The following is a 144,179-nucleotide window of genomic DNA, read 5'->3' on the forward strand; positions in this document are numbered from 1 at the left end:
GCCAAAGGAGGAAATAATCAAGTTTCATTTGCCGTGGCAGTCTGGTGGAAGGAGAGGCTTGGGATGTGGGAAATACCTTCTTAGTAATGGCCATGATATTGAACAACACCTAAGAAACTGGAGGCACTGAAGAATCTTAGGGACATCAGTGGCCTGCAAGGGTCAGGGCTGGAAAGTGGGAGTAGAGAGGGATGATGGAGGCAAAGTCCAGGACAAATCACAAAATATTTCCAAAACTGCTTCATCTATCTGTTCACTCTCCCCCCAAGGATTTCAGAAGAGAGTCTCAACACCTATTATGCTCTTACATTGTCCCTACCTGGGAATCACTAATTCAGTTCTGACTTATGCGATGACCGACCTTCCTGGTTTGCCTGGGACTTTCTTAATTTTAGCAATGAAAGTCTCATTTCCCAGGAAACCGCTCAGTTCCAGGCAAACAGGGATGATTAGTCACCCTAGATCTGACAGACACCTTTGGGATGCCCATCAACACACCCCTGCCTTTCCAGAGGTCCACCTATCTCCCTCACCCCTTCCCATCCTCATGGGTGGCACCCCAGTACAGGCTTTCGCACAGCTGATTGGACCAATTTTACCAAATATACAGGCCAACATAAACTGGGCCAGTCAAAGTCTGGTTCCCAGAAACTCTCATTGGAATTGAGAGAGAGCAACAACAATGGCAAGAAGTGGAAGAAGATTCATTAATACTATTTGAATATTTGCCGTGTGCCAGGTTCTGTTCTAAGTGTTCTGCATGTAGTAACTTACTTACTCCTCACACTGACCCTGTGAGTGAGTGCTACTGTTCTCATCATTTTGTTGGAAAAGTGAGGTAACATGCCCAAGTGATACAGTTAGTAAATGGTAGCCCTGAGTTTGAAATCCAGGCAGAGTGGTTCCAGAATTCTTTCACTCAAATATTTAATCTACCCAGCTTGACCCCTCTACTTGGTTTCCACGAGGGATATTCCTAGGAGAAGAGTCAAATTTGGGCTCAGCAGCCATGTTTTTCAATGTCTGAAGGAGCAGAGAAGGCCAATATATGTGAGGGAGGGAGACAGAGGGAGAAGGACCCTGTGCCCCAGGGGTAGGGTATCCCTAAAGCCTGACCACATCCAGACTCAGTTCCAGGCATTACCCAGGCTTGGGCACATTCCTGCCCCATGGCTCTGTGGAGCACCCCTGAACCCTTACATTTGTGGGGAAGCTGGTTGGACTTGGTTTCTGGTTCTGAAAACCAAGTAGTCCCAATCCAACAAGATTAAGAGTTGGTAAGGCATGGTAATTAAGAGCAGGCTAAAAATAAAACTAGCTGCACTTATATCCCAACTTCCCACTGCCTAGCTGAATGTCCCCGGACAAGTTTTATGACTGCTTGGAACTTCAGTTTGCCTTTACAGAGTGTAAAGCAGGAGCCCAATTCTACCTTTGCACTGATCCTTGAGAAGACTAAGTGAGATAAATTCTGCAGAAGAGATATTTGCCTCTTTATGAACCACATGGCAGGGCCTCCTTTCTCCCATCAGAAGTGGGAAGTTGTTTCTCTCTATCCTGGGCAGGAGATGGCAGGGAGAGACCAAGCCCTTCCTTGCAGCAGTCGCTGAGTGGGGGATTCACCTGGCGTTGGTCATGACCTCCGCCTGGCATCCCTGAGGAGAGCATCCCTGGCAGCATGGGACCAGAGTTCTCTAATTTGAAGCCTGCAGGACTAGGAAAGCTGAATTTTTTGGCTCAAGTGGAAATGGAGGAAGGATTATTAGCTGGAGACAAAGCTGGGGCAAAGACCACCCCGTGCCCCTCCATACACCCCCAGTGAGCATTTTCCAGCCTGACTACAGGAACTTTCACTAGAAAGTTGTCTCTGGGATGCAGCAATAAGGTAGAGAAGACACACACACACACAATCTAGAGGCCAAGATGAAGGTAGAAGCCTTTAAAGTTAGATCCAACTTGGTTCTCAAAGTGTGTCCCTGGACCAGCAGCATCAGTAGCTCCAGGAAATGTATTAGAAATACAAATTCTCAGGCTCCTACTCCAGACCTACTGGATTCAAAACCTGAGGGTGGGTATTCAGTACTCCCGTGTTCTAATAAGCCCTCCAGACAATTCTGATACAGGCTCAAGTCTGAAAAGCACTTATCCAAGGACAATGGCTTGTCAGAAAGGGGAAGAAACTCCCAGATCAAAGATTAAAACCAGATAAGATCTCTGACTGTGAGACCAGCCCAACGCAAGTAGATGAGAGGCTGAGCCTGGCTGACCACAGCCTGTGACCCCTTATGCCCTATGCAATATCCAAACCAGCAGGAAGTGGGCAGCACTACAGCCTGCTGCTAGAGCGCCCCAGAGTCTGGATCCTGGACTTCACAGAAGTTAATGGCTACAGAGATGTGCAGAGGGCACTGCAGGGGTTGCTCAGGGGCTGGCCCTGGAACAGGAGCCTTACCATGCTTCTCCAGTCTTGTGTGCAATGTAGAGGCCCATGACAGCTGTGAGCACATTCCCATGCTCCCCTTCACCAACAGGTAGTTTTTGTTCTTAACAGCCATCCTGTTCTTACTCTACCATTGCACATCTGGTGTTCTGAGGCTGAATTCCAAGTCTTTCAGCCATAGGTGGCTGCACTAGAAGGCATTCCATTTAAAGCTAATTGGATTAGTGGCCAGATACTAAATCCCGGCACAGAGTGCCTGTCTCAGCCTTGACTCCTTTGGGGGAGTTCCCCATGGGTATGTGAGTGTCTTTGAAGGCATAGGTGTGGGGGGTATTGGTAGCCAGGGAAATAGATCCAGTGGACACTGATATCTGCCTCCTCTGTATCCATCTTACCCTTCTTGATTAAGACACATTCAGATATCCACCATCCAGCCTCCCGTGATTCAAGGGAAGCTGACCTGCTCCCTAGTTCCAGGGGTAGAGTGCAAAGGTAATCCAACCACCCTCTTCAGTAAGTGACTTAGGAATATCGTTGGTCCTAGCCAAACAGCCTCCATACCGCAAGGCATAGATGCATGGCCCAACCATAGGAGAAGGGCTGCTAGAGCTTTCTGAGCTAGTTTTCTTACCCTTAAGAAAGAGCCACTCTAATTCTTTCTCTCTTAGACCAAAAATGTCCCTCTCTCCTGATTAATCCCATCACCAAAGAAACATACTACTACTCCTCTCACCTTAAATTCTCTTGATTCCTTTTCCCTGCTAGTTATCCCCCATTTCTCTGCTCCCTTGGCAGCACAGCTCTTAGAATCACTCATACCAGCTATTGCTTCTCCCTTCCCTCTCACACCCACTCATTAAGGTTTCTCTCCCCACCACCCCACTCACACTGCCTTTGTTTTTTTTTCTTTTTCATATAGGGATTCCGTGTGAGATTCTACATGTTTCTTTTCTTTCTTTTTTTTTAATAATTTTTTATTGTTATGTTAATCACCATACCTTACATCATTAGTTTTTGATGTAGTGTTCCATGATTCATTGTTTGTGCATAACATCCAGTGCTCCACGCAGAATGTGCCCTCTTTAATACCCATCACCAGGCTAACCCATCCCCCCACCCCCTCCCCTCTAGAACCCACAGTTTGTTTTTCAGAGTCCATTGTGTCTAATGGTTCGTCTCCCCCTCCGACTTACTCGCCTTCATTCTTCCCCTCCTGCTATCTTCTTCTTCTTTTTTTTCTTAACATGTATTGCATTATTTGTTTCAGAAGTACAGATCCGTGATTCATCAGTCTTGTACAATTCACAGTGCTCACCATAGCAGATACCCTCCCCAATGTCTATCACCCAGCCACCCAATCCCTCCCACCCCCCACCACTCCAGCAACCCTCAGTTTGTTTCCTGAGATTAAGAATTCCTCATATCAGTGAGGTCATATGATACACGTCTTTCTCTGATTGACTTATTTCACTCAGCATAACACCCTCCAGTTCTATCCACGTCGTTGCAAATGGCAAGATCTCATTCCTTTTGATGGCTGCATAATATTCCATTGTCACACTGCCTTTGTTAATGTCATGACACCTGATGTGCTAAATCTGACCTCCGTCCCCCTCCTCCATGCCTGCAGGGTAGCACCAGACACAGCAGGTAAATCCCCTCTTTTCTACCTTCTCTTCACTGGCTTCCGGAACATTCTTCTTCCTCCTGAAAACTTCTCAACGAGGCCTAATTACCCTGTGGAGTCCCACATCCTGTCATCCCTTTCTCTTGCTTTCTTCTTATCACTTTCTAACACCCACATAATAGACTGACTTACCCCAGTTACTCCCATCTGCCTCCCCCTGCATGAGCTTCGTGGGCAAGCCATCTCCACCTGTTCTGTTCACTGATTTAACTGCAGCACCTAGAACAGTATCTTGCACACAGTAGGTACCCAATAAATATTTGTTGAATGAATGAGTGAATAAATGAATGAATGAATGAATCAGATGGTCTCTCTTCCTCTGGACACTGTGAGGTACATACACAAAGGCTGAAATGTGCTCCCAGCCTGACATTGGTTCCCACACAAAGAAGGCAGAGCCAAGAGAATGGCACAGGATGGATGTGGAGCTCAAGGATCTGAGCCTGATGCCTCAGCCTATCAGTCCCCTGTGCTGGGTAAGTTTCTTGACCAGACATTTTTGCTACTAACAGCTAATACACCTCTGTGACCGAGGGTTTAGACGGTTGTTTATGAAGACTTTAAGAAATCACCCCTCAGTGGTAAGAAGTTAAAGCAGTGATGGACAGCTCGTGGGGTGAGGGGAGTAGGCTGGTAGGGCTCAGATTTGCCCACCATATCAGTCTGCAGACCCCCAATTCATTACTCTTTCTGCTGACTAATCCCTTTGGCCACACTGCAAGTTCCATGTGGAATTTATTCTAATATCATCCCATGTAAACAATGGCTTCATTCGTTTTCATCCCAGTTAAAGTAAACTCCATGCTTGCAGTTCAAGAAGTATCAGCCATCAGAGGACGCAGCTCCCTCTTGAGCAAGGGCACAGGCAGGCGGGCAGGCACTTGGGGATATGGGCAAGTGTGTGAGGGTGCTATGAAAACATTAGGGTCTTCCTGAAAGCCTCACTGAGGCCTGTCTCCTCTTCATCCCACGTTACCTGCAGTGCTCTCTTCAGCATGCCTGTCCATCCTCAGCCTCTACAGTGCCTCTCCTCCACTCTGACAGAGGCCTCCTGGGCTTCCTCTGGCCCCCTGGCTCTCTCCCAACACATACCTTGCCGCAAGGTGGGTCTTCCCACGGTCACATGGCAACTGGTTTTTGGGAGGCTGCTCACTAACAGTTAAAGCACAACTCTGTGCTCAGAGATCTGACTCCCAGTTCTGGCTCCTTCATCTCCTCCTGGGTGACCCCAGATGAACCCAACACTTCTCTGAGTCTTGGTTTCTCTACTGTGAAAGGGGCATGAACCAAGATTTTGTATGCAATCTATAAGCCCCTTGTCTGAGCAGGGCAGCCCCCAGAACCTGTTGAATTGTTCTGCTATCATTCCCTGCTCTGCAGCTTTCTGTGGCCTTCTACTGCTCCTGCTTCCAGTCTAAGCCCCTTCACCACCTTTGGGACACCCCTGATCTGGCCCTCCCTGCCACCCACATGTCCTCTACTTAATCCAGGCTGGAACCCTCCCAGAATGCTTATCCTACACTCTCTTCCTACCCAAACACCAACCATCTTTCCCCTTCCAGGGTTCTCCTCATGCTCTGCTTCCTCCAGGAAGCCCTCTCTGATAACCAGTTCAACCTGAGCTCTCCTTTCTCTTGGCCCCTGCACAGTTTTGGTCTATCTTCTCATATTTAGAACACTGTGTATGACAGAGTAACCTCTCCACTTACACTCCTCAGACTTTTGACCAGTCTCATGCTTGTAGCTTGCAGAAGTTTGCCAATAAGGCAGATCAGTGATGTAATCAAGTTATAGACCACATAACTGTGGCCTTGAGTAAGCTATTCAGCATCACTCAGTCTCAGGTTGGTTGTCAAGAGAAATGGGAATTAAAAAAATGTTCTTATGCCATGAGAGACTATGGACTCCGAAAAACAAACTGAGAGTTCTAGAGGGGAGGGAGGTGGGGGCTGGGTTAGCCTGGTGATGGGTATTAAAGCGGGCACGTCCTGTGTAGAGCACAGGGTGTTATGCACAAACAATGAATCATGGAACACTACATTAAAAACTAATGATGTAATGTATGGTGATTAACATAACAATAAAAAATTTTTAAAAAGTGTTCTTATGTACAATGGAATATTACTCCACCATAAAAAAAATGAGATCGTGCCATTTGCTACAACGTGGTTGGAACTAGAGGGTATTAGGCTAAGGGAAATAAGTCAAACAAAGACAAATACCATATGAGTTCACCTATATGTGGAATCTAAAAAACAAACAAACAAAAAAAACAAAAAGCAGAAATAGACCCATAAATATAGGGAACAAACTGATGGTGGCCAGAAGAGAGGTGTGGGGAGGAGGGGTGTGGACAAAATGGATGAGGGGACATGGGAGGTACAGGCTTCCAGTTATGGAATGAATAAGTCACAGGGAATAAATGTACAGCATAAGGAATATAGTCAATAATAATGTAATAGCATTCTATGGTGAAAGATGGCAGCCACAGTTGTGGTGAGAATAGCATTACCTATAGACTTGTCCAATCACTATGTTGTACACCTGAAACTAATGTAACATTGTGTGTCAACTATACTTCAATTTTAAAAAAAAGATGTGTTAATGGGGACACTATGAAGATTAAATGAGGGAACATATATAAGGCACCATAGTTTCTGGCACTTAATAGATGGAAACCAATATTTCTGTCACCATTGAAAGGGGCTTCTTTCCTCTCTTGCAAAAATCTACATTCCAAGTATTTTCCCTGGGCTTTACTAACCAGTTCTTTAGATAAGTTATAAAGTATTCCAATGTCTACAAAACTGCTTCCCTTTCTGAGAATTCTATGCAAGGATGTCAAAGAAGGGACATGAGTGCTCCTACCACTTCCATCCACCATGACATTCTCCTCTGCTGAGCCTAAGTCTTGCCTCAGAATCTTTCTTAGGAAAGTTATCAAAGCAGTCACCACTAACAAATCAGAATTGGCATATGTTGAACAATAAAGAATTTGACTGGTCTTTGCTCTTGGTTCCTGGGAGGTCACTTCTAAATCCTTGGGATTTCCTGAGTACCAGGAACATCTTGACTATTCATGGTGGGGCCTGATAGTTTATGCTGACTAGGCAACTCCTGGCGGCCCTGAGGTAGTTTCAGGATCGGGGTCAGCCACCGCAGAAAGACCAACCATGATCAGAGGGATGGGGCTTTGAGCTACATGATATCATGACCTTGAAGGTGTTGTGCTAAGCAAAATAAGTCAAAGAAAGAAAGACAAAAACTGTATGATTTCACTTATATGTGGAATCTAATGAAACAAACTAAACAATATGAAAACAAACTCATAGATACAGAGAACAGATTGACAGTTAACAGAAGGGAAAAGGATTAGAGGTGAGCAAAATGAGTGAAGGGGGTCAACTGTATGGTGATGGATGGTAACTAGACATTTGGTGGTGATCACTTGGTAATGTATACAGATGTCAAATTATAATGTTGTACACTTGAAATTTATATAATGTTTTATACCAATTTTATTTCAATTTAAAAAAAAGAAAGGAAAAAAAGAGTAAGCAGGAGCTGTGTGTCTGTCCACCTTCACCAAAGTTCATTATGAATGCCTCTGGGGACCACTCCAACCAGTGGGAGACAGAAGCAGAAAATGTTCCAGCTCCTGATCTTCCAGTGAATAATCCTTGGAAGTGAACCCATTACATGCAGTGACAACCTCAAAATCCTATCTGATACTGGTTTTGTCTACTTCCCTGTCTCACTCTGCCCCATCTTCTATGTCCTGCTTCCCTTTGGGACCAGTTCCCAAATAAACTTACTGTACCCACGTACTTTCTCAGAGTCTGTTTGCAGAAGAACACAAACTACAGCTGAAGGCTGGTCTCTGCAGTGCTGTGCTCTGTAGTATTGTTGGAGAGGTCCAGAGCTCTCTGCCAGCCTTCAGGCTTCGAGAGTCTGGAGGGAAAGACAATGGTGGTGTGGCCTTCCCAGGGACAGCAAAGGAATTCTGAGGACCTGTGGGTCTTTGAGTAGGTCACAAACACAGTGGGAGCTGCCTCAGTCCCTTCCAGCCTAATGCCAGGCTGGACAAGAGGACTCCACGGGAGCAGCCCAAGGAAGGGTACAGGGAGAGGAGACCCCAGTTAGACCCAAGGCAGGCTGCTCTGTCTTGAGCCCATTGGACACCACTCCTCACTAGACTTAATGACCTGGGGACCTTTGCCAGACCCATCTACAGGGCAGTCTCCAGCCCATGTCAGGGCTGTTTTCCTGTGTGTGTAGATCATAGTCTGTCCAAAAGTGCCTTCCAAGGTGTGAGGGGTGGACACCCACGCTGCTCAACATCAGCCAGGGTAATAGGGGTCTTTCCTGAGCCTTCCACCTGAGAGCATCCTATTTTATTTTTTTTTTAAAGATTTTATTTATTTAATTGACAGAGAGAGAGAGACAGCGAGAGAGGGAACACAAGCAGGGGAAGTGGGAGAGGGAGAAGCAGGCCTCCCGCAGAGCAGGGAGCCCGATGCGGGGCCCGATCCCAGGACCCCGGGATCATGACCTGAGCCGAAGGCAGTCGCTTAACCAACTGAGCCACCCAGGCGCCCCGAGAGCATCCTATTTTAATTCAAAGAACCACCCTGCATGTACCAGCAGAGGTTCTGACTCACTCATTTACCTGAGAGGGCTCCAGAGGAACTAGAGGGTATTAGGCTAAGGGAAATAAGTCAAACAAAGACAAATACCATATGAGTTCACCTATATGTGGAATCTAAAAAACAAACAAACAAAAAAAACAAAAAGTGGGAGAGCACAACAAAAAGCACACCACCATCAGCTTCATTCTTGGGGCCTTCTCCAGGATTCACTGCCAGCCTCAGACCTGAAGAAAATGCCAACAGAGATTTTAGTGGTTAAGGGAGAGTGTGTGAGAGGACTGCTCTCTAGTCGCCCAAAAGAAGGTATGGAATGGATGTCTCCCCAGACCCTGCCTCCCCAGCTACCCTGTGGGCTCCTGATAGACCAGTGGGTCACATCCTCTGACTTCAGAGCCCTTCAGGAAGCTTGGCACAGAGCAGGTGCTCCCAAAACGATGACAGCCGAACACCTCGAGACATTCACTCTCCTTTTTCACAAAATGAAATCCAAGTTTCTTCACATATGGTCTGCATCTCTCATCTTAGCCCTGAGTGAGGGCTGAGCACCACCCAGCCCACCCACCCCACCCCCCCAACACACACCCTCCAGAAGGATGCCCACCTTCAGCTCCCCCTTATCACTGTCCATCCTTAAAGGCCAGGCTTCTCTCGCTGCCGCCATCCCAGCAAGCACTTGTGTCTTGACCTTGTTCTTCCTCTGCCCTTGCAATGTGAAATAGATGGCTTATTCTGGGATCCAGGCCTTTTATAGAAACACATCCAATAGTAATGAGATGGGAGCCCTCATGGAATGTCAGCTCTAGCTCCTCCCTGTGGCAGATTTAATGCAAAAAAAAAAAAAACCCACAAAAATCATAATAGACAAAATTATCAAATTTCTCATTAGAAACAGGATCAATATTACTGAATTTTCTTCGTTAGATTCTAATATGATTTGGCACCAATCCTGTCTTTAAAATTTTGGCATTTGGGGGGCACCTGGGTGGCTCAGTCGGTTAAGCAACTGCCTTCAGCTCAGGTTGTGATCCCAGGGTCCTGGGATCAAGCCCCACCATCAGGCTTCCTGCTCAGCAGAGAGTCTGTTTCTCCCTCTCCCTCTGCCCCTCCTCCCAGCTTGTGCTCTCTCTCACTCTGTTTTCTTGCTCACTCTCTCTCAAATAAATAAAATCTTAAAAAAAATTTGCCTTCATTTTCTTTTCTTAAATATAGCATTAAAATATTATATATCTTGATTACCGGGTTTTTTGGTGTCCTAAATTTTACAGCCATGGCAATGCCCTCATTCCCCTCACCCTAGTGCCAGCCTTGCTCCAAAGCAAGCTTTTCCCTATAACAGAAGGTGGCTCCAGATAAGCGTTTCCTGCTGAGTGGTATTCTGCAAATCACCTGGAACCCAAAGTAATTAAGTTAGCCATGGGAGAACAGACAGGACCAGAGAGAAATGGAGAAGAGAGACCAAGACACAAAAGCAGAAAGAAGTAGAAAACACAAAAGATTAAAGAGAAGAGAAAGGACCAGGTCCAAGCCAGTGACTGTAGGATTTATGCAAATGACCTCTTCCGGCTGATGCAGGCTTCCTCCAGGGCTTGAAGATTTTCCCTTCAAAAAGCTAGTATTTGTAATTGGCAGACATAGCAGCAGGACTAAAGTGTGTAATTTAGTGGCTTCCAAAAACAAATCTACTTTTATCTTGAATTCTCTAAGAAGTTGATATAATTTCCACAGGGACCTAAAACACATATCAATTTACAAACGCATTTTTCACCCCACCCTTACATGGCAGCCCCTTAGCCCTTCACTGCTGGGTTATCTGTAAGAGCAAAAGCCATAGTGTAGAGAAAGATGGTCCTCCACACACAGAGTGCCAGACATCCCACCTTGCACCTGTTGTCCCTCTGTAATTATGAATAGCACCCAAAAGGAGGCACATTGGCAGCTAAAAGGAGCCAGTTTCATTTAAAACCCACTGTTTTCACTAACAGCAGGTGCCCTGTTTCCAAGTTGTAGGTTTGTGATAATCAATAGGACAGACTCTTCCAAAGTCTATGCTCCACAAGACTGGTACCAAATAACCTCCTTCTTGGCCAAGCCCATTTTCTTCAGTGGAACTAGAGTCAGAGCAGAGAATGGGACAAGAGCAGGTAGGAGAGGTGGGCAAGGGTCAGACATGGTGAGCCCTGATGGCCCTATTACTGAATGGGGTTTTTAATCCCAAGAGCAATGGACAGCTACTGAAGAACTATAAGCAAAGGGGTGATATCAGGAGATCCATATCCTTGGAGGATTGCAGGGAACTGAAATTGTCACCAGGTAGACCCCAAGGCCTGACATTTACTGCCCACCTGCTTGTACTCACCTCTGTCCCACATTTTCCCTTAAGCTCTTCTTTCCACCTTATCTCTTAACTCAGGCAAATGGAAAGCAAAACTGGCTCTGAGCGATAGTGATTGCCAAGACCTCCCTCCAGCTCAAACCATCCAGACAGTTTGAGTAACTCCTGACTCATGCCTGCACAGATCGACGATGGAGTGACCTCTAGAATGCCCCACAACTACCTTTACCTCATTATAATACTAAAATCTCTGCCCAAGGAGGAGCACAAGCCTTATTTACATAACATACTATGTGTGTATAGGCGTGTTTCCTTAAGGTGCGTGCACAACCTTGTGCCCTCCTCCACAGATCATGACAGAAACCCCTTTTTAAATATTCATCCTGACCCTAAATAAAAGGAACTTATCCACCCTTGCCTAGGGAGTCATAGCTTTGGAAGTTATTCCTCATGAGCTCCTATTTGCTGCAAATTAACTTTCCTTTGTACAACAACTCACCTGGTCTAGTTTCTATCTATGACTCACCAAGAAGTGAGCTCACATTGGTTCTGTTACAAAATGGGGCAAAAGTATATGCAATCTGGAGTTAGAGGTGAGACTGATCAGACCTGGTTAGGATTGGCTCTGGGAGAAAAGAGGAGGAGAAGGAATGTCCAAATGACTCCCAGGTTCTGGGTGGAAGATGATACTTCTCATTGAAGGAGAAGCAGGTTTGGGGGCACCTCAAGCCAGGCATTTTGTCTTATGTGGTGGGCCAGATCCAAGATGTCTTTGAGAAACCTGTGGTAAGTGCCAGATGAGCAGCTGGATATTTCCATGTAAAGCTCAGAGGAGAGGGTTAAGCTAGAGATTAGAAGAAATGGAGAGCCATCTGCATATATACATGGTAAATTCACCATATAACAGCTCCCAGGCAGTGGGTTCACTTGAGGCCACAATCTCCAGTGGAGATTGGAGTGAGGCCATAATCAGTTCATTCCTTTACCCAAAATACAGCAAGCCCGAGGTACTGTAGCCAATAAATTGCTTAGAAGTTAAAATATTTACTCACCAAAACAACCTTTTCAAACCCTCCATTCCCTTCTCTTTGCTCAGACCATTTATTCTTTCTGGGCTATGCTGACCACCATCTTGGCCACTCCCTTAACCATCCAGAGCCCTCCACCCCCAGTTAATCTACTTTTGTAAATTCCTTCAGTGGACTTCATTTCCAAAGTGCTCCTGGGAGATGCAGGAAGCTTTGGAGGCACTTCAGGCACTGGGGTGGGCAACTCCAGCTGATTACTCCTCACTACCTCCTGAGAGACCAGGGTTACCCCTGGATAACAGACAGGAAGTCAAGGAACCCTGCCCGTTGCACAGCCAGCAGGAGCAGAGCTCACACTGGAACCCAGCACCTCAGAAGAGATGGCACATGTGAGTCATGGGGGAAATGGCCTGGCATGGCCAGTGGCAATGACTGAAAAATGCCCAAATGTAGACTTTCAGCTTTGGCTTTGATTTCAAAAGAAATTTTTCCACTTTCATTTTCAAAGGGAATTTTTTTTAGAATTCTTACTTGTAAAACTTGTGAGCACTTCATTCAGGTTACCAAAGATACTGGCACACACACACAAAAAAAAGTCTGCCAAAGGTGTATCTGCTTAAAGCAGAAGCTGAAATTCATTGGAAATAATAGGGAGAAAATCTTATATTTAGAATTTACTTGAAAAATTAAACTAAAAATTATAAAAATAATATTATTTCACCATATCTTAAATAAAACCTGGTTTATAAGTATAGTGGCTCCTTACTTCTGTGGATTTTTTTTTACTTTATATTATAAAAAATTTCAAGCAAGAGAGGAAAGAGAATGGTAACAAAATTCCATATATCCATTACCTAGATTTAATACTTAATTTTATATATATTTAATATATTTTGGCTAAAGCACTTTAACAGGTATTGTGACATTTTGATGTGAATTTTTTTTAAGATTTTATTTATTTATTTGACAAAGAGAGACACAGCAAGAGAGGGAACACAAGCAGAGGTAGTGGGAGAGGGAGAAGCAGGCTTCCTGCCAAGCAGGGAGCCTGATGCGGGGCTCGATCCCAGGACCCTGGGATCATGACCTGAGCCGAAGGCAGATGCTTAATGACTGAGACACCCAGGCACCCCTCAACGTGAATCTTTTTAAAATGACATTAACCTATATATACACAATGCCATCTTCACACCTTAGAAAATCAACAAATATTTCCTAATGTTATCTAATACCCAGACCACACTTAAATTTCCCCCAATAATCCCCCAAAACTGCCTTATGGTCGGTTTGTTCAAATATCCAGTCATATATACAATGGAATATTACACATCCATAAAAAGAATGAAATTTTGTCATTTGTGACAACATGGGTGGACCTAGAGAGTATTATGCTAAGTGAAGTAAGTCAGAATGAGAAAGAAATACCATATAATTTTGCTTATATATGGAACCAAAACAAACAAACAAGCAAAAACAAAAACAGAATCATAAATAAAGAGAACAAAGTGGTGGTTGCCTGCCTGGGTGCAGGGGGTACAGTGATGGGTGAAATAGGTGAAGGGGATTAAGAGGCACAAACTTTCAGTTATAAAATAAATAAGTCAAAGAGTTGAAAAGTACAGCACACAGAATATAGTCGATAATATTGTAATACCATTGTGTGGTGACAGAAGGTGAGTACACTCATAGTGGTGAGCATTGCATAATGCAAAGAATTGTTGAATCACTATGTTGTACCTGAAACTAATAAAACATTGTGTGTCAACTATACTTCAATAATAAAAAAGAAAAGATCCAATCAAGAAGCACTCATTGTATGCAGCTGCTACAACTTCTACGTATCTTTTATTCTAAATATTGCATTGTCCAAAACAGTGGACACTGGCCACGTGTAACTATCTAAATTAATCAAAAATAAATAAATAATAATAATGAAGTGATATTGGGGGGAGGAGGCAAGATGGTGGAAGAGTAGGGGACATTGTTTCATCTTATCCCTTGAATTTAGCTGGATAACTATCAAACCATTCTGAATACCCACGAATTCAGCCTGAAATGTAAGAAAAAAATGTCTGGAACTCTACAAGTAGAAAAGTGACTGCTTTTGCAAGGTAAGAGGTGCAGAGACGTAACTCTAAGGGGAGATATCAGAAGACACATGGAATGAGGAGGAAGCCTCCATAAGCCAGCTACCAGAAAGTGATATAGCCCCAGAGGGCAAAATCAGAACTCTCAGAAATCTGATCCAGTGAGAGACATCCCTGTCTGGAAAGGGGCTCAGGGGATGAAAAGAGCAGAATTCTAGGTGGGTCAGTGTGGTCTCAGGATCCCAAGAGTCACAGAACTAACAGGGGTGCCTGAAGCAGTAGAGTGCCCAAGCCATGGAGTGGGGAAACTGGTTACAGTCAGCAAGCCCAGGAGGGGACTCTCAGATCCAGTCACCATAAACCGAAAGCCCAGCAGATGGGGTGACCTCTTTACGCCTGAGCACCCTGAAAAGGACTGGAACTCAAGGACCATCTGCCATCCCCCAGGAGGGGCGAAACAGGTGTGCCCACAACCAGGTAAGAGCTCTCAGGGCAGCAGCCCCAGACAGAACAATAGGGCGACACTCAGCAGTCCCCCAGGAATGGCAGAGCAGGTACATGCATGAGCCAGTGACTGATCTCAGCCCCAGAGCACTACAAAGGGCAGTAACACCAGACCCTTGGACTCCCCCCAAGAAGATTGCTGTGGGCACGAACTGCAAGAGTCTGTGGAGTTTAGCAATGTGAAGACTGTTTGTCCCAGAGTGTTTACTGCAGAGGGGGAACTGCAATCTTTCGATCTTTCAGCTCTGGGGCTAGAGATCAGGGCATGGCCATTTTTATTCTGATCCTCTAAAGAGACACAGAAAGCCTTCCGAGAAAAAAAGCCACATAGAGGACCAGCTTACGCTGAGCCCAGCCTCCTGGCAAGGGGCCTTGCAACTCCACCCAGGCAAAGACACTTGAGAAGCAGCACAGCAGCCCCCTCCCCCAGAAGACCAACTAGAAGAACTGGTGAGCAACTAGTTTACAGATCCCAGAAGACTGTAAAACTCCAGCACCAGGGACAATAGTGTATAGAACTTGAGGTTTTGTCTCATGATTAGTTTATCTTTCAGTCTAAACTTTTCCATTTCTTTTTTTTTCTTTTTTCCTATTTCAACTAGTTTCTTATTTTATCAATTCTTTGTTTTGAAGCTCCTTTTTAACTTTTATTTTTTACATCTACATTTTATAAATATATCCTTCATTTTTGGCCTTTTTTCACTTCATTCAATTTTATTTTTGTACATACATATGTTTTGCTTTCTTTGCAATTTTGGGACTTAGTGTCTTCTAACACAAAGACCAAAATTCACTCAGGAACAAGTGGATCACCCTGCTTTGTCCACCCTGTGAAATTATTTTCTCTTCCCTCCCGTTTTTGTTTTGTTTTGTTTCGTTTTAGTTTGCTTTTCTGTTTTGGTTTCTGACTGCTTTGGATTTGTCTAGGGTGTACTTTGCTTAGGTCGTGGTTGACATTTTTTATTCTTCTCACTCACTCACCCATTCTTCTCTGGGAAGAATGACTAGAAGGAGGAATTCATAACAAAAGAAAGAACCAAAAGTAATGTTCTCTACCACAGATTTAATCGATATGGATATAAGTAAGATGTCAGAGATGGAATTCAGGATAACAATTATAAAGTTAATAGCTGGACTTGAAAAAAGCATAAAAGACTCTAGAGAATTTCTTAGTGCAGAAATGAGATGTAATCAGGCTAAACTTAAAAATGCTATAACTGAGATGCAGTCTAAATTGGATGCTCTAACAGCTAGAGTGAGTGAGGCAAAAGAGAGAGTAGGCAACTTGGAGATGGCAGATGGAAAGGAAGGAAGTTGAGGAAAAGAGAGAAAAACAACTAATAACCCATGAAGAAAGACTTCGAGAAATTAATGATGCCATGAAATGTAACAATGTCAGAATTATTGGGGTGCCTGAGGGTGAAGAGAGAGAGGGGCCACAAAGTATATTTGAACAAATCATAGCTGAGAACTTCCCTAATCTGGGGAAAGAAACAAGCATTCGTGTCTAAGACGCCAAGAGGACCCTTCCCCAAATCAATAAAAATAGATCGACAGCCCAACATATAATAGTGAAGCTTGCAAATTTTAGAGAAAAAGAGAGAATTCTGAGAGTAGCATGACACAAGAGGCTCTTTACCTGCAGAGGGAGGAACATCAGACTAACCTCAGACCTATCCACAGAAACCTGGCAGGCCAGAAAGGGCTGGCATGATATATTCAGGGTATGAAATGAGAAGAACATGCAGCCAAGAATACTTTATCCAGCAAGGCTGTCATTCAGAATGGAAGAAGAGATAAAGAGCTTCCAGGACAGAAACTGAAAGAATATGTGACCACCAAGCCAGCCCTGCAAGAAATATTAAGGGGAATCCTGGAAGTGAAAAGAGACCCCAATAGTCACATAGATCAGAAAGTAACAGAGAATCTACAGCAACAGGGACTTTACACACAATACGATGGCACTAAATTCATATCTTTCAGTAGTTACTCTGAATTTAAATGGGCTGAATGCTTCAATCAAAAGACACAGGGCATCAGATTGAATAAAAAAGCAAGACCCATCCATATGCTGTCTACAAGAGACTCAATTTCGACCTAAAGTCACCTCCAGATTGAAAGTGAGGGGGTGAAAAACCATTTACCATGCTAATGGACCTCAAAAGAAAGCTAGGGTAACAATCCTCATATCAGAAAAATTCGATTTTAAACCAAAGACTGTAGTAAGAAATGGAGGACACTATATCATAGTTAAAGGGTCTATCCAGCAAAAAGATCTAACAATTGTAAATATTTATGCCCCCAACATGGGAGCAGCCAAATATATAAACCAATTAATAACCAAAGTAAAGAAAGACATTGATAATAATACATTAATAGAATGGGACTTCAACACCCCACTCATAGCAATGGACAGTTCATCTAAGCAGATTATCAACAAAGAAACAAGGGCTTTGAATGACACACTGGACCAGTTGGACTTCACAGATATATACAGAACATTCCATATTAAAACAGAATACTCATTCTTCTTGAGTGCACATAGAACTTTCTTCAGAATAGATCACATACTGGGTCACAAATCAGGTCTCAACCAATACCAAAGACTAGGATTATTCCCTGCATATTTTCAGACCACAGTGCTTTGAAACTGGAACTCAATCACAAGACGAAATTTGGAAGGAACTCAAACACTTGGAGGTTAAAGAGCATCCTGCTAAAGAATGAATGGATCAAACAGGAAATTATTAATGGAAACAAAAATTTATGGAAACTAATTAGAATGAAAACACAACTGTTTAAAACCTTTAGGATACAGCAAAGGCAGTCCTAAGAGAACAAGCCTCTCTCAAAAATTAGAAAAAAATCAAATACACAAGCTAACCTTACACCTAAAGGAACTGGAGAAAGAACAGCAAATAAAGCCTAAACCAAGCAGGAGAAGAGAAATAATAAAGATTAGAGCAGAAACCAATGAACTAGAAACCAGAAGAACAGTAGAACAGATAAAGAAAACTAGAAGCTGGTTCTTTGAAAGAATAAGATCGATAAACCTCTAGCAAGACTTAACCAAAAGAAAAGAGAAAGGACCCAAATTAATAAAATCATGAATGAAAAAGAAAAGACCACAACCAACACCAAGGAAACACAGACAAATTTAAGAACATATTATGAGCAGCTATATGCCAAAAAATTAGGCAGTCTGGAAGAAAAGGATGCATTCTTAGAAACTTAATAAACTACCAAAACTGAAATAGGAAGAAATAGAAAATCTGAACAGACCAATAACCAGCAAGGATCTTGAAGCAGTAATCAAAAAACTACCAAAAAACAAGTGTCCAAGGCCAGATGGCCTCCCAGGGGAATTCTACCAAACATTTAAAGAAGAAATAATACTTATTCTACTGAAGCTGTTTCAAAAAATAGAAATGGAAGGAAAACTTCCAAACTTGTTCTATGAGGACACCGGTACCCTGATCCCAAAACCAAAGACCCGATCAAAAAGGAGAATTACAGACCAATATCCCTGATGAATATGGATGCCAAAATATTCACCAAGATACTAGCTAATAGGATCCAACAATACATTAGAAGGATTATTCACCATAGCCAAATGGGATTTATTCCTGGGATGCAAGGGTGGTTCAACATCTGCAAATCAATTGATGTGATAGATCACATTAATAAAAGAAAAGACAAGAACCATATGATACTCTCAATTGATGAAGAAGCATTTGACAAAACACAACATCCTTTCCTGATTAAAACTTTTGAAAGTGTAAGAGGCGGAGCAAGATGGCGGAGGAGTAGGAGACCTGGATTTCGTCTGGTCTCAGGAATTCAGCTGAATAGGGATCAAACCATTCTGAACACCTACGAACTCAACAGGAGATCGAAGAAAAGAATAGCAACAACTCTCTGAACAGAAAAGTGACCACCTACTGGAAGGTAGGACGTGCAGAGAAGTGAATCCGAGGCGATATTTGGGAAGATAGACGGCGGGGGTGGGGGCCTCCGTTGGCCGCTTCTGGCGAGTGATAGAGCTGCGGAGCACAAAATCGGAACTTTTAGAAGTCGGCTCCGCTGAGGGACGTCGCTCCAGTGGCTAAGCGGGGGGTGGAACCCTTGCAGGACAGTGTGGTCTCAGGACCCTTGGGGTCACAGAAAGACCGGGGGTGCCTGAGGGCGGCAGAACTCCCAGGTATCGGAGTGGGGAAGCCGGCTGCAGAGACGGAGCCAAGGCGCGGGCTCTCAGCTTGGGGTTGCCATAAACTGTGATCCGCGGCCCAGTTGGGCCACTGCTCCTCCAGCAGGGACCCAACAAGCGGCAGAGCTGGGGAGACTCCCCTTCCTCCCCCCCGGGAGGAGCAGCGCGGGAGCACACTGCAGGGATCTGCTGGGTTTGGAGACTCCACACGGGGTCGGGTGCCAGAGATAACAATGCTCGGTCACAGGCCAGGTGAGCACGGAGTGCAGCCAGAGACCGGGGACGGGAGTGACTGCTTTTCTCTGGGGGTGCACTGAGGAGCGGGGTCCCAAGTTCTCAGATCCTCCGGGCGGAGATTGGGAGGCCACCATTTCACTCTGGTCCTCCAAAGCTGCACCGAGAGCTTGCAGGGAACAAAAGCTACTGAGAGCAAACCCGAGCACATTGCTTAGCCCCAACCGACAAGGGCAGGGCAATTCCGCCTCCGGCAAAGACATTTGAGAACCACGGCAACAGGCCCCTCCCCCAGAAGATCAGCACAAACAGCCCCAACAAGACCAAGTTTACCGATCAGGGAGAACGGGAGAACTCCAGCGCTAGGGGAATACTACACATAGAATTCATTGCTTTTTTTACCATGATTCATTAATTTTTCAAAGTTAATTTTTTAACTGTTTCTTTTTTAATTTTTCTTTTTCCCTTTTCAACCAACATCTTATCAATCCCTTTTTACAAAAACATTTTTTATTTTTCATTTTTAGAGTCATATTTTATCCCTTCATAGTAGTTATCCTTATTTTTGGCATATATATATATAAGTTGTTCTCTCTTTAAAATTTTAGATACAGTTTCTTCTAACAGATCAAAATATACCCTAAATCACTAGTGTATGGCTCTGTTCTAGTCTCCTGCCTGATCACATTCTCTCCCTTTTTCTTTTTTCTTTTCTTTTTTTTAATCTTCTTCTTTCTTTTTTCAAACAACTTATCAATACCTTTTATAAAATCTTTTATAATTTTCATCTTTACAGTCATCTTCCAGACCTTCATTGTATCAACCCTTACTTTGTACATATATAAGTCTTTCTTCCTTTAAAATTTTAGGATGCACTTTCTTCTAACAGACCAAAATACGTCCAAAATCTAGTGTGTGGCAACGATCTATGCACTAGCCTGATCATATTTGATCATATTCTGTTTTTTTTTGTTTTGATCTATTTTGTTTGTTTTTATCTTTTTCTTTTTCTATTTTTTCCTCTTTCTTTTTTCTTTCTTTCCCTTTCTTTTCCCCTGGTTTCAGGTCTTTTCTGATTTGTATGGAATATATTTGCTGGGGATGTTGTTAACCTGTTAGCATTTTGTTCTCTCATTCATCTATTCTCCTCTGGACAAAATGACAAGACGAAAGAAATCACCTCAGCAAAAAGAACAAGAGGTAGTCCCATCTGCCAGGGACCTACTCAATATGGACATTAGTACAATGTCGGACCTAGAGTTCAGAATCATGACTTTAAAGATACTAGCTGGGCTTGAAAAAAGCGTGGAAGTTATTAGAGAAACCCTTTCTGGAGAAATAAAAGAACTAAAATCTAACCAAGTTGAAATCAAAAAGGCTATTAATGAGGTGCAATCAAAAATGGGGGCACTAACTGCTAGGATAAATGAGGCAGAAGAGAATCAGCGATACAGAAGACCAAAAGATGGAAAATAAAGAGGCTGAGAAAAAGAGAGAGAAACAACTACAGGATCACGAGGGCAGAATTCGAGAGATAAGCGATACGATAAGACGAAACAACATTAGAATAATTGGGAGCCCAGAAGAAGAAGAAAGAGAGAGAGGGGCAGAAGGTATATTGGAGCAAATTATACCAGAGAACTTCCCTAACGTGGGTAAGGAAACAGGCATCAAAATCCAGGAGGCACAGAGAACCCCTCTCAAAATCAATAAAAATAGGTCAACACCCCAACATCTAACAGTAAAACTTGTGAGTCTCAGAGACAAAGAGAAAATCTTGAAAGCAGCTCAGGAGAAGAGATATGTAACCTACAATGGTAGAAATATTAGATTGGCAACAGACCTATCCACAGAGACCTGGCAGGCCAGAAAGGACTGGCATGATATCTTCAGAGCACTAAACGAGAAAAATATGCAGCCAAGAATACTATATCCAGCTAGGCTGTCATGGAAAATAGAAGGAGAGATAAAAAGCTTCCAGGACAAACAAAAACTAAAGGAATTTGCAAACACGAAACCAGCCCTACAAGAAATATTGAAAGGGGTCCTCTAAGCAAAGAGAGAGCCTAAAAGCAGCATAGATCAGAAAGGAACACAGACAATAGATAGTAACAGTCACCTACAGGCAACACAATGGCACTAAAGTCATATCTTTCAATAGTTACCCTGAATGTAAATGGGCTAAATGCCCCAGTGAAAAGACACAGGCTATCAGATTGGATTAAAAAACAAGACCCATTGATATGCTGTCTGCAAGAGACTCATTGTAGACCCAAAGACACCCCCACATTGAAAGTGAGGGGGTGGAAAACGATTTACCATGCTAATGGACACCAAAAGAAAGCTGGGGTGGCAATCCTTATATCAGACAAATTAGATTTTAAAACAAAGACTGTAATAAAAGTGGAAGAAGGATAGTATATCCTACTTAAAGGATCTATCCAACAAGAAGATCTAACAATTGTAAATATCTATGCCCCTAACATGAGAGCAGCCAATTATATAAGGCAATTAATAACAAAAGCAAAGAAACACATTGACAACAATACAATAATAGTGGGGGACTTTAATACCCCCCCTGACTGAAATGGACAGATCATCTAAACAAAAGATCAACAAGGAAATAAAGACTTTAAATGAAACACTGGACTAAATGGACTACAGAGACATGTTCAGAACATTCCATCCCAAAGCAACGGAATACACATTCTTCTCTAGTGCCCATGGAACATTCTCCAGAATTGATCACAACCTAGGTCACAAATCAGGTCTCACCAGTACCCAAAGATTGGGATCATTCCCTGCATATTTTCAGACCACAATGCTTTGAAACTAGAACTCAATCACAAGAGGAAAGTTGGAAAGAACTCAAATACATGGAAGCTAAAGGGTATCCTACTAAAGAGTGAATGGGTCAACCAGGAAATTAAAGAAGAATTAAAAAAATTCATGGAAACCAATGAAAATTAAAACACAACTGTTCAAAATCTCTGGGATACAGCAAAGGCAGTCCTGAGAGGAAATTCTATAGCAATACAAGCCTTTCTCAAGAAACAAGAAAGGTCTCAAATACACAACCTAACCCTACACCTAAAGGAGCTGGAGAAAAAACAGCAAATAAAGCCTAAACCCAGCAGGAGAAGAGAAATAATAAAGATCAGAGCAGAAATCAATGAAATAGAAACCAAAAGAACAGAATTAACAAGATTGATAAACCCCTGGCCAGACTGATCAAAAAGAAAAGAGAAATGACCCAGATCAACAAAATCATGAATGAAAGAGGAGAGATCACAACCAACACCAAAGAAATACAAACAATTATAAGAACATATTATGAACAACTCTACGCCAGCAAATTAGATAACCTGGAAGAAATGGGTGCATTCCTAGAGATGTATCAACTACCAAAATTGAACCAGGAAGAAATAGAAAACCTGAACAGACCTATAACCACTAAGGAAGTTGAAGCAGTCATCAAAAATCTCCCAAGAAACAAAAGCCCAGGGCCAGATGGCTTCCCAGGGGAATTCTACCATACATTTAAAGAAGAATTAATACCTATTCTCCTGAAACTGTTCCAAAAAATAGAAATGGAAGGAAAACTTCCAAACTCATTTTATGAGGCCACCATTACCTTGAGCCCAAAACCAGACAAAGACCCCATCAAAAAGGAGAATTCCAGACCAATATCCTTGATGAACATGGATGCAAAAATTCTCACCAAAATACTAGCCAATAGGATCCAACAGTACATTAAAAGGATTATTCACCACGACCAAGTGAGATTTATCCCTGAGCTGCAAGGTTGGTTCCACATCTGCAAATCAATCAACGTGATACAATATATTAATAAAAGAAAGAACAAGAATCATATGATCCTCTCAATAGATGCAGAAAAAGCATTTGACAAAGTCCAGCATCCTTTCTTGATCAAAACTCTTCAGAGTATAGGGATAGAGGGTACATACCTCAATATCATAAAAGCCACCTATGAAAAACCTACAGCGAATATCATTCTCAATGGGGAAAAGCTGAGAGCTTTTCCCCTAAGGTCAGGAACGCGGCAGGGATGTCCACTCTCACCACTGCTATTCAACATAGTATTAGAAGTCCTAGTCACAACAATCAGACAACAAAAAGAAATCAAAGGCATCCAAATCGGCAAAGAGGAAGTCAAACTCTCACTCTTTGCATATGATATGAAACTGTATGTGGAAAAGCCAAAAGAATCCACTCCAAAACTGCTAGAACTCATACAGGAATTCAGTAAATTAGCAGGATATAAAATCAATGCACAGAAATCAGTGGCATTCCTATACACCAACAACAAGACAGAAGAGAGACAAATCAAGGAGTCGATCCCATTTACAATTGCACCCAAAACCATAAGATACCAAGGAATAAATTTAACCAAAGAGCCAAAGGATCTGTACTCAGAAAACTAAAAAATACTCATGAAAGAAACTGAAGAAGACACAAAGAAATGGAAAAACGTTCCATGCTCATGGATTGGAAGAACAAACATTGTGAAGATGTCAGTGCTACCTAGAGCAATCTACACATTCAATGCAATCCCCATCAAAATACCATCCACTTTTTTCAAAGAACTGGAACAAATAATCCTAAAATTTGTATGGAACCAGAAGAGACCCCGAATAGCCAGAGGAATATTGAAAAAGAAAAGCAAAGCTGGTGGCATCACAATTCCGGACTTCCAGCTCTATTACAAAGCTGTCATCATCAAGACAGTATGGTACTGGCACAAAAACAGACACATACATCAATGGAACAGAATAGAGAGCCCAGAAATGGACCCTCAACTCTATGGTCAACTAATCTTTGACAAAGCAGGAAAGAATGTCCAATGGAAAAAAGACAGTCTCTTCAATAAATGGTGTTGGGAAAATTGGACAGCCACATGCAGAAGAATGAAACTGGACCATTTCCTTACACCACACGCAAAAATGGACTCCAAATGGTTGAAAGACCTAAACGTGAGACAGGAGTCCATCAAAATCCTAAAGGAGAACACAGGTAGCAACCTCTTTGACCTCAGCCGCAGCAACTTCTTCCTAGAAACATTGCCAAAGGCACGGGAAGCCAGGGCACAAATGAACTATTGGGATTTCATCAAGATAAAAAGCTTTTGCACAGCAAAAGAAACAGTCCACAAAACCAAAAGACAACCGACAGAATGGGAGAAAATATTTGCAAATGACATATCAGATAAAGGGCTAGTATCCAAAATCTATAAAGAACTTATCAAACTCAATACCCAAAGAACAAATAATCCAATCAAGAAATGAGCAGAAGACATGAACAGACATTTTTCCAAAGAAGACATCCAAATGGCCAACAGACACATGAAAAAGTGCTCAACATCGCTCGGCATCAGGGAAATCCAAATCAAAACCTCAATGAGATACCACCTCACACCAGTCAGAATGGCTAAAATTAACAAGTCAGGAAACGACAGATGTTGGCGGGGATGTGGAGAAAGGGGAACCCTCCTATACTGTTGGTGGGAATGCAAGCTTGTGCAACCCCTCTGGAAAACAGTATGGTGGTTCCTCAAAAAGTTGAAAATAGAGCTACCATACGATCCAGCAATTGCACTACTGGGTATTTACCACAAAGATACAAATGTAGGGATCCGAAGGGGTACGTGCACCCCAATGTTTATAGCAGCAATGTCCACAATAGCCAAACTGTGGAAAGAGCCAAGATGTCCATCGATAGATGAATGGATAAAGAAGAAGTGGTATATATACACAATGGAATATTATGCAGCCATCAAAAGGAATGAGATCTTGCCATTTGCAACGACGTGGATGGAACTGGAGGTTGTTATGCTGAGTGAAATAAGTCAGTCAGAGAAAGACATGTATCATATGACCTCACTGATATGAGGAATTCTTAATCTCAGGAAAGAAACTGAGTGTTGCTGGAATGGTGGGGGTGGGAGGGATGGGGTGACTGGGTGATAGACATTGGGGAGGGTATGTGCTATGGTGAGCGCTGTGAATTGTGCAAGACTGTTGAATCACAGATCTGTACTTCTGAAACAAATAATGCAACATATGTTAAGAAAAAAGAAAAAGAAGAAGATAGCAGGAGGGGAAGAATGAAGGGGAGTAAGTCAGAGAGGGAGACGAACCATGAGAGACGATGGACTCTGAAAAACAAACTGAGGGTTCTAGAGGGGAAGAGGGTGGGGAATGGGTTAGCCTGGTGATGGGTATTCAAGAGGGCACATTCTGCGTGGAGCACTGGGTGTTATGCACAAACAATGAATCATGGAACACTACAACAAAAACTAATGATGTAATATATGGTGATTAACATAACAATAAAAAATTTAAAAAAAACTAATGATATAATGTATGGTGATTAACATAACAATAAAAATTTTAAAAAAACTTTTGAAAGTGTAGGAATAGAGGGAACATACCTCAATATTACAAAATCCATCAGTGCAAAGCTCACAGCAAATATCATTCTCAATAGGGAAAAACTGAGAGCTTTTCCCCTAAGGTCAGGAACGGGACAGGGATGCCCATTCTCACCACTGTTGTTCAACATAGTACTAGAAGTCCTAGCGTCAGCAATCAGATAACAAAAAGAAATAAAAGGCATTCAAATTGGCAAAGAAGTCAAACTCTCTCTCTTTGCAGATGACATGATACTTTATGTGGAAAATCCAAAAGATTCCAACCCAAAATTGCTAGAACTCATACAGGAATTCAGCAACATGGCAGGACACAAGATCAGTGCACAGAAATCAGTTGCATTTCTGTTCACTAACAATGTGACTGAAGAAAGAGAAATTAAGGAATCAATCCCACTTACAATTGCACCAAAAACCATAAGATACCTAGGACTAAACCTAACCCAAAGAGGCAAAGGATCTATACTCTAAAAACTACAGAACACTTATGAAAGAAATTGAGGAAGACACAAAGAGATGGAAAAACATTCCATGCTAATGGATTGGAAGAATAAATATTGCTAAAATATCTGTGCTACCCAGAGCAATCTACACATTCAATGCAATCCCCATCAAAATACCATCGACATTTTTCACAGAGCTGGAACAAACAATCCTAAAATTTGTATGGAACCAGAAAAGACCCCGAATAGCCAGGGGACTGTTGAAAAAGAAAACCAAAGCTGGTGGCATCACAAAGCCTGACTTCAAGCTATATTACAAAGCTGTGATCCTCAAGACAGCATGGTACTGGCACAAAACAGACACATAGATCAATGGAACAGAATAGAGAACCCAGAAATGAACTCTCAACTCCATGGTCAATTAATATTCAACAAAGCAGGAAAAAATATCCAATGGAAAAAAAGACAGTCTCTTCAATAAATGGTGCTGGGAAAATTGGACAGCCACATGGAGAAGAGTGAAACTGGACAATTCTCTTACACCATACACAAAGATAAATTAAAAATGGATGAAAGACCTAAACGTGAGGCAGGAATCCATCAAAATCCTAAAGGAGAACATTGGCAGCAACGTCTTTGACCTCAGCCGCAGCAACTTCTTACAAGACACATTTCCAAAGGCAAGGAAAACAAAAGCAAAAATGAACTGTTGGGACTTCATTAAGATAAAAACCTTCTGCATAAGGAAGGAAACAGTCAACAGAACTAAAAGGCAACCTATGGAATGATAGAAGATATTTGCAAATGACATATCAGATAAAGGGCTAATATCAAAGATCTAAAAAGAACTTATCCAACTCAACACCCAAAAACCAAATAATCCAATCAAGAAATGGACAGAAGACATGAACAGACATTTCTCCAAAGAAGACATACAAATCGCCAACAGATGTATGAGAAAATGCTCCATATCACTTGGCATCAGGGAAATACTGATCAAAACCACAATGAGATACCACCTCACACCAGTCAGAATTGGCTAAAATTAACAAGGCAGGAAACAACAAATGTTGGGGAGGAGTGGAGAAAGGGGAACCTTCCTACACTATTGGTGGTAACGTGAGCTGGTACAGCCACTCTGAGAACCAGTATGGAGGTTCCTCAAGAAGTTAAAAATGAGCTACCCTATGGCCCAGCAATTGCACTACTAGGTGTTAACACCAAAGATACAAATGTAATGATCTGAAGGACCACCTGCACCCCAGTGTTCATAGCAGCAATATCCACAATAGCCAAACTGTGGAAAGAGCCTAGATGTCCATCAACAGATGAATGGATAAAGAAGATGTGGTTTATATATACAATGGCATATTACTCAGCCTTCGGAAAGGATGAATACCTGCAATTTACACTGATGTGAATGGAATTGGAGGGTATTATGTTAAGTGAAATAAGTCAATCAGAGAAAGACAATTATATGGTTTCACTCATATGTGGAATATAGGAAAAAGCACAGAGGATCATAGGGGAAGGGAGGGAAAATGGAATGGAAGTCATCAGAGAGGGAGATAAACCATGAGAGATACTTAACTACAGGAAACAAACTGAGGATTGCTGGAGGGGAGGTGGGGGAATAACTGGGTGATTGGCATTAAGGAGGGCACATGATGTGATGAGCACTGGTTGTTATACGCAACTGATGAATCATTGGACTCTACATCTGAAACTAATGATGTTCTATATGTTGGCTAATTGAATTTAAATTTTTAAAAATGAAGTGATATTAAAAATGCAGTTCCTCAGTCTCACTAACCACACTTCTAGTGCTTAACAATCACACCTATATGGTAGAACATTTCCATTATCACAGAAAATTCTACTCCACAGTGCTAATCTAGAACATTCCCCTTGCTTTGAGCACCCTCACTCTGTCTTCTTTTTATATTTAACATTGACCTGTTGAAGATATCTGGCCAGTTGTTATGTAGAATGCTCCACCTTCTGGACTCATCTGACTGCTTCTTCGTGGTGTCATTTAATTTGTTCCTTTATCCTCTGCATTGCTTATAAACTCTAAGTTGGAGCTAAAGGTTTGATTAAATTTAATTATTAGAGCAAGAGAAAGCAGCAAGTGTTGTTTGGGGTGGAGAGGTGGTTTTTCCTTAAAATGCATGCTAGCGGAATTGTGGGATACTCGGGAGCTCTTGCCTTCACACTGAACTTGTCCAGTAAAATCATACACTACCCGGGCTTTATGGTTTTAATAGTCAAGTTGTTTATTTTTTTTAAAGATTTTTTAATTTATTCATTTGAGAAAGTGAGAGAGAGCACAAGCAGAGGGAGAGGCAGAGAAACAGGGAGAAGCAGACTCCCCACTGAGCTGGGAGCCTGACGTGGGACTTGATCCCAGGACCTTGAGATCATGACCTGAGCCAAAAGCAGATGCTTAACCATCTGAGCCACCCAGGTGCCTCTGTTCATTCTGTTGCACATAGTATTTTGACTGCTTTATAAAATTTTATACCTTCTACAAGATCTTAATTTGGTTCAGCGGTATGTTTGCCCTGTATCCATCCATCAGTGGAAGTCTGGGCAGTAAGAGACTCCACCACCAGGAGACAGGCTTCCCACAGCAGTGAGAGATGCTTGCATGAGGGCTAGGGTCACACACGACGAGCCCAGCAATAAGCATTCTCATGTGATGGCAACCTAAAATGCCCTTTGCACCCTCAGATTTTTTTTTAAAATACCTCATTTAAGGAACTCTGGCAAACAAAAATAAAAAATTTTAAAATACTCATGTGTTTGGTTTCTTAAATTTCACATATGAGTGAAATCATATGGCATTTGTCTTTCTCCGACTTTTTTCACTTAGCATTATACTCTCTAGCTCCATCCATGTTGTTGCAAATGGCAAGATTTCATTCTTTTTTATGGCTGAGTAATATTCCACTCCACTCTTTACCCATTCATCAGTCAGTGGACATTTGGGCTCTATCCATAATTTGGCTATTGTAGATAATGCTGCTATAAACATCAGGGTGCATGTATCCCTTTGAATTAGTATTTTTATATTCTTTGGATAAATACCTAGTAGGGCAATTGCTGGATTGTAGGGTAGCAAAGAAACAAAACAAATTAGCATAGAAGAAAAAGAGAGAGAAGCAAACCATGAAAAAGACTCTTAACTGTAGAGAACAAACTGATGGTTACCAGAGGGGTGGTGGGTGGGGAGATGGGGGAAATAGATGATGGGGATTAAGTATGGCACTTGTTGTGATGAGCACCAGGTGTTTCTACATCTGCAACTAACATTACACTGTATGTTAACTAATTGGCATTTAAGTGAAAACTTAAAAAAATTTTAAGATAAACCATGGGAGGGATTTTTTTTATTTGAATTCTTCACTCTAAAAATTTATTAAAATGACTTGAAAGGTAGAAATCATAAGAGAAAAGTCACATTAAGGCTTAAACCAGTGCAGGGGACTGACTGAATTAACTATGTTTCAGCCACACAAGGGAGTACTGAGCAGCTATAACTAGAAATGGGAAATATCTCTATGTACCGATAGGGAGAAGAAATAAGACGAAAGAAGTAAGCAAGCAGAGCAGTGGTTATAATACAGTACCTTTTGTGTAAGAAAAGGGGGGAAGTAGACAGATACATAGAGAGATCATTTACTTATAGTATAATGAGAAACAATGGAAGGATAAACCAAAAACCAGTATTTTTAAATGGTTATCAAGGGAAAAAAAAGAGTGAAGAGGATAGTAGCTATAAAGACAAGACTCCTGTGGATGTAATTTATTAAACACTTTTTATTTTGGACTGTAAATGTCTTACATAATTTTTTATAGTTTAGTCACAAAAGAAAAACAAACAATCCCTTAAAATCTGAAAGTACACCTAAATGAAGGAACCTAACTGCATATAAAGTATGTGGCATAACCACATAAAAAAAAGCAATTACTTGAAGTGGCTTTAAAACACGGCATTTTGACTACACATCCCAAGTAGGAGATATTCTAGGGATAATAAAAATGGAAATACATGATAAACTGCATTCAGTAGTCATGTGATTAGTATTGATATTTGTATTAAATGACTATGTTGCCATCATTAGGTACCATAATTTTCAGCATAAAAATGATACAGTATAAAATCAAGGAAGTTAACTAAAAATCCTCCAATCTTAAAAATCAATCAGGAATAGCATTATGAACTTATGTTGTGTTTTTCTCTTTAAAAATACATATGTCCTAGCTCTGTTCACTGAAAGGTCTAGAAGCAATGACCACAAAATAACAATGAGTAATACTTACAGCCAGGCTGGGCTCTCTAGATACCCTTTACCAGGGAAATGGCTAATTCCAGATGTAGGGTGAAAAATGTACAAAATGAGACTGAGTCATCTTGCACCAGAAAGCCAGGGAGCTATCAAAAACTGATGAAGTCATATTGAAGTGATACAGGATACACCGGCAGCATGTAGCAGCAGCTCAGTAATGAAGGAATTGATGAATTCATGGCTGCAAGACTCATCTGAGACAGGGGTGAAGACTGCAGGGTGGAGGTGAGACAAGGAGGAGTCCCAGCACCAGCAGGGTGGGCCTGGGTGGGCACAGCAGGGAGGGTTGGATGGAAACCCAGCCCTAACAGGCACAAGCTCTGAGCAAGGAACTGAACAAGAATGAGGATGCAAGAACCTTAGTATCTCAGGGGACCCCACCAACCCCAGACTCTAGGCAAGGAATAGCAGCAGGAACTGGAGAAACTATTTGAAAAAGAGAGCTCCCTCAACCCAGGAGGACCTGGGGTAAGTGGTGAAGGCCTGAGCACCAGACTCAACCTGCAGGAACACCAAGAGCAGGTTTGGTTCAAGACCCGCAGGACCTGGGCGCCTGGGTCACTCGGTTGGCCAAGCTTCTGCCTTCAGCTCAGGTCATGATCCCAGGGTCCTCAGATGGAGCCCTGCATGTGGCTCTGGGCTCAGTGGGAAGTCTGCTTCTTCATCTCCCTTTGCCCCTCCCACCCCAGGCTCTCTCCTTCTCAAATAAATAATTAAAATCTTAAAAAAAAAAAAAAGAAAGAAAGAAAGAAAGAACCACAGGACCAAATGCTTTTAAAAAGCAGGGGCCACCAGGGCAGCCAGGCCAGTTGGAGCCACTCCTGCACACACATTGTCTGAGTCCCTGTCTCTGCAGACCCATATTCCCCAGGGTCCCAAGTGTCTGCAGCACCCCCTCCTACCCCTCCTACCACCCCAGGGCCAGCTCCCCAGCAGCAGAACCCACTGCCTCCAGCCCCAGCCTGGGCTCAGACCCTTCTGTTTGGGACCCATGCCAGACCCAGTGTCATTCCTTGACCTGGCAGGGCTCCTCCACCCAAGACCCCTTGAGGGATCCTCCTTGTCCCCCAGGACATCTGGATACTATGAGGAAGCTATAGTGGATGGAAGGACTCCCCCAGCAGGACGTTTTACTGAATTTCTGGAAGAGTCTTCTGCAGATGTCCCGGGAGCCCCAGGGGACCAGGTGCGCTCCCCTTGCGACCTATGCCCACAAGTGCCTGAGATTGTGGTTGGTGGTCTTTCCCGTTCTTTACTCTTCCAGAGCGTGAAAGCACCCGCCTTTATTCATCCAAACTGAGGGAGGGGCGCATTGCTTCTTTTTACTACGCAGCCATAAGTGGTTCTACTAGGCGTGTCCCGCCTCATCATCTGGGGTCTTTTGTGTCCTGCATGAGCATTTGTGTTGGCACCCAGGGCTAGCATGCAACTGCTGCTCCAGGGGTGCGGATATTTAGATGGAGGTGTTGCTGCAGAGCTCTCAGGAGAGCTTGACAGCCTCACTCTCCCATCCACCAGGTTTTCAGAGGGTGCATGACCCTCAGCCTCCTCACTGACACCTTTGTGGGACTTTTCAACTTTTGCTGATCTGCTGACTGTGCCCTCCTGGTGGTTTTAGCGTTCACGTCCATGAAGACAGAGAGGATGGCCAGTTCTCACGTATTGATCCTGCATTAAAAATCCTCATGTAGTGTGTGTTCATGGTTTTCTGCCCATCTTTCTTGATTTTTTGAATTGATTTTTATAGACTCTTGGCACCTAAAGTGTTGTGAAAACTTTTTCCATTTATGGGGTTTTTTTCATCAGTGGAATTTCTTGATTTCTTGATTTTTGTGTTATCTATTTCAGTGCTTTCAAATTATCTGTGGTGATAGATCAGTTGCTTTTTCTTTTTTTTTTTTTTTCATTTCCAACAGTGGCAGACCAATAAAAAATAAAAGAGTTAATACAAATTTTAAAATGACATTCACAATCTAAGATAGATAGATGATAGATAGGTGATAGCTAGATAGATGATAGATAGATAGATGATAGACAGATAGATGATAGATAGATGATAGATAGATGATAGATAATAGAGTGGGTTTCTAAGTCAATACAATGAGACAGAATAGAATCATAAAAAATGGATGGCAGGAAAAGACTTTTATTAAAGAGAAAATAGAATTAAATTTTTAATTACAGATGAAGCCGATATAAAATATACTGTCAAAATTACATCAGTGTTTCTGAAAGCTGACTTCCAGTGTGTCTACTTGCCCAATCACAAACTAAAACCAGAGTTTACAAATGCCAGCAGTCTGAGATTTTCCACATACTACATTGAAAATAGCACAGATTATCTTATGTTTCCCCCCTAGCATTAATGTTTCTTTCTTGTTTAAGGAATCTTTCAGGGGCGCCTGGGTGGCTCAGTCGGTTAAGTGTCTGCCTTCGGCTCAGGTCATGATCCCAGGGTCCTGGGATCCAGCCCCTCATCAAGCTCCTTGCTCAGCCTCCTTCTCCTTCTGCCTCTGCCCTTCCCCACTGCTCATGCTCACTCTCTCTACCTGAAAAATACATAAATAATCTTTAAAAAAAAAGAGAGAAATCTTTCACTATCTCAAGGTCATGAAGTTTTACTTTCTAAAATTTTTTATAGCTTTACCCTCCATATTTAGGTATTTAAGACATCTAGAAGAGATTATGTATTGTGCAAGGTAGAGATTCCATTTCATTTTTTTCTCATGGATTTCCACTTGTCACTTTATTGAGTTTACAATTCATATTATCATAAATCAAAGGTCTATGAAAGTATGGGTCTGTATCTAAACTATATTTTGGGTCAATGGTCTATATTTCTTTTTTATTATTATGTTATGTTAATCATCATACATTACATCATTAGATTTTGATGTAGTGTTCCATGATTCATTATTTGCATATAACACCCAGTGCTCCATGCAGAACGTGCCCTCTTTAATACCCATCACCAGGCTAACCCATCCTTCCACCCTCCTCCCCTCTAGAACCGTCAGTTTGTTTTTCAGAGTCCATTGTCTCTTATGGTTCATCTCCCCCTCCAATTTCCCCCACTTCATTCTTCCCCTCCTGCTATCTTCCTCTTCTTCTTTTTTTTTTTAAATGGTCTATATTTCTATTCTTGCACCAATAACATGCTGCCTCAATTACTATAGCTTTACAATAGGTCTTGGTATCTGGCAGCTGAAGTCCTCCTACCCTGTTCTTTTTAAATAGTGTCTTTGTTTGGCCTTTGCATTTCCACATATATTTTTAAGTGAATCTGACCAGTTCTCCCAAGAAGTTTATTGGAATTTTAATTACAATTGCATTAAATCTATAAATGCATTTGGAGAAAATGGCACATTTAATACTACTGACCGAGTCTTCCAATCCTGAACATAGTTTATCTCTTCATTCATTTAGGTCTTTTTTTTTTTTTTTAAGTAGGCTCCACACCCAGCGTGGAGCCCAATGTGGGACTTGAACTCACGACCCTGGGGAGATCAAGACCTGAGCTGAGATCAAGAGTCAGACACTTAACTGACAGAGCCAAATGTTATAATTTGAAAAGAAAAAAGAGATACAGGAGTCAATTTGAAAAGACTACACTGGCTTAAGATGGGACCATTTGAGCACCAAAAAGTGAAGCGATTGACATGGAATGAAACACAACAAATATACAAAAGTTCATGAGTTCATAAAACATTTTTAAAAACTCTTCAGTTGGGGAGCCTGGGTGGCTCAGTCCATTAAGCATCTGCCTTCAGCTCAGGTCATGATCCCAGAGTCCTGTGATTGAGCCCCACATCAGGCTCCCTGTTCAGCAGGGAGTCTACTTCTCCCTCTGCCTCTCCATTCCTGCCCCCGGCTTGTGCCGAGGTTGACACAACCTGTTGACCCCACTTGAACCTATGATCAATCTTATCATCATTAAAAAGACAACAAATGGCTGATAAGCTTACAAAAATTAGAGAAAGTCACTAATTATCAAAGGAATCAAATTAAAAGTGATGAAATATTATTTTTCAACTTTTTTCTAATCATCGCAGTGTGATGACAAATACACACACATGCTGCTGGGTAGATTATAAATTGTGTAAACTTTCTGGCAGATAATTTGGCAACATGTATTAAAGACCCTTAAAAATGTGTTTCCTGGGCACCTCAGAGGAATGGCTGCTTCTATAACGGGGGCAGGAAATATTCAAGATGAGCCTGGAGCAAAGTGAAGAAGGGAAAAACAAAAAACCCACAATGATGGGGTTATGTCAAAGGGACACAAGAGTCAATTGAAAGAGATCCAAATGACCAAAGCTGGAACAATCTTAGCAACAAAATAAAGTAGCTTTGGATAGTAACCCAGAGTATAAAATCAATAGCCATGAGTCCATTCTGATATAAATGAACAATTGAATGCAAAAGTAATTAAATTAATGGGGCAAACAGACAAATCTCCCATGCATTCCAAATAACTTGTATTGTACTCCTCCCTCAAGGAGGTAGAGCATAATTCCCCATCTCTTTTTTCCTTAAGATTTTATTTACTCATTTGTTTGTTTGTTTGCTTATTTATTTATTTAAGAGAGAGAGAGCACACAAGATAAGGGGAGAGAAATAAGGGGAAGAGCAGAGGGGGAGAAGCAGAGGGAGAGGGGAAGAATCTCAAGGAGACTCCAAGCTGAGTGCAAAGCCCCTTGCACAGCTCCATCCCACAATCCTGAGATCATGACCTGAGCTGAAACCAAGAGTCTGTCACTTAACTGACTAGCCACCCAGGTGCCCCATAATTCCCCATCTCTTAAGCGCAGGTTTGTGCATAGTGACTTCCTTCCAGAGACCATGAAAAGAAGAGTGAAAAGAGAGTAACTTTACAGTGGAGAAACCTAACAAACACTACCTATAGACAGTTATCAGACATACAAAGGGTGTTTCAGATACACATGTAGCTGATATTCTCCATATTTCATTTTAATTGCAAAATAACAGATAGTATTAACCCATATTTGAAAGTAGAGATGTAGTGAAATACAGATAAATAGAGAAACCTCAAAGAATATGCACAAAATATTAACTGAAACTGTATTCCTTTGGAGCATTTTCTGATTTTTTTCTATAATGAGCAAGTTGAAATTTCCAGGAAGGAACTGGGTAGGCCAAAATGATCTAATGGGTCCACAACCCACATCCATTCTCATCAGTCAGCACGGGGACTTAATTGTAACTGTCTGTGTCATTTGGTTGTTCAAAACTTTTTAAATCACTTCTGTAAGAAAAATAGTATATTTATTTTTGAACTATTATAATGTTCAATTCTGTGTAAACTCTAATACATTCAAGATAAATGTTTATTTGTGAACAGTCTGTTCAACTTTCCAGAAAAACAGAGGGAATGGGGGACAATTGTACCTTCCTGCAGGAAGCCAGCAAGCCCATGTCCTTAGCTGATGTCCCCCTCCCCTCTCACCCCCTTTCTTTCCCCACACTCACCAGCACTTACCTCTCTTTCCCAGGAAGAAAAGAAGTCAACTCAGAGAAGCCAGGGCATGAGCCAAGTGTGGACAATGCCCTGGAGTATAGCTCCTTCCCACCTGAAAAATTTGTGGAGCACCTGATGACTCCTAGCACTGGACTTGACCAACAGTTGTCATCTACCTGGCCTCTCCTCTGTGACAGGTACACTTCTGCATCCCTCTATCAGGAAACATACTGTAAAGGAAAAAAGATTACAGGGTATCCTTTCAATGGAATGCTGGCTAGTAGACCCTCCAGGAACTGTCTGATTCTATGAGGATGTGTGCCTTTCAGTTGTTTTTAGTGGGGCTGTTTGGCAAGCCTGTAGAGAGAGAAATTAACTTTTGGAGGGCTGATGGTGATGAAGATTTTTTTTGTCCATAGCAATGCAAATGGATTGAATCCAGTGGAGAATATAATCTCTGTAAATCCAATTATCATTTGAACTAGGGCTCCCTTGTTCACTAGTAGTTAAATAAAATCTTCAATGTGTTTATATCTGTATGAGAGTCATAATATCAGCTCTTTGAAAATTATCCTGTAGTAGTTTCAGAGGTCCCATGAGATACCCAGTGGACTTACTGGACAGCCAAGTAAAACACATGCTGGAGAGGACATTTCCCAGGCTGCTGAGCTCTGACATAGCCCTTCTAGGACCCCAGAGTGAGTTCCGACCAGTAACAGAACTTTGGCTTTGCTCACCCTCTGCTTCTCTGGTTCTGTTTTAATCTTTACTGAATTTGTGTTTGTGTTTTTAGTTCTGGTCCTTGTATGACTGCTAAGTAATTCTCCATTCTTGGCAATGGTGGTTTAAAATTTGGTATTATGGTTTGACCATCTATCCCCTTTTTCATGAGAAACAACAGAAAATACAGCTTGTTAGTCTTTGTTTATTTGGGGCTCAAGTCCATTAAGAATTTAGTGCCCACTAGGGAGAATATCTCTTTGAGATCTAGGATTGGTCAAATTTTGTGTTTATTTTTGGCCTGTGGCTGAAACTGTGGAACTGAAGTCAAAATCTCTCAATGTATCTGTCCATCCCTGTGTCTATGAACCTACTGTGAGAAAGGACTTGACCTCTTGGTGTATGAGTGTACAATACATTAGGATATTATGTCTCTTAAATCAAAAGATCCCTATTCTGATTAGTTTATAGAAAAAAAAAGCACTTATTAAATCTAATATTCCTAACCTGTAATACTTTCAAGTGTTAGGCTTTGAAAAAATAGCCATCATAAAAAAACTGCTAACTTAAAAAACGTTTTCTAAATCCACATACAGTAAATCACATTAGCTTAATAATTTTGGTTTTAAAGAAAGAGGTATGTCTTTTCTTCGATTCGTCATTGTCAAGTATAATGCAAGTACACATTTCTTTTGGTTTGCTTTATCATGAAGAAAATAGTTCATCTGAACTTCCCAAATAGTTTACTGATCAAAGATCAAAAAGCTAGCCTTACTCTTACATGGTACAATGAACACTGTAAATTGACGTTCTTCTAAATTGAATGGTTTTCAGACAAACTTACCATGTAGTGTATCTGACTGAGTAAATTTCCAATATCTTCAGATAACTTAAAACCCTAAACTAATGTTGAATGGAGCTAATTGATGAATAATCATGGGCTACCTAGGTAATTTCTAAGCTATGATACTAAAATATAATTACTAAGCATAACTTTGTTTATGTTATTTTGTTCTTATTCTTATATGCTACAGAAACACTATGTATTTAGTTCATGTTGATAAACCTATTCATATTTGCCACTTTAAGAGAAGGTAAAATGGATTCATGTGGCTGCAGAAATGTGTGCGTGTGTACTCAAACACATTGCTCATCTGCGTTCATGTTCATCTGCACACAGGCTGGCCAGAGATGGTTCTCAATTTTCCACCCACCTCCTGGATTTTTTCTAGATAAAAGAAGTTGGTTACTTTGGATAAAAGTTATCTTTAATATGGGCAGTTGATGCTATACACGAAGCAATAGTAACAAAGAAATACAACTGTGTATGTGCTTTTGTTCTGTGAGGCAGTAAAGAGCAGTTTCCTTCCCGAATGTAAAAGAGAACAGTGAAGGACAAAACTGAAAAAGTACATTTTATTTGTCCTGGTTTATAATACCTGAGTCTGAAATGAAACCATGAAATATGTTAAAGATTTGGCAAAACTCATTCATTGTTAATGGGTCTGCTGCCTTGGTTCGTGGATAAGGGCCTTTGTCTACCATGCGGAAGCAATTCTTCACTTGTGTGTAATCTGCCCCCATAGCGGATAGTTTGTGTCCTACCATAAAAATTGCTGTGCTTTATATTGACTTTATTACATCCCTGATTATCAAAAAACAAAATACACACAAAATCTCACTTGTGAAAGAGGTGCCAGTCTTCAAAATTATATCACTTTCTATGTTCACTTTACAATTTTCCTTTTTCTCTTTTTATTTATTTTTTAAAGTTTTTATTTTAATTCCAGTTAGTGAACATACAGTGTTATATGAGTTTCAGGTGTGCAATATAGTGATTCAACACTTGCATACATCACCCAGTGCTCATCACAGCAAATGCCCTCCTTAATCCCCATCACCTATTTCACCCATCCCCCACCCACCTCCCCACTGGTAACCATCGGAGTGTTTTCTTTCCTTTTTTTTTAAATATTTTATTTATTTATTTGAGAGAGAGAGAGAGAGAGCAGAAGTTGGGGGGAAGGGCAGAGGAAGAGAGAGAAGCAGGCTTCCTGCTGATCAGGGAGCCCAACACAGGGCTCTATTCCAGGATCCCAGGGTCACAACCTGAGCCCAAGGAAGATGCTTAACTGACTCAGCCACCCAGGTGCCCCCATCAGTGTGTTTTCTATAGTTAAGAGTCTGTTTCTTGGTTTGTCTCTCTCTCTCTCTCTTATTTTTTTCTGTCTGCCTGTTTGTTTTGTTTCTTAAATTCTACATATGAGTGAAATCATACAGTATTTGTCTTCCTCTGACTGACCTATTTTGTTTATTTTATAATCTAGCTCCATCCATGTCGTTGCAAATGGCAGCAATTTCATTCTTTTTTTATGGTTGAGTAATATTCTATCATATATATATACCATATCTTCTTTATCCATTCATCAGTCAACAGACACCTGGGCTGCTTCCATATTGTGGCTATTGTAAATAATGCTGCTATAAACGTAAGGGCGCATGTATCCCTTTGAATTAATGCACTTTTATTCTTTGGGTAAATACCCAGTAGTGCAATTGCTGGATCATAGGGTAGCTCTATTTTTAACTTTTTGAGGAAACTCCATACTGTTTTCCATAGTGGCTGCAACAGTTTGCATTCCCACCAACAGTGTGCAAGTGTTCCTTTTACTCCACATCCTTGCCAGTACTTACTATTTCTTGTGTTTTTTATTTTAGCCATTCTGACAGGTGTGAGGTAATATCTCGTTGTAGTTTTGATTTGTATTTCCCTGATGGCAAGTGATGCGGAGCATTTTTTCATGTGTCCGTTGGCCATCTCTATATCTTCTTTAGATAAATGTCTATTTATGTCTTCTGTCCATTTTTAAATGAATTATTTGTTTGGGGGTGTGTTGAGTTTGATAAATTCTTTATATATTTTGGATCCTAACCCTTTGTCAGATATGTCATTTGCAGATATCTTCTACCATTCCACAGGTTTTTTTAGTTCTGTTGACTGTTTCCTTCTTTATGAAGAAGCTTTTTATCTTGATGAAGTCCCAACAGTTCATTTTTGCTTTTGTTTTCCTTGCCTTTGGAGATGTGTCTTGCAAGAAGTTGCTGCGGTTAAGGTCAAAGAGGTTGCTGCCTGTGTTCTCCTCTAGGATTTTGTTGGATTCGTGCCTCACATTTAGGTCTTTCGTCCATTTTTTTTTAAGATTTTATTTATTTATTTAATTGACACAGAGAGGGAGAGGGAGAGACAGCAAGAGAGGGAACACAAGCAGGGGGAGTGGGAGAGGGAGAAGCAGGCTTCCCGCTGAGCAGGGAGCCTGATGTGGGGCTCAATCCCAGGACCCTGGGATCATGACCTGAGCTGAAGGCAGACGCTTAACGACAGAACCACCCAGGTGCCCCTCTTTCATCCATTTTTAATTTATCTTTGCGTATGGTGTAAGAGAATGGTCCAGTTTCATTCTTCTGCATATGGCTGTCCAATTTTCCCAGCACCACTTACTGAAGAGACTGTCTTTTTTCCATTGGATATTTTTTCCTGCTTTGTTGAATATTAGTTGACCATAATTGTGGGTCCATGTCTGGGTTCTCTATTGTGCTCCATTGATCTCTGTGTCTGTTTTTGTGCCAATACCATACTGTTTTGATGACTACAGCTTTGTAATCTAACTTGAAGTCTGGAATCGTGATGCCTCCAGCTTTGCTTTTCTTTTTTCAAGATTGCTTTGTCTGAATAGTCTGAAAGAGTCTTGTGGTTCCACACAAAATTTTAGGATCGTTCTAGTTCTCTGAAAAATGCTGTTGGCATTTTTTTTTGCCAGCAAAGATTACTTTGGGTAGTATAGACATTGTAATAATATTTGTTCTTCCAATCCATGAGCATGGAATGTCGTTCCATTTCTTTGTGTTGTCTTCAGTTTCTTTCATCAGTGTTTTATAGTTTTCAGAGTACAAGTCTTTCACCTCTTTGGTTAGATTTATTCCTAAGTATCTTGTTGTTTTGGTGTGACTGTAAATGGGATTGTTCTCCTAATTTTTCTTTCTATTCCTTCATTATTGATGTATAGAAATGCAACAGATTTCTGCACATTGATTTGTATACTGCAACTTTACTGAATTCATCTATCAGTTTTTTGGTGGAGTCTTTCAGGTTTTCTACAGATACTATCATGTCATTTTCAAATAATGAAAGTTTACTTCTTCCTTGCTGATTTGGATGCCTTCCATTTCTTTTTGTCATCTGACTGTTGTGGCTAGTACTTCTAATACTATGTTGAATAAAAGTGGTAAGAGTGGCATCCTCATCTTCTTCCTGTTCTTAGGGGAAAAGCTCTCAGTTTTTCCCCATTGAAGATGATGTTTGCTGTGGGTTTTTCATAGATGGTATTTGTCATATTGAGGTATGTTCCCTCCAGACCTACTTTATTGAGGGCTTTTATCATGAATGGGTATTGTACTTTGTCAAATGCTTTTTCTGCATCTATTGAGAGGATCATATAGTTTTACCCTTTCTTTTATTAATGTGATGTATCACATTGATTGATTTGTAAATACTGAACCAAGCTTGCAACCCTACAATTTCCTTTAGTACCAAATAGGTGAACAAGGATTGTTTCTGGAGACCCATGATATTTTCTTAATCAAGCACCCAAATATCCTCTGGCAACTCTTTTTTTTTTTTTTTTTTTGACAGAGAGAGACACAGCGAGAAAGGGAACACAAGCAGGGGGAGTGGGAGAGGGAGAAGCAGGCTTCCCGCTGAGCAGGGAACCCGATGTGGGGCTCGATCCCAGCATCCTGGGATCATAACCTGAGCCGAAGGCAGATGCTTAACAACTGAGCCACCCAGGCGCCCAAGCTGACAACTCTTTTGATTTCTCTTAAGACCAGATCCTAAATACAGAAACAGTAAAAAAAAAACTTTCAGCTATCTTCAGCTAAAACATTCTTTGGAACTTCCCAGAAAGCCCCTGGAAACTCACAAAGATTTGTTCCTTCACCTTATAAAACAAGGACGAGAGATGCTAAGTCATTATGTTTGTTTAATGGGTTCCATCTTCCTTCGTCAGAGCTGTATTGGGAGTGTTGTCACATCAGAAGAGGCCCTCAGCTTTCCCTAGGTTAAATTTGTCTCTGTAAATGTCATCGGTATGACTATTACAGATGCCGTAGGTTTTATGGGAACGCCCTGAAGGTTTGTCAGTGCCCTCACGCTGACATAGAGTATTTTACTCTCTTCCGTCTTTGTATTACTGGTTACTGTAAAAAATTAGCCACAGTTTTGTCACAGGTTGTTCTTAGTTAACTCTGTTTGCCTGGAAGCTCTGCTAATCAGCTGCAGGCCAGGCACTGTGTCCAGCACAGAAGGGCAGCCTCAGGTTCTCATGAAGAGACTGTACCAGCTGCTCCAACCACCAACACTTGAGTGAGTCACCTCTGGGGACAGATTGCTTAGCTGACCCTCGCCTGGACAAACTTCAGACCACACCAACAGACAGATCAGGATTTCTAGGACACAGTTCAGAGCAGAAGCTTTCTGAAAGCCAACAAGGAACGAGAATTAATTCAGATTGAACAAGGTCATTTTACTGTGATTATTTTTTGGAACGTTGTTGATGTTGCTTTAGTTATCTTTCATTTACAGATCTGTGAGGGAGGCCTTCCTCTTCCTTCTTAACCTACAGTTTAATAGACTTTGCTTTTGTCTATTGAAAAGAAACATTTTTTTTCCCAGAAATGACTAAAAGTCCTTGGATGCCTTTTCTCCCATGTACCTCCCTCCACAGAGGTGGCTATTCATCTGATTTTAATATATATTATCCCCATGCATTTTTGAACACTTTGTTATATATAGATATATATATAGATAGCCATTAGTAATGGATGGCATAGTTTTCAAGCTTTTAATCTTCATAAAATTGGAAGCATGTTGTAACTCTCCTCTGCAGTTTTCTCTTCTGGGAAGAAGGTGGTGAACATTGTTTTTGAGATTTGTCCATATTGATACATGTAGTTCTCGCTCATTCATTTTTCCCATCATGTGAATATATTCTATCCATTTCTTGTTGGTGGACATTTAGGTTTTTGCCATTGTTTGTCTATACAAGTGGTGCTGCCCGAAACATTTTGTACAGATCTGATGATCTATTTACTGAGTAGAAGAATGTCCAGTGGAAAACTGGCACTGGTTTTAGCTGTTAAACAGCTCATAGCTGTGCATGAAAAGAAACATTTTTATCTGATTCCCACTGACCAGCCAGAATTCAGAAACTCTTACTTAGTTCTTTCAATTTTTCGTGGAAGTGTAGTTGTCATAGGTTCAATGAGAAACTGTCCTCCTTTTTACTGAAATATAATTGGACTGTGCATTTGGGATGCCATACCTGGGGATAATTCTCATTTAACCAGGTATGATGAGCCACTTTATGTACAGAATCAATGCCACCAAGCCCTCCCCAGAGAGCGTATCAGGTGCTGGTCTCGCGGGTGGGAAATAAGGTGGCTTCCTGCAAGCCAGCAGCATTCCCCCATCTCAGGAACTTTGAAAAGAGAGGAAATCATCCAGTCACCTGGTATTGACAGCTTCTTGGGCTCTGTTTCCTAGCAAATAATAGAAATTTTTAAAAATCCAGGCTGAGGGCCCTTATGAAAACTTGCAGACCGACGCTAATTCCAAGGCCCTTGCTGTCACTCGATGCTGAATGAGTCCCTAGATTTGAAAGCAAACTCAAGGAGGCCTGTAAATTAACATTAATTTACTCACTGCACCTATGTAAATAATCAAGCCAAGCCTGATCAGACCCATTGGTTAGGGATCAAGAATAATTTTTGGAGATTATTATGACCCTGGGCAGGGGGTGGAGGCGGGGGGGGGTGGAGACTGTTCTTTAAAAAATGTGAAAGACTTTAAATAGGCAAAAGAATTACTGTGTGTCTCTTCGCTGGAAATCTGGACATGACTTAGTGGACCTTGGGGCTGTCTGATTCTATGGGGTGCATGCCTTTGACTCTCTAGGGCTGGGCTGTTTTGTAGCTGTGTAGAGACGGAGTGAGCTAATGTGGGCTGACAGAGATGCACATTAAGTATTGTCCAGGAGAAACTATAAATCTCTGTAAACCCAGTTCTCGTGTAAACTGCCTGTAGCAGCTCACTGGCTCCTCACTAATTAGTTAAATAAAATGTGTTGCATTTCTATTTGCATGAGACATATGTGGATATGTATGCATGGTTTTACTTTTTCTAAATATTCTGTAATACTTTGGGGGGCCTGGGAGGCTCAGTCAGTTAAGCATCTGACTTTGGCTCAGGTCATGATCTCAGAGTCCTGGGATTGAACCTCCAGTCCTGCTCCATGCTCAGCAGAGAGTCTGCTTCCCTCACCCACAGACCCTCCCCCTCCCCTGCTCATACTCACTTTCTCAATTTTTTTAAATAAATAAATAAATAAAATATTCTGTAATACTTCTTAATTCCCACAACCACTCTGTGAATTAAGTGTTGTCACCACAAACTGAAACCCAAGGCTGGGAAACAAACTGAGACCCAAGGCACCATTAAGGCTAGATGCCTCCAGTGCCAGAGCCCAGTTCTCAAGCACCCCCACGCCTGCTTGCAGGTGCCTGGATACAATTCAGACATCCATCTCGTCAGTGCCCTGCACTTTGTTCCCTCTGGAATCACCCTTTCCTCTGCTCCTGAGTGAAACAGCTCACTGTCCCTTCCCTACATATTTTGAAAATTTCAACTCCTGCCCCACTATCTCCTAGGGCTTCCTCTGGGCAGAGGGCTGGGGGAAGAGTGGTTTTTTTTGCCAAGCATGTCTGTCCTCTGCTCTCAGCGAGTGGCTGGCTCACTGCCACCTCCTCAGTCCCCTGTCTTCTTCCAGATTCCTCCATCTCTCCCCACCCTGCCCCTGATGGGGTCCTCACACCCACCTCCCTCACCCCCCACAGGCAGAGGCAAAATTACTTTACATGAAGAACAACTCACCTCTTTGGCTTCTGCTACCCAGGCTATGTAGGAGAGAGAGGGAGAATCATGTTTCAGAAGGAAACATGATCTTTAGGTTGTTGTTTTTTTTATCCCAACAAATGACCTTTTGACTCTGTTAGAGGAATTTTTTGTTTCCTGCTGGCCCGATCCTTTCCAACTTCAAACTATGGGCAACTTTTCTAATAGAAATTGTTTTCTTCCTATTACACAAAAATCGAATTCCCCGACAGAAGGTGATAATCTATCAGCATGGAATGCACCCAAACAACGTTGCCACCGGCCTGAAGATGCTTCCCAGAGAGGAAATTCTAGAATGTGCTGAGCAACTGCAATCTTTTGTTCAAAAAAGGACACATACACACAGCACACTATTTTGAAAGATTTTAAATGTAAATCTTGCCTATGGTCTCTCAAAAAAATTCTTGTGAACAAAATAGAGAAAGATTTTCAGCGCAAGGGGTGGGTGTCAAACTGGGGAAACCAACATTTCAAAAGAGAATATCTGAGCAAGCATGAGTCTATGTGGTGTGCCTCAGGGCTCTGCAGGAGGTGGCTCTGTAGAGTTCAGTGATTTTATTACAACTGATCATATCATTGGTCTCCTGTCCACCATTGGTCCACCACCCTGGGTCCTGGGCTTCACCAGAGTTAGGACACAGGCTGAGACGGAAGACAGCTGTGACAGATTCAGAGCCCACAGATCGCTGACAAGGCTCAGTCATTGGGTCAAATTAACCAGGCAAAATGCAACCAGAAATGCCAGTCTGCCTTTGAGTATTTAAAAACCACAGTCCCAAACAGGCAAAAATGAAACAGGTTGCCGGGTTGAGGTGATGGGATTGGTGCTCCTTTGCTCCAGTTTCTAGCAAACAATGCCGCTTGGCTTCTGCAATTAGCTGTGGTGGCCACAGGGCACCACAGGGTCCAAGCAGAGCATGGTGGAGCACCACACTCTGAGCATCCTGAGGCAGGACCCTGACCTGGATGGAGCCAGGGGACACAGAGGGCTCCTGCTGCAGGGGGGTCAGAGGAGGGAGCAGCTAAGCTCAGCCCACTACCTGAAGCATGACAAATGCCAGGACAGAGAGATGGACCAATGAGGGTGAGCTCAGAGGAGGTGGCCGACTCCTGGGGCTGGGCAATCAGGTCTAAAGGGGAGTGGGTGTCACTAGGAGAAGAGGGGGCCAGTCTCTGAGGGCACTTGGCCACAGCATGACAGAGAAAAGTGGGACAGCAGGAAAAGGCAGGGGGCTCAGCTATGCCACTGAGATAGTAGATTCAAGACAAGGAGTGGAGGAAAATGGGGTAGAGAGATGGTCAGGAGTCAGTTCCTAAAGGGTCTGGGTGAGGGAACGGGCTTGTGTGGGAAAACACAGGAGCTATGTGGTCAGGAATGAGTCTCTGAAAAATTCCTTCGGCAGCCCTGGTTCACTCCAGGGACGGACTGGGGGAGATGCCAGAGCGGCAGCGAGTGGCAGCGAGACCCACCAGAACACTGTGGCATGACTGCCGGAGGAGGTGACAGGACCTGAACCAAGAGGAAGGGGAGATGGGCAGGAAGACACTGATTCAGAACTCTTTGAGAGGCCAGTCAGAGAACTCAGTGGCAGACACGGGAACATGGAGCAATCGAGAACACTTCAAGTAACAAACCGTCGCCCCCCAGATGTGACAAGCTTATTTGTTTCACATGCCAAGACAGGAGATGGCAGGCAGGTTGGAATGAACACAGCTCTGGGATGCTATCCCTCCACCTTTCCATTCTGTCATCCTCAGTGAGTTGTTCTTTGCCCTTATGCATGTGGCCTCAGGCTCACAAGATAGCGGCTGTACCTACAGCTTTCCTTCTAGGCAGGGAAGAAGGCAAGGACCTTTCTGTTGAAAAGGCTTTGACTTTTTTTTTTATGTTATGTTAATCACCATACATTACATCATTAGTTTTTGATGTAGTGTTCCATGATTCATCGTTTGTATATAACACCCAGTGCTCCATGCAGAGCATGCCCTCTGTAATATCCATCACCAGGCTAACCCATCCCCCCAACCCCCTCCCCTCTAGAACCCTCAGTTTGTTTCTCGAAGTCCATAGTCTCTCATGGTTCGTCTCCCCCTCCAATCTCCCCCCCTTCATTTTTCCCTTCCTACTATCTTCTTTTTTTTTTTAACATATAATGTATTATTTGTTTCAGAGGTACAGGTCTGTAATTCAACAGTCTTACACAATTCACAGTGCTCACCCTAGCACATACCCTCCCCAATGTCTATCACCCAGCCACCCCATCCCTCCCACCCCCCACCACTCCAGCAACCCTCAGTTTATTTCCTGAGATTAAGAATCCCTCATATCAGTGAGATCATATGATACGTCTTTCTCTGATTGACTTATTTCGCTCAGCATAATACCTTCCGGTTCCATCCACGTCATTGCAAATGGGAAGATTTCATTCCTTTTGATGGCTGCATAATATTCCATTGTATATATATACCACTTTTTCTTTGTCCATTCATCTGTCGAAGGACATCTTGGCTCTTTCCATAGTTTGGCTATTGTGGACATTGCTGCTACAAACATCTGGGTGCACGTACCCCTTTGGATCCCTACATTTGTATCTTTGGGGTAAATACCCAGTAGTGCAATTGCTGGGTCATATGGTAGCTCTATTTTCAACTTTTTGAGGAACCTCCATACTGTTTTCCAGAGTGGCTGCACCAGCTTGCATTCCCACCAACAGTGTAGGAAGGTTCCCCTTTCTCCGCATCCCCGCCAACATCTGTTGTTTCCTGACTTGTTAATTTTAGCCATTCTGACTGGTGTGAGGTGGTATCTCATTGAGGTTTTGATTTGGATTTCCCTGATGCTGAGTGATGTTGAGCACTTTTTCACGTGTCTGTTGGCCGTTTGGATGTCTTCTTTGGAAAAATGTCTGTTCATGTCTTCTGCCCATTTCTTGATTGGATCATTTTTTCTTTGGGTGTTGAGTTTGATAAGTTCTTTATAGATTTTGGATACTAGCCCTTTATCTGATATGTCATTTGCAAATATTTTCTCCCATTCTGTCGGTTGTCTTTTGGTTTTTGGACTGTTTCTTTTGCTGTGCAGAAGCTTTTTATCGTGATGAAGTCCCAATAGTTCATTTTTGCCCTTGCTTCCCTTGGAAAAGGCTTTGACTTTTTATTTGGGAAGGGATGCCCTCCTTGATCTCATTGGCCAGGACTGTGTCATAAAGCCACCTGTAACTGCAAGGAAGGCTGAGGGACTTTAGTGGAGTTCATTGGTACCCTGAAAACAATCAGCGTTTGGTTAAGGAGGAGAAACAGAGGAGTATTGGCTGGGTACCTAGCAGTGTCTGCCCCTGGGGAAGGTGGCAGGTGGGGGTGTCTAGGGGACACCACAGGTTTGACAAGCCCAGCTTAGAGGCATAAAGAGTTTGAGATGCCCGCTGGCCTCCAGAGAAGATGAGCAATTGGATACACCCACCTGAAGCTTCAGTGAGGACGCTCTCCTGAAGCCATAGATTTGTAGTCGCCAGCTCATGATGAAGGAGGACCTTCCCAGCCCATTCCATGACTCTGCTCTAGAGAAACCATGCATCCTCCAGAACGACCAAAGTAAGAATGGCAGTGTTGTATCAGGCTTCCAGAGGAAGCAATCTTGTCGCCTTGGTTCTAGGGTGGTTTCTGTGTATGAACCTTGGCCCACCATGAGCTTATCATCTCCTTGGGGAAGAGCTCGACTCCTTCCTGGTTGCCTCCAGCAGTTCACACAGAGCAGGGCACATCGAGGACATGAGATAAATGCTGGAGGCCGGCAGGCTGGGGGCCAGGACCTCTGCCACCCCAGGACTCAAACAAAGTGTTTCCTTGAGCAAGACTCAATGTCTCTCTTTGTCATTGAGTGTTGACCTTGGCTGTCTGGGACAGGGGATCTTCCCCCCCTCCTGCTGCAGCCGGGGTCCTCATCTATAATCAGGGTTGTCAGGAAGGCCGTTTCCTTGCTTGGTAATCATCCTCTCTAATCAAGCTAAGAAGGGCCCTTCCTCAGTGATTTGCTCTTCTGCAGCCTGAGCTGGGCCAGGGATGCCGCTGGGAGCAGCCTGCCCCGTCTGCCAACAGGCCTGCAGGGGCCCCTCTCAGGAGCCCGGCCTGAGAGCAGGCCAGGCAGGCTGTCTTGACTGCCTTGCCCCTCTCTGTCCTCATGGACCACAAACGGCTTCTGAAGGAGCTTTTCTTAAAGGAAGGTGTTTCTCCGCTCCTCAGCAGTCCTGCCTCGAAACCTCTTCCTCCCTCCTGACGTTGGTGGTCAGGCTGCCCTGAGGCCCTCCCTCTGCCTCCTCTACGAACTCCCCCAGGTGTGCCCTCACCCGTTCCCTGGCCCCAGTCACCACCTCAGTGCCCCTCAGCCTCAGCCTCTCTCCTGAGCTCCGGGCTCCCCAGCGAAAGCCTGAACCCCACAGGCCTCTTCAACCGGCCCCTCCTCTTGCCCATGCTTGCCTCCTCTTCCACTTGTGTGGGATGGAGCCTCCCTGCATCAACTCCTGGAGATGCCTGTCACCTCGACAGGCTCAGCAGAGACTCCTTCTCCCATGTGAAGCCCAGGTGCTAGCTCCTTTTTGTCTGCAGAGTCTTGACGACACAACCACGATAACCCCTATTGTGGTCCTTTCTTGCCCACGTTCCCCCAAACTGTGAGTGCATCAGGGAGAGGAACCACACCTGAATCTTCTCTGTAATCTCAGGGACTGTGTGGGAGATGGTTGGTGAATAAGTGAATGAGCAAGTGAATGAATGCTCAGGAGACTGGATCTGTACAGACTCAGATGTATCCTCAACCACACAGGCTGAGGAAGACAGCACACTGTCTATACCATTTCCTGTGGTGGGGCAAGTTCTGGGGTGAGGGGGTCAGATGACTATTCCTTCTGGAACACAGAGAAACAGCCTCACATGCGTTATGTTCCCTGGTCACACGCTGACCCTCTTGAGGTGAGTAAAGTAAGGGTTTCCCAAGATTCACACACACACACACACACACAAACACCCACTTGTAGTCTCCATCCAGTCACATTCCCTGGTCTCATGGCCCCTTCTGGAAGACACCATAATGCAATGCACACTCACTGGTTTGAGCTCCTAGAATCCATTCCCCAACTCCTTGGAAGCCATGCCCAAATTTGCGTTCAGGTATCCACCCTCCTCCATTTGACCCAGCCCCACCTCCAGTTCAAGGCCTTGTAACTTTGGGGCCAATCAGAGGCCCCACCCCCAGCCACAGAAACTGACTCAGCCCTGCGGACTCAGGCCAATGAGACAAAGATTTGCTGAGGGGCTTCTGGGAAGGAAGACTCATGTCACTCTGCGGAGGTCTCTTCTGTACAGTGCAGTGCACAAACATCACACCTGAAACTGTTGGGAACCCTGTCCAAAGATGAAGCCAATACCTAGGGAAGAGGGTGCCCAAGAGCATCACAGAAGGCCTGAGCTTTAGCCCAAGTGCCCACCTACTTTAGATGCCAAGAATGCCCAGCCAAGGCTTGCTGAGCAAATGAACCCAAGGTTTGGTCACAATGTCCCAGTTCAGACCTGATGTTTAGGAGTGGGTGACACTAGAACTGTGAATACTTAAATTCCCAGAGGCAGAACCACGGGTGTCAGGGTCAGGGGGACCAAAAGAAGCAATGCCAGTGTGGTCTCCAAATCCAACCAAGGATGAGGAACAAGAAGCCAGCCAGACCTGGCCAGTGTCTGAGTCGCTATGGAAGGGCTTGGGAGCTGGCAGGAGGGAGAGGAGACCAGGGGGAGTTCCCAGAGATGGGCTGGGGCCTTCTGAAATAGTCTGGTCGCTGTTTGTGCAAAGTCTGTGCCCTTGGGCAAGGAGAGGGAGGGACCATTAGCACTGACAAGGTATGTGCTGCTTGCCTCTCTCAGACAGACACAAACCTGGCAAGTTCCCAGCTCCCAGACACTCGGCCCAGCTCAGGCTTCAGGCCAACTGCCTACCCACTTGGGCAGGGGTACTGCACCCAGCTCCAGCAGCTATGAGCTGTTAGTGTGGGAAGAGTGGACGAACAAATGAAAAGCTAAAGCTTCCGAAACAGGGGTAATGGAATGAGCTCCGTGTGCCTCCCCATGCTCAAGGAAACCACGGCGGGCAGGGCCAACAGTATCGGCCACAGACAAGGCAGGGCCACAGCAGTGACTATCCTGCCACCTGAAGCAAAGCTCAGGGGTTTTACCCAAAAATAAAGCTGAGATTCTGACGTTCGTCTCCTTCACCGGCTTTTCACCACTATCCAGAGTTATGTAGAGAGAAATCCCTTCCACTTGGAAGTCCAGCTGGTCCCTGGGCCCACAAGCACAGCTCTGAACCCGGGCCACCCCTGCATGTGTCACAGGCTTGCTCACAGCAGCCTAGCCCACTGAGGAGCTGAAGAACTGGGCTGCGTGCAGTGGGGACCTTCTTGCTGGAAAGCGAGGCAGGCGGCATAAGGAGGGAGAAGCTGGGCCATCTGGGCTTTTCTTTCCTGGCACCAGGCTCAGGCCTTCCCCCATGCACCTGAAGCCAACTGTGCAGGTTCAGAACCCTGTCCCACTACTCGCCAGCAAGCCACCAACCCTCCTTGGGCCTCAGTTTCCTCATCTGGGAAATGGAGTCCTGGCACCTGACCCCGGAATTCTCACACATATCAAATAATGTCACTTAGGGCGGCACCTAGCTGGCTCTTCAAGCACCTTCCCTGCCTGCCTCTCAGCCCCCATCTCCGGCACCCCACCAACCACCAGTCAAAAGGCCAGGGGGCAGGGGCTGAAGCTGTCAGTGGGGACGGAGGAACTCAAAAGGAGGTGGTGCGCACGCCGCAGCTGGTGGGGGAACTGCGAGAATGGAGCCTCTTGACCAGCAAAACTTGCCCTGGCAGAGGGTTTGGGGGGGGTGGACTGTCTCGGGAGAAAATCATTGATAATCACAGTGTCATCACATTGCAAACAGAAACGGAGCGAGGACAAACAAATGGACACAGGTTTTCTGAGTGTCTTTGTCAGTTTGTTTCATTTTGTTTGGAACACTAAGATTTATTTTCAAACAGCACACAGACGGTCTGCGGGGCAGGGTCAGGCCGGGCTGATGTCTGGGCCCTGAAGTCTCTGGAGAGACCCGACCCCACCCACAGCAGCTGCCAGGAAAAAGAGGACCCTTGCCCAGGCTGCTCGGCCGAAGCTTCAGGCGAGCATGGTGGCTCAGCAGCCCCCAGGCCCCGCCCTGCGGCCAGGCACACATGCAGGCGCAGTTGGGGGGGCGGCCAGGAACCTAACTAGGGGACACAGCAGCTTCAGGAACACTGGTGATTCCACTGGACTTGCCGAAAACAGGCTCTTTGGAAAACAACCTAATCTTTGGGAGAATACCTCTTGGCTTAGGTCTCTCCTCTCAATTTCCCTTTGCTTTTCAAAAGTTTAAAAACAAAATCAAAAAAAAAAAAAAACACACATTTTTCGGGAAAAGGTGTTCTTCACACGCCCAGAGAGCCGCACCAGCCGCTGCCCTCACTGAACCCGCTCAGTGAAGTTCTCAGGGAAGACGCCCCGGCATTTCTCCAGCTCCTTGTGCTGGTTCCAGTCACTCTCCTTCACGCCCATAAGCCAGCCTTCATCCTGAGAGTGAAACGGAGCACCCAGGTCACATGGGGTTGGGGACAGAGGGCACTCAAACCCTGCAGGGCATGGGTCTCACTGGAGATCTGCTGGGAGGATGTCCCCTCCTTCTTCCTGATCATTTCCTCCAGTCTATCATACCCACCTGAAAGAATGCCTCCTCCAGGCAGCATTCCCTGCTACCCCAGACCCAACCCTGCCCAAGCTAGGAGCCAGGTGGCTTTAACTCTGGCATTTGGGTGAGTCCTCCTCTCTCTAGAAAGGCAGCCTGACCACTGCACTGATCTGAATGTGTCTAAACGCCCTTAATCCCAGGCCAAGGAGTTTCCCACTGTCTGGTACCCACAGAGCACATCAGCTGTCCTTCCAGACTTCTACCAACAATACCAGAAATTTCTGGTGGGCATTAACCAGTGAAAGTTTCTCAAGTGACTCAAGGCCACCCCATCAAGCCCTCCACCTCAAACCTGGCCTTTGCTTTCATATTGACCCCTCACAGGGACCACCTACCCAAGCCCTGACAAGTTCCCTAGCCCCAGACCCTGGGCCTGTAGGGTCCATCCATCCCTGCCCAGGGTGGAGGCCATCACTGACCATGCTAAGCCTGGGATCTCCCTAGGTCTTCATTATGTCATTGCCTGTCTGTCACGGAGCCTATGTATGTCCCCTCTGACCCATGTCCACCCACCTACACGACCCCCACTGTGGGCCGGGAGCCAGGATTCTGCTTCTTAAAATCCCACCCAGTCCAGAGCTGGCCCAGGGAGGACATGAGTGGAGACCCCGGGGGTTGAGGGGAATTGGCAGATTTAGCACTGGGCCCAGGAAATCCTTGTTACTCAAACCTCCCAGCCCTTGTGGCCTCAGACAGTACCTGCTGCCCTCAAGTCCCAGCTCACTCAACACCCACAGTGAGGCTCCTGCTGAGAAGCCACAGCGACCCAAAGCAAGCAGCCTGTCTGAATTTAGGAGGGAGTCCCTGCTCTGTGCCAGCCCCAGTCTCCACCGGGAGCTCGCTCTGAGATTGACTAACAAGGAGGAGCCACAGCAGGCGAAGGGTCTGGGAGGCATCTGGCCTGGGAAACAGCTGGGGACAAAGCTGGGGCTGTTCAGGGGTCCTGCAGGAAACCACACACTGCCCCTGTGGGCAGGGGGCAAGACCAGCCTGGAGGAGGCAGCCCATCGTGGGGCTGCCGAGCGGGCACCTCACCAGCTCACTGCCGGGCAGGAGGGCTCAGTGAGAGGTGGCTCAGGGATCCTGTCCCAGGAAGGGAAGGAGACCTTGCGGGGTAGGGGAGGAGGAGGGGAGAAAGACACCTAGATGCAAAAAACTGAGAGAAAGGCAGAGCCAAGGAAGGAGGAAGCAAGAAGAAGGAAAGCTGACAGAAGAGATGGACAGAGGGGACACGGAGACGGGAGGGGGAGGCAGAGAGACCCAGGGAAATGTGACAGCACGGGAGAAGGGGCCAAAGGGAAGGGAGAGAGATAGGGGAGAGGCGAAGGGAGGGGAAAATAAGTAGCGGGCGAAGAGAAAAGGAAAGAGGAGGAGGAGGGGTGAGCCGCTGTGTGCTGGGCCTGTGGGTCTGCAGCTGGTCGGTCTCTGCTGCCCCCTGCTGGCCACTCCCGCCCCAGCCGGCCGGGGCCCTCACCTGCTCTTCTGGGTTCTGGAAGGGGATCACCAGCACCACGTCACCAGCCTTCAGCTGCAGCTCGTCCGTGTCAGTGGCCACGTAGTCGTGCTGGGCCTGTACCTGTAGAGGTTGGGCGAGAGCTCAACACCCCTTTCCTCCGAGGCCTTTGGTCGCACCTGCAAACTAGCGCGGTGCACCAGGCCTTGCGGTGGCTTCAGTGTGCCCTGGAAACATGGTGACCGGGAGCACGTAAAAGCAGCAGGACCAGGGCTCAAGACACCACCTCACCGACTGGGTAGCAGGGGTAGTGGGGGCAGGGGGACTTTGGGCACACCCACATAGCCTCCCAGCTCAGTGTCCTCATCTGTAAAAGGGCACTGTCGGGTCAGATGGAGGCTGTGGGGTCAGCGGGCCTGGGCTTACCTTGAACATGAACCCCGGGGGCAGGTCCAAGCGTCCCGCCCCGCTGCCACCCTCCACGGTGCCGTTCACAGTTGCTGAGAAGGTCTCTACCACCACCGCAGGGAGAGAGCTCTGGGGGGCGGGGCGGGGGGGGGAGGAAGCACAGTCAGCACGTGGGGAGCTGGTCCCGGGAGGGCAGGGGCCACAGGGGCAAGGGAAGGGGAGGGTCTCTGTGACTGATGCCAGACTGGTCTGCCTCCGGGTTCCTCGACAGGAACTGTGACCTGGACCAGCACAGAGCAAGGAGCACAGGCAAGACATGGGGCTGGGGAGCCACGAGCGGGAGGGCAGGTGGACAGCAGGAAATCAAAGACAGGGCCTTGGTCCCTGTCATCTTACGGAGGCCGCTTCACTTGCTGCTGTCTCCCCGGGCTCTTGGGCTCCAGCCGCAGGGTGGGTCCCCCCCGCCACCTCCGAGGCCTCCGCTGGCTGCAACATAAATGCCGGCATGGGGTCAGACACAGGACACACGCTGTAACCAGGACAAGGAAAGGGGCCATGGAGGGCAGCACCCCAAGTGGTGTCTAGAGCTCGCCAGTGCCTCTGTGTGGTACAGGGAGCCCCTGGAGGAAAGGCCAGGTCCCTGCCATGGGAAGCAGCTGGAGAAGGTGCTGGCAGCACAGAGATGCCAAGTGATGGGCCGCACAGGCCCCTGGATGCCACCAAGACCCTCCCTCACAGGCCCTGCCCTCTATGCCCCAAGACCTGGCCAAGCCTCAGCTTCTTCCCACCTGACTGGCCTGGTGGCTGAGCCAGCAGCAAGCACCTGTCCCAGCCCAAACAACTCAAGGGCAGGACAAGCAGCCCTTGCCTGGTTCTGGACACCGGCTCCCCGAGGAGGGGGCAGCACCGTGCTGGGCACCATGGTGGGGGCCCGGCCAAGGCAGAGTGGACACTGCCCAGCCTCCGTCAGGCTGACCTGGGCCAACACTCACACTCAGCCACTTCCGAGCTCTGGGAGCAATCACTCAAGCTTCCTAGCCCCCACTTCCTCATCTGTAAAAGGAGGAAATGTCTAGGTTAGGGTGAAAATTAAATGAGAAAATCCTGGAAAGTGCCTGCTATAAATCAGTGGATGCTCTGACCACTCCTCCCTCCCTCTGCAGAAGGCCTGAGCTGGGAGGCTGGGGCTGGCGAGGAGGAGAAGGGCCCATCTGGCCTGAATCACTGCAAACAGGAGTGACAGGCCCCATCCTGGGCCCTCTTTGGCTCATGGCCCTGGCCTCACCCTCAGGCCCACAGCGGCCTTGTGGCCTTGTCCATCCTGTGCCCCCTCCTCCAGGCTCTTCCTCGCAGCTACACCCCCAGAGACTGGGGACAGGTGGGGGCTAGCAGGTGGACACTTACTTGGGCAGGCCCCGGCTCAGCCGTCTGGCTGGGCCAGGCCACAGCAAAGGTGCCCTCGGCAGTGCTGGGCTCCCTGGAAGGCAGGCTGCCAGCTGGACTCTCTGTGGGCTAGTGACGGGCCACCAGGGAGAACAGGTCAGGAGGGGTGGGAGACCAGGGAGGAGAAGGTGTTGGGCAAGGGCACGAGACAAGAGAAGAGAGTCGTGAGCAGCCCAGTGTTGGCAGAAGGGAGACTGGGTACCTGCGGCAGGCAGCCTGGCCCAACGGGGGCAGACATGGACCCCCTAAAGGGAAAACCACTCCCACCTCCTTGCTCCTAGCACTGCCAACGGGATGAGCAGGTGCAAATGAGCCGCACGCAGCTCAGCACCCACACAAATCCACTCATCAGGATGGCTGCCCGCACCAGGCTCTCTCCGGCCTCCTCCAGAGCAACGCTATCCGGAGCCTTCGAGCTCCTGGAGAATATACTACCAGCACTCCCACACCAGCTGCTCCTGCTCCTGCAGAAGCTGCATCGTGGTTACTGATGAAGTCCCATGCCCCCCCGAGCCTCATGCCCGGGCCACCCAGTGAGGATGACACCGGCCTAGCAGGACAGCTCACATAAGGACACCTGGCCTCACCCTGCTTCTCCTGCGTCTCAAGCCACCCTCCTTCTCTCCCCTGTCCCAAAAGCTCCCTGATGCCGTTGCCCTGTAGGGCCCCCAAAGACAGACAAGTCCTCAAGGACAAAGACCCGCCACCCCAAGGCCCCCCTCGCGGGCTTCAGCCCAGCATGAGGACACCACATCCATCCCAGGCGACCACTCACAGACCCTGACTACTAAGCCGAACCACAGAGGACCCTCTTCTCTGGCTAAACTGAGGAGCCCCTTCCCCACGGGGTCTGGCAGACAGGAAGCAGTGGGGCAGCTGGAAACAAGCAGTGATGGCCAGCTCCCTGTGCGCACGAGCACCGGCCCCTGCATGCCCGTGCATGCACCTGTGAACGGGCTAGGTGCAGGACCGGGCAGGGTGGGCCGGGCGCACACGGAGGAGCAGCTCCCCCCGGGGGTGGGCACAGAGCAAACACGGCTTACCTCCCAGAGGTCCCATGGAATTGACTAAGCGCAGCAGAGAGGGAGAAGGACAGAGTTAGTACAGAGGTTAGTGATGGGAGGTGGGCAAGCAGTCCCCAGTGACCCCCCACCCCAGGTCCAGCAGGCACAGGGCAGCATGGAGCCAGGCTCCAAGGTCTCCAGAGAGCCAAGTCCTGGACACCTGCCAGGGGGCTGAGACCCCAGGCCAGGCAGTGCCCAGACACGGAGCTGCTGCCAGGAGACGGGCAGGATGCTAACAGGGGCCATAAGTTACCAAGTGAGTGTTTATCTGACCCTCCTTTTGAGGGTCTTCCCCCTGACCTGTGTCTGCCCTTCCCGTCCTCATGTTCAGGGCTAGAGGAGGTGACAAGAGCTGGGGGCCAGGGGAAGGGCAGTGAGTGGGAGGAGAGCCTGTTGACCCTAGACCCCAAAGGCCTGGCTCAGATGGGCACACGTGGCCAGACCCGGTGCCCCAGAGACCCATGGGCCCACAGGTGCTGGTGGACTCAGACCAACCTGACCAGAGGGCGTGGGCGCCTTCACAGGGCTCGCCACAGGCTGGAGGGGGTCAAAGTCCAGGTCCAGCAGACTGGCCTGCTCCGAGAAAGGCCCCGGGGCCTCAAACTTGGCAGCGTGGCAGAGGAGGATGGCAGTTAGTAACAGGCTGGGAGAATTCCACAGGGTGCCCACGGCAGGCGCACATGCTCACGGACACGTCTGCCTCACACACAAAGGAGCACTGCCTGTGCGCAACCCTGGCATAAGCTCTTCACACACAAAGACAGCACCCGCCACCCACCTCAGACACCAGCAACAGACCCACCGGGCAACAGCCACCAGCCCAAAACCACCCCCGGCTCTGCCGTCAGTCTCCATCCTACAGGCTGCGACCATCTCCCAGGGTCTGCTCCTCCTCTCTGCCCCCCGCGCCCACGGGCTCTCCCAGCGTCCCCAACCGCCCTCCCCCAGAAGCAGTACAGTCCACCACCCCGGGCTGGACAAGACCACACACACTCCCTCTAACTGAGAGGGCCCCTAGGACAGACACTGGCCTCCCTTCGCTGCCCCAGACAGACAGGTCACCTGTGGCGACACCCATCCACCAGCCAGCCCCACAGAGTGAGGACAGGGCTGAGCCAGTGCACACTGCCTAGGAGCCCAATCTTAAGTGCGGGTTCCCCAACACTGGGGGCACCTGTGCTCAACCTGCAGGTGCTACCCCCAGCCACCCCGAGATTCCCATTCAGTGGGCCTGAGTGCAGCCCAGGAATATGCTTGTAACAGGCATGGCCCCAGGATACTGTGTTCACACTGTGAGAAGCCAGCCCCATGGTAAGCTGGGCAGAATGATTAAGGCAGAGCTGCTCTTGAGGAGGATGGGCTGGGTCAGCACCAGCGCTCAGAGGACACACTGTCCTCTGAGAAGGCAGGGCCTGCTCAGTGGCACCTCCAGCTCATACACAGGGTTTCCCTTTGGGGGCCAGGGAGCACTTTGCCCGAGAGAAAAGGGCCCTGGCTTGGCCCTGGGTCCTCCTGCCCTACTTCATGTGGTGCTAGGAGGGCCATAGCCCCAACAGCCCAGGCCAGCCCAGCTTCCCATGTCTATTCGCTCTTGATTGCACCCAGTGCTGACAGGAGCACCCTCCCCACCTGTGTCCACCTGAGGTCTTCTAGCAAGAAGGACCTAAGGTTTGGGTCCCGGGGAGACGGTCTCCCCAGGAAGGCCTTTACAGCTGAGCTATGGCCCAGCAGGAGAGACCCAAGACTCTCAGTTCTGAGAACACAAGGCACCAGCTGTCCCACCGCTTGGAGGACTAGGCATCCAGTCTGGGCCAAGCCACAGACCTCAGAGGGCCCAGGCCAAGTGGTCTCACTTCCCCACCCCCAAAACCCTGCCCTAGGCTCACCCCCAGCCACTAACTTTCCTTAGGTTGGTCCCTGTCTAATGAGCCAGGGACGGGGCCGGGGCAGGGAGAGGGGTGGTCACTGCTCTGTCCCCATAACCCTGCCCTCTCTGAGCGAGGGAGTGCTCAAGATTCCATGAGTGCATGGCTTTTAGGTGCCCTCCCACCGGCTGGCAGCAGCAGTTCCCTCCACCAGTAGCCCCAAACACCAGCCCCTTGTCAGAAGTCCATCAAGCCCTGACAGCTGCCCTCTCATGCTCCAAGGGGACAGCACCACCCGGCCAAAGGGCAGACCACGTCCTCCCGCCCTGCCGCCCAGCCAGCCAGCCTCCCCACTATGCAGGATCAGAACTGTCCTTTGGTGCAGGGACACAGGCTACTCACCTGAGCCCTGAAGAGCAGCCCTGTTAGCACGGCATCACGGACAGCCCACCCCAGCCCCGGGCAACAGCACCCACAGTGGATGCTTCCCACCCTCGGGGCAGAGACCTGGCCCCCTGGAGTGGGCAGATGGGGTGGCAAGGCAGGCATGCAGCAAGCATAAGCACGGAGAGGCCGACACGCTCGGTGCAGGCAGTCTGGCTGCAGGACAGACCTGTGGGTTTCTCACCTGTTAAATGGGGCAAGAACCCCTCCCGGAGCATAGTTGAAACCCAACAAGGCCGCGTCGGTCAGTGGCTGGCACCATTCCCTACTTAGTGTTTACTAGTGCTCTGCGTCCCCCTGTCTCCCTCATGTGCACCGCCAGGGTGGAGACATACTCCAGCTGGAGAGCGTTCCAGCAGCACACCGCCCCAGACGTCGTGCCACTGGGTTTCCTCACCACTCAGGAGCACCCCTGGACCAGCCTTGGCCACCTTCTACAGAGAGGAGCTCCCCTGCCTCCCAGGGCCCACCAGCCACCCTGTAGTGAAATTTCCTAGTTCTAACTTGGAGTCTTCCTGCTGGGGCTTGAGGCCTACTTGCCCCAGGCCCCTCTTAGCAGAGACTACTGTCCTCAGGTCCCAACTGCCTCTCCCTCTGCACTTAGACCCTCTGGCCCTGCCCCTCCCCTCCAGACCTCTGAGCTCAGGCAAAGGAGCCTTCAAGGGGCAGAGCCCAGAGGTCCTGGGCAGAGCAACTCTACGGCAGTGCTCCAGAGCAGGGGATGCCACAGGCTGGGATGAGCCAGCCTGCACCACAAGTGAGGCCCCTAGTGGGAAGGGCCCTGGCTGCAAGGCCTGGAGACGTGGCTTGGAGGGGTGAGCACAGTGTGGCCTCTGTGAGCTGATCTGACGGTGTGCAGCCCACTCCCGTGCCACCACAGGGACCTTCCTGCTCAGCCCTCCTTCTGCCCATCTATGGGCAGGGATGACATAGCTTCTTGGGGCACTAACAAGCAGCAGCCCTGCTCTGTGACCCAAGCGCTGTCCCAGCGCCAAAGCCAGTCAGCAGCTCTGGGAGCTCAAGTCTAGATGCCTTGGCCGGACATTCCAGGGTCTTCCCAACTATGTTCCCACTGCCTCCTCTTCCTGCCCCACTGCAGCACTCTGCAGACACACTGAACTCCCAGAAGTCACCCCTCCTGGCCTATACACGTGCTGCTATCTCTGGCTAAAGCGAAGTGTCTGCTTGCAGCCACCTGGCAAATGTCACCTGCTCCAGGAAGCCTTCCCTGACTGGCGCGAGTCCTCCCCCACTTCCCGCTCTCCCCTTCGGTCATCGCATCAGTGGAGGTATGAGGCCACTACTAAGCTGACCGACTCCACGACAACCACCCACCCGTGTCCCTGCGTCTGGCCACAGGTACATACTCAGAGATGGATGAGGGAGGATGGATGGAGAGATGGATGAATGAGCAAGGGGGAGGAGGCTCTGGGCCAACCTCTGGGGCCAGATTCTGGCTCTTGAGGCAGAGGCGCAGAGCATGGGATGAAGGAAGAAGGCCATGCACACCCCAAGAGAGCAAGAGAGAGCTGGGCCGCGGTGGCCGCGGCTGACCTGGGAGGGGGTGGTCACGCTGATCTCAGGGACAAACGTGTCATCAAACAGGCTGAGGATCTGCTCCTGCTTGACCTCCTTGGACGGGGTGTGTTTGGGAGGCGGAGGGACTGGTGGCCCTTTCCGGAGCTGTGGGTCGGCGGGTGAGGGGCCGCGCAGGGAGGCCCAGCGGAGCATGGGGGGCGGGGCAGACAGACAGACAGAGACAAAGCCACGGTTAGTCACACCCCGGGCTGTGGCCGCACCCAGGGAACTGAAGAAGATGAAGCAAGAGGAATCACTGCTGCCCAAGGCACAGGCACCAGGACCACAGGACCACCCCCAGAGGGAGACTGAGGCAGGAGGCCCAGAAATGCTGTGCAGAGAGAGGATGAGGGGAGGGGACAGAAGGGGGAGAAGTGGAAAGAGAAAGACAGAGAGGGGACAGAAAAGAAGAGGAGGAAAAGGGAGAGCATGCCAGCCGCCCAGGGGCCGCTGCAGAAGGTCTGGGCTGACCCCCAGGGGGGCGAGACACTGCAGAGAGAAGCCATAGCTGAGAAACAGCCTCCCTCCCAGCCTGGGCTCTCTGCCCTCCCGGGACCCTCCCTGCACCTCCCGCTGGAGGAACTCTGGCTCGCCTGGCACCTGTGGAGGCCAGCGCAGAGCCGGAGCCAGTGCCAGGCGGGGGGCCCGGGCCAGATGGCCACACGCCTGCCCACCTGAGGGGCCTCAGGCAGGTCAGGAAACCCCCCAAGCCTGGGTTTCCTCAGATGTCGAGGTGGAGTGGGCATCCACCTCCCAGAGTGGTTGTGAGGAGTTAATGTATGACAGTGTAGAAAATGCTAGCACGGTGTCAGCCAGGAGCAAGTGCTGTTCAAGTGTGGGCTCCCTTCACACTCTTAACATCGTTATCCTAATCAGCTGCGGGACGGGCGACGGCCCACCACCAAGAGGGCTGCTGCCAGGAACTGAAGGCCGGGGGAAGGCTGACAGCTCAGACAGAGCTGCAGGCCGGCTCCCAGGGACGTGGCAGAAACCTGGAGGAGCCGGCAGGGCTGCGGGCCGGGCTTCGGGGGGCTTCTGGAAGCTCAGGGCCTGTCCCCTTGGCTACTTCATACTCCCCTCACTGCGCCCTTTCCCTTGCTGACCCTGGAAAGGTCCTGCATGGCCCCAGGCCAAAAGAGACAACGAGGAGGAGGCAAAGCAGCCACCTCCGCAGGTCTGGATGCCCCCGGGCTGAGAGCCCCGGAGCCTGAACCAAAAGGAAAGGAAGATGGAGGAAGTCAACAGTCCCAAGGGCCAGGGAGAAAGGGAAGGAGAGGGTGCTGCGGGGGCAGAGGGAGAGACACAGTCACAGGTGCCCCTGAGAGAAGGCAGGGTCACTGAGGGGAACCCAGGCCGGAGTTGGGGACGGAACACTGGGAAGCAGGGGGACACAGGTAATGCAGGAGGAAGAGGAGGGCGGGGAGCGAACATAGTGCCTACCTGAGATGGGGACTTGGGGAGGGAGGCCCCGGCTGTGGCCGAGCTAGGCGGCTCAGGCTCGTGGTTGACTCTGATCTCTGGGGTGGCAGCAGGGGAGCCATCTGGCGGAGGCGAAGGGCTCTTGTTCCCTTTTGCAGGGGCGTTGTCACTGTGGAGGTAAGACCAGAGAGGAAGCCCGATGGAGGGAGGTCACCGCTTACAAGAGGGAATGTACGAACTCACAGGTGTGCATGGGATGGGATGTGTGCCCCAGGAATCCCTGTGTGAAAATGTGTGTCCATGTGTGTATGAGCGTGCGTCCATCAATGTGTGGAAAGGAGGGGGTGTGTGTGTCCACATAGGTTTGCTGTGAAAATGTGATGTCCGTGTGTGCATGAGTGGATGTCCCCGCTCTTGCATGTGAGAAATGCACGTGCATGTGTATCAGAATGCGGGGAAAAGAAGGGGCGTGGGCACAGGGCCTGCCTTGGAGACAGTGACACCCCCAGGCAGAACTCCAAGCTGGAGGTCTTTGATCCCCAGGGAAGCCACCCCACAGGCCGCTGCCAGGCTCTACCAGGGAGCCCAGCTCCACAACACAAGAAAGCCAAACATCCTAGAGGCAAATGAGTCTCATCCCACACGTCACGTCACGCAGCAGCCCCTGTGCCCAGGCTGGGCCCCACTCCTCAGCCAGCCCCCAAATGCCTCGGCCGGCCTCCCTGCCTGTCCACCCACTCACACCAAGACACCAACCACTGCCCCGTTCCCAGGGTCCCCACTCCCCATCCACACCGCAGTCACCAGCTCTACACCTTTGCTCCCACAGACCTTTTGCGGGAAGACAAAAAAAGCCAATCAGAGGCCACAGGGAGAGCGGCTGCTGGGGATGAAGAGGGGAGGTCTCCCAGCCAAATGGTTCAGTATAGAATAGAGAACAAGGGCAAACAGTGTGCATAACCAGCCACTTGGGTGCGAGGGGGCAGGAAATACATGTTTATGTATTTGTCCTTGCATCAGGAAACTCTAGAACGGCCCTGACGAAGACTAGCCACTGGCCACAGGCAGCTGTTTGAATTTATATTTAAATTAAGTGAAATTAAAAGTTCAGCTGCTCAGTCACACACACTGAGTCACACTCAGGCCACATTTCAAGTGCTCACCAGCCCCCTGAGGCGAATGTCAGACAGGGCAGCTCTGGAAGGCTACAAAGAAGCTAGCGACCACATCACCCAGGGCGGGGGGGGGGGGGGGGGGGGGTGCGTTTAGATGACGGGACAGGCAACAGGCGTGTGAGGGACATCGTGGTCCCTCCTCATCTCCAGTGAATTTGTGTTTCACGGGAATGTATTTGCCTCCTTAAAGCATATATAGAAACATAGTATACACACACACACAATTTTTAAAAACCAGCACTGTGCTACCAGAGCCCTTCCCCTGAGCCTGGCCAGGCCTCCTTTCTGGCTACATTCCCTCTGTTAGCCTCCTGGTCTGGGCCACGGCCAGGAGGACACGCTGCGGCACAGAGAGGAATACACTCAGCTGAGCTCAGGCCATCTGCCCCCCTCATTCCCACCCGACAGCCCCTGAGCCCTCTGCCCCCCACAACACACACAGGACACAGAGCAGCCCCGCCGCCCTGCCGGCCCCCTCCCACCAGCATCCCTACCCGCAGCATCACACACGGGAAGACGGGTTAGGGGTTAGTGGTATCCTCAGAGCAGGGCGCTAGGCGCATGCACGGGGGCCGGCCGGCCAGGGTGCTGGCCTCAGACACCCCCACAAGGCAGCACTCAGTGCTGGTACCTGTTCTTCTTTCTGAGCAGCCGGGAGAGCAGTTTAGTTTTCTTTCTGTGGGAACGGACGGGACGCGGAGGCCTTCATTTTGGGCATGAATCAGATCTGATTTGAGGCTGGCCTGTTCCCTTCCCTCATCAGCAGCCCCTCTGCTCCGAGTGCCAGAGGGCAAAGCCTCCCCTAATACTCAAAGGCCATGCAGAGGGCCTGACCTTGCCCTCAGAGCCCCATCGCCCAGTCCTGAGGACCCCACTGGCCTCGGCCCTGGGATGGAGCTGAAAAAATGAGCAAAAGGAGCAGGCCTGAAACTGGGCCTGATGAGCTGGGAAGACTGCCGGCCACCCACCCTGCCTGTGGCTCGGCACACAGGGGCTCTGGGGGCCCACACTGCCAGGAGGGAGCAGTGCGGGGCAGCTGGTCGGCGTGGGGCCTTTATTCCCCACCCCCACCTGCCCCCTGTGGGCCCCTTTCTCTCAGCCACACATATTCAGTCTTATTTTCGGGGAGAAGAGGAGCAGCAACATTCACTGAATACCTTATCAGTCCTAGGTGATTCCCCAGTTGCCCCGGGGCACAGATACACTCAGCAGTTTTACAGAGGGAAGTTAGGGCCGTCCATGCTCTCCACAGTGTGCTGCCACAGGTGTGTGCAAGCCAGGAAGGAAGGGAGATCCCAGACTCGCTATTGTTTCCCCTGAGCCACAGCCAGAGGGCAAGGCACGTCCCCCTCCCTCACAGTTTCCCCTCAGGAAGCAGGAATCTCCTTGCAGCTGGAGGGGCCCTGCCAGGCCAGGCCAGGCAAGGCCAGGCCAGGCCAAAGACAAGAACCAGGATGCTTTCGTGGGTGTGCAGAATGCCACCTTCCAGGGACTCAGGCTTTCCCAGGAGCAGGAGAGGGGAAAGGTAGCGCCACCTCCCTGCTCCAGGAGGAAGGCTCACCTCCCAGGTGGCTCTGCCACTAGCACTGAATCATTTAGTTCCTGGGCCCCGGCTGCTCCAGCTCCCCTGGTGGGGGAGCCAGGCCCAGGCTCAGGTCATAGGCAGACTGCCCAGGAGTGCTCCTTCCCTGATGGGACACACCAGAGGAAACTGGGGTGCCCTACCCTGTTCCCCCGAGCACAGAGAGGCCAAACCCCCAGCAGCGGCGGGGCATGGGAGCCTCGCCCTGGCCTGGCAGGAATATGGGACCCCGGGACCCTGCCCCAGACCACACCTCCCCCCAGCCACCTACAGCCAGAGGGCAGTGGGCGTCACACACCTGGGCTGGGCCTTGACTGTGAAGGTGTTGCTCCCGTGCTGCTTCTCCAGGCTGACCAGCACATCATTGAGGTTCTGGTTGAGCTGCAGGACAATTGGCAAGTAGGTGGAGAGTGCCTCTGGGGCCACCAAACAGCCCCACTCTCCCCAGTAACATCCCTGCTTCTCCCCAGCCCCTAGCCCCTTCCTTGCACCCCTGTCCCCTACCAGGAATAAGCTTTCCTTACCACATGAGTGGGAACTGGGAACCGCACACCAAACCCAGAAAAACAAAGGGGAAAGATGGAGGAAATGGGCTACATTGCTAATTGTTATTGTTTCGGAGGACTATCTTTTCCCTTCTTCCTATTTGTAGAAATTTCCTAAAATGCCTCACATAGCTTATACTGTTTTTAAATTTTTTTAATTGTTTCTGCAAACTAACTGTTGATTCTAATTGTTAAGGGCATTTTGCCAAGATGTTTTCAGGCCACATTACGACTGCCAGAGATTTCACCAAAAGCACCAAGGCAAGACAAGAGGTTTATCTCATGTACATAGGACATTCTCATTACTGAGAAAATTTCCCTCTTTTGCCTTGGCCACCAGGAACCTCAGAACTGAATTTTCTTCCTACTTTACATAAATGTTTCCTTCCCCCTGAACACCTCTTTCTGTTTGTTTGGATTTTTTTTTTTAATTTTTCATTAAGTTGTCTCAAATCTTTAAAGGGAGGGAGGAAAAGAAAGGGAAGACCCAAAAGGCAGGAAACCATAGTCAGGGTGGTGACTCAGGGGAGGCCCCAAGCTGCTTTTCCTCCTCCCGCCCTGGGCCTGGAATCCACTACCATCACTTTGTTCCTCTGGGGCCAAGAGACAGAGGAGTTTCTCCAACTCTGCTTTGCAAGTTTAACTACCAGTAAAGTTAAAATTAAAATAACACAACATAGGAATTTGAGCTAATCAGACCCCTTCTTATACCAGATTCTGGCAGATAAAGTAGACATATTTCAATGTCTTAAGAAACATGAGAGAAAAATTGAGAAAATTCCAGTATTTTATTGATTATTTGCCTACGAACTGGGAAAGGGTGCCACGGGTCTCTGACCCGGAGCTCCCTGGGCCAACATTGACAGCTCCAGAGGGCCCGGCTCTGTCCAGGCAGGAGGACTGAACTGGGGGCAGAAAGGGGGCAGGGGCCGGGCCTATGGGTCCTGCTCACAGCGCCCCCAGCACTCCCACTGAGGCTAGACACTCTAGAATGGAGAGTTCCTGGAGGGCAGGGCAAGGTGGCGCCTCCCCAGGGCCCAGAGGCGGTACTGTGGTCACTCGCGTGTACCAAACCCCAAGCGGAAAGAGGGAGCTTGGCCGGCCCGTTGCATGCCTCTGCCCCGACCCTTGGCAGCAGAGCACGGCCCAAGGCCTGAGGCCCCCAGGGGTCACCAGGACCTACCTTACTCATCTCCTTGTGGAAGTTCTCCTCCAGGCCCGCAATGCTCTGAAACGTGTTCACATAGAAACCTACACGGCTGAAGGAGGGAGGGAGGGAAGGGAAAGGGCAAAGTGAACACACAGATCAGTGCAGATGGCCCAGGAGAGCCACACACGCACTGATACCCCTCCAACCCTCCCCAGAGACACAAACCGTGGGAGGGCCCGGGGCTCAGCCGACAGACACAGGAAGACACCTCGGGCAGCCTCGGGAGGGAGGCTAAGGCTCAGTCCCACTCACCTGTTCCACAGGGATGGCAGCTCTTCCTGCAGATCCACGTTCATCTCCTCAAACACTTTCTGGGCTTTGATGAGCTCCTCCTCTGCCTGAAGGGTGGGACTGGTCATTCTCCTCTGCTGGGCCTCTGTCCCAGCCAGCCCAGGCCAGGCCAAGCCCACCCCCCAAGACCTGCTCCCCCTAACCTCCCACCCAGTGCACTGGGACCAGGGCTCTGGGCAAGATGGGGGTGAACCAGATGAGGACACTCAGGGGGCCTTCCCCATGCAGCTTCTTGGCACCTGCAGCCAGGTCTGTAGGGTCTGCTCCAGGAAGGGGAAAGCAGAGCAGCCATGGCTGGAGGGAGAACCCCCCTATCAGACCCAGGTAGGCCAGGAGGGAGATAAGGGGTAAGCAGGGCACAACAAGAAGGCTCGAGACAAGGGGCCCAGGAGCTGGGGCCCAGGAAGGAGGCAGATGCAGACCCCAGACCCAGCAGGGCTCTGCCCACTTACATGAGAACCCCTCTCAGGCTAAGCATCAGCCTGCTGCCCAGCTCCCTCAGCCTTGCCCTTGCTGTCCCTGCTTGATATCCCTTTCTCAAAGTGGATCCTACTCAGCCTCAGCCACCTCTTTGTAGGACGTGGCAGCAGTATTTCCTATGCCTACACCTCTCTCTTCGGTGACCTGTCCCCACCAGCCGGAGGCCAGAGGCAGCAGCTCAGGCACATCCAGGAAAGACAGGGGAAAGACGGGGGAGAGGGTAGGGACAGGGGAGGGGGGCGCTAGGCTGCTGGGCAGGATGCCTGTGCTCACCCCCGAAGCCCTCACCCTACCCAGGAGCGAGGTGGCAGGCCCAGCGCCTTCCGGGCCTGCTCACACCCACCAGCAGGTGGTGCTAAGGCCCCATCCCACAACAGAAGACCATAGGGAACAGGGCAGCAGGCTGCGGCCGAGGCAAGGGTAGGGGTGAGTCACAGACCCTGGGCAGAGAAGGGGCTCTACTAGCTCATTTGGAGGGCGCTGCTGGAAACAGTGACTCAGGGGGGTTACTTGGATTCAGGGTCTGAGTCACAACCCAGGAACGTGGCAGGCCCCTCCCCGGAGAACACTTCCCACCAGCATCCTTACATTCTCAGGCCTTCTGGCAAAAGCCGCCAATTGGCCAGAACACCAAACTGCCACAAAGCACATGATTTCCCCAGCCCACCCAGCGGTCCTATCCAGCTTCAGGCACCAGGTCAGCCCCAGTGAGCCTGTACCTCTGCCAGACCAGCCTCGGTGGTAGGGGTAGGGCTGGAGGAAAGAGGGGCCACCTCGCTCCTGACTACAATTACCTTCATGCTGTCAGAACTTGCTAGAATGAACATAAGCTCCATTCCTAACTTTCTAAAGTCTAATTTAAAAATTAAAAGTAGAGCAGGAAAAAAAAGAAAGAAAAGAAATGTCTGTTTGAACATGCATGCCTTGGGCAGCTCCTGGAGAGGATCAGATCCAGCAGGCCTTCCCTGCCTTACCCCACTGGGCATCCCAGTACCTGAGTGGAGGCCACTAACGTGAGTCTATACAACCCACAAAATGAGAGACTCTTACCACAGGTCTAACCATGAGTGCTGACACTGTCACACACCCAGCTGCCGAGGGTCTGGCTCAAGGCCCATGCTCGCCAGCTCCCATGCCCCCAGAGACCAGCTCAACATCAGCCACCACCCCTACGATGCTGGTCCTAACTCCTCAAAGAACATCCGTGACAATGATGGCGACAATGACACGCAGCTCGTTGCTGTAGGCCAAGCCCTAGTCACACGCCCAGCAATGCTGCAAAGAACAGGGTGGCTCTGTTTTAGTGTTCCTGGAACTCAGGGCCTGTGTCTGTTATTCCCTTTGGGTCCCATTCCTCATATTCTGGCTGTTTCAGAAACACTTGGGGTGGCAGGAAGTAGGGGGAAAGCTGTCCATCGTTGGGCAGGCTTTGCAGCCCCAGTGGCTCGGCTTGATGCTGATGGACACATAGAGCAGGCCGAAACAGTCCCACTTACCAGGCTGCAGGGCACCAGGGTCCTACAGGCAGGTTTGAGAGGACTGTGACCGGTGCAGACAGCAGCTCAGAACGAGCCCACAGGCTATGTGGTGCTCGTCAGCTTGAGAGAGCACAGCTTCACCAGGCCACACTCCCTCCCCAAAGTCAAGTCAGCCAGCAGGGCAGTCCCAGGACCCCAGTGCCCCAGCTCACAGCCAGCCAGCTGCCAGGGGAACTCAGAAGGCTCTCCAGCTTCCAGCCAGGCATGAGGCAGGGTGGGGGCAGAAAGAGGATACACTCAAATAAAAACTGCATCCAAATGGGAAAGCCAATTTGGCCAAAAGGCCAAACATCTGCAGTCCAACAACCAAAAATGAGATCATGTGCCTTAGCCTCCCTAGTGGCTCCCCTGAGGTAGGGGTGTGGGGCCCTCCCAGCAGGATCCCCCACCCACACCCATCTCAGGAGCCCAAAAACAGCCATGGGCACTACCCCCAAGCCCCACAGTCTCTCAGGGGCAACAAAAAATTTCACCTGGTCTCCTGCCAAACCCACTTCAGGGAAAATTATGCAGAAACCCTGGCTCTGGGTCAGTGGCCCCATCCCCCTCCAACCAGAAGTCCTGAACTCTACAGGCAGGGCTGGTGCTCCAGCCTCTAGCTCCTCCCCACCTCCCACGGACCATCTCCCCCAGACTTGGGAGATCCAGGGTCACCCCGGCCTCACGGTGGGGCTGTCACCGACTCCAAAGTCAGCCCCATAACTTTGGCCTACAATAAATCAGGCAGCAAGTCAGGTAAGAAATTGGGCCATGAGCCCATGCTGAGCCCTGAGCTCTTCACATCACAGGCATTCAACATATGTGGGTTGAAGATGATGAAATGAGGAGTTGGCCCAGAAAAAATCGGGCAGCTGCCCAAAGAGAAACCCAACCTTGTGGGTCAGGGCTCCATCGCCCGCCCCCACCTCAGGACCATGAGGGGTTCTGGAGTCCTGTCAGTTTCACTGGAGAGAAAACCATAAGGCCACCTCTCCCAGAGTGTGTCTAGCGGTCCCCAGCCACACTGTGCTCACCCAGAACCCAGCCCGTCCCGAGGGCGGAGGGCTGAGAAGAGTGAAGTATTGCCAGGAAAACAGGATCAGTCAGGAGTTTTGTACAAAGAGCCTCCTCCGAGAAGCCCTCCAGAACCACTCTGGTGCCTAGTTTGCCCTTCATGAAACTCCCAAAGAGCAGACCCTTTAGGCCCCAGGTCTCAGCATCCCAGCCACACTTGAAGAGCCTTGCCGGGGCTCCCCGTCCAGGAGCACCATGAGGGCCCACAGGTCCCAGGGGTCCCTGTGAGCTGGGGATTTTGCATCTCTGGGCAGGTCTGTCTCTTCAGTAAATTCTGGGCAGCCTCACAGTTTCTGTGAGGCTTGAAGGAGAACACATGTCAGGACAGGAGCCCTCAGAGAGGACAAATGGCTCAGAGGCTTTCCTGCATTCCCAGAGGCTAGGATTTCATAGAGTCTCAGAACTACCAGAGACCCGGGCATGAAGCAACAGCCCGGGGCCCTCCCCAGGTTAACCAGAGCCCCAAGCCTCTCTCAGCCCCCACATTTGACCTCAGGTCTCATCTGAAGCAGGAGCTCTCTCAGCAGAGACATTTGTAAACGGCCCTGCCCCCCAACCCAGGAAAGGGACTAAGCCCTCCCCCGCCCTGGGCAGTGCAAGACAGGCGCCCAGCGCCAAGGACAGGACAACAGACCAGCAGGCGCGAGCACGTGCAAGGTTAGAAGCCAGTGTCACCTGATTTCGGAGCAGGTTAGTTTGAGCTACGAGATGAGCTTGCAGTTTGCCTTGGCACCACTGGGGGGCAGCTTTCTCAAGCAGCGAGACAGGCTGGGGGTGGGGAGGGGAGGTCAAGGCAAAGGAGAGTGGAGAAACAGGAGGGAGATGGGGAGAGAGAAACAAAGACACAGATATTAAACACCAAGTCCAAACGTCTCAAATGCAATGACAGACAAGCTGGCCACCCCTCCAGGGGGCCAGCCCCCCAGCAGGTAAAGGCCCCTTGAGGCTAAAAGAATTAAAGGGAGCCCTGGGCAAGGGGCAGGGAAAGGGGTGAACTCCAACTGCAAAGCAAAATGTGAGAGTCGTTAGCAGGGGCAGAGGGGCTCAGCAAGCTTGGTCCTGCCCCGGGGTGGGCTGGGGAGAGGGGAGCCACCCTCAGCCCCTCACTTGTGGACAGCGTGACCAGCTCAAGCCCTGTGCCCCGAGGCTTGCTCCAGCGGAGACAGGGTCACATCGGATCCCATGACAGAATTCCACTCAGAGCACGCCAGGTCGGGTGGGGCCGTCCCGGTGAAACCCAAGCCAGGCCTGTTCTCATCCTGGAAAGTGGCCTCAGAGCAGGGCGGAGGGCCCAGGGCCCAGGGCAAGCACCACAGAATAGGCAGGAAGTGGACCCTCACCCAGGTGCCCACAGAGGCCTCTCCCTCACCTGCCATGATCCCAGCAGTATCCCTCACCCCGCTTACCACCTGGGACTAGTCACCAGCTGTAAACCCATCTGCAAGTGGGGTTGATGATTCCTGCCCCAGGGGAGCAGTGATAACCAACAGGGCAAAAGGGTGCAGTGAGCACAGCACAAGAAGAAGGCCCCTCCAGGGGACTTGGGTACCCTCCGTTAGGCTCTCCCCCAACCCTGCCCTCCAGCCCTTACCTTGGCAATTTTGGCTTCATCCTTCTTTTTGGCAGTTTGAAGGGACTCGTAATGGTGCCGGGCACTGTCATAGTCCACCAGCTTCCGCCCTCGCTTGGCAATGCGTGACTGAGGACAGACGGAGGTGAGGGGGTTGCTGGGATGCTGACCCAGGCTGGGCTCAGAGAAACTGGGCTGTGGGCACTGGGAGCTGGATGAAGCCAAAGGGCCCAGGGCAGTCGACCCCAGGCTCAAGAAGTGCATCTAATGCATGCTTGAAACACTTCGTCCAACATTTCTGGGGGCAAAGAGCTCACCCCTTCAAGGCGACCCATGCCCTCAGGGGGTCCTTTCTTAAACAGAGGTCAAACCACTGTCTTTAATATTCAGCCATTTTTGCCAGTACAAACCAGCCAGTACTGTGTGCGACAAGCCTCTCCCTCCTGGACCCCAGGCTTCTCTACTGGTAGGCTACCACCATTGGCCTCCCTTGCCCACTCCCCATAAGGCATCTTGAGGAGCCTGGGGCATCCGCATTGGGTAGCCACGGGGGCCAGCATGGAGTCCAACCCCCAGGGGGTCAGGTCCAGCACAACAGTCACCACCTCGCCTCAACACCTCTGCCTCCATGTCTGAAGCACCTGGGGCCCACTGGCTGTAGTGGAGGGCACCTATCAGGCACCCATGCTCAGGCCTTACATGCCCTTAATATACCTTATACAACCTATAGTCACTCCACAGTGACGTGGCCACACAGACATACATGCACCATGGGGTCTCTTCCCCAAGTCCGGAGACCCAAAGCCCTCAGCTCAGAAAGGCCCAGGTCTAGGCGCTGGTGGGCTGGCCTCAGAGGGATCAGCCCTAGAGGGATGAATTGCCAGGTGAGGGAGATGCCAGCCTTCAGGGCAGAGTCACCTCAGTGCCTGAGCCAACCCAAGGCTGACCCCTTCCCCCCACCCTTCTATCCCCACTTCAACTCCCCCTGCACAGGCTACCCGGCCGGAGCAGGACAGATCTACAAAGAGTGCCTCTCACCTTGATGTCAGGGAACTGGCCCAGGTATGTGTCCATGGTCAGCAGCGCCTGGTCCACCAGCTTCTGATGGTAATCCAGCCAGAGGAGGTCATTGTTCTGAAGGAGGTGAGAGCTCATGAGTATACGGCCCCGGGGAGCTGGGCCACACCAAGTCCCCAGCTCTCTCCTCCCAGAGACCTGGGGTTCACAGCCCAGAGGCTTCTCAGAACCTCAGGTCCCTTGGCTGTAAAATGAGGGTAGTAACTCCTGCCCTCTAGCCTCTCCCAGGGCAAGTATAAGGGACAGATAAGCCCAGGGCTGGTAGGGTCAAGGAGGGGAGGTGACTTGCCCAAGGGCACACAGCATGTGAAAGCCCGAAAACCAGAAGGGCTTGTCCCAGAGGGCAAGGCAGGGCGGAATGGGTCTGAGGCTGAAACCAGAGGGCCCTCTGGGAAGGACCGAGGTCACCTGCCTCACACTCACCTCAGCTATCTTGTTTGCTTCATCCCTGCCAGGCCAGTCGGGCTCGTACACCTCCTGCAGACATTCATTCAGTTTCTTGGAGGCCTCGTGCATGGCTGTGGGGCAGAAGGGCCGTGCTGCAGCCAGGGCCACGGAGGGACGTGGGTGGGGGCAGGGGAGGGACAGGGAGGGGTCACCCTTGCCCCCACCTCCGAAGGCCCCACTGTCAGCACTTACCGCTCCACCACAAACCCTGGTCCCCATCCCAGCTCTGCCCCCATCAGCTTCATGTGGCAAAGGCCCCTAAGTGTCCCATGAAGCCCACTACCCAGACCCGGTCTGCCCTGCCTGCCCCTCACCCTTGACTGAGGCCAGGTAGGTCCGGAGATCCTTCTGCAGTCGAGTGCCCTCAGTCTGCAAAGAGAAAGCCAAGGCCAGGATGAGGGCCCGGGGCACACACTGTACCCGACCCTGTCCTTCCTGCACTCCCGTGTGGACAAACACAGGCTGCTCCTGACGGCCGCCCTAGATCCACTGTCCTCATCAGGGCAGGATTAGAGAAGACAAGACATGAGCAACAGCTCCTGGGCATGGCCTGGCCCAGAGCGCCCCTCGGAGCCGGCAGCTACTGTCTCTCTGGCTGCAAATGCATACTGAGCATCCAGTACTTCTCAGCACCATCCCTGCCTCAGGAGCCCTGTGAGCCATGGGGTATTCCTCCTGGTTTGTCAGCACCTGTCTCTTCTAGGCAGTCTTCTCAGCTCTGTAAAGAAGGCAGGAAAGTAGAGACCCCTCCACCCTAAACAAGGCACCGGGGGGCACAGGCTGAATGACACGCATGATGCAGCACACATGTACAAAGGGACTGGCGTACGTATCAGGCATGCCCCTGCACAACCACGGACCAAAGGACCAATGAGCACAGAACACAGGAGTGGAACACCCAGCACCTTGCCCCGAAAGCTTAGGCCAGCACACTCCCACTGCATGGTGCCAGGGACAGAGGATGGCCCTGGAAGGGCCAGGGTAAGTAGGCTGTGGAAGGTGGAAGGAAATGGCTTAGCCAGGATGCACAGAAGCGGGGGGTCATGCTCACGACTCTCAGGACACTGGCCCAGCCAAGAGGGAGGATGTAGGATGTAAGAGGAAAAGATTGACCAGGGGACTGGACCAGACAGTGAAGGCCCTGAGCTGGGGAGGCAGCCCCAGGGACTTGCTGAGACAGCAGGACCAGCAGAGAGGATGGACTCAGAGGCAAAACCTCCAGTTCCTCTGGATTATCAATGCCACACAAGGCAGGAGCAGGAAAACTGAGCCCCAGGTGAGAGGGGGTGAACAGGCTGAGGCAACAGGTGAGGTGAGCACCAACAGTGAGATGCTGGAGTTTCCAGAAACCACGTGCAAAAGGGTCTCAGAGAGCACACTGGCTTTGGGGTTAGGAAAACCCACCCAACTCTGGCCCTCACTAGACATATAGCCCTAAGCAAGTGACCAAACCTCTCTGAGCTTTGGTCTCTTCATCTGTCAGCTGGGATGAATGACCCCTGCCTAGCAGACCACCAGCTAGTGTGTGCTCAGGAAGAACAGCCTAAGTGGCCAGACGTCTAGCCTTGAAGGCCAGCTCCAAGAGATGGGCTTTATGCTGAGGATGGTGATGTGGGGCCGTGGGGGGACCTGAGGAGAGAGGGCTTCTGGAGGGCCAAGGATGGCAGTGCCAGAAGCTGGCTTCTTTGGGGGACGAGCACACTCCTGGCATCTCCCTGCCTTATGCTGCTCACATCTCGGCAACACCCTTGTTTTGTGTTCCCTTGCCCTGGTGGAGGGTTAGACAGACAGACCCACAAGCAGCCACAGTCCCACTCCTGGCCTGCCTGGCACCTCTGCAGGAGATGAAAAGTGGTCTCCACTCCAGCTGAGGGAAAGCAGGGACACAACCAGCCTTCTAGGTGCACCCCAGGCACCCTCAAACCTCTCCAACCCCCCCAAACAGGCTCTCCCTCCTCATAGCCAGGGCCTGCTCTTCCCCTCCCAGTGTGCTCAGAGCATCACGTACCACCTGTCCAGCGGGGCTGGCTCTTTCCCTGCATCCATCTCCATAGCATCACTGTCCCCATCTGACAAATGAGGGAGCTTGAGAGGTTCAGTGACTTGCCCAGTGCAACACAGACTGGTAGAACTGGTGAGAACCCCCACAGCCTGGGCACTCAGGCCCTCCAGGGAGCTGCCTGTTTATCATGACGGGCGCTTCCAGAAGACAATAGAGGTGTCATGCAGGGAGGGTTCCAAGGCAGTGCATAAGATGTACAATTAGAAAAAAACAAAGAAACAAGGGGTGGTGGGAAAAAAAAAAAACCCTCTCCAAAATTCCTTCAATCCCCACAGACCACAGATAGCCTAGAGAACCCTGGCCACACGGAATTCTGAGGAACTTCAAAGATGGAGGCCTGCTGATTAAAGATTAAAGGCCAATCCACAGCATCCTAATCTCTCTGGAATTCCATCAGGGATCAGATGTGGGCCTTGTGCAACTGGGAATGGGGAAGGGCCCATCCCACTCTTGATGCTTTGGTGATGGAGATGAGGATTCAAACGTGTTCATGACTCGAGGCTACTGCATTCATCTGATGCCACAGAATCTTCCAGACTCAGTTTCTCTTCCTGCCAAGCCTCTGTCATCTCACTCCCCTCCCCACCATCCTGCGAGCGCCTGTCTACTCTGCACCCCGAGGAAGGAGTCTCCCAAGGGGCGGGTTGCTGTGCTTGCCTGGGCCTCAGGCAGTACCAGGGCCCCTTGTGCTTCCCGAACAAGGCCACGCTGTGAGCAGGCACACTGGGCACAGATGTGCAAAGGGCTACCCAGAGCTCTGCCTCACATGTGCCAACTGCAGCTGGGCCCCTAGGCCACACTCCCCAGTCAGTCCCCAGGATCAGGCACAGCCCTCCCCCATGCAGCTGCCTCCTGCAGGGCAGCGCCCAGTCAGGCCAGCACAGAACCTGTGTGTTTGCTCCCAAACTGGCTCCCTTGGCCCCCACATAGGGCACCTGAGAAACAACTCTCTGGAGGTTCCTAGGGCTTTAACACACTCCTTGAAGAGCAGCTGAGGGAAGAATGAAGTTCTGGAGCACAGTCCCTTCAGCCTGCTCTCCTGGCTCTGGACTCAGGAGTCTGGAAGGACACCACAACCCAGTACCAACACCTAGTGTAAATCCACAGGGGTGGCTTGGCCAGCACCCCACATCCCTGCTGCACCTTCCTGCAAAGTGTGCTCCCTGCCTCCCCTGACATCAGCCCCCATCAGTGGTCTGAAGGCCCAAGCCCTCATCTTCCCAGTGGGTCTAGGCGGCAGGGACATCCCTCCTGCAGGACTCCCCCTGGCCCCAGCTGACTTGTACCCCTCTGCAGTCCATTCCAAAGGATCTTCACGCAATAGCCAGGGATGCCCTCTTGGAGCAGAGCAGGCCCTAAGAACAAGAAGGAACCCAACCTGCCCCACCTCAGCAACAGACAAGCAATAATGAGCCCTGGGGTGCAAGATACAGGTGGTCCCAGGGGGAAGAGCTTGGCCCACTCACCTCCCCCCTCCACTACCCCCCAGCTCAGGTTCAACTCAGGCCTTCCTGGGAGCTATCCTGGGTCCTCTGAGTGGGCCAAGCTGTTTCTCAGTGCAGGGACAGAGGGCAGAAGTGCCAAGACAGGTGCTGAGTGGGCCCAGGAAGGGCTATGAAACCTGTCCCTTGTGATAGCCGGCGACAGCAAGGTGACGTACGCCCTCACCTAGGGCACCTGTAGGAAGGGGTAGGAGATTTGCTTCCTTGAAGCCCATATCCCCTGCCAGCCTAGTCCCTGACTAGCATGGGGCCCACTGCGCTTGGTGTTCAAAGATAAAGAGCAGGAGAACACTCAGCTTCCAGACTTCACACACTCAGCCTCCACCCCACCTTTCCCAGGGTCGACCAAGCCCAGGGCTCCAGCCACCCCCACACACCCATCAAATCCAGAACCACCTGGCTGCCTTAACCCCCAAGAGAGGGTTACCCAAGTCTTAAATGAGACCTCAAATCTACCCCTTCTTACTTGGCCCCTGAAAAACCAGCCACCCCACCTAACCTGAAGGCAGACAGAGCCCCAGCTCAAGTGCCCACCCCATGTCCACCTCCAGGGAGCCACCAGCACTGACTATCTTCAGCCCTGGCCTCACTGCCTGTCCCCTCTGCCCAAGGATCACTGAGTGACTCCTTGTCCAGAGCCAGGGCCCAGAGGGGGTGACTCTGAGGGACAAAAGTGGACAGTAACACTCTGGCCCCAGCACTGGGGCCAGGCCACAGGGAACTTCAGCTCCCAGACGTGTACTTTGCTCGCCTTCCGCCAAACAGCCCAGCTGATGGGGCAGCCCCATCACCCCCACCCAGCTCAGGGGCTGCCCTAATCTTTCTCCCCAGCCCAGCCAGTCGTCCTCAGGACTGTGGCTCGGCTCCAGAGAGCCGACCTGAGAGTAGACAGATCTGGACACCACACACTGTGTGTCCTTGGAAAAGTCACTTAACCCCACTGAGCTTCAAGTACCTCCTGTATAAAATGAAGAGACTATCAGCATCCACCTCAGGAACGCAAGGTTCAGGTCTGTAAAACACAAGCAGTACCTAGTCTAGAGTAGGGACTCTAGAAACAGTGATTCCCTAAAAGACTTTCAGAGCATCCCATAACCTGAGGAAACCAGCTGAGTAGGGGACGTACCCCAGGGGCTTTCAGCAGAAAGAGTCAGAAGCAAAGACTTCAGTCTTCTTGTCCAAGCCTCCATTTTGCAAAACTGACACCCAGGGAGCAGGGGCTCTCCCAGGGCCACAGGGGCAGTAGATGGCTCTGACATGGCACATACCTGGGCCTTGAAACACCTCCCATTCATGGCCTGGGGGACAAGCAGCCATGAGGGCTCCCATCCCTGCCCTAAGGAGCCTCTCCACTGAGCTCCTCTGGCAGGCGAAAGTGGACTTGGCCCTGGAGACTTTCCCAGCTGCTCTCCGCACCCCTCTCTTCAATCATGCATCCGCCCAACCCCAGGCACTCTCCCATCATGTCCCCAGGCCCTCTCCCATCATGTCCCCTACCCCCTGGCCCTCTCCCAGAATGCTCCCTGGGCCTCTCCCAGCTTGCCCCCTGGCCCTTTCCCAGCATGCTCCCCAGCCCTCTGCCAGCATGCCCCCCACTCTCACCCAGCATGCCCCCTACTCTCCCAGCATGCCCCTCAGGCCTCTCCTAGCATACCTCCCACTCTCTCCCAGCATGCCCCCCACTCTCACCCAGCATGCCCCCTACTCTCCCAGCATGGCCCATGGGCCTCTCCTAGCATACCCTCCTCCCTCTCCCAGCATGCTCCCCAGCTCCCAGCTCCTGGCCAGTGGACTGTCAAAGTTCTCCAAAGAAAGCCCCCTCCCCCAGGTTTAATTCCAGCTGCAGAGGTATTGGTGGGCACCTTCAGTGCTTTCAGAGGGCTCAGGCATAAACGAGGAGTAGGGAGAGGCCTGGTCCTTCCCAGCCCCAAGTCTGGGCCTATTTGGCCCCTTTCTGAGCACAGCTTAGACCATGACCCCACCCCCCATGCCCATTCCCATTCCTTGTGGCCCCTGCTGGCCTCCATCCCCATCTGTTCTCACTGGGGGGCTGGCCTGCAGAAGGCACAGGGCCATGGCCCAGCTCTCCCTCACTTCCTGCCACCAGGCCCTTCCCAGAGAGGGGAGAACCACCAGGGTCATCTCATTCCTCTCTTCTATATCTTCAGATACAGCCACAGAAATGGCTAATTCTAGGGGCACCTGGGTGGTCCAGTAGGTTAAGCGTCTGACTCTTGATCTCAGCTCAGGTCTTGATCGCAGGGTCACGGAAAAAAAAAAGTGGCCAATTTTAGACTTAGCAGATTTATGTGAGGGAAAAGGTTTCAGGGACATCCCAGTTAAGGTATTCAGGGTCCTTCAGTCAGGAAGTCCTTCCTTGTATCTAACCACCGCCCCCAGGCTGCCAATCTGATTAAGTCCCTTCTGTCACTGGTCTCTGAACTGTCTAAAGGAACTTGGTAAGGGTGCCATTGCAATCTTTGGAACCAAACAAGTATGGATCTAAATCCACTCCCAAAGCAGGATGGCCTTAGGCAAATTACCCAACTTCTCTAGCCTCAACTTCTTCATCTATAAAAGGGGAACGATGATACTGGATTCCTTATAGGGCTATTGGGAGGCATCCATAGGCCATGCTCAGCAGGTGCTCAAATCAGATTCTGTCTGCTCTGCTCCCACAGTAAACTCTGCAAACGCCACTCTCCTCACAAGAAGCTTCTTTAGCTCCCACTTGCCTTGACATTTGAGGTTTTCCAGAGTCTGGCCAAAATCTATTGCCCACTCCCCCATAACCCCTACCGCCCCCCCCCAACCTGCCCCAGGCCTTCATATGCCTTATCAAAGACCTAATGATACCCCCAGCCCTCCCTCCTATTGCCCTTGGTCCATGCCCAGAGCCAGTGCTCCCTCTTCAAGGAAGTCTTCCGTGACTTTGCCAGCCCACACTGGCCCCTTCTCCCAGCTCTCTAACTCCACAAACTCAGCTCTTGACATTTTTTACCTGGCAGCCTCACTTCCACTTTGCACAAGCTCCCTAAGGCCAAAGGCCACCCACACTCACCAGCTGCTTGTTGAAATTCTGGACACACTGTTCAAACTGCTCATCCTTTGTCTCATCCGCCTTTCCCAGTTTCTGGAGGACCTGCCAAGGCAGCGGGAGAAGGGAAGCATTACCATGAGAAAGAGGGTGGCCAAACCAAGAGTGCCCAATCACCAATACCACAGATGGCTTCCCACCCCAGCCGGCGTCCTGGGGGCCCACAGCCAGCATCATGCAGCCCAGGGCACTGGGACCATCAGAAGGTTTCGTGGCTGCTGTGATCCCCAAAAGCAACCCTGAGTCCACCAAGTCTTGAGACCTCCTCATCCTGTACAGGCCAACCGGAGGAGCTTAGGTCAGCCTTGCTGGAGTGATTGAAACCAGGAGGAGGGGGATACCCTCAAAGACAGCTTGAGGGGTCAGGCACCCCTCCTTGCTGATCTCACACTGCACCCCTGGGGGCTCCACCCCAACCCTGGTGGCTAAAAAGTGAGCTGAGCACAAGAGGGCCCAGGTAAGGGCAGCCCCACCGACCCACATGACTCCATTTCCTGGACCCAAGACTCAGGAATACCAGAGGGAGGAGCAGAGCAGCCCTGAGCAGGAGGTAACCACCCCAGGACACGGAAGGCAGCGAGCGGCGGCCAGGGGTCAGGCTCTTCATGTCACTGGGAGCCAGCACGCAATCTGACTAGATTTTCAGATGTGACCTGCTCCCTTCTCTACAGCCCAGAGGGCCAAGCTGGGCCCACTCCTGGCACTCACACTCACACACACACACAGGTTCACAGCTACCTGCTCTACCCCCAACTAGACATCTCAGAGGCAGACTCTCCCCCTGATGAGTCACAACTGTGATTTCTCAGCTGTGTGGGGAGAGTGGGAAGGGAGGGCAGAGGTGGGGAGAGGGCTCGGTAGCAGCAGAGAGACCCAGGGCCAGAAGAGGGGAAAGACTTGGAAAAGGGAGCTGGATCAGGAGCCTGAGAGGAAGTATGATGGGAGGGTGGAGGCGAGGAAGGGCAAGGGCAACAGGGGAGGGGAGGGCAGGCAAAGAGAAAGAGGAGAGATAGGGTCAGAAAGGGGAAGCTGGGGCGCCTGGGTGGCTCAGTCGTCGAGCCTCTGCCTTCAGCTCAGGCCATGATCCCCGGGTCCTGGGATGGAGCCGGACATCAGGCTCCTTGCTCAGCGGGGAGCCTGCTTCTCCCTCTCCCACTCCCCCTGCTTGTGTTCCTACTTTCTCTCTCTGTCAAATAAATAAATAAAATCTTTAAAAAAAAAAAAAGAAAGAAAGAAAGAAAGAAAGGGGAAGCTGAGGCAGTGGTGGGGTGGGTTTGCCGGAAGAGAGGTAGGCAGAGACCAAGATGGAGAGAGAGTCCCACTTCTGCGTCCTAAGCACCTCCTTAGGACGCAGAAGGACAGCACTGAGATGTTCAGCAGAGGCAGTGGCCAAAGCCCAACAAGAAGGAGAAGGAAAAAGCACCTGGGTGGCTCACTCGGTTAAACATCTGCCTTTGGCTCAGATCGTGATCCCGGGATCCTGGGATTGAGCCCCGCATCGGGTTCCCTGCTCACTGGGGAGTCTGCTTCTCTCTCTGCCTCTGCCTCTCCCCCATGCTCATGCTCTCTCTCTCTCTCTCTCAAATAAATAAATAAAATCTAAAAAAAAAAAAAAAAAAGGAATAAGAAAGGTGGCAGTGGGTGGGGGTGGCAGGCGGAGGGAAAATCGGCAGCCTGAACCGAGGGATGCCCTGTCCCAGAACAGAGAGCCCGGACCCTTCCCAGCCCTGACTGGTCCTAGGATGGCCTAGGCTGCCTGCTGCACCATCTCCAGCAGGTTCGGGGGCCACAGCCAGGCCCGTCGGCTCTCAGACCTTCTCTCAGCGTGTTCATTTAGCCACCTCACCAAGTGCCGGCTCTGTGCACAGCCATGGACCCCTCTGCTGGGGTAGCAGACATCAATTGGACATGGATCCAGACAGAGGGAAGCACACGGCACTGCAGGATCCTGGGGCGGAGAGCCCATACAGCCTGGGCAATCAGGGAAGACTTCCTAGGGGAAGGGGCAGCTCAATAGCTGGGAGAGCATGCAGCAAAGGCGAGGAGACCAGAGAGATGTGAGGTACGTTACCAGGGAATTTCAAATAGCTTGAGGGGACCATAAGTCACAGAGGATGGTGAGGGAAGATATACGCAGCAGGAGGAGCAGGGGTAGGCATGGGAGAGGAGCCCGCCAACAACTTTGCGCTGCAATGGTCACAGCACAGTTTATTGGGCAAGTGCAGCTGCAGGCCAAGGGTTGAGACTGAGGTGAGAGGTAAAAAGCAAAACAAAACCACCATGAGCAAGAAAATCAGCACTTCCTGCCAGCCACGGGCTCCCCCCTCACCTCCCCCTTGGCAACCATACCCAGCTGGTCCCGTGGAAACGGGGTGGAGCTGTGGAGGCGCCTGGCCCACTCTGCATGGAGCTTGAGTGGGTGACTCACCCCACTATCAGACGCCAGCCCCTTGGCCCCATCACCTCCAAAGACAAATATGGAACACCAGGTGAAAAAGAACTTCCAGAACTCAACAGAGGCCACTGGAGTGGGCAAGAGGCTCCTAGGAAGCAGGATCAAGGCCTGGTCGGCCCTTAAGACAGGAGGACTGGGAAGTGGCCCCGTCCACCCCCTTCCTCTCTTCTCCCTGAGGAGACGTACGCAGTCAGCAAAAGGTCCCTAATCCCAGTCCTGCCACCAGAGCACCCGAGGACTCCAAGCCCCCAGATCTGCACCCAGACACGCACACCTGGCCCCGGTTCCCCAACCGGGTGATGTGCTCCACCAGGGAGATTGTCAGGCCAGCCACAGCGAGCCAGGCCCAGCAGTGAGAAGACACTGGGAAAGGGGACTTTCTCTCTGAGCCTCAAGGGCATTGTCTGGTCACCCACCTGAAGGGCAGCTTCACGGGGGTGTCATCTGAGTCTTGGCTCAGATGACACCCCCGTGAAGCTGCCCCTGCCCTCTCTCTCCCCGACACACCCCAGAGCACTTAGGGCCGGGGACCTACTCTCCTCACTACTCCGTAATGTGCCCATGCGTCTGCCTCTGGCTCTGCCCCAGCCATATGAAAAGTGTGAGGTCACAGACGGTGTCCAGCCTTTTTCCATGTTCCCAGCTCCTGCAGAGGGCTGGGGACAGGCCCGACACACCGCTTGCTCTTGGTGGCTGCTGGCTAATCTAAGCTGTGAGCTGTGAGGACAGAATCAAGACCTTGAACAAAACATCCCATCTCTCAGACGAAGGATCCTCTTCTGCAAAATGGAAAGGTTGTGCACAGAAGGTACCCAGCCTGACACATGGCCAGAAAGCTCACCGTGAAAGGTCACCCTTAAAACTAGGGTTAGAGCGGGCGCCTGGGTGGCTCAGTCGTTAAGCATCTGCCTTCAGCTCAGGTCATGATCCCGGGGTCCTGGGATCGAGTCCCACATCGGGCTCCCTGCTCCACGGGAAGCCTGCTTCTCTCTCTCTCCCACTCCCCCTGCTTGTGTTCCCTCTCTCGCTGTCTCTCTCTCTCTCTGTTGAAAAATAAATAAAATCTTAAAAAAAAAAAAAATCTAGGGTTAGAGCTAGCACTCACATTAATCTGAGGTCTGGTCTTGGGTGACATGGGCCTGAAGAGGCAGTGTGCAGGGGAGTGACCAGCACAGGAAAGTGGGCCAGGATCCCGGCTCCGCATGACCTCAGGCTAACTGCTTAGCCTCTCCACACCTCAAACGGTAACCACCGTGTGGCCAAGGCTTGAGAAAATGTGCGGGAGTGCGTGCTGGCCTTGGCCTCGTTAATCCTCACTGTACCCACCCCCACTCTATAGATGGCAGAAGGAGGGCACACAGTCTGGGTCCCCGACCTCAAGGCACTGCTGGAATGGTTACTAGGGGGAGAAACAAGCTGGGCGTGCCTGCCTCAAAGAGGCACCAGGACAAAATGCAGTCCAGTAAGACCGCACAACCTCCCGCTACTAGCTTCCTTTTGTCCACCCTATGTAACTGGAACCCCTGCCTGATCAGCTGCTGGCGAGCCCCAGACCATGATCAATCCCCTCCCCACCACCTGAAAGCTATTCAGCCATGCTGCCATCTGTCCCCATCCCCAGGAGAGGCCCCAAGGCTGCACTCTTCAGCCCCCACCAGTGCCTTCACCCTAGGACACACACGCATGCACTCAGCCCTCTACTCAGCAAGAGGGAAGCTGTGGCCATGGCCATGGGCCTCAGCGGCACCGGTGCTCCACCCCTTCAATACACGGTTAGTGGGGCTTCCTTGTGCCAAGCTCACACACAGACCACTGAGAGCAGCAGGGGGACTCTGGGTGTCCAGAGGAGCCGGCTCCCCGGGGGGCTCAGAGAATGCAGGACAGCCAAGGTGGTTTCAAAGGATAAGCAGGAGTCAGGTGGGCAGGAGGGCCTGGTGGCCGAGAGGCAGGATTCCCACTGTCTGTCCAGGGTTATGTAGGGGGAGGGCCCCAGGCACTCTGGTGTCACACACACTTACACACTTGTCACACATGTCTCCCTTTGTAAGAAACACAGAGAGCCTCTCTGACAATGGGACAGAGGACAGGTGCACAGGCCCTGCCACACCTTGGTGTTAGCCCAGGGGGAAGGAGTAGGGACGGTTCAGCAGCCCAGCGGCCAGCAGTCCAGAAAGCCTCGTCGGTGCCACCCCTTCTCAACACGTCCTCAGCCCAGCCAGATAGCAGTGGTGCCCATCTGCCTCAGAAGGGACAGTCCGGGGCAGGGCAGGGCCGGGCAGCTGGTGGCAGAAACAAACCCGCTTCTGACAGCATCCACACTTCAGCCTCACTGAGCCTGGGCCGTGACCCGGGGCCAGCAGCCCCTCCCTGAGCAGGGCAGGAGACTCACCAGGGCTCAGGGGGAGCTTCAGAGGAGGGAGGTGCCCCTTCCCCAGCCTCTCTGCTGTGACCTTTCTCACAGCCCAGAGCATCCCACTCCCACGGCCCATATGGGGAGTCCTGCCAAACCCTCACCTCTCCTCCTCCCAGCCAGCAAATGACCCCTGGGACAAGGCGCCTGTGTCTCTGCAGTCACACTTGCATGACCACCAACCCCAGAGGAACAGGAAGGTCCCTGGGGGCCAGGCTTGTTTGAACTAGGAGCAGTTGATCACTTACTACTCACGGAGCACTGAACAAAGCACTTTACAGTCACCAAGCACTCCCTCTTACAGGTGAGCGTCTTCACCTGCATGTGACAGATGGCAGGTGAGTACAGATAAATCAGGACACATAGCCTAAGGTCTTACACTCAGGAGTAAGCTCTGAGCTTCTCTGCCACTCCCAGACCCCAAAACTGGAGGAGGGGCACCCAGTAGGCCTTACCGGGCACAAGGCACTCCAGCCCAGCAGATACAGTGTGGATAAGCATGTCTGCAGGCACTCACCCAATGGGCTGACAGTGGGTGGCCCTGCTTGGAGCCCTGAACTCAGGGCAATCCCCTCCCAGGGGCTCTAACCTCTCCTTCCTCCAGAGAGGGACCGGGTTCTCCTGCATTGAGGGGACACACACTCACATCTGAATGGCATGGCACAGGGCAGGAGTGCTTTCTAGGACCCAAGGCTGGGGAACAGAGCCAAGTCCAGGGGCCCAGGAGGGAAGCCCAAGGGAGGCAGGGCCCATGTTCCCAGTCAGCCCTGGTCCCCAGGCTCTGGGCCAGACAGGAAAGCTAAGGGCTCCTCCAGCAACTATAGCACCCCTTGACATGGCTGCTGCAGAGGCATCTCACACAGCCAGCCAAGATGGGGACCCACTCACACCACACCCCGAGCATTCCCAGAACCCCAACCCCCCCACACACACACACACTCACACACACAAGCGGTGGGGAGGGGCCTCATCCAGCTCCCCTCCAAGGACCCACCGCGCAGCTGCTGAGACCCCCATCAGACCTTCACCTTTCTCATCATCTCCTCCCGGCACCTGCCTGGCCGCTGCCTCTGACAGGGTTGGTGGCGAAGTGAGCTGTACCCGGGGGGCTGGGCGTTGCCACCTCACTGTTTCCTCCCAGGAGAGCTTGCGGTCCGGGGGACCACAGCAACAGGATGCACGTCCTCGAACCTCACACACACCTCCCAGACAGGCAGGACAGGCAGACTGACAGACAGATGGGCAGGCAGGTTTTCCCACAGATCACTCAGCACACACAGCTGGGCCCTCTTCTGAGGGAGACACCCCAAGACGCGAAAGGCCAGAGCTGCCCCCTCCCCCAGGCAGACATGCCAGTCTGGCATATTCTGCCCCCTCTGCCCACGGGCTCTGGGTTTCTGGCTCCCTCCCTGTCACCCTGGGGCTTTCTCTCTGTGATCAGCTCTGGCTGCCTCCTTCTCCTCCATCTCTGCCACACAGAGCAGGGGTGGGCCATGTTAGGGAGCTCTGTGGGCACTGAAGAGCCGGGCCCCTGTTCCCCCTGTTCCTATGCTGCAGGGCCCCTCGACCCACGGCATGGGCCCTGACACTAGTGGCCTGAGCCTGTTCCCATGCTCCTCTCAGACCCTCTGGGAACCCAGGGGCTGGGCAGGACCCCCCAGAAGCACCCGCAAGAGAGCACAAGAAAGAAGAGAGGTAGGGTCCCAAGCCCACCACCCTCTGATACGTTGCCTCTGCCCCTAGAATCAGCCGTTTCTCCAAAGGGCCCTGGGTGTCTTCAGGGGGAGGTGTGTTCATTGCTACTGGGTAGCCTTGCTCCTGAGTATCTCATTTAATCTTGAGGCCATGTCCTAAGCTACATATTCTTAGCCCTACTTTAGAGATAAGAAAAGTAAGGCTGAGACATTAAGTAATTCGGCCACATGGCTAAGAAGGAGCAAAGCCAGGACACTGTGGCTTTGCGGTGGCTGTGAACATGTGGCTCAGATCTCACCTGCTGTGGCAAATGAGCTAGACCATCACTGTGTCCCAGCTGAGGCCACACTGCCCATGGGCTGCTCTGGCCAGTGACTGAGTGGTGGCAGTGGCAGAGGCAATGGGCTCCAACAGGTAAGTCTGGCCTGAGGATACCCCACCAGCCTTGCTGAACCCTGCTGTGCTGCAGGCTGAGCCCCTTCCCCAGGATCATCGTCCCCTGGCCCCTTCTTCTACAGTGGGCCCCTGGCACTCTCACTTAACGAGAAAGAAGAGGGAGGCAAGAGTGCGGAGGTAGCCTGTTGCCTGGCCAAGGCTAGACCCAGGGCTCCTGACTCCTGGTCCTTTCTACTGGGTGCCCCTCCAGGGCTGTGGCTCTTACCCCTGGGCACAAGGAAGTGGCTGCATCTTCTCATCTAGCATGCAGCCCCAGCAAAGTCTGCCCCTCCTCCCGGAGAGCCCGGTGAACTCACTCACAGAGCAGTCAGGCGGCTCTGCCTTCAGAGCAGGCAGCCGTGCTTCCCCCAAAGGCTGGGGGTCTCCCAGGGATCAGCCTGCCACGGTGAGCGGCCCCAGAGCTGCTGCTGTGCTTTTGGGTTGTGCCATGGGGAGAGGGGAAGAATGAGGGGCCTGACCTGTCTGGGAAGGAGTGTGGCCCCACTCCAGCCCCGCTGCGGCTGGCAGTAGGGAGAAACCACTGAGGCTCCTACCTAGGAGCAGAGCCCAGGGTCCCAGAAAGTGAGTCCAGAAGACACAGCAGAGTGTCCCTGGCCAATAAAACTCCTTAGCCTTCCCGCAGCACCAGGATGGCCGCACATCAGGCTTTCCCTTACAGCTTCCCAAAGGCTCCAAGACTTTTGAAGAAAGATAAATGTTGAAACACAAGCCTTGGGCAAGAGCCAGGAACAGCATTCCATCCTCGGGAGGCAAGAATGCTCCCCAGCACCGAGGCCCCCCACGCGGCAACCGTCTGCACACTCCCAGGCTCCCATGCGCAGGCCACAGGCACACCCAATACTCTCATGTTCACGTGCTGCTGCTCACCCACGTGTCTATGCACACACACTCACACACACTTCCTCGTGGGGCTCCTGCCCACGGCCCTTCAGTAGCCCCCAGCCATGGTAGGAAGGCGGCAGGAACCACAAGGAGGCTGCAGAGCCAGGCGAGAAGCAGAGCAGAGACCAGGAGATGCTGAGCAAGAAGCCAGAATGAGGAAGGGGAAATGGAGAGAAAACCAGAGAAAGGGAAACCAACAGTAGCTCAGAGCGCATGCAAGCTGGGATCCAGGCCAGGCAAGGGCCTAGCAGCCCCAGGCAGGTGGGTCTCAGGGAGGAGAGAGAGCCTCCAGACTCCAGCTCCAAACACACACACACACTCATGCACACATGCACACACACACACTTCTGCCCCCAGAAAACAAGCCTGGCCAAGGGGCCCTGGTCCCTTCTCTTGTTCTTACTGCATCCCCATTCTAGGACCTCCATTTCCCCAGACTGACTGTGAGGTGGTGGCAAGAGAGGCTGGCTCTAAAGACTGGCATCTGACATCCTGCCTTCCTCCTAAGGGAAAAGTGCTGCCAGCTCACCTCCCTCTCTGGAGCGGTCCCCTCACTGTCAGATCGAAGCCCAGCTGGGCTCCCCCTCCTCCTGAGCTCCACGAAGATCACACTGCAAGGCATGACCCTGGGGAGCCGGGTCCGAGGACACACCTCGAGGGGGCCCACCACCTCTGACACCCCCTTCCAGCTGGGCTCACGTCAGCAGGACTTCCTGAGGTGAGCACTGCTGTCTCATTTTACAGATGAAGAAACTGAGGCTCAGGGAGGTCACTCGGCTGATGAGTGGCAGAGCCAGGCCCCCAAACCTGATGGACTCCAAAGCCCAAATTCAACTTGTAATTCTCAAGTGGGGAGTACACAGATGCCCAGCCATCACAGGAGGTATGTTTAGAGTTTACTACAAAAGATTCATTTTGCTGAGACTCCATCTTGCTGCATTCCAAAGATTCAGCTGCTAAAGAAAGCACTTTTGAAGGGGCGTCTGGGTGGCTCAGTTGGTTAAGCATCTGACCCTTGATTTCGGTTAGATCCTGATCTCAGGGTTGTGGGATTGAGCTCTGCGCTGGGCATGGAGCCTGCTTAGGATTCTCTCTCTCCCTTTCCCTCTGTCCCCAACTCTCTCTCTCCCTCTCTAAAAACAAAAAAGCACTTTTGTGACATAACCAACACAGATAGATTGTGTAGCAGAATGCAAAGTTTGCAAAAATATTTGCCATGAAATACAAAACTAGAAAAACATTTCCATATTCCTACTGGCCAACTGAGGCGGGGCTGGGCACACCCCCGCCCCTCCCCCAACCCAGGAAGCTCCTCACCTCACCCCCACTTGGTGATATGTTTTTTTAACAAGTCCTTGTGTTCTGGAAGTCACTGTTCCCTGACACCAGTCCCCAAAGACTCATCATCTTTTTCTGTGGGCCCCCAGTAAGAATGGCTAACTGGCTGAGGAAGCCAACTGGCCTTGCTTGGGAGACGGTCACTCTAAAATTACCTCCTTCCTCTTTTAGCGATTTTCCCTTTCCTTTACGAAACACTGGTGAGAGTGAAGAGCAATGTTTGGTTTTCTTTTTTACATCCTTAACTGGATATGTAAAAACTTGGCCACCACAGATATCAGCCTACCACGTCTTGAAATGTGACTGGTTGGTCAAAAGCCAGGGCACAGAGAGCTCTATGGCCCTCATCAGTTGTCAGTCCGTCAGTCCCAGGGCTGGAAGCCTAACCCCTGAGACAGGTGGGGGGCCCAGGGGCCGCTCTTCCTCCATTCCCACCTCTCCAGGTGGAAGGGAAGGCTCCCTCCCCAGGGGACTGCAGATGAAAGCCCCCCCTTCCCCCTCTCCCCTGCCCTCCCAGGGGGCCTGAAATTCCAGCCTGTTCAGCAGATAAGCATGTGGCCGGTGGCCAGGCTAGGGCCACCCAGAGCCCAGGGGAAGCTAGAGTGGGCTGGGGAGGCCGGAACAGTCCCAAACAGAGGCACAGGGGAGCAGAGGCAGCAGGGCCAACGTCAGGATGGGGAAGGGGTTAGGGAGAGCCAGAAGGGCCCAGCTGAGCTGGGGTGGGTGAACTGGAAGCCACAAAACAGCAGCAGTCACTCATCCAAAGGCATCCAAAAGGCTTACAGGTGTTCTCCAAATCCATGAGAAGAGATGAGGAGACTGAGGCCCAAAGCCCGTGATCTCAGGGCCAAGTCAGCCGAAAGGAGATTTAGGCTAAAAGAAGCACTGGAGACCTGAGGGAGTGCTGGAGGGGCCCAGGCTGGGGACAGGTGCCCCTCCCCTCAGGGACCACCCACCAAGCTGAGCCCCTCCCTAGTCAACAGCAGAACCAGCCTTCCACGTGAGTAGGAGGTCTTCTGGAAGGGCTAGAACCACCCAGAGGGAGGTAGGCCTCCCCCTTCCACAATCAGAAACCACCCAACTGTCCAGACCTCCCCAAAGAGCCCTCCACTCCTCCCATCCACACTCCAGGGGGAGAAAGGAACTTTTTACCAACTTTCCAGAAAAGCCAAAGCTGCTCCCTCCTCGGGAGCTCCCACTTGATTTTGCCCCTCACATGCTGTCCACGGTAAGGAGTCCCTACCCCTGGACTCCGGGATGTGGCCCCCTGGGCTGGGAGAGCTGTGATGGGGGCTCATCTTGGACACCCTCCTCCAGCCTGCCTGGCTCTGTTCTTCAGGGAGCAAAGCAAGATCCCTGGGCCAACACTCTGAAGAGGAAGCATGACTGGTGGTAATACAAGTCTCTAAACAAAAATATGGCAGTGCACAGAAAGAGTGAGGCAAGGGAGGTGCTGTTCTTAGGAAGTAGCTCAGGGAAGTGACAGCTGAGACCTGATGAAGGAGAAAGAGCTTGCCAAACAGAAGACAAGCAAGTGCAAAGACCCTGAGGTTGGAAGAGCAAGGTCAATGCAAAGGGAAAGTAAGAGGGTGGGTGAAGGTGGAAGAAGTCCTAAAACGCCAGGTGCTGAGCACTTCACCTGATTCATCTATCAATCTCCCCAAATCCTCAAAAAAGAATACTAGTATTATCCCCATTTTGCAGATGAAGAAACTGAGGCACTGCTTTAAAATCTCCCCAGGGTTATTACACAGCCAACCAGCAGGGCGGCTGGAATCCAAACCCCAAGCCTGGTTCCAAAGGCCACGTGCTCTCACTACTGCACAAACTGCCCTAACAGCCAGGGCCAGACCACAGGGCCTTAGCTGGACGCCCCTGGAAGACTCTGGCTTTGAAGCTCTGCATGGAATAGGAAGCCCTGGGGAGCTCTGACCTGACCCTCAGTGTTAGAACACCCAGGCTACGTGTGGGGAGACTCAAGAGCAGGGTGAAGCAGGGAGCCCATTTAAAGGGTGTCTGCAATGGCCCCGGTAGAGCTAAAGGTGGTTTGGCAAAGGCAGGAAATGGTGAGAAGTGGCTGAATATGGGGTGACAGAGAGAAGCAAAGGAGACTCCAGGATTTGAGCAACAAGAGGGAAGGAGCAGCCATCACCCAAGACAGGGACAGCTGAGGGTTGTGGTGAGTCTGAGGTGCCCAGAGATGTCGGGGAGGGAGGTGGGAACACAACAGCCAGGGCCCCAGGGCGGCCAGGGCAGACCCCACTATCGGGCTCCTGAACTCCCCATTCCCTGCCCACTTCCCCCTCAGTCACTCCTGCTCTGGGACGTCCAGCTCAGAGTGTCTGGTCATGACAGCTGCTAAGGGAAGAGGGGAGAGGGTGGAGCGTCTCCTGCTCAGGACCTCCTCTGCTATGAGAGGCCCCACAGCAGAAGATTCAGGGAGCAGGCCCAGGCTGTGCAACCCTGGGCAGGGAGTACCCCTTTCTGAGCCCTGAGCCTCATCAGTAAAGCAGAGCCAAGACCTCTCCCTCAAGAGGAGGATTAAGGGTGAAGAACGGTTGAGTAGGTAAGAGGACCCAGCACCCAGTGGTGGCTGATTTCCTTTCTGTTCCTTTACTCCTATCTGGATCTGGGATTCTTTCTACCCAAGCCAGAAAGTTCAGGCAGCCTCTCCCACCTAGTCCCCACCCTGCCCCACCTTCCCCCACCCCACCGCCCTCCCCGCCCAGCCCATACACGCCTTCCCTGGTGCCTACCACCAAGCGCACCTGCTCCCTGTGACTCACTCGGGCTTACGCACTCGTGGTGGACGGCAAACACCAATCCACCTCCCCTCAGCAGCCTCCTCAGCCCCACGGCTCTGCAGGGACCCTACATGCCACCCCCTTACCCTGACCCCCTTTGGTAGTAAGAGGGTAAAATGGTAGATTCTGTGGAAACCAAACAGCAGCTATGACCAGCAGCAGCCACTATTAGTAGCCCTGGTGCGCCTGGACACTCCTGGCATGGACCTGGGATACAGCCCACTCCACAAAGAGGCCCAGAGAAGGCTCACAGCCACGGCATGAGTGACACAGGGCCTCCTGTCATACTGGGTGGGGCCTGCAGAGGGCAGGAACAACCCCACCCTAGGCCCAACACCCCACACCACCTGTTCAGAGATGTCAGCACAACCACCCCCAGAGCCACCATCCACCCCATCTGTCCCCTCCATGCATGTGTGGGTGCTATTCTCAGCCCCAGGCTCCAGGACTTGGGCCATTGACAGAGAGGTGGACTCTGCCCCTCCAGTGCACCGCCTCCCACAGACCCCTCATCAGCTGCTTCCTCAGCTCAGTGGGGGAACAGCCTGCGTGGAAGAGCAACAAAGCATGGGCCCAGCCCACAGCTCAGCAGGGTACAAAGCCAGGGCCAGGGGAAGAGAGGGTCAAGTATCCACCTGCACTGGGACCGAGAAAGTTCAGCCCTGGGCGCCCACAAGCTCCCCAAGGAGACCCTGCTTCCTTAATGATGCCAGCCCATGCTGGCCTTTCAAATGACCTCTTCCAGGCAGGCTTCCCTGACTCCACCCCAGCCACAGGGGCAGATGCCCTTAGCCCTTTGCATATGTCTGTTTCTATTAGGGAAGTTCGACCTAAATATGCAAACAGGTCATTCATTTATTTCACCAGTTGGAATCCTCCATGTCCACATCTGTGAAGTTGTAACTATTAAACAGTATTTAAAGGAGATAAGATATGTGATATTTTTTTCCAAACACATTATTGCTACTATTTTGGTTATTGTTACTTTTGTTATTCAAAGGAGCAACGCCCACAATCACCTTTAAATAGCTCCCACCCAGTCCAGCCCACCAAAGTGCAGACAACCCACACATGGCCCAGCAGTCAGTGGGGAGGGGGGCCTCACCCCGGCCCCTGTACTCACTCCCAGGCTGTCATCTGCCCCAAAGCCGTGCTCAAGACTTCCCTGCCTCGGCCCTGGACTGTCCACAAGTCCGCGGTACCTGTGAGGGCCCCGCAGGGACCCCCAGCTCCACAGATGGGCAATCAACAGGTGAGGGCTGGCTAGCTCAGTGCGCCCCAGCAGACGAGGACTAGTTCCACTGCATTTCACTAGTGGAGGCAGGGGTAGATTTGGGAAGGGACTGGACGAGTAATCCGGTAGAGAGTGAAGGCTGGGGTCAGGAAAGCAAGTGGGACCATCCACAGACTGGGGGACGTCACGTGGCTGCCCCTGCCCCTGGGAGATGGAATGAATATTCAGGGGCCAGGACAGGCTTTTGCAGGCTTCCTTCTGCTGATCCTGCATCCTGTTTTTCTGCGCTTCTGGGGGGAGGTTAGAGCAATGGGTGGGCAAGGGGCAGACAGGGGGAAGGCACCACCCCCCAAGCCCCGGCAGACACAGGAGGTTGGTGCACAGGAACAGAGGGCTGATGGCCTCGCTGGCGCCAGGGACAGCTCAGGGGGATGACGTGGGGCCCACAGAGACCTGGGCATGTCATAACTTCTCAGGTCTCAGAGTCCTACCTCTATAACCAAAGAATGGAAGTGAGGACCAGGTAACCGTGAAAGGCCTGTCCAACCCGGCTTCCCAGGGCTCATGCAGACCATCAGCCTTGGAGCCCCTGTCTCACCAACTAAGGAGGGGCCCCAGGGATCTCACCTATATCCCTCCACTCAACACATCCAGGCTCCCACCAAGGCTCCAGAAGGGCTGAGACAGGAGAGGGAGGGATGGCAAAGACCCCCCAGAATCACAGCAAACACCAGAACACCCTCTATGCCTGCTGGAGAGAGATTCACGCCCACCTGTCCCTCCCTCCCCTGGGGCCCTCCTTACCAGGAGAAACACAATTCAACATGAAGGGGAAGTTGAACAGCCAGACAGAGTTACCAATCCTTTAAAAAAAAATTTTTTTTTTTTTTAAATCATGGGAACGGGCCAGAAGAGGCACACAGGAAAGATCACAGTGGGGCAGGACCTGGAGATGGACACCCGATCCCAGATTCTGAAGGTCGGCCCCTGGCCACCCCAAGCTACAGCTCTGGACACTTCTGGATCATCTATAAGCTGAAAGGGATTCTGTTGCCTACAGGGAGAGGAAATCAGAGTGGTAGAGCTGAAACGGTGAGAAGTAAAGGGGGGGATCCATGTTGTCACCCAGCGCCCCACCCCTGCCCCCATGAGGTCCTCTCCAAGCAATGCCTCCTTCCTTCCTCCTTGAAGGCCTCAGGCCCACCATCTAGATTCCAAGCTGGGCCTGGACTCCTGCACCACCGATGGGCCAAGGTTGGCCTAGACTTGGCCAAGATGGCCCAACAAGACATACACAAAGTGCCAAGGCACAGTCGAACTCCCCACACCCACCTAAGGCACCTCAGCCAGGCCCACCCCAGAGTAGAGCTGGCTCCATGAGCTGGCACCCCAACTTTCTGTCCTTGGTGTGAAATGGAGACACCATTCTCCCACTTAATCCTCACAAAGAGGAAAATTGAAGCTCAGAGAGGATAAGTAACTTGCCCAAGTTCAAGGGCTTGAGAGGAACAGAGCCGGGATTTGAACCCGAGCCTTCGACCTTGCCACACTACATAACATGCTTTGCAAAACTTTTACCATTGCTTCTGTGCTGAAGCCTCATACTCCAACTCACTTAGCATTAAGTGTCTACTGTGTGCAGGTGCCAGGGTCACAGACTCACCATGGGACCAGCCTCCACCCTCAAAGACTCTGGGTCTAGTGGGGAGGATGGTTACCCCGTTCTACGGAGGAGCAAACCAAAGCAGGAAGGGTTAAGTAGCTGGTGCAAGTCCCAGATAAAAGAGAAGGAGAACAGGAGCTAGAAAATGGGTCTCAGGATGTGCTAAGAGCACTTGACTCCTAGAGGCTTCTCTCTCTACCGCATTGCTCAGGAGCAGCACCGCGCTGGCTGCAGAATGTGGTGGCGGCCTCCCCAGCTCTCTTGGGTTGCACAACGGGCAGGGTGACCTGTGAGTGCAGTGGCACAAAGCAGGAATGCAGGCACCAGGTTCTGTCCTGCTGCTGACCATGGGTTTCCCACGGTGCTAACTCAGCTCTGCCTCAAGGTAGCTTCTGCAGTGCCCTGGGCCAGCAGTGCCAGGATCAGATATGAGGATGCAGCCCCCACCAGTCCACCGGATCCAAGGCAGGGCCTCCCCCAACGTCCTCAGGAAGGGCCCGGGGCCGCCTTGGTCGTGGCCTCCTCCAGACCCACAGTCCACTCAGCCAGGTAGGCTATACAGTCAGCTTGGGGAAGGTGGTGATATTCTAGCTCAGCCAAGCCCACTGCCATGACAGACTGCTAGACTGTCCTTGTGGGGCGGGGAGGGGATGCAAATTAATAACCCCCGGGCTTAGTTTATATTTCAGAAAAACAACATATTTGGGTTCTGTCCCAGGTTCAGTAAATTCATCCAATTAATTGTGGATTTTGTTTCTCATTTTAGATCAGGACTCAGCTCCCACCCCCAGCCATTAGCGCATCCTTAAGTGTCCCCTGCCCCAGGATCCCCCAGTCTTTCTTCGTGGGAGGTAGGAGCTATGGTGCCTGTGCTCAGCTCCTCTCTACCTCCGGGCTTTCCGAGGAGTGCAGATCAGGCCAGCTCTGTCCAAATCTGACCCTCTAGGGTCCCTTGATTCCTGGGGGCAGTCTTCCTCGTGGAGCTGGTTGGTGGATGCCAAGCTATGAGGAAACCCCTGACTCAGGGAAGGGCCAGCTCTGCAGCTTCACCTTCTCCTCTGATGTGCCAGCCTCCTGGGGCAACCAAGGGTCAGCATCCCCACCATACACACACACACACACACACAGAGAGAGAGAGAGAGAGGCATGCATATTTGCACTTCAATAGTCTCCCCCTAGGGGAGCCTTGCTGACCTGGCTGGCTCTGTAGGTAGAGCTCTTGACTTCAAGCCCCTTAGGTGTGGAGATTACTTTAAAAAAAAAAAAAAAATAGTCTCTCCCTAGCCCTGGATTCAGGGATGGGAGGGGCAGCACCTGGGAAAGGCCAACCTAGGGCCAAGTCTGATGGCTGGAAGGGAGGAAATCCCAGGGTTTCCCTGAGCCTCAGTGCTCTCATCTGCCAAATGGAACCATAATCCAGTCCTGCCTACCTCACAGATCAGCAAGACAATGAATCAAATCAAAAAAGGTGGGTGTGAGAGTTCTTCATAAATTACACAATGCCACAGAGATAAGAAGACTGTGTCCCCCCCCCCCCCCGAACCCTCTAAAGCCAGCTGGACCCAGCAGAGACACAGCTCTGCCACAAGCAGAGTTCACCTTATCTCACTGATAAGAGGATCTCATGTTTCTCAGTTCCCAGATGGGCATGCTGGGGTTCAGAGGCCCAGCCAGGGCTCAAGCCAGGTCTCTCAAGCCTGTGCTCTTCTGCTGCACATCAGAGTAAATGAATGATGGGAGACCCCTCACCTCTGTCCCCTGCTCCATGCCCCGCATCTGGTCCCTGAAAGCACAACCCACCTGGAACCATGTGTCCTTCCCCGACCTCATTCAAAGGGGCTCTGGCTCAGGGGGCTCTGACTTCCCTCCTAGAGGAGATGATACCACCCCCTCCCAATTTAGCTTTTTCAGTCAGTACAGGAAAAAAGAGGGAAAAAAGGTACACCGCAGCTCAATTTCAAGAATCCTGTCATATACAAAACAAACAGCTCAAAACACAAAAGCCAGAATGGTCCACACCTGTGGGTTCTCAGGGGCTTCCTCAAGATGCTCCCGGGGAAAAAACCCGTGTGTCAGCACCCACCAGGGACCAGGCATTGATCACATCACTTCCTCCTGGGCCCTCTCCACAAGCCCGTGGGGGCAGGAACTCTTGTTCCCATGTACAGAGGAGGAAAGAGAAGCACAGCTTGCCCTGGACCGCAGAAGAGGCAAGTGGTCACTGGGGCCACACTCCATCCTCCCACACACACCTCTTAACCCCTGTTCGATCTGTCCTCTGTCCTTGCCCAGCTACCAATGTTCTGGGGCCCCGGATTAGCACCTGGATCCACACACCACCTAGACCAGGCCCCGTGATAGTTAACATGTCCTGGCAGAGTGGATGCCATCCCAGAGCAGAGACCAGGGGCACCATGGCAGATGGGGGTGGGAGTGGGGGTCCCTTTGAGGGGCCTCTCCCGGCCCAGGTCTCCTGTGCCTGGTCTTTCCCCAGTGCCCAATGGCGGGCCCAGGCTCATCCAGGGCTCAGGCATGTTGGCGACAGTCCTGGGTAGAGGCTGAGCTGACCAAAGGGTCCAAAGAAAGTAGCAGCAGCTGTTGGGAAAGAGGCCAGTCTGACAAAGGCTCTACCGTCACCCGATCCCCCTTCCGGCCCCACGGCCTCCGATGGCTCCTCCAGCCTCAGGCCTGAGTGGAAACCCCAACGTGCCTCACCAGCCAGCACTGCCCCCGAACCTCCATCCGTACAACATTACCAACATTACTGTTCCTGTTGTCCACGCCTCTCCCAGCAGTCTGCACTTACAGCCAGAGGCCCCCACCCGCTGGCATGACCCCTCCTCCCCTGAGGACCCTCCTCTTCTGAGGACCCTCCCCTGCTCTGACCCAGGAGCTAGGGGACCCCCATGGCCATCTGACCAGTGGCCTGGCCACGAAGGACAGAGCACACAGGGGTGCCTGGAAGAGGGGTGAACTGATGCACTGATGGCCCCTCCCAGCTGTTAGGCTCTCCAAGCCTAGTGGTGTCACACTCCCCCCCCCCCACCGCCGCCAGTGTGACCTTGGGGGTCTCAAAACAAAGAAGCAGTACACATGCGGGGTGGTGACTATAGGATGTTGTGCCTTTCTAGCAAGCCTGGGGAACAGACATCACCCAGCCCCTGTGATCCCAGCCCTGACAGGGTAGACTCCAGGATGGCAGCCCGACCCCAGACCCCCTTGTGCCTTCCTGGGCACACTTGGATCCTAACTTGGCCAAGCCTGAGGTCATTCCCTCAGGGGACTCAGGACTGACCCCCTCACCCCAGGTGGGCCTCCTTTTCCTCAGAAAGCCAGGCGCTCCCTCGGCCCTAGACAGTGACACACCGGGTTCTTGGCTAAGCCCAGACTGGAAGACAGACAAATAGACAAATGGCTCAGGCAACACGTGAGGAAGAAAGATGAGCAGGCTGAGGCACATAGGGGTCTGGGGTCCCTCCCGGCCCTCCAGGGCCTGCTCTCCCCCACCTATCCTTTCGGTCTTTGGCCTCATCCGACCACCCTCACTCACACACATTCCAGCCACCCTGGACAGTCTGCCAAAAACATCCCTGCCCACCTCCCAACCCACCTCCTCTGACTTTCAAACCCAGCTCAGGTGCCTCCTCCAAGGAGACTTCCTTGATTGCCCAGGCTGGATGAGAAGCTCTTCAGCACCAGCACCCTTTCCTTGATCTCTCCCCAGTGCTGTGACGGGCCTCAGGAGCTCCTTGAGGACAGGGGCAGCACCTCAGCATCCTGGCCCACAGTGGGCAAGCCACAGACAAGGGAATGACTGCCAGAATAAATAAGGTCATCCCAACCTGAGAGAATTAATTCAATGTTAATTGAGGCATCTGAAACAAGGAGCCAGCAGGGATATTCCTAAGAAGGCGCCCTGGGATCTCCGGGGACAGGGAGGCCTGCAGGGGCCTGGGAGGCCTCGGAGCCCTGGCCCCGCACCAGCCAGTATGCGTGCCTCCCTGTGGTGATTGTTGCTGCCCACTCACTCCTCAGCCCAGGGGGCTCAGCCCAGAGCCTCTGTGGCCCTCACCCTGCAGAGGCGGGCATGTCTGCCGCTCACCACCCTTAGGCGGAGGCAGCGGTGGGGGGCTGGCCCGTGGCCCCAGGCTTGGGCACAGCATGGGAGGCACAAATGCCCACCCCCAGGGCACCACGGCTCTCTGTGCCCTGAGGCCACTGTCTATAGCCAAGCTCCAACTCCCATTCTTGGCCCACGCTGGGGCCCCAATCCCACCCCATCTGCTGGGCAGCAGGGTTGAAGGTGAGGTCCAGGAAGCAGAGGGAACAAGACCTGCAGAGAGCACAGTGGAAATGGGTCCGAGGGCAGCCTCTCACCGGCCCTAACAGTGAAGTCATGGTCCAGCAAACCACAAAGACCCCCAGGTCAGCAATCCCTGGCATTTCTGTCACCCAAAGCTGTCTCAGGTTGGAAGAAGACTCTGGCAGAGGGCTCAGGCCAAGCCCTCTCTGGCATCTGGCCTAAAGCCAGGCAGGGCTCCCCAGCAAGGCCCCAGCCCACTCCTGAGAACCTCAGTTTCTGGGCCCAAGCACTGCAGCCCCTGGCTCAGGTGAGCTCCACCACAGTCCTGGGCCCTTTTACTGTGGGAGATGGTATTTGCAGTGATGCCTGAGTCCCTCCGAATGGCCTGTGGAGAAGGGGAGGGGCCCCCCTCCATCCAAGCCCTCAGCTCTTACTATGACCTCCTCTGCTCTCTGAAGGTCTGAAATCCTACAGCCCCAGCTGCCCTACCCCACGCACCCTGTACCCCAAAACCCAGGGGATCTCCCGGGCCTCTGCCAGGCCTGCCTGAAGAATCCACGCATCCCTGTGAGCACACACGGCGCGCTGGGCTGGGAGAAGCCACAGCCACCGCAGGAAGCAGCACCCACCCTCAGGGAGCAGATATTCTAGGAGGCTGGCCCCAGGCTACCATGGGCCAGACTCAAGTCTGGACCCAGGAGAGCTGCCTTCCCACTCCACCCAGCCAGTCCACAGGGATGGGCAGCAAGCTCCCCCAGGGCAGTGGGTCCCAGACTTTTAGCTTCCACTCCAGGAAAAGATTTGTGTGTGTGTGTGTGTGTGTGTGTGTGTGTGTGTGTGGTCAGTTGCATGACTATTTCTTCCCCAAGAACCCCAAGAACATTAAAAAATAACAAGTATTAACATCATTTCATAAAAGAAACACTGTTGCAACAACATAAACAAAAGTAGACAGACTCTCAGAATAAAGAGGGTTTCTTTATACTGGATGAACTGGATGCAGCTTTTATATTTGGGAAAACACATACACTCACACACACACCACATTGCCTCCTTTGTCCTCATTTTCTGCAGAAACTCTTGTGTTAGACTGCATCAGGAAAGCTCAGGCCGTCCCCTCACCCCAGAGCCCACCACACATCTCAAAAGGGTAAAGGTCATACTCAGGTGAGGATCCAGTGGGGGACAAGGGCCCTCAAATCTCCCTTAATGGGGGAGGAAGAAGGTCTTGGGGACCCAAATCTGTCAAATGATCCCCCTAATAGACAAGGCCTTCTTGATCAGGAGAGGTCAGGAAGAGTCACTAGAAATTCATATCTCATTTGCACGGCTCCACCAGCGACGTGGTAAGCCAGACAGTTGACCGGGAAAGCCCATGGGCAAGTCACACCACTGCTCAGGCTCAGTTTCTTCATCTGCTCAATGGGAATCATCATGACCTCACCTGGTTGCAGTGGGATGAGAATTTTTACCAAGTACCTGGCACTCAGCAGGTACACAATAAACCACTGCTGTTAAGTTAATATTTGACAAAGGCTTCCCTTGGAGCAAGAAGAGCCTGCCTTTCCCTTTTCAACTGCCCAGCATGGACCCCTGTCAGCCCTCAGCATGGAACCAGCTTTGCTGCCCAGTCCACAAGTGGGTGGCCTCTTTGGGAGGTAGCAGTCTCTTTGGGGAGGCCCCAAGAGCCCCAGGTACCAGCCAGTTCCCATGAGAGGGCCCCTTCCCCGGCACAAGACCAGCTCCTCTAGGAAATGAGGAGCCCTGCCCTTTGCTTCTGTCCACTTAATCTGCACAGCATGCTACGTGGCATATGTCATCTATATCAGGTGAGGAAACAGGCTCAGAGAGGTGAACAAGACTTACCCAAAGGCAGCAAGGCCTGGGGGGAACATTGTAAACTCAGCTTTCTAAAAAGTCTTATGAGTGCCTGCCCCCAAGTCTGGGCCATCTTCAGTGCCTCCCTCTTCCTCTTTCAGGGTCCCCCTGCCTTCGTCTTCCCATCCTACATCCAGAGCCCCTGCCCAGCCTCCGAAGCTGCCCAGGCCTGTCCTCTGTCAGTGCCCTGCTGAGTGGTTTTAGCATTGGCATCCTTTTCTTTGTACCTTTAATCCCAAAAGGAGACTTGCCAAAGAGGCTTTAGAAAAACACAACATACCAGAGTGACATCCAACAGAAAGCCTTCCTTCCCCAGGTGCCCTCTTACCTGGAGACCAGAAGCTTCTGCTCAGCCTCTCCCTGGCCAATCCCATGAACTGTGTGAGCGCCCACGTTCACAGCCCCACCCGAGTCTTCAGCAGGGGTACTAGGGATGCTCAGGAAAGGCTGAGCCCATTCATCAGACTCCACTGGGGAAAAGTGAAGGGCCACCTCCTGCTTCACTACCTGCCAGCACACTTGCTTGCTTCTCTACCATCTCCCCGCCCCACTCTTCCGCCCTCCCTGATGGCTCAGCTCCCTGAGGGTAGGGCATGGTTTTGTTCAGCCCTGTATCCCCTGTCCCTAGAAGAATGCCGAGCACCTAGTAGGTGCTTGATGTTCATTTCATGAATCAAAGAATAAATAAGCAACCCCCCTTACTTTACTGAGGACCAAAATGAGGAAGCCCAGGGAGAGAGAAGGGAAACTTACCCAGAGCCACTGAGTTTATGCGTAAGGTGAGTTAAGATTCACTCCAGAAGTATCTGATTCCCTCCCCTGCTGTAGGCTGCCCCTCTACACACACACACACACACACACACCACCACCACCACCACCACTCAGGCACTGGGGCATCATAAGCCCTGATCAGCTAAGGGCTCAGCAGGGATTAGCTGTCTATAGAGGCCTGAAATGGACACTCGCAGGGAAGCAGGCATAGGCAGGGACGGCGGGCTCCTGGGTCGCTTCATTGTACTGCCCTGCCCCACAGAGCAGGCATTTAGTGAGCACTTGCCATGTGCTGGGCCCTGTCCAAGGCCTTACTCTCCAAAATGAATATGTGCAGAGGAACCATTATTGCCCCATTTTATACATGAAGGTCCAGCAACTTGCCCAAGGTCCTAGCTAGACAGGGAAACTGAGGACTGCCTCAGAAACTGAGGACTGCCTGCCTGCCAAGCCCATGAATGTTGTCTCTCCCACGTGCCCCTGTAGTCTCTTCTGTGGTAAGAAAGAGGCCTAATGCTGAGGGTAGGACCCAGGGATTCTAGAACCTGATGGAAACAGAACCATGCAAGTCCTGGCCTTGGGTTAAGGCAGGAGGGAGGGACAGAAGCATTCTCTTCATGTTGTCCAAGTCACACAGCTTGTAAGGGACAAGATGGATCAAGATTGCCTAGTCCAGGGGCAGGAACCTGAAATCGGAGGTGGAAAGAGGGCACCTGACAGGGTCATCTGCGAAGAAGGGAGGAGAAGCGTTCAAACCTTGGCTTCTCTGAGAATCCAAGAGATACACAGATTTCCCCACAAGACTTGATCAAATCTGGCCCACATCTACCACCCAGCCACCCCCTCACCACTCCCAACACACCGTGCCTCTTCTCTTTAAGTGAACTAGTGGCCTCCTGTGCTCACTCTCACCCCACACCTTGGCCCACATGGACCCTCCCAGAACACCTTCTCCAGGCCCCATGTAGCCCAGGAAGCACACCCTTCTCCACAGGCCCCTGGGTAAAATAGCCTTTGCCTCACTCTGAGTCCCGGCATGAGCCAGCAGACTCTCCTGAGTGGCGACTCCTCTCCCCCCAGGGCACACTGGAGCTCGGGGAATTCTGGAGGCCATGTTTCCAACCTCTCCATGCCCATATTCCTTAGCCAAATGTCCCCCGAGTCCCCACAGACACCCTACCAGAAATGATGGCTGGCTCAGAAGCCTCCCCTCCAGCGGGCAAGGTGAACCACCAATCACCTGCACCGATAATTCAGGTTCAGGGAGAAGCTGCTCTGAGGGTAGAGAGGGGCAAGAGCCTTGTGCCAGCTCAGAGGAAAGAGACACAGAGCAGGGAGATAGAGAGAGGCTGGGGGAAAGGGGACACTGGGTGGGGTGTGGGCACAGACAGGAGAGGGGCAGGAAGAGTCCTCAGATACCCAGGGACAGACAGAGGGACACCAAGATGACGACAGAGAAATGCAGAATGTGGGGGGAGAGGAGTAACTTTTGGCTGGGGCCTGGGGAAGCAGGGAGGTGAGAGGAGCCCGGTGCCTCACAGGCCCTCCCGCAGACCCAGATGGGCCCCCCTCCCAGGCCACCTGCTCTTCCGTGTGGCGTGGCTCCTCTTAAGGCTGTCGTGAGGGTAAGGATTGGTTGTACAGGCCTGGCTCCAGCTGAGGCCCATACGGCTACTTTGTTAGGAGACCTTGACCACCAGATGAGCATGGTGCCATCATGGCCATGTGTCAGGGTCCTATAAATAACTGCCATTGCACCTTCCCTCTGGGGAGTATCTACTCCAACTTGCCAGCCCTGGGCCCTGCCCCCTCCCAGCTGGGCCTCCCCACTCCCAGCAGGCTCAGGGCCTGCCACCGGGGACAGAAGGAGTGCACACTCCCACCTCCCGCCAGAGCCTTCTTCCTTGTGCTCATCATCAGCCCAGCTCTGGCCTCCCTCCATGAGGACTCCTAAGCAGTGGGCCTCAGGGGCAGGGGCCAGCGGGCCAGATTCCACCCCCACCCCAGCTGTCCCTTCTCCCCCACCTACCCCTCCCCCAAGGGGCCCAGCCAGCCAACCTCTAATCCTCTGTCATCTGACCCAGGCTCCACCCTACATTGGCTCTGCCCAGCCACCCTACTGAGGCCCAAAAATGGATAAAGTCATTCACAGAGGGTCCAACAAGCCAAACGCAATAGGAAGATGACCTCATGACGCCCCCGAGCCCAAGCTCCAGGCACACACTCTGTACCCCAGCACTCTGGGGGCAGCCAGGGGCTAGGAGGCGAGGAGTGCAGTGCCATGCTCAGACCCTGGTGACCCTTCCAATATACTCTTATGCCTCTTCATGGCCAGAGGCTCCAGGACCTTTACAGCAGGAAGCTCCACAGCAGTCACAGCCACGCACACCCCGCTCCCCACTGCACCCCGGGCTCGGCCCAGGGCCAGACACATAGCACATGTCCAAGGCAGGGTTTGCTGAACGGGGGAAAGCAGAGGAGAACACAGTACAAATCAGCCCACCCACAGGCCTGCGCCAGAGCTCCCAAGCAAGCCCCCAGATGCCCTTGTTTGTCCATAAACAGTCACTCTGCACCTGCTGGGGCCAGGTAAATGCCTGGGTACACACACAGAACTGCCCTCCCCTCAGGGGAAGCACCCAGACCAGTGATGCCTGGGTCAAAGGAGGAGGAGATGGGTAATGCCAAGCCAAGACCCATGGAGAGATGCACTAAGCTGGGGGTACAGGAGAGCTGGCTCCACAGGCACCAGAGGGCAAGCTTTCCTTGACCACACTGTCACTCTCTGAGTCCTGGTGGATATTTGGGCTGAGAGGGGAAACTGGGAAAAGAAGAAAAGAAGAGATGAGGCCCTTCTACCTATGGGGATAGTATCCAGGCCCTGCACCAAAGCTACCACTTGTCCCTGGTCAGGAAATGCCCTCCTATGGCAACACAACTGGAATTGCCCCCATTACTGATTGAATTGGCTGAGGCGAGATGGGAGCAGGGGTGCCTGTGAGACCACTGGCAATGTGAATTAGACGGGGTCCTGAACACCACCAGAAGGTGCTGGGGAGGCAGCCATTGACCCATGCGGCAACAGACTCTGAACCACAGGAAGGCAAAGGGGAGAGGCTGGTGTGGGTTGAGGCATCAGCCTTCCCCAGAAGGGGGTACTGCTGCAGGGCCAACAAGGGAGGGAACTGAGGAAGGCTACTCTCCGACTTCCGATGGGGGAGGGTCTCCTAACCAGTGCCCAGTGTCGGAGGGGAAGAGAGCAGCAGTACCACTAAACAACTCCAGTCCCCTGCAGCCCAGGCTTGGGAAGGGCCAGCCCTTGGCCAAGGCCAGCGTCCATGGCCGACCAGCTGTCAGCCAACTGCCCATGCCACAGAACAGGAGCTGAAGCGGGAGGGGAGGCAGCTCAGTGGGGTCAGTGATGACGTACTGCCACTTACAAGGAGGGGACACAGCTCATGCCTACTGCCCCTGAAATTAGTGAAAGATGCTGATGCAGAGACAAGGCAGCCAGGGCAAAGGGGACACCCAAAGAGCAAAGGGGAGCCAGAGAAGAGTAGGACATCAGTGGAGTGGGGGGAGGGAACTCATCTCAGCTAACCTTCTGCTTCCCATTCATCTTCCTCGGCCCCTGAGGAGCAGGAAGTCGGCTTAGCCCAGAGCCGCCGGCTCCAGGCACCTAGATGGATTACCCAGTCCTGGGCCGGAGGGGGGTGGGGGGAGGAAGCAAGGGCAGCAGCATCTGCCCCCCTCCACCACCACCAGCGCTTATTGAAGTCTTCCCAGCCCCCAGCCAGCTATCTGTGGTGCTCTAATCCCTCCTCCCGCCAGGGCAGGAGTGGGTGGGGGCGGTGGGAAGGGTGTACAGCTGCTGCGGCCCGCCAGCTCTGGAGCTTGGCTGAGGGCCCTAACCTCCACGCACACCCACCCATCTCCTTAGCTTGAGACTACAAGGATGAGCAGCGGGACTCTTGGGGAGGCGCTTGAGGAAGCTCTAGCTCCTGCCCCCCCCATCACGTGGCCGCATCCTTAGGGAACCCGCAGGTCTCAGCTGCAAAAGTCATTGTTTATAAACAGCCACAGACTGGCTGGAGGAGGCCGGCCTGTCCCCGAGTTCCCACTCTTGGCTGAGCGTCGGGTGGGAGAGAAGGCAGACTCCGCTGGGGGGCACTGGGGGACCACCCTGGCTGGAGCAGATTCTGCAATCCTAGATTTCAGAGTCCGAGGCGGCAGGGGAAGTGGCGTCAGCAGCTGGCGTGATCCAATTCAATGAACCAGAGGTGGCTTGGGATAGAAAGCCGAACGGGTGCGGACCCCCGCCCCCCAATACTGCATTTCCTGCACTGTCAGGGTGCCACGGGAAGCCCTGGCTCCATCCCCTTCGCCTGCTGCCAGTTGCTCTGGGCACTGAGGGGTCAGATTTCCTGCGGCGCCCTCCACGCCCCCGGTGTGGCCCCAGCTCCTTCGGGCCAGCTCCCCACCCAGGTGGTGGGCTCCCAAAGCCGGAGCCACCACTCCCTCCCCAGCCGCCGGAAACGCGAAGCCCAGGCTCGGACGAAGGCACCTCCCCGAGGGGCGCGCAGTGCTGTGCTCCCCGGGGGCCGGGCCGGAGGGTCCAGGCCTCGGGCACCTCTCAGGAAAGGAAACCCGATCCTTCCTTCGGCCAGCGGGGACAGAAGGTGGAGAGGCGGCTGGGGAGGAGGGAACGGCGGGCTCAGGAAGCGCCCAGGGGCCTGGAGCTACAGCGCTGGCACCCAAGGGCTGAGGGGCAGCCTCGGGATGTCGGGATTCCCGGAGCAGAGCGGCCCTGGGACACAAGGGGTAGACTCCCTCCCCCCAGCGCCGGCCCCGCCCGCGTGGCCCGAGTGGGGCTGGGGGGCTGGGGGAGCCACCTCGCCTCCCAGCCTCCGGGCCCTCGGCCTCCAGGGCGGGATTTACTGGACCTCGCGCCCCGAGAAGAGCGTGGGCCGCCTCTTCCCTGCAGACAGACGGAGAAGATACAAAGCTGGGGGTGGGGGGAGCGGGGGGAGCCGCGGGGGGGGGGGTGAGGAGACAGCTGCGCCCTCTTCTGCCCCCGCTGGGGGTGGGGAGACAGAAGACGCGGAGCAGAGAGGAGCCCAGAACGCTGGGGGCCGCAGCCTATGGACCCCCGAAGGCCCTCGGCAGCGGTCGTCCGGAGGTGACAACGCCGGATCCCGGGTGAGGACCAGCCCCTGGGCGGGGGGGAGGGGGGGCAGGTGGCCCGCACCGCGCGGAGGCCGGGCATCGGGCTTGCTCACCTTCTCCTGCGCGCGCGTGAGCTTCTTCTGCACGTTGCTGGCGATCTTCCCTGCCGTCACCCCCTTGCTGCCCATCTCGGCCATCGCGGCTCAGGCCCGGCCCGGTGGCGGGAGCCGATCTCCCAGCCCCCAGCCCCTAGCCGCGCGTCCGGCCCCGGCTCCGGCTCCACGCCGCGCGCTAGACAGCCAAGCCGACTGACGGAGGCGGAGCGTGCGCCCGGCGAGCGAGCGAGCTGCCGAGCGACGCGGGGACCCAGGGAGGGACGGACCGAGGGAGGGGCAGGGAGGAGGGGCCGGGCCTCGGGCGGCGGTCAGTGGCCCCCGCCCGCCCCCTCCGGACTAGACTCTGCCTTTTAAAGGGCCATTGCGGGCACCGTAACGCTTGGCTAAGAAGGAGCGAGCGGTGCGCGCGGGTGCCGGGAGCTGCGGCGAGTGGGACTCCTGGGACGTTCCTATGACACCGCCCCGGGGCGGAGACTAAGACGCCAGTCCTCCCGGGAGAGGAGGCCAGTTTGAGACGGGTGCGTTCAAACACTGGGGTTTAAGTGCTGCGATTGGTGCGTGCCCCTGGAATCGGAGAGCCCCGGCTGCGAGCGCACGACAGGAGCCCACTCTCCTGCCTGGGGCTTGGCTCTGGCCTCACGCTGGACGTTCCGCCTCCTCCTGGCCTATAGCCTCACCGGTTTCCACCTGAGTTCTCTGGGGCCCCTGGGACAACTTCACATCTCTGTCCCTGGCACCTAGATACATGCCAACCAGGCGCTCCATCTTCCCATTTGCTGATTATTATTATTATCATTATTATTATAACAACAATTTAACATTACTGAGCTCTTACTGTGTGCCTGGCACTCTGCTAAGTGCCTCCATGACAGCCCTAGGAGGTGGGTGCTATTATCATTCCCATTTTACAAATGGGGCACAGACAGGCCTGAAACCAAACCTCTTGATTCTGCATTCCAGGGTCTCAACCACTACACTGTGGGCTGTCTTCTCTTCCGTGCTGGGAAAAAAAAAATGATTGATGATAATTATTCACAGAGAAGATAAGGTTATTGCTAACCAGCTTTGCCAACAAATCAATGACACATTCGAAATTTATAAATATGTATTGAATCTACTGATCCCACTCACACCCCTCCCCCAAATCATGTCAGAGGCTATGAAGGATGCCACAGCCCTTTGCTGTCCTGGAGGCCAGGGACAGCCCTGGAAGATTTCTCAGGGACTGTTGGTGGAGCTGAGTGGAGAAAGGAGTGCTGAAGGCCCTGCTGAGGAGAATGGACAGAAGCCAGGGCAGGGGGTCTCTGGGAGGCTCCTGGGAGGAGCAGGAAAGGCTTTGCAGACCATACACCAAGACCCCTCCCCATACAAATGGAGAAACTGAGGCCCAGGAGTAAAAGGTTCTGGCTTCCCTCTCCCTGGAAGGCCTCCTGAACTCTGGCTACTCCTCCTGGTTCTTCCCATTACTGCTCAATGCCCATAGGAGATGATCTTAACCAGTCCTCCCTCCTGGCCTATTATTACTCCTATTTTGCAGAAAGATAGACTGAGGCTTGCTGAAGGTCACAAGAGATAAGCAGATATCCAAATCCAGGTCTTCCTGCACTAAAACCCTCAGCTGAGACACTGAACTGCTTCCCAGAATAAACACCAAGCACTGAACGAATGGAAAGCATTTTGTCAAAATTATTATTATAAACTCATGACCAATTCGTGAGTTACAAAAACAAAACCTAAACAACCGGGCCTGAGTTGCTAAAGCAACTTTCTTCTAAAAGCTTAATGTGCTTTCACCTCATGGTCTCTTTTCCCAATTTTATGGTTATCATTTTCCTAACCATTCCCTAAGAGTGATTTCTCCCAACATTCCTCTGAAGAAAGGAGGAAATGAGCAGAAGTCAAACTGTATTCCAGTTGGATCCCAGGGAACAGTGGGAGATTCTGCTTCGCTGGACTTTGGTGTTTCAAAATATCACTTGACAAAAAAATTAGAAGCAACTTAGATGGTTATCAGCAGGTTAGAATCAGCTATCTTGCACAGCGACCGAAGGGGCCATTAGGGGTCATTCTAAACAACCATTACAGAGATGTAGCAACATAAAAATAATGCTTACGGTATAATTGTAAGTGAAAAGGAGAAGACCAAAAATTGTACATGCACTATCTTTGCAACCACTAAAAATAAATACAAGTGCTCATGATCCAAGACTCAAAAGGACCATACACAAAAGAAATAGATGTGTTTAATGTTAAAGCATTATGGCTGATTTTTTTCCTCTTAATTTCCTAAATATTCTGTAATACGCTATATGGCCTTCATAACTAAACACATATACACAGCTCTATCTTTAAACAAGGTAATTCTTAATGTGATCTCTAGATTAGAAAAGCTTTTTTAAATGCAAAAGCATTGGAAGATATTTTGAAATAAACAATGCTAGCTTGAGGATACACAAAAATTTCAATTTTTTAAACTTCAAAAAATACTGTTAACATATAAGGTTAAAAGTTAGTTACAAGTCCAAGAGGGTAGGAATGTGGGAGATTTTTACTTTCTTCTTTATGATTTGTTATAATTGCTAATTTTTTTACCATGATAGCCCATTGTTTTCACTATCACACGCACACACAAAAAAAATAAAGGTATTTCTATGAAAAGAAATTTGACATAAAAAAATCAAAGTGTTAGAAACTGGGGAAATACTTTTGAAAATAAAATAGAACTCTCACAATTCACAAGAAAAACACTAAGATCCCAGTATAACTGGGCAAATGGTACAAATGGACAATTCACAAAACTGGAGATTCAAATGATCAATAAACAGGTTTTAAAAGTTCAGTCTTGGGGCACCTGGGTGGCTCAGGTCATGATACTGGGGTCCTGGGATTGAGACCCTGAATCAGCCTCCCTCCTTCTCCCTCTCCCTCTACCATTTCCCCCACTTGTGTTCGTGCTCCCTCTCTCTCTCATAAATAAAATCTTTAAAAAAAAATAAAAGTTCAGTCTTGGGGTGCCTGGCTGACTCAGTGAGAGGACCATGTGACTCTTGATCTCAGGGTCATGAGTTCAAGCCCAACATTGGGTATAAAGATTACTTAAAAAAAAAAAAATCTTTAAAAGCCCAGTCTTACCAGAAAACTACAAAAGCATTCATTAAATCAATGAAATATATCATTCCTGCCTCTACTTTCATCAAATCAGTGAACAGTTTTTTAAATTACATTACTTATAACCAGAGAGATAGACACTTAACAACCAGAGACAGACACTCACAAGCACTGCTTCTGAGAGTATAACAGATAATGGAATTTCTGGAAAGCGGTCTTGCAATATGTATGAAGACTCATCAAAATGCCTACATTCTTCAATCTTAGAATTTCAAGTCTAGGAAATAATTTAAAATTTTAGCAAAGCTTTAATCACACAGATTTCTGTCATCTTAACTATAATAATGCAAAACTGAAAACATGAGTGTTAGCTATTTATTGCCATTGTTTGCTGTTATTGTTCATGTTAGTTCAGTCCCTCAGTCTCCAAACATTTCTGAGCACCTATTAAGTACCGGTCCTGAGCTGGGCTCTGCAGAAACAGCGGTGGGTTCCGTGGGGCCCCTTTCCCAGGAGTGCACCACATCTGGGAGAGGATGGGGTCTGGGAAGGGTCAGGGAGGCTCTTTGAGGGAGGGATGTTGAAGACCTGAAGTGGGCATTGACAGGAGAACAGGAAGGGAACCTGGTGCCTAGTGGAGCCTCAAATATCAAGGCAAGAATAAATGGACAGACAAGCAAATATGCAACGTGTTCTGGGCCTGCCTTTCCTTCTACCCCTTCAGGGCCCAGGTCTCCCCCGCTGTGTCCCTCCAGCTCTGCACAGAAGACCCTGAGGGCCTAGCTGTCCAGCCCACTTCCAGACCTCTGCACAAGGGCCTATTACCACGTGCAATTAACTATAGTATAGCAATGCATGAAATATTTGCCAAAACAATGCTTATGAAGTTTTTTGTGATGGGAAAATGGGTCGTTAATGTGTTAACAGAATAATGCAGGATATTAACTTGTATATGAATATAGTGTCGGCTGCTATCCAAATGTGGATGGTATCTCTGGGTGGAGCAATTCAGGGTGAGTTTTTTTCCTCACTTTTTTATTTTCCAAATTTTGTGCCAACACTGTTTTTGTGATCAGAAAGAAATGCTATTAAAAATACGAAATGAGGGGCGCCTGGGTGGCTCAGTTGGTTAAGCCACTGCCTTCGGCTCGGGTCATGATCCTGGAGTCCCAGGATCGAGTCCCACATCGGGCTCCCTGCTGAGCGGGGAGTCTGCTTCTCCCTCTGACCCTCTTCCGTCTCGTGCTGTCTCTCATTCTCTCTCTCTCAAATAAATAGATAAAATCTTTAAAAAAAAAAAAATACGAAATGAAATGAGGAAGCTATCCCCTGGGGTGCTGGTTGGGAAACCACAATATGGCAGCGCAGAAAGAGTAAGCATTAAGGCAGACCATGTGTGCTGTGCCTGCCGACCTGCACGGCTGAACTGTGAGGTCTGTGGAAAGGATTTTCCAAATCACGAAGAACTCACACAAGCAAAGGGCAGTCCTCCTTTCCCTCAGAGAGAAAATAACACTGCCCCCATGTTTTCCTTCTGTTCTTCAAGAATTGAATAAGAAGCTCTCATAATCATCATCATCAGTCCATCTTATGAAGCAAGATTTTTTATTTATATTCTTGTGACTGTCAGAAGAATCCTGTGTTCGATAGCAGTAAGACTTCTTGCCATCATTATATAACGATGAGGACTCAGAGAAGACAGGGTGGGTTTACCCAAAGCCACAGGGCAAGTGTACGTCCAAGGCTGAGCTCACTCAGCACCTGGCCATCTCCAATGACTGGAATGGGCCAGCTTCCTACCTCCCTCCCGGGACAGCAGGCTTCATCTCCTAGAGAGATGGAGAATCCAGGAGAATCTACAGGCAGAACCAGAAGGGGATTTGTCTTTCCAGAAGCATTATTTCAGGGCAACCTATGTGTGATCTATGTCCAAGAAGGGCCCCCTGACAGATTATCCTCACTCCCTCTCGCTTGTAAAAGGCTACCAGGATATTGTAGGAGGATCAGACAGATCTGGAGTCAGAAGTCAGTTCCTCCACTGACCACTTTTCCAACCTTGTCTATATTATTTAAACAGTTCAAGCCTCATCTGTAATATAGGGGTGAATCTTTTTACATAATTGTGAAAATGATGAACATTATACATAAAGCCCCTGGAGTATCAGCAGTGACCATGTAAATGATGGCTGAATACAATGGATAGCAGATGCCATCAATTTGGTCTGCTCAGCTAATTGACCTACTTTCTTTATAGACTCATTCCTTGTTTGGTGTGGTTTGGTGCAGCCCTGTCCCTTGTGCCATTATGTGTAGGTACCCCAGGAGAGCCATTCCCCCAAGTTGTAACAGCTGGCTCAGAGATGAGGCAGAGCCAATCAGAACCTTCCCTGGGCATGAAGGAATATACGCCTGTAGGACAGGAAACTTCCTCTTTTCAGGAGAGTTGCTAAGCTGGGAGGATGTGAGTCTAGAGTCCCCGGGGGCCAGCTTGCCCACCATGTGGACGATCCTGCCTAGACGATGACATCAACAAGAGTTGGAGAGATGGGGACAGAGAGAGAAACAGAGACAGAGAGACAGATGTAACAATATTGTTTGAGAACTTGTTTCCAATCAGGCTTGAGTCCTGCCCACCCCTCACCTGCCACAGTCTAGCTATGACAACCAATACATCTTTTTTTCTTCCTGAGGCCAATTGGAAGTCACTTACAATCAAAAGAGTCAGGGCTAATGTATGTTCTCATAATAATGCCCTTCTGAGAGACAACCCTAATGACTCCCTGATGTATCATCAAGTGAGGGTTTCTCCGCAGTGCCTCTCCCTGAACTGTCTGAATTAATATAAACCAAAAGAGGTCGGGGCAGTGGATTGCAACTGATAGTAGACATAAACCAGGAGTGTTCTGGGCAAATCAGGATATATGAGTACCTAGTGAAGGGATAGGGGTCAAGACTAAAGGTGGAAAAGAAGGCTGAAGACATGCAGCTCACAATCTCTGTTCAAGCTGGTGTCAAGCACTGACATCTATCCACTTTCCCAGGCCTGTGCAGCCATAATCTAGGAGATCCTTGCAGAAATGGAAGGGCGACCATCCAGAGGACCTTCTGACAGGCGACTTGTCCCAGGCTTTTTGCCTCCTGGTTTTCAAACCTACCACTCCAGATGTTTAGCTCCAGCCTTGATCTGATTTAACCAGATGCTGCAGGAAGAGTCTGGGGAGCAGGCCAGTCACTGGGCCACCAACTGGCTCCGGGATATTTCCAAGGCTTCTGAGAAACAAGGTTTCCAGTAGGAACCACTTACTCCCTTTTGCCACCAGCAAATGAAGTCTCCAAGAGCAAAGCAAAATTTTTAAGATAATCAACCTCCATATCTTTAAACTTTTGCTGTCATGTATGTGGTATACAGCTAAAAGGTAGTAGAGCAAGAAAACAGCAACATCATAGGCTTCAGAGCCAGAAGGCCCAGGCTCTGTCACTGTTAGTCATGTGACCTTGGGCCAGTCACTGCCTATAGCTTCTAAGTGAAGCAATAATACACACCTGGCAAGGCTGCTATTGAGAATTAGAGGTAACATAGGCCCCGAGGCCCTGAGCTTAGTGGCCTTGATAAATGGTAGTTACTATCATGACACACTGTCCTAAAGGCCAGGAACTGTGTCTCTCAGTTAATCTGGCCTATGGCCCTCTTTGTGGGGAGACACAGCAGGCTGACCTTTTCCAGCTTTACCAATGGGCAAATAGAAATGCAGAACAGCAAACAGCCCTTTGCCCAGTGCTCCTTCAATAAATCACTGCTGACTTCCTTTGGAAATAAGATTCCAGCCTTTGGAAATGCTCACTGGAAATTTACCAGCATTGCCTTTGTATTATCTATGAAAAAAAAAAAGCTTTCCCAAACAGAGCAGGGACAAAATGGTACATGTATGTTTTCAGGCATTTCTAGAGTTTCATTTATGTACAAGCAAACTAACAAGCTATGGGACTCTTAAGAGGACTGGATGGTCCCTTGAAACTGAGCTTCACATACAAGGGACCAGGAGCTCTCTAGGAAAGCCATTTCAGGGTGTGTAACAAAAGCCTTGCAAGCACTGGCATCCTGAGAACACAGAACACAGGTTTAAGTACGGTGACATTCCTCACAACAAGCAAAACAGTAAGAAGTGGGAAGCAGCCTAAATGTCCAAGCATGGGCTCATTAGGTAAGTAAATTTCTAAATTTTGGCTTATCTATATTTTGAAGATTAAGCTCCCACTAAAAAGTGATAAATAGGACTTCTTCAACATTTAAAAAGTCTGCTCTTTCAAAGAGACCATTATAAGGTCATCCAGTTGGATAAAAACTACCCAGGATGCATACAAGCAAAGGACTTGTATCGAGAATATATGAACAACTGTTGTACCTCAGTAACAAGAAGGTGAACAACCTGTTTTAAGAAACAACAACAAAAAGGCAGGCAAATGATTTGAAGAGACCCTTCATCAAAGATGGCAAAACGCACATGAGAAGATGCTGAAATTCATTAGTCTTTAGGGAAATGTAAATTAAAACCATGATGAGCTAACACTACACACACACACACACACACACACACACGAATGGCTAAAATTTAAGATGGACAATACCAAATGTTGGTGAGGATGTGGAGCAAATACAACTCCATCCAGAACCACTTCTCCCCTTATACCAGATTCTTCCTTCTTTCTTTATGATGAATTTTTCTCTTCTCATCTTTTTCTCCTACCTCTTCTACTCAAGTTCATCATATATACCTGAAACATAATTGTGGTCCAGCTGAGTGTTTTGCTCCCTGAGCATCCTTGTGGCTGCAAGCAAACACCTGGGTAGAGTGGGGCTGCCTGATTCATGTCACCCTTGTCCACACAGCCCCCAGGTGTGCTGGGGCTTTGAATGTACCCTTCCTAAAGACTCGTACGCACCTGCTGCCATGCCCAGCACCCTCCATGTCTTCACCTGGGTACCTAGCATCCCCTCCTCACCCTTCAGACCCAGCTCACATGTCATCTCCTCTTGCGAGCCTTCTTCACCCATCTAACTCAGGCAGGACTAAGTGACCCTCCTTTGCATTTCTCTGTGCCTGCCTTTCTCCTATACCTGGCATCTCCCAAAAGTCAATCTGTGATTGTAGAGGGAAAACACTTTAGGACCCAGTTCTTAATTCTGACAGAGAGTGGATATGCATCCATTGTGTTCCTCCTGGCCTGATGGTGACCAGAGTAGAAGGTGAAGGTTATGCTTCTTCATGGGGAAGAATCATTTCTTTCTCAGACAATGAGCTGAGAAATGACAGCCAGGATCCTACACAGAACTGTGGTAGCCTTTGAGTGGAGGTCATGCTCCATTTGAGAACACAGCCCCCAACTGACACTCCTAGGGAGCAGGCTCTGGGTCTAGTTAGGTCTGACTCCCAACTACCTCCATGAAGCACAGACCAGACACTCGGCAAATCCATGCTAGAATGCTGCCACTGCCCCGGGTTCTGGGCATGGTCCACCCAAGGTCAGCAAAGGCACTCAGCACCAAAGTGGGGGAGACCTACCTGGAGCTGGTGGGCAAGCTGCATTCAATCAAAGTCTCCTGCCTTTCTGTCTTCACATATGTCCCACCCTTATCACTTCCTCTCTCTCTTTAACTTACACTTGCTGCATTCAGCATGCTGAATTTGCTTATGGTTTTATAAGTCACTGGCCATGCTTCATTCACTTATTTCCTGCTGACCCGCATTGCTTCTAAAGCCAGTTTCTATCACCCCAGCCTAGTTCCTGGCCCCCGGGAGCTGGTAGAAGCAGCGAGGGTATGGCTGAGCTCTGACTGGTGGGCCTGCGGGTGTTGGGTGCAGCAGGGCAGACAGTGAGGCACATTCACAGAGTGCAGGTGGCCAGCATCACTCTTGCCATGAAATCATGTTTCTCGCATTTTATATTTTACGGAGTAGGACACAGAACATAATAATAGTTTTTGTTCATTCTAAGTAAACATCTGACAATGTCCAATTCAATGGCTTCTGCCTCCAAAACACAATGCTTCCTTAAATAAAAAATGGCTGAATATATGCACATTCATAGGTAGTAGGGACAGAGCTCAATCCACAGTCTGAGCTGTGCAAGAACTGACTTCCTTTACTCTTCTCTCTCAGAGCCTTATTTCACCATTCCTGCCCCCATTCTCATTCCTCCAGACTTAGAAAGCTCTGGTCCTCACATTTGTCTTCTGGCCACTTCTACACCAGAGTGTGCGTTTCCCTTCTCTCTCTAGCCTGGGTCCACTGTGTCACCCACAAGGCTGCATCCCAGGTCTGGTCCAGAGCTTGAGAGAAACATCCTACATCCCTCATGACTGAAGTTTTAAGATACCTCTCAGGCAGGTGGGCAGACATAGGAATCTTTTTGTCTGTCCCTCCATGTTGGGGCCATAGGTAACCTTCTGAGGCTTCCTTAGCCTACTACCCAGACAGGACAGCAGAGTTTCCCCTGCCTTGTACATGACTGCTGGGAGTACTCTGGGAAAAGTATAGTCTGCTCTCAGATTCTTCCAGACCTGACTGGGATTTCTGTCACCCTCCCTGTCCCTGGGGATTGCTCTGGGCAGCAGGGCCAGGGTCTCTCTCAGAACCCAGCACAGCTAATTTGTGTTCACTTTCCCTCTGACTCTCCACAATCCCACCCTAAGAGTAGCTTTCTGGTCTGATAGGAGGAAGACTTGCTCGAGGCTAACTCATAAGGCGCTGCCCCCAGTATACTGGCTTATGAATAGGTCCTGGCTTTCAAATGTCAGAAACCAAAAATTTGACCCATCCCTTGAAGCAATGAAAGCAGAGAGCTCATCTGTTTGAACCAGGAAAGGCTGGGGCAGCAGAAATGCCGAGTGGCTAAGCAGTGGTTAGCATTCCCAATACTATCCTGTGTATATCATATATAGTTTATGCAAACTATGCATATATATGTATATATATATAAAGTTTATGTAAACCCCACCATAAACATGAAGCAGGGAGGTGTTTTTTACAGCCTAATTAGACCCCAACACAGCCTGCCTGTAAGTATGGAAACAAAGGCTGCTGGAAGAGATGTCTGCCCCCAGACAGTGAAATCTCCAGACCAGCGATCAGCCAGCACTGAGCCGGCTGGCCCCAGACACTGGGGACACACACAGCAGAGAATAAAGCAGGTCCCTGCCTGTAAGGAGTCCTCAGTCTGGAAGGGTACAGACAATACTCTATGAATTACCCATAGTAGATGATAATCTGTAACATAATAAAGTGTTGCCTGTTGCCCAAAATTCTACAAGTGGGGGGGAAAAGACGTGAACAAGGTAGATATTTTGAATTGATTGACTTTTACAGACACACAAATGTAGACACCTTTGGAGGAAAGCAACTGCCTTGTGTGGGACCTATGCCTGAGGTCTTCACCTACTGCAGTAGCAACCCCCTGGAGAGGGGGAGGTCCTTGCAGTGAACACCTTGACATACCCATTCTAAAATTCTGATGCTGGTGCAAGTCATCTACAGAAATTAAGACATTCCCAAGCCATGACCAAGCTCTTGGCTCAGCCTCTCTGAGAATCCTATGAGGTAGCCCCAGAGCTGGACCCACCCTGCCCCAGGGTCCAGGCGGGGACAGTTTGGCAGCCAGGAGGAAGCTGTGTTCCAGAGACTCTTGGAGGGGCCCTGGCTTGGGCTCTGAAACCATTATAGCCACATTGTGTCTACACAGCCCTCGTTAACTTTGTCCCTCCAGACTGCCTCCCTCTGAATCCTCTTCCCCGCGCCCATAGCCTGTCCTCCTTCAGGCCTCCCACCTCTCACCTGCCTTGCCCTCCTGACTGGACCCTGGCCTTTCCCCTCCCACTCGCCCTTTTTCTAAAATGTTATTCTGACAATGCCACTCTCTTGCCCTTCGCTGCCTCCTGAGATTCTAGAATAAATTCCGAATACTTTATATTAATGCACAGGCTCTTGGTGGTCCAGCTCCCACCTGCCTCTGTACATTCCTCTCCCTGAACTCCTAGTCTCAACCCCAACCCTTACCTGCCAACCCTCCCCTACAGACCTCGGCACAAGCTGTTCCCTGCATCTGACCCACATCCTCCCCTTTGCCTCACTGTTTCCAGCTCAACGCTAAACCCAGTGCAAGAATCCCGCCATCCAGGAAGCCTCCTCGGGTCGACTAGGTGGCCCAGCGCCCTTGCTCTGTGATCTTGCAGCACTTACTCTGCTTTATCGTCTGTCTCTCCAAGGAGAGGTCAGTGCCCGCAGTATCTGATGCAGAATGCGCTCAAATGCATGGGAGAAACTGAGAAGGAGAATGAGAGAGAGCAAGAGCTGTTTTATCACTCGTACCTTTTTCGACTAGATGGACCCCTCCTCTGGGACAAGCTTCACCAACCATCAGGGTCTCTTCAGGGCAGGCAGGCAGCATCTGCACACAGGAGGACTCAAACTCAGCCTCTCCACCTCTGTGATTCTCAAACTGGGATTGTGGGCTCTGGAGGGGAGCAAAGTATACTGAGGTGCGCAAAGCAGTCTATATCCTTTATTATAATTTCTTTTTCTGGAAAAGTCTTTATTTTACTCCCATTTTTTCTATACTTTTAACCTTGAAATAATAGCAAGTTCGCAGGAAGTTGCAAGATAATAGAGAGCCCATGTACCCTTCACACAGTTTCCCCCAGAGCTAACATCTCACATAACTGTAATATAATATAAAACCAGACCCTGACATTGGTACAACACATGTGTGTAGCTCTTTGTCATTTTGTCACATGTGTAGATTAATATAAATCACCACCATGGCCACACATGTGGGTCTATTTCTGGGTTCTCTATTTTGTTCCATTGATCTATGTGTCTATCTCTTCACCAATACCACATAGTCTTAATAACAGTAGCTATATAGTTAGTCTTAAAAACAGATAAAGTGGGGCGCCTGGGTGGCTCAGTTGGTTAAGCGACTGCCTTCAGCTCAGGTCATGATCCCAGGATCCTGGGATCGAGTCCCACATCGGGCTCCTCCTGGCCTGCAGGGACACTGCTTCTGCCTCTGCCTCTGCCTGCCCCTCCCCCTGCTTGTGCTCTCTCTCTCTCTCTCTTTCTTTCTCTCAAATAAATAAATAAAATCTTTAAAAAAAAACAGATAAAGTGGTTCCTCCCCCTTTATTCTTCTTTTTCAAAGTTATTTTAGCTATTATTATATAATATATATAAAGAAATTTATACTATATCACATAATATACTATAATATATAGTATAATATTAGCTATTATCATATAATAGCATATATAAAGAAATTTATGCTATAATATTATATGCTATACTATATATCATATACTATAATATATAGTATAATATACCAAAGAATTTGACTAGCATCTGTCCTTTGTTCCTAGAAGAGAGAGTAAATCCTTGGAATTTCCAAAGTAATAGAAGTGTCTGTTATTCATGAGCCCCTTGGATCTCATCTGAGTTTATGCTAAGAGATAAAATGACTCTGGATAAAGACTGGTCACCAAAAAGACTAATCATATGATCAGAGTCCTGGGGCTTTGGGTCAAATGATATCAGCCCAAACTCTGCCCACAGAGGAAGCAGGGGGAATCAGAGATTGAGTTCATTCACGTGGCCAGTGAGTCAATATATGACACCCCAATAAAAACTGTGGATACTGAAGCTCAATGGAGCTTCCTGAACGGTGAACACATCGATGTGCCAAGAGAGTGACATGCCTTGATTCCACAAGCAGACAGCATAGAGGCTCTGCATTCCTTCCCAGACTGTGTCCTGTGTTTCTTTTTCATTTGACTGTCCCTAATTTGTATAATAAAACTATAATCATAAGCATAGTACTTTCCTGAGTTCTGGGAGTCATTCTAGTGCATCAGTGAACCCGAGGAGGCTATGGGAACCCCCCAATTTGTAGCCAGTTGATGAGAAGTGTAAGTGTCCTGGGACCCCACTTGTGGCTGGCATCTGAAGAGAGAGCACTCTTGTTGGGGACAATGACCTTTAATTTGTGGGGTCCAAATCTGCATAGCTAGTCTCAGAATTGTATTATAGTACCTCCACTGGTGTAGAATAGTTGGAATTGAAATGGAATAGCAATTCTCATTCTTTTGTCTTTTCACATAAATTTTAGGATAATCTTGTTTATATCTACAAAATTTCTTGCTGTGATTTTGATAGGAATTGCACTGTATGTCAACTTGGGGAGAACTGACATCTTTTCAATGTTGAGTCTTCCAACCCATGCCCATTGCAATGTCTCCCCATTTATTTAGATCTTCTTTGACTTCTTTCATCAGGATTTTCTATGTAGAAAATCATGTCAGTTGCAAATAGGGATAGTTTTATTTCTACCTTTCTCATCTGTATGCCTTTAACTTCCTTTTCTTGATTTTATTGCCCTAGCTAGATCTTCCAGTACTGTGTTGAACAGCAGTAGTGAGAGTGGAGATCCTTGCCTTGTTCCCAGTGTTAGGGGAAAAGCACTCAGTCTTTACCATTAAGTATGATGTTGGTTGTAGGTTTTCTTAAGATGTTCTCTTTTTTTAAGATTTTATTTATTTTTTTGAGAGAGAGAGAATGAGAGAGAGAGAGCATGAGATGGGGGAGGGTCAGAGGGAGTAAACAGATTCCCTGCTGAGCAGGGAGCCCAATGTGGGACTCGATCCTGGGACTCCAGGATCATGACCTGAGCTGAAGGCAGTTGCTTAACCCACTGAGCCACCCAGGCACCCCAAGATGTTCTTTATCAAATTGAGAAAACTCCCTCTATTCCTAGTTATCTGAGTTTTTATCATAACAGGTATTGAATTTTGTGAAATGATTTTTCTGCATCAATTGATATTATATAATTTTTCTTCTTTAGACTGTTAATGTTATAGATTACATTGACTGATTTTTTAATATTGAGCCAGACCTGCATCCCTGGAATAAATCCCACTTGGTCATGGTGTATAATTCTTTTTATATATTGCTAAATTCTATTTGCTAATATTTTGTTAAGAATTTTTGCATCTACATTCATGTCACATACGATAATCTAAACATCTAACATCAGTATATTCAGAATGAATCATTCAGGGATGTATTTATTTGCAAGTTAAGTCAGTAAACACTGGCTTAAACACATGAGAATATTTTTCCTCTGTAATAAGACACCTGGAGAAAGGCAGTCTAGGGCAGATGCAACTGTTCAAGGGCATTGTCAAGGGCATAGTTTTCCTTCCGTCTTCTTTTCTTTTCTTTTTTTTTCTTCCACCTTCTGACTAAGATACTGTAGTTAGTTTATGGGACATTTATGCTCACAGCAGCAAGATGGCTACTGCACTTCCAGTTCTAGTCAGGGAAAATGGAGGAGCAAAGAGTAAAAGACTGAAGCCACATGCCCTCCAAGTGTGTCCCTTGTTCAGAGGTTATCCAGGAGCTTCACCCCATGAGAGACTTGCTTCATCCCATTGGTCAGAATTGGGTCATCTGCCATGCTTCACAACAAGAGAATTTGGAAACATGAACATTAAAGCTGGCACTGTGCTAGGGGCACCTGGGTGGCTCAGTCAGTTAAGCATCCAACTTTGGGCTCAGGTCATGATCTCAGGGTCATGAGATCAAGCCCTACCTCAGGCTCTGCGCTCAGCACAGAGTCTGCTAGAGATTCTCTCTCTCTCCCTCTCCCTCCACCCCTACCCCCATTTACGCTCTCTCTAAATAAATAAATAGATAAATAAATAAACAAAATTAAAAAAAAAAAAGGTGTCACCGTGCTGTAATCAGTGTGCTGATAGAAGGTAGGCAGAACAGGCAAACACCAGTGTTGGCACCTGGATTATCTGCATAACCATCTTATAACTGAGTGCTGTCCGCCATATCAGTCTAGAATCTCTGGAATCTGTTTCCATTTAGAATCATACTGGCACCAAGTAAATTACTGCATCTTAACAGTAAATAGAAGAAAAAAACTCAAGCAGATTTCATATGTCAATGTTGGCATCAAGTTAAGAGAAGACCAAACAATGTCATAGTGCCCCATGAAATGTTTGACAATAATTTGAGGGGAGAGAGTGGTTGGAGAATTGAGTTTTCTCATAGTATTACGTTCTGTGGGCATGCTGCACGTGAAAATTAAGACAGCCGCCACAGCTGGCATCCAGCTGGTCACTCTGGAGAGCACGACTTATTTTTCATGAGGGAAGATCCTTTATTATGTTCAATTTATGTTGTTATTTTGATTTTTGGGGGGGGTTTACAGGGCTTTTCCAACTTTCCCTAATGGAAATTTTCAAACATAAAGAAATATAGAAAGAATAACACAACCACCCCAGATTTCAAGCTATAGTACAAAGCTGTAGTAATCAAAAGAGTATGGTACTGGCCCAAAAATAGACACATAGATCAACAGAACAAGATAGAGAGCCTAAAAATAAATCCTCATTTATATGGAGGCAAGAATACACAATGGGGGAAAGACAGTCTCTTCAACAAATGGTGCTGGGAAAACTGGTCAGCTATATGTAAAAGAATGAAACTGGACCATTTTCTTACACCACACACAAAAGGAAACTAAAAATGGATTAAAGACCTAAATGTGAGGTCTGAAACCATAGAACTCCTGAAAGAAAACATAGGCAAAATAATCTCTTAGACAACCGCCTTAGCAACTTTTTTCTGGACCTGTCTCCTCAGGCAAGGAAACAAAAGCAAAAAAAGCTTTTGCACACTGGGACTCCTGGTGGCTCAGTTGGTTAAGCATCTGCCTTCAACTCAGGTCATGATCCTGGGGTCCTGGGATTGAGTCCCGCATTGGGCTCCTTGCTCAGCAGGGAGCCTGCTTCTCCCTCTGTCTGCTGCTCCCCCCGCTTGTGCATGCTCTCTCTCTCACTCTGACAAATAAGTAAAATCTTAAAAAAAAAAAGCTTTTTCACAGAAAAGGGAACCATTAACAGAATGAAAAGGCAGCCTACTCAAAGGGAAAAGATATTGCAAATGATATAGCCAATAAGGGGTTAATATCCAAAATGCATAAAGAAATCCTATAACTCAACACAAAACACACACACACACACACACACACACACACACACAACTAATTCTATTTAAAATGGGAGAGGACCTGAATAGATATTTTCCAAAGAAGAAATCCAGATGGCCAATAGACACATGAAAAGATATGCAACATCACTCACCATCAGAGAAATGCAAATCATAACCACATTGAGATATAACCTCACACCTGTCACAATGCTAGTATCAGAAAGACAAGAAATAACAAGTGTTGGTAAGAATGTAGAGAAAGAACCCTGGTGTAGTGTTGGTGGGAATGTAAATTAGTGCAGCCACTGTGGAAAACAGTATAAGGTTCCCTCAAAAAACTAAAAATAATTAATTCCACTGCTGGGTACTTACCCAAAGAAAATGAAGACACACTAAATTGCACAGACTGAAAAGATGCACCCCTATGTTTATTGCAGCAGCATTTATAAAAGCCAAGATATGGAAGGAACGTAAGTGTCCATGGCAGATGAATGGATAAAGACGTGGTATACATACACAATGGAATATTACTCAGGCATAACAAATAATGGAATCTTGTCATTCAAGACAATATGGATGGACCCTGAGTTTATTATGCTAAGTGAAATAAGTCAGACAGAGAAAGACAGACACCGTATGATTTCACTTATAGGTGGAGTCTAAAGTCTAAAAAATAAATCAAACACACACACACACAGTGTCATAAAAAGAGAAAACAAACTGGTGGTTGACAGAGGGAGGGAATAGAGGAATGGGGAAAATAAGTAAAGGGGATTAAGAGGTACAAACTTCCAGTTGTAAAATAAATAAGTCCCAGAGATAAAAAAAATACAGCATAAGGAATACAGTCAATAATATTGTAATAACTTTGTATGGTGCCAGATGGTGGCTACCCTTATTGCATAATGTATACAGTTGCCAAATCACTATGTTGTACACCTGAAACTAAAATAATGTGTCTTAACTATATTTTGACTTTTAAAAATGTGTTTCATTAGCATTAATCTTACATTTATCCATACATACTAGAATTTCTTTTGAAAAAAATAACCAAACATTCATATACCCATCACCTCAATGCAACAGTTGTGAACATTTGGCCACATATTACATATGTAGTAAAATACTACATATACATGATATACATATAACATATATATAATATATATGACTTTCTTACATATATGTATAATATACATAATTTCTGTATTATATATAATGTATACACAATTTATATGTTATATATAATTTAAATAAATATATAATATATATATGACCTGTTTGAAGTGTAGCTGCTTCAAACAGGTCATATATATATTATATATATCAGTACATATTGTATATTATTTATATATATTTATATATTGTGTATTATATTATATATTTATATAAATATATATATTTAATATATATTATATATATCAGTACACATCTCATAAATTATACGACCATTATCATACCTAAGAAATTTAAAAATAATACATCTATATCATCTTATATCCAATCCATATTAAATTTAATTTAATTCTACCAGTTTTACCAGTTTAATTTTACCCTTATTGGGTTTTTTTTTTCTTTTCTTCCTTTTTTTTGAAACAGAAGTCAATTAAGTTTCACATGTTTCATTTATTCCTGGGACATTTTAGTCCATCTCAAACAGTCTTCCCTTTGTGGGTTGGGAGTATGATATTACCTGTTTGAAGAAACCAGGTCAGCTGTCCTATAGATTGTCCCATATTCTGAACTGTGTTTCCTCGAGGTTTGTTTGACTTGTTTCCCTGGACTTACTATCAACTAGTCTAACCACTCTTCAGCAGGCTCACTTGACCCCTGAGGCTATGTACCTCACACCATATCACAACAGGAAGTGCCTGATGTCGGCTCATGTCATTATTGGTGATACTTCATTTCCTCACTTGGCTAAGGTGGTGACAGCTTACTTCTTCCATTGTGAAGCTATGCTTTTGCTTTGCAATCAGCAGATGAGCTGAGAAATGTCAGTGTGGCACCATACAAGTACCCTAATCTTAACACACTTTCAACTAAATGGTTTTAGCATCTATTGATGAGCCATTCCAAAGTCAGTTATTTCACTGGGGATTGCAAAATAATTGTTCATTCTAACATTCCCTCTACACGTTCTGCTGAAAAGATAGTCTGAATGCTTAATTCTTTCTCTCTATTTCCAGGATAAGGAATTGGTATAATAGTCATCTAGGGTAATAAGTAAGGTGGGGTTTTCCTCTTCCTCTTTCTCTTTCTTTTTAAACATTACTATGGACTCATGGGTTTTTACTTATTGAGGGCTTTCAATCACTTCAGTCCTTTTTTTTTTTTGATACTCAAATTGTCCCAAATTTGGCCAGTGGGAGGCCCATCTAGCTGGCCCCTTGTTCTTTTGCTATGTCCCTATTAGTCTTTTTTTTTTTAAGATTTTATTTATTTATTTGAGAGAGAGAAAGTGAGAGAAAAAGCACAAGCAGAGGGGGAGGGGCAGAAGGAGAGGGAGAAGCAGGCTCCCTGCTGAGTAGGGGGCTCAATGCGATGTGGGGCTAGATCCCAGGACCCTGGGATCATGACCTGAGTGAAAGCAGATGCTTAACTAACTGAGCCACCCAGGCACCCCTCTCCCTATTAGTCTTTAAAGAGATGTCAGTCAGGGTTCTCCAGAGAAACAGAACCAATAATTTATAATATTATTATAATTATTATAGTTATTTATATATTTATGTATTATAATGTGTTAATATATTATTATGTATTAATTTAATAGGTAATTATATATTTGTGTATAAATGTATTTAAGTATTATATATTTGTTATATAATTATAATTATAATATAATTCACACAATTGGACAAACAAGTTTGAAATCTGTAGGGTAGGCCAGCAGGCCGGAAACTCAGGCAGGATTTTTATGTTATAGTCAAGCAGAATGTCTTCTGCTCCAGGAAACCTCTATTTTTGCTCATAAGGCTTTCAACTGATGGGATGAAGCCACCTCACATTATCAAGGGTAAACTCCTCTACTTAAAATCAGTTGATTGTAGATGTTAACCACATCCATTAAACACCTTCACAACAACCTCTAGATTAGTGTTTGACCAAACAACTGGGCACCAACCATAACCTGCCTAAGCTGACACATAAAATTTACCATTATGATATAAGTGTCGAAAGCTTACCTTGTATTTTCTCTCTGTGTTCCTAGAATCAGCCATTTCTCCAAAAGTTCTAATTTCTTTCAGTGGAAAATGGTAGGAAAAACCAAAATCTGGGTGTTAAGTTTGCCCATTGCTCCTGAGATATGATTGCTCATTGGACCTTTTCATGGATGGAGCTAGAAAATTCACATTTTAAAAAATTCAGATATTTCAAATTCAAATTTAATACTGCAAATATTACATATCCCCCTCAACTTCTTTGATCTTATATTTATATCCCTTTTCCCTTAAGCTGAAAATCTTGGTTTTAATTAGTACATTTACTTATTCACTTTCCCCTACACCATGCATCAGATAAGTCCAAAATTACGTTACTAATATTACCTGGAGGACTAAAACTCTTAAACAAAGTTTAAGATTTTTTTCAATTCTTTTAAAGTATAGGCATGCTGAACAAAAAAACAAAAAACAAAAACAACAGTAGAGCGTTATGCTTCCCAGTCGTATTGTAAGTTATTCATTTTCAGTAAAACGTGAACATCCTTCATGTTAAATTAATGTTATTTTGAATCTTACTGGTTTTGTCATTTTGTTTATGTATGGTTTCTTTTCTTTAAGATTTTATTTATTTATTTATTTATTTGAGAGAGAGAGAACAAGCACGAGGGGGAAGCAGCGGCAGAGGGAGAGAGAGTAGCAGGCTCCACACTGAGCAGGGAGCCCTGAGAGACTCGATCCCAGGACCCTGAAATCATGACCTGAACCTAAGGCCAAAGCTTAACTAACTGAGCCACCCAGACGCCCTGTTTTTATATGGTTTCTAAATTTTCTTTGGTTTTATAGTAGTATAAGAGCCATAAGCATAAGGAGATTATGCTTAATTTTATATTTGTACATAGGTAAGAAACATTATAATCAAAACGATTTAGGTCATAGTTTCAAGTAAAGATCTCAAAACAAACCCAATTATAGGCTCTTGTTTCCTGAGCAGCAAGAAAACGTACAAAGTTAGTAAAAAAGAAAACACAACAAAAATTTACATATTCAGTTTTTTTATTTTTCTACAATGAGTGACCTCTTTATAATTAGCCTAGATCGTTCTCACAAACTAAAAAATAATAATTAAAAAGACAAAACTACTTTAAAAATGTAATTTAAGCCCACACTTGGGGTAAGGGAGAATTTCTTCCTTTAAGAGATGGCAGACACTGCTATAAGCCCAGACTTGGCTGTTAGAAAAAGTGGAAAACACAGACAAGCTCAAGAAAAAGATTGCATTTGGAGCTAATAATAAATAGGTGCCTCCCTAGAAGGAAGAGGCAGGCAAAAGGAGTCCAAGACACCCTGATTCATTCTTTTATAAGGGCCCGTGCTGCCCTCTCTTCCCCAGCAGGCTAGATCAGCGTGGCTGGGGCCCTCTCCGAGGCCTGGGTCTGCCTGCCGGGTTGATATTGTCACAGGTAGTAACCCACAACTTTCTCACTCTTGCCTCAGTTGACCCAGCACGGGGGATGCTTCAAACCAGCATTTCTGTTCCTGTTGTCTACAAATGCACCTATACCTATATGCACATAATCATACCTATTGTTGTTTTTAACCTTTTGCCTTCCACCCTATTGTTCCTCCCTGGACTCCATACACTGATTTCATGCAGCTAGACCATAATAGCTGGAGGGGCCCTCAGACACCATCCTGTCCAGTTAGGCTCATTAAGGAGCCTGGCAGCCAAAGTCCAGAGAGAGGGATGGACTAACCAATGGCCACACTTTCTAGTGAGACAAACCTCTGGACCCATCCCAAATCCTACACTTGACTTTCTCTCTTGTGTACACTAGGCATTATCCTGATAAGCTCACAAAATGCCTCTATCCCACAATTCCATCAGAAAGGGGAGAGCAGGAGCACCACAAACTGGGGCAGACTGCAGTTGGCTAAACCAGTAGGATTTCTCCCCTGTCTCTTGCCACCTCCCTTAAGAGCTTGGGAAATTTAAATACTTTACCGGCCTCCCCTGAAACCAAGTAGACATTTGACATAGCTCTGGGAAATGAGACTTAAGTGAAAATTTTCTAGGATTGGGAAAGGTTTCTGCTTTTCTTGATTAAAAGGAAATTGCAGCTCTTCCTCCTTCATGCTGCCTTGAACACAAATGAAATGTCTGGAGCCCCAGCAGCTATTTTGGGATCACAAGACAACAAGCAAGAGATTTGCCCATAAGCTTGTACTGATGCCATGAGTTACTGAACCAATGCAAGCAGTTACATAATTTGGAGAATCTTTTTATGTGACTAGGCCTCTATAGAGAGTATTTTCCATTTCTTGTAGCAAAAACATTCTTGTGAGAGTGTGTGTGTGTGTGTGTGTGTGTTTATTTAAATATTTTATGCAGAAAGCACAAGTTACAGTGATATTTATGTGAATCACAATTGGTAAAAACATTTAAATATTATTTTAATCAGAATACCTTTTATGTCTTATTTTTATTTATTTACTTTTTAATTTTGAAGTGTACTGACATACAATATTATATTAGTTTCAGGTGTGCAACATAGTGATTCAACATTTTATATACATTGTGAAGGGATTACCATGACAAATCTAGCTGCCATCTGTCACCATACAAAGTTGTTACCTATTATCAAGTACATTCCCTATGCTGTACTTTGTATTCCCAAATCTAATTTATGTTATAACTGGAAGTTTGTATCTTTTAATCCCCTTCTTCTATTTTGCCCTTCCCCCCAACCCCAGAAAGTATTCGTAACTGATACATATGTGTACCACTTAGAAACAAGTTAATTCAACAGACAGGTATTGAGCACTTACATGAACCCCAATCTAAGGACCCAGACATAAATAAGACATTGCCCCTGGTCTCAAGGAATTCCCAGCGCCTGGATTATATTTGCGTTCTTCATATAATTCTGTAAGATAAATATCATTGTCCCATTTGGCAGATGGGATAAATGGAAGCTCAGAGAGGTGAAAGAATTTGCTCAAGATCCCCCAGTAGTTAGAATTGACTCCTGACGCATATAGGGCAATCAACCCATGAGCAGGCCAGCAACCAAAGACAGGAGCCAAATCAACCAGAAACTTTCTCAGACTTCCTCCCCTCAGGTGTCTTCTTCTTTGAACTGGGAACTTGGAGAAGTTCCTTCAGTGAGGGGTGGAAGGGGTGGGTGCAGAGAGGAGGGAGGAGGAAGAGGGAGGTGGGGAGAGGGGAAGGCAGGAAAGGGGAGGGGGAGGGAAAGGGAGAGGGGAGCACGTTGACAGGAGCAGGAGCAGTGCCAAGGCCCCATCCCTGCCCACTGGCCCCGGGGAGAGGGAGTTAGAGCTGGACCTACAGCAGTAACCGGAGAGGCAGAAGCTCTAGTGACATGACAGGAAGCAAGCAGAGCTCTGGGGACCCACAGTGAGCCCCTCCTCAGTCTATAAGAATGTGGGCAAATCACTGCTCCCTGGAACCAAAACCACTCCGTCTGGGATTCAAATAACAGGAACTAACTGAGGTCAACTCAAGCAACCAGGGAGATGTTTGACAGGGACACAGATGGAAACTGAGGGCCTTCCTGTCCCCATGCTATGGAGTGTGATTGCCCCTGCCTCCTTGTTGCCCCACAACACTCACTGAGCAGATACTTGGAGGAGGAAAGGCTTCTGAGAATAAGGGTTCCCAGTACCCTAGGCTCTGACCCCCCATAAAGTCAAGCTCTTTTATTCCCTGCACTTACCCCATGATCTATGCTGACTTTTCTGGAAACCGGGATTTTAAATAAGCTTAAAAAGCAAACAAGAAATAAAACCAAAACCTCTGTTCTGCTTTTTAAAAATTCCTTTTTCCCCTTTTCATTTTGAGCAGGAGGAACCAAAAAAGACTAGGGGCGGATGCCAAGGGAAGGTGGAAGGAGAGAAAGGGAAGTCTAGGTACTGACTGGGAGGCCCGTCATCTTTGTCCCCATCCTTGGAGCTTGCTGGGGGCCAGCCCCACTGAAGTCAGCTCCACCAAGCCTGTAGGGTCCTCACTGCCCATGCCCACCACGGGGCCAGGCCCAGAGCAGACAATTTGCTACCCCCAAAGTGATAACAACAGCCACCCATTTGAGCATGTGTTCCAAGCGGGCACTGTGCAGTGCTTTTCATGCGTTAGCCACTTCAGCCCTCACATCAACCCTGTAATGAGGAAACTGAGGTTCAAAGTGGTTGAATGACTTGCCCCACATCTCTCAGATAGCCAGTGCTAGAGCAGGCTCTACATCTAACTCCAAAGCCTGTGTTTTGGATCCCATGCCAGACGGGGGTCCCAGGGCTGATTCCAGCCCGTACATGTTTTGCTTGACTTGCACAATTGGAGCCTGCCCAATGTTTGTTGTTGGTTTTTTTTAATATTTTATTTATTTGACAGAGAGAGACAGAGCAAAAGAGGGAACACAGCAGAGGGAGTGGGAGAGAGGGAAGCAGGCTTCTAGCTGAGCAGGGAGCCTGATGTGGGGCTCAATCCCAGGACCCTGGGATCATGACCTGAGCCAAAGGCAGATGCTTAACAACTGAGACACCCAGGTGCCCCTGCCCAATGTTTTTAATTTGATTAGTTGTTGACATTGAACAATTGGGAGAGTTTACATAAAAGCTCACATTTCTGGATTCTCTAGAAAAATCGGGATATCAGGTCCCATTGGGCGCACATTTCCTCTTGGCAATAATTGGCTAAGTTGACCCCTTTATATCAGATTCTGCTCCCTACTTTTCCCCCAGTCCTCGCTACTCCCTATTGCACCTCCAGCACCAGAAGCAAGTGTCAAAGGCTAGTGATCATCCTCCTCCCTGTCTGCTCTACTCATTGTACCCACGTGGTCCTGTACACAACAGAGTTTGGAAGCCTGCACTAAGTTACACTGTTTTATGGATGGATGGATGGATGGATGGATGGATGGATGGATGGATAGATGGATGGACAGATGGAAGGATAGGAAGGGTTCAGAGCACCTCAGCTGCCTGTCCAGGAAGTATTTATGGACAATGGCCCAGCATACTGTCAGCCAGCTTACCAACTCCAGGGTATGTGTCCTAACAACTCAGCCTGGCTACTTATCCCCTTGCCGCTGAAACCCAAGCATTGAGTCCCTAGTACCATGAGATGATTCAGCCCTACTCTCAGAGCATCACTCTGTCAAAGCCTGAGGCAGGCAGGCCCTGGAGAAGCCCTCACCTATAAGAAGGGCAGGCATTCACATGTTCATCCCCACTGCACGGGCCCGCAAATGGTGTCGTGAGAATGCAGTGAGGTGAGGTGGGCAAGGCCTGGCTCCTACTTGTGCCCAGTATAACCTGGCCATAATAAGAGGTGGGAAGTCAGGAAATGGTGAGGCTGGTTAGACAGGCCATGGAGCAGATGCCCCATTGGCCCCAATGCTGGCAGGAGTTGAAATGGGAGAAGCAGAGCTTCAGTGAACAGAGAGGGCTCAGGGTTGGGGAACAGGGAAAGATGTAGAGAGGATGGAATGTGCAGTGGAGAAGAAGTGGTGTGAGGAATAAATGAGGAAGGAAGAGCAAAGGCCTGAAAATGGCCATGAGAGAAGCTGAGAGTCTGCTGCCCCCATCTCCCCCCTGAAGATGGAATGGGACAAAGGAAAGAGTGACCAAGTGAACCATATGGTCTAGTGACCATTCCCATCCATTATGAGAAGGAAAGGATGGAAGTTTACACAAGGGCTTATGATATAGGCACATCTTGATTATGGAACAGGAACTCCAGGTGGTGGGAGAGAGAAGGAATGGGGTGGGGAGGATAGGCAGAGAGGTGCCTTGCAGGGTTGGACACTGCTCAGGCAGTTGGATGGGGTGTGGGAGGCAAAGGGTTGAGGGGAGATCTCTCCTGCAGGGGAGATGGGCATAACTAGCTCCAAGGATGAGCCTGGAAGCACTCCTGGTCCAACAGCCATGAGAGTGTTGGCGACGTTGGAAAGCCTCAAACCCATGTCTCCCAAATGCCAGGTCACCCACGAGGTCTAATTTAGAGCGGAAGTTGGTCATGAGGCTCATGGCAATTTTCCCTTCAGTCTTTGAAGTCACTGACACACTATCTCTTCCTGGGGAATCCGACTGAAGCTGCTCTCCATCTAGAGAGACAGGAAGCAGTTTGGGGAGGGACTTGCCCCTCCAATCAATGGCCAAAGCATGTTATTCTCTCAGAGCTCCTGCAGGACTGAGGTCTGGCGTCCACAGTGTCACTGCCCGGGAGAGCTGGAAGAGATGGAGTGGCCTCAGGAAGCTAGTGGACATTCTGTGCAGAGGTGGGTGGTCTCAGTCAGGCAGGCTCAGAGACCACCTGACAGCACCCAGTCCCAAGGACTGGAGGAGGGAAATCTAAGACATCTTATATCAAACCCTGACCCAAACAGCCTGACACCATAAGGGCATTTATCATCAGCTATGACAAGGTGCCTGGAAGTACCACAGACCCCAGGGCGTGCTGATTCAGCAGCCTGACCCTGTCATATGTGACCAGGTTTGCCCTATTTTTCTGCTCTGTGTTTCTTACTATTGGCTTCTTCCTCAGGCTGCTCCTCTCACTGTGACACAAAAAGAGGTACCATCTTCTTTGGTAAAATGCACATGATGAAATTTACCATTAGCAGCATTTAGTATATTCACAGTGTTGGGCAGTCTCCACCCCTGTCTATTTCCAGAACATTTTCATCACCCAGGAAGGAGCCCTCGTAACCAGTGAGCGATAACTCACCATCCCATGCATTCATGTTGTAGCATGCATCAGTATTTCATTCCTTTTTATGACTGAATAATCTTCCAGAACTGCTAGATTTTCAGCAGCCTCTCCCCCAAGACTTCTCAGGTCTCATTGGACAGAACCGGATCACAAGCCCAATTCTGAGCCCATCACTGGCAAGGGCAAAGGGGTCACCCTTAAGTAATGACTGTCTTCACTGCACATCGGATCACCTGGGCACCTTCAAAAAACCATGAGCTTAGGGACCTACCCCAAGAGATTTGTATTTAATTGGTCTGGGGCACTGGCATGGGCACTGGGATTTTTTTTTTTTAATTGGTTGTTGCCATCATTAATGAAGAGAAGATGATGAAAAAATGACTAAGTCAGGAGAAGGTGAAGAGAGCCAATGATGGGGCCCCAGGAGTGAGGAGATGTCAAAGGGAGGACAAACCACACACTTCCTAGTTTCCGACTCGAGCAGCTGGACCTGCTGTGGGCCAATGTGGCAGAAGAGGTCCCCACCCCTGCTTATGCATGAGTTTAGGGGCTGGGTTTCCCTGTTTTGTTGCATACCAGACCCCCTCAGGACTCCTGAGGGTGGGGTGCCCTGGCATCTGCATTCTGCTGCACCTCCCCACTCAGCAGTTCTGGGGGTACAAAAGGTTGAGAAGCACTGGCTTAGGCATTAACCCTTCTGTTGGAACACATCCTCCATTTCTTGGACTTTGCCCTGCACTCGGAGGCTCTTGAGGAGTTCCAGCCAGGAACTGGCAGAGGACTGGAGGAGGGCTGGTTCCCACCGGAGAGCCAGTCCAGTGCGACCCTGGCCTCAGTCCCACTGGAGATTACTTAACCTCCTCTCTCTCCCTGTGTGGCCTCCCCACCCTCTCCCCGATAGTAGAATGCTCCTCCGTGCTGCCAGCTTCCGTCCTGCCTAAACAAGCAACTCTTCCAGGGTAAAGAAGACTCAAGGGACGACTATAGTCGTCCCCTTGCTGCCTGTACCCTTTGACCCCACATGTCCTCCCTTCATCCACCTGGGCGGGCCTCTTCCCAGCTGCTCTCCCCACTCTGGAGAAGAGCCATCCAACCTGGGACATTAGGGGATTAAAGATGGCTATTCTGGAGCTTAATTTTAGAGGACAGTCTGGAAGAAAACAAACTACCAATAGTGGATTGTTGGTGTTGTGGCATTTTCAACCTGATTGTCAGTGGGACCTAAGAAAGCGCCACATTCGCCTCATATTATAACGTGATCAGCGTGCTAAATTCTCTTATTCATTTTAACCATTGCCAAAATAATGCTCCTGGTGAGCCAGGTAGAAGGTTGTACTATCTGCCAACAAGAACAGTTTTGTCTCTTCCTTTCCAGTACTTTCGCATTTTATTTCCTCTTTGGGTCACAGGAACGTGTATTACAAGAGGTACAAAAGTGGAAGGGCAGTCTCTCTCCTTCCTATCCCCTTATCACGCAGGTCCCCTCCCTGGGAAGTAGCCACTGTGGCCAGTTTCTTGTGGGCCCTTCAGAGATAGTTCATGCGTGTACAAACACCTACATGTGTTCTTCCCCTCCGCCCCACAAAAGGAGACTTCCAGGTATTTATAGTTGGGTAACAAAACACTCCAAACTTAACAGCATAAAATAACAACCACTGTAAAAAGCCACAGATTCCGGGTGAGGAATTTTACAGGGTTCTGGGGAAATGGTTTTCCTCTGCTCCAACCATGTCTAGGATCTCAACTGGAAAGCCCCAAATGGCTGCGAGCTGGAATTGCTTGGAAGTTTCTTCCCTCACACGTCTGGTCGCCGTGCACAGTCAGGACTGCTGACCACGTATCCCCTATGTGGTCTCTCTGGGTGGCCTGGGCTTCCTCACAGCATAGAGGCCTCAGGCTCCAAAAGTAAATGTTAGATTAAGGAAGGCAGAAGAAGCTGCATAACGCTTTATGACAGAAATCACATAGAATCACTATGGTCAAAATGGTCACAAAGCTCTGCCCTATTTCAAAAAGTGGGGCACAGATTTCACCTTTTAATGGGAGGAGTATTAGAGCACCTGTGGCTATGTGTTTAAACCACCAGAGGTATAATACTATCACATTACAATTCATGTCGTTTTGGGTTTGTTTTGGGTTTTGGGGGGTTTTTTTGTTTGTTTTTTTGTTTTGCTTAATATATCTTGGTGAGTTTTATATACACATTTATCAGAAGCTCATGTAAGGCTTCCTTATTCTTCTTTATAGCTACACAGTGGTCCATTATAAGAATGTAACATACTTCATTCTTACCAATATGGTAGGTGAAAAAGTTCTTCATTCTAGTTTATTTTTTTTATTTTTAGTTATAAGAAAATACACATGATATAAAATTTACCATCTTAAGCATCTGTAGTTGTACAGTTCGATAGGTGTTAAGTACATTCACACTGTTGTACAACAGATCCCTAGAACTCTTTTCCTTTGCAAAACCGAAACTCGGTACCCATAGGAACTACTCCCCATTCCCTCCTCTGCCAGCCCCTGGCAACCACCCTTCTACTTTCTGTCTCTGCGAATTTGTCTACTTTAGGTACTTCATAAAGTGAAATCATACAGTATTTGTCTTTTTGTAACTATTTCACTTAGCATAATGTACTCAGTGTACAGCATCCATGTTGTAGATTGTGTCAGAATTTCTGTTCTTTTTAACACTGTGTGTATATACCACATTTTGTTTATCCAGTCATCCATGGACAACTGAGTTGCTTCCAACTTTTGGCTATTGTGAATAATGCTACTATAAAGATGGATGTACAAATATCTCTGCTTTAAATTCTTTTGGATATATATCCTGACATGGAAATGCTGGATGAAATGGTAAGTCTATTTTTCAAAGTTTTGGGGAAACCACCCTACCATGGTTTCAGCTGCTGTATCATCTTACATTCCCACCAACAGTGCACAAGGGCTCCAATTTCACATCCTCACCAACACTTGTTATTCTCTGTTTGCTTTTTTATACAGTAGCCATCTAATCAGTATGAGATGATATCTCACTGTGGTTTTGATTTGCCTTTCTCTAATGATTTAGTGATGTTGAGCACCTTTTCATGAACTTATTGGCCATTTGTATATCTCCTTTGGAGAAATGTCTATGCAAGTCCTTTACCCAATTTTTTTAAAGGTTTATTTATTTATTTTAGAGAGAGACAGAGGGAGCACAGGAGGGGCAGAAGGACAGGGAAAGAAAGTCTCGAGCAGATTCCACGTTGAGCACAGGGCCTGACTCAGGGTTTGATCTCATTATCCTGAGATCACGATCTGAGAAAAAACCAAGAGTCCGATGCTTAACTGACTGTGCCACCCAGGCACCCCAAATATGACTCATTTTTTTTTTAAAGATTTATTTATTTATTTGACAGGGCGGGACAGAGCAAGAGAGAGAATCTCAAGCAGACTCCCTGCTGAGTGCATAGTCTGAGTCAGGGGGCTCGATCTCAAGACCAAGAGATCATAACCTGAGCTGAAATCAAGGGTAGGACACATCTGACTAAGCCACCCAAGGACCCCTGGTGCCGATTTTTTAAATTAGGTTGTTTGTTTTGTTTTTGTGAGTTGTAAGAGTTAAACATATGTATATTTTTTAATGTTTTATATGTATATATATTCTGGATGTTAACCCTTTATCAGATATATGATTTGCAAATATTTTCCCCTATTCTTTAGGTCACCTTTTCACTCTGTTGATTATGTCCTTTGATTCACAAAAGTTTTTAAGGTTGATGTGATCCAATTCATCTGTTTTTACTTTTGTTGACTGTGTTCTTGGTGTATATTAAGATCTCATTGCAAAATCCAATGTCAAGAGGCTTTTTTCCCTATGCTTTCTTCTAAATTTTAGCTCTTACATTTAGGTTTTTATTGATTTTGAGTTAATTTTGGTGTATAGTGTAAGATATGAGCCCAGCATCATTCTTTTGCATGTGGAAATCCAGTTTTCCCAACACCTTTGTTTAAAAGTTTATCTTTTTCCCTATTCAACAGTCTTGGCACCATTTATGCAAGGGTTTACTTCTAGGCTTTCTATTCTATTCTACTGATCTATATGTGTGTCTTTGTGCCAGTACCACATTGTTTTGATTACTGTAGTTTTACAGTAAGTTTTGAAATCAAGACATGTGAGTCTTCTAACTTTGTTCTTTTTCAAGATTGTTTTGGCTACTCAGGGTCCCTTGAGATTCCATGTGAATTTTAGTATGCAATTTTCTATTTCTGCAAAAACCATTTTTAGGATGTTGATAGGGACTGCATTAAATCTGTAAATGACTTTGGGTAATAGTGATATCTTAATAATATTAAGTTTTCCAGTCCATGACCAAGGGCTTTTACTTTATGTGTTTATTTATCTGTGTCTTCTTTAATTCTTCCAGCAATTTTTTGCAGCTTTCAGGGTACAAGTATTTTTTAATGCTATTGTAAATGGAATTGTTTTCTTAATTTCCTTTTTAGATTATTCATTAGTATATAGAAATGCAACTGGGTTTTGTATGTTGATTTTGTATCCTGCAACTTTGCTGAATTTATTAGTTCCAACCAGGACTTTTTAATGGAATATTTTAAGGTTTTCTACCCAAAAGAACAAACAAAACAAAAACTTACTTCTCCTGTGTGTCTCTTCTACTCTTAATTTGCTACTACCACACTACCTCACTTCTGACACCAGATATGTGTTTTCCACACACCAACCAATCCTGCAACAGCAGCTGTGTGTCTGTCCCACAATTTAGCTCAATTCTGACACCATCTACCTTAGCATTTCATCTCTTTTATTGCTATTGTAAGTCATTTCTCCCATTATAACTTTTGATTGTTGTTTATATATATGTAGTTTATTGTGCTCTGTATATTAATTAATTAATTAATTAATACCAAACTTATTGAATTCTCTATCATGTGTTATAATTTTGCAATAAATTATCTTGAGTTTCCCTGGTAATCAACAATAATGTTTACAAGTAAAGATAATATTACTTTTTTCCCATTTTTAGAGCTCTTATTTCATTTTCCAGTTCAGTTATGTTAGCTGATATTTCCAGAACAATGTTAAATAATATTACTGATAAGGGGAAGCCTCTCTTCTTCTTAGCCATAGCAGGAACATTTTTAGTGCATCCCCTTCTTGGTGGCACTATGTACATATTTTATCATGTTAAGTAGGAGTTCATCTACTCTTAGTTCATTAAATTATTCTATTAATAATATTGAATTTTATCAAATACCCTTCCAGCATCTACAGGAAATATCTTATAGTCTTCTGAACTTTGGATTTATTAACACATATTATATTTATTAAACAAACCCCATTTGGTTATGGCTTCCATTTTTTTAAGTATGCTTTCTTTTCTATGTAGTAATTTTAGGTAGTTAGGTGAATAAAAGTTCATAATTGTTATATCATTATGAACTTTTTTATTCCTTGTAACATTTGTTTTGCCTTATATTCCATTTTTTTCTGATGGTAATATCATTAGACATTCTTCCTTTTTTTGTCAGCATATATTCACCATATCTTCTACCCCTTCATTTCAATGTCTCTGTCATTTTGTTTTAGCTATCTCTCTTAGAAACAGTATGAAACTACATTTTGGAGACTTCTTTTCCTCCTGATTTGTTGTTTTTTTTTCATAAGTCAATTTAACCTACTCACATTTATTATGATTACTGACATGTGCAGGCCTGCGGTTGCCCTCTTATTTTGTATTTGTGTTGACCATGCTTTCTATTTTTCCCCACTTTTTTTCCTTTTTGTCAATGGATTGGGTCTTCTTGATTTAATTTCTGATGTTCAAGTGCTTACTTTTAAATTTTAACTTCCATATATGATCATTATTTTTTTTCGTTTCTTGGCTCATATGAGTATAGTGCCTCTCATGAGCAGCCACTACACACCTCATAGAACTTGCTCCACTCATACTTCCTTCCTCCCCCTCTCTCCCCACCTACAATTGCACGTTTTAGGGTTTCAATTCCAGGCGGCAAAGTTGTTGGGTTTTTTTCAGTTAACACTTATTTAGACATCAACAATTTTTACTGATTTCTGTATTCATCACTGCTACTTGAATCCTATAGCTTTCTCTTGGATTTATTTTCATTGTGTTGGAGTACATCCTCTTGCAGGAAAAACTGAAGGTAATTTATTTAGTCATCCTTGGATGCCTGAAATTGTCTTTATATATTTTACCCTCAGACTTGAATAATAGCTAAGCTGGTTCAAATCATTTTTTCTTGGATCACTGAAGATACTCCAGCGTGCAGTGTTGTAGTTGAATCTGACATTTATCTGCTTTCCTTTATGAGTAATCTGTTTTCCTTTTCTCTATCTTTCATGTTCCAAATTTCACCATGGCATATCTATTCATCAAATTAAGATTTCTGTTCTGCTTGTCATGTGGTGGACGCTTTCAGGATGAGGACTTTTGTTTTTCATCAATTTGACAAATTTCCTTCTGTACTTATTTCAGTCTTCCTCACTTTTATTCTCTATTTCTCTTTCTGGAACCTCTATTTGATGGATAATGAAACTTTTGAATCTACTCTTCATATACCTTGACTTGTATTTCATGCCTTCTCTTTTTTTGCAGTATATTGTAAAAGAATTCCTCAATTTGATCTTCCAGCTCACTTATATGCTATTGTTCATCTATGTCCAACCTGTTCATAGCCTATTTATTGAGGATGCCTTTGAGAATTTTATTTTTTTTTATTTCTGAGATCTCAGACTTTAATAATTCTCTGAGGATATTTATGCTCATTCTAAATGTTTAACCTGTCTGCTCTGCTAGTTCTGCTTCTTTGGGAGCCAGTGTTTCTGTTTATTGTACTCTGTGCCTATGTCATCGTAGTGGTTTTTCTCAGTGTCCAGTGGCTCTTGGTTGTGAACTCATCTTGGATTTGAGATTCTTTGTTACCCACTCTATGGGTGATGTCTCCAGTCATTCTGTGGGAGAGATGATAGAAGGTAAGAAACAAACTGATAAACAAACTGATAAACTGATATCTGTTCTTCCTAGGTGTTGCCTTGCCTCTCCAGCTTGAGTGCCCACATTTGCATGATGGAGGCAGGTATCTCTGACATTGATGTTTGGCTAAGGGGAGAAGATGGGGTGGGAGGAGTAAGTAGCTGGTTGTCTTGATTGTTCTTACTGCCCATTACCCCATCAGTTACCACCACCCCCACATCCACTGTCTTCAAGCTTGAAGCACCTTCAAAGCCACCCCCACCTTTCATAGCAGTCTCTCCTGCACATGTTTTAGACCCTGCTTTCATTCTTCCAACTCCACCATCTTTTTTGCTTTCATCAATTCCTCACAATTTCAATTCCACTGAGGCTGCCCCTTCTTGTTGGCCATAACATGTATGGATTATATAAATTTCTTTTTTCTGGTGTTTCTAAAGATTTGGGATAGGAAAAAGTGGCTTGAGTTTAACCTACCATTTTGAACTAATTTTTTTTATTTTATTATGTTATGTTAGTCATCATACATTACATCATTAGTTTTTGATGTAGTGTTCCATGATTCATTGTTTGTGTATAACACACAGTGTTCCATTTAATATGTGCTCTCCTTAATACCCATCACCAGGCTAACCCATCCTCCCCCCGCCAAAACCCTCAGTTTACTTCTCAGAGTCCATAGTCTCTCATGGTTCATCTCCCCCTCCGATTTCCACCCCCTTCATTTTTCCCTTCCTACTATCTTCTTCTTTTTTTTAACATATAATGTATTATTTGTTTCAGAGGTACAGATCTGTGATTCAACAGTCTTGCACAATTCACAGCGCTCACCATAGCACATACCCTCCCCAATGTCCATCACCCAGCCACCCATCCCTCCTACCCCCCACCGCTCCAGCAACCCTGTTTCTTTCCTGAGATTAAGAATTCCTCATATCAGTGAGGTCATGTGATACATGTCTTTCTCTGATTGACTTATTTCACTCAGCATAATACCCCCCAGTTCCATCCACGTCGTTGCAAATGGCAAGATTTCATTCCTTTTGATGGCTGCATAATATTCCATTGTATGTATATACCACATCTTCTTTATCCATTCATCTGTTGATGGACATCTTTGAACTAATTTCTAAACAGAGTGTTTAAATGCTCCGAGCAACCCTGAACTAAGTGTTAATTATTACTCTCATTTTGCAGATGAGAAAACAATTTCAGAAAAAGATATATAATTTCCTCAAGATTTCACAGCTGGCAAAGAGTAGTATAAGCTAAGCCCAGAGCTGAACCAACTTCCCAAGCTGGCAAATTTAATGTAACAGAGACCAGTCTCATGAGTATTTCACTGTGTGCACAAGAGGTCCCACCTCTGGATCTCATTTGAGAACCACTGCTGCATGCCATGTCTCTGAAACTCTCCCACCCACCACAGTCCCAAATTCTTGAATCTCATATCAATGATTCATTAATTCACTATTTACTGAGTACAGCCTCTGTTACAAACACTTCAAGGACAAAACAGACATGGTCTTTACTCTCATGGGCTTTCCTGTCTACTAAGCAATCACTCATGTTATAAGTGGAGATGCCAAAACCCATAAGGAAAAGGACTTGCTCAAAATAAGTCAGAGGCAGAGCTTGCATTAGAACACAGAATTTCCTTATTTCCAGACCGGTATTCCCTTTTTCTCTGTCCTTTTTTTAAATTTATTTTTATTATTATGTTCAATTAGCTAGCATACAGTACATCACTAGTTTTTTAACAATTCATTCGTCGGGTATAAAACCCAGTGCTCATCACCTCCATCTTTTTATAAAAAGTAATACATGGATACTTTGGGAAACTAGAAAATAGAAGTGAACAATGGAGGAAGTAAAAATCACTCACAATCCCACTTTGCAAAGGTCTAAGACTAACATTTTGGCATTTATACTTTTAGACATCTTTCTTTGCATACATGATTTTTTTTAAACTGACAATATTTGTAAGGTCTTAGACCATATGTTTTATCTTTCAAAAATAGAATCATACTATATATTTCTCCTTGAAAATATACTGTGAAAACATCCCCATGTCAATAAATGCCACACTGTCAGTCGTAATCACTGTACAATACTCTATTGTATTACACGTTATGTAATCAATATCCTATTGTTGTAAATTAAGGCCAATTTCCAATTTTTTGTGATGATACATCAATCTTCCAATAATATTCTCTGATTTCATAATACCAACCTTCAAGACAGACACACTGTGATCGATACTAGCTTTGCCATCTGTGTGAACTTGGGACAAATTTTAACCGCTTTGGTTCTCAGTTTCCTCACCTGCAAAATGAGATAAATGACATATATTGCACATAGTATTTACCATTATTAAATGAGATAAGGTACATAAAAGGTACGGCTTTTGGTTCATTGTAGGTGCTAAATTAACAGCTGTTGTGTGATGGTGATGATTAGATTTGCCACTTTATCTCCAAGAGTCCTGCCTAGTGTAAATGAGAACCCAAGGTCCACTTCAAGCATTCCCCCAAAGGAATTAGCTTATTTGAGCGTCCCGCCCAAAGGATGTTACAAATTGAGCCAGCTCAAGGCTAAGGAGAATCCGCTGTCACTAGCTTTCCTCTGCCACCATCCCCTGGCCAGTCCCAGCTCCAAGGAGCAGCTGGACTGGTGGATTTCTGGGAGTGGGCAGCCTGGGCGCTGCAGGGAAGTGGGCAGTCAGACGCCTCCATTACAGAATGAGAAAGGCACACCAGGACCAGGATCTTACAATAGCTAGTTCAAGCCTTAAACATACTCTCTGAGGAATTCTACACAGAACACACAGGAAGTCCTATTGGCTGCCCTCAAAGAGCCCATATTGAAGATCAGGATGGATGGGAGCCCACTCAATCAGAAGACATCCTTATTCTACAGGAAAAGTTCCTTTTCCTTTTTGTCTTTCATTGCTTTCACTTCCTGTTCCTCCTTGGTGTAAAAAGTAGGATCGTGGGAGAGAATGTAAAGAGGGAGACAAGGAGGAGAAGAAGAGGAGCCAAAGGAACATGAGGAGTCTGTCCACCTGGGGGTAAGGCAGGGGCCGGAGGCTCCTGAGACAGCCCTGAGCTCAGAACGTACCCACGGGCACCCTCTCTCATTCCTACTGAGAACTACATGTTTGAAACGTGGTTCTAAGTGATTAGCCACTAATATTAATTGCTAATATTTATGGAGTGCTACTCAAATGCCAGGATGCTGTCAAACTCATTTAATTCTCACTATGAGAATAAATATCATAATTTATTATGTTTGGCTGATGATTTAACTGAACCAGTGAGAGAGAATCTGAAGTCGTGTTGACTTATAAGTTGTCAGGACATAAATATTTAAGTTGTTTGGACAGAACTACTTAATAAATGGAATTATTAAGTGCTTCTTTTGGCCTAGGAGGAGCTGTGAAAAAATTTCTGAGACACTGAAGGCACCAAGAACCAAGAAAGTTTGGGAAGCTCTGCTATAGCATAAATTCCTACAATTCATTTGCTGCCTCAACGGATAGGCAGGATTGTTTTTTTCAATACATAATCCCAAATTGCCTTCCAGAAGGTTCTCATTTATAATTTAACCAACAAACTATGAAAGTGAAAGATGGTTTAAAAGTAACATTGATGTAGAGACTCTAAATATCTGATTTCTTCCTGCCAGGAGACTGTCCTGGACAAAGAATCCAAAGACTTTCTTGGGCTTACCATTTATGCATTTTTATTTTTTTTAATGTGTGGAATTTAAGAATTTGTTTAAAAAAATTAGGAATACATGCACCAATATGCCAACAATTATTTATCTCTGGGTGATAAATTTCCAATAATTACTACTTTCTTCTTTAGAACTTTCTGTATTATCTGATTTTTTTACAACGATTATATACAACTATTTTAATTTTTTAAAAAATTTTTAAAAAGCTCTGAATATTTTTGATTAAATTTGTACCTTAATTCCATTAATAAGAACTAAGGACATGGTACTAAAATATCTACTGCCTGTCATCCTCCTTTTGAGAAATGAAACCCCTGGCCATAAAAATAGTCTTTGTCTGCAATTGGAAGGGAAAGAATTTTAAAAGAAAAATAAAAGAAAAAGCAGAAGGAAAACTGTCTGTTAGCAAGTCTAAATTCAGACAAATGTCTGAGGGGCTGAAAGATGGAGATAGTCCAGTCCCAGCTCCCCCAAGTTCCCAAACCCTCCATGGGCCAAG

The 144,179-nt window shown here is 48.6% G+C and overlaps 1 protein-coding gene across 14 annotated transcripts; it reads right to left on the reverse strand.

Annotated features, from left to right (window-relative positions):
* Window positions 1-51,617: 51,617 nt before the first annotated feature.
* On the reverse strand, window positions 51,618-107,033 carry BIN1 (bridging integrator 1). 14 transcript variants are annotated; one of them, XM_028101226.2, is made up of 19 exons: window positions 106,894-107,012; window positions 79,690-79,770; window positions 73,379-73,433; window positions 73,041-73,135; window positions 72,579-72,674; window positions 71,562-71,669; window positions 70,646-70,738; window positions 66,861-66,946; window positions 66,582-66,657; window positions 65,152-65,234; window positions 62,118-62,265; window positions 60,654-60,782; window positions 57,286-57,393; window positions 56,770-56,793; window positions 55,688-55,795; window positions 54,680-54,769; window positions 54,302-54,412; window positions 53,897-53,998; window positions 51,618-52,247 (listed from the first exon to the last, which is right to left on the reverse strand). In XM_028101226.2, exons 1-19 carry the CDS (start codon window positions 106,975-106,977, stop codon window positions 52,140-52,142), a joined length of 1,785 nt encoding a protein of 594 aa, XP_027957027.2. In that variant the 5' UTR covers window positions 106,978-107,012; the 3' UTR covers window positions 51,618-52,139. The 14 variants fall into 14 exon arrangements, with proteins under 14 accessions (XP_027957027.2, XP_027957029.2, XP_027957011.1 ...); XM_028101228.2 differs by lacking the exon at window positions 70,646-70,738 and having other exon boundaries at window positions 106,894-106,998; XM_028101210.2 differs by lacking the exons at window positions 56,770-56,793; window positions 57,286-57,393 and having other exon boundaries at window positions 106,894-107,033.
* Between the last annotated feature and the right edge of the window lie 37,146 nt (window positions 107,034-144,179).

This window comes from Eumetopias jubatus, unplaced genomic scaffold, assembly GCF_037043125.1.
Source record: "Eumetopias jubatus isolate StellerSeaLion01/CBP00866 unplaced genomic scaffold, mEumJub1_p1.0 scaffold_3, whole genome shotgun sequence".
NCBI classification, from domain to species: Eukaryota; Metazoa; Chordata; class Mammalia; order Carnivora; family Otariidae; genus Eumetopias; species Eumetopias jubatus.

Bases quoted from the DNA above. Each gene is read 5' to 3' on its own strand.
- BIN1 (XM_028101226.2), bottom strand. From the start codon at position 106,977: ATGGCCGAGATGGGCAGCAAGGGGGTGACGGCAGGGAAGATCGCCAGC. The intron at 73,136-73,378 runs GTGAGGGGCAGG...TCTGCCCCACAG, and splicing joins CTACCTGGCCTCAGTCAAGG to CCATGCACGAGGCCTCCAAG. The intron at 66,947-70,645 runs GTGACACTGGCT...CCCACCCTTCAG, and splicing joins CTAACCTGCTCCGAAATCAG to GCAGAGGAGGAGCTCATCAA.